The 144,179-nt window shown below is 42.4% G+C and overlaps 2 protein-coding genes across 8 annotated transcripts; both read right to left on the minus strand.

Moving 5' to 3' along the window:
* Positions 1-18,155: 18,155 nt before the first annotated feature.
* On the minus strand, positions 18,156-88,955 carry LOC147891892 (cyclin-like protein). 5 transcript variants are annotated; one of them, XM_087387882.1, is made up of 13 exons: positions 88,258-88,955; positions 88,076-88,124; positions 87,504-87,977; positions 59,818-60,296; positions 59,503-59,700; positions 59,214-59,423; positions 57,694-57,729; positions 43,230-43,304; positions 43,034-43,103; positions 19,812-21,072; positions 19,614-19,682; positions 19,035-19,118; positions 18,156-18,906 (listed from the first exon to the last, which is right to left on the minus strand). In XM_087387882.1, exons 1-13 carry the CDS (start codon positions 88,543-88,545, stop codon positions 18,861-18,863), a joined length of 3,339 nt encoding a protein of 1,112 aa, XP_087244008.1. In that variant the 5' UTR covers positions 88,546-88,955; the 3' UTR covers positions 18,156-18,860. The 5 variants fall into 5 exon arrangements, with proteins under 5 accessions (XP_087244008.1, XP_087244007.1, XP_087244006.1 ...); XM_087387881.1 differs by having other exon boundaries at positions 18,156-18,903; positions 59,818-60,311; XM_087387880.1 differs by having other exon boundaries at positions 59,818-60,311.
* A 25,334-nt stretch (positions 88,956-114,289) lies between these two features.
* Positions 114,290-118,663, minus strand: LOC147891893 (pentatricopeptide repeat-containing protein At3g12770-like). Of its 3 annotated transcripts, XM_087388908.1 has the most exons (6): positions 118,494-118,663; positions 118,350-118,411; positions 117,807-117,987; positions 115,162-117,713; positions 114,855-115,000; positions 114,290-114,718 (listed from the first exon to the last, which is right to left on the minus strand). In XM_087388908.1, exons 1-4 carry the CDS (start codon positions 118,639-118,641, stop codon positions 115,453-115,455), a joined length of 2,652 nt encoding a protein of 883 aa, XP_087245034.1. In that variant the 5' UTR covers positions 118,642-118,663; the 3' UTR covers positions 114,290-114,718; positions 114,855-115,000; positions 115,162-115,452. The 3 variants fall into 3 exon arrangements, with proteins under 3 accessions (XP_087245034.1, XP_087245032.1, XP_087245033.1); XM_087388906.1 differs by having other exon boundaries at positions 115,162-117,987; XM_087388907.1 differs by lacking the exons at positions 114,290-114,718; positions 114,855-115,000 and having other exon boundaries at positions 115,058-117,987.
* Positions 118,664-144,179: the final 25,516 nt, after the last annotated feature.

Here is a 144,179-nt window from a genome sequence, read left to right on the forward strand (position 1 = left end):
ATAGTGTTTCTACCAAGGTGTTATAGCCTTCAACATCACAACTTGCAAGAAGAATAGGCTTAGCTCCCTCATCATCTAGGTTTTTTAAAGGATAGTTAGTTGTTGGCATATGCTTTTGTATTTGTTGAGATGGCTGAATAAGTCTTCAATTTGGCTTCTACCTTATGCTATCAAGCCTCATTAGGATATTGATGTTAGAATTTAGGGGTAATGTGGCAACCACCACTGATGACGCGGCGATTACATGGAGTGTCAGCTTGGTCGATGATGTGTCAATTAGGCAGAGGTTGATGACGTGGTAGGTTTTAATGGGTGTGACAAGACACATAGACTACCACATGGCAATTTCTTACCCACTCACTCAACCTATGGTGACATTGAGGATAGAGGTGATGTGGTGGGGATCATGAAAATCTACAAAGATTTTGACAGAGTCTCTCTGAGATTCTATTTCTATGGAACGCTATGGTCATAGGTGCCCATGGAGCCTCGTTGTCAATGAGAGTCACCCGGAGATGCTGTGGTGCATGGGCCATCTGGAGTTGGAGCCTTTGTTATAGTTTGGGCTAGGGAGCATCAGGGCTGAGTGTGCAAGACGTTGTTGTGGCTAGAGGTCATTGCCTAGATGCTAGTGTGGAGCCGTTGGAGCTTTACTGAGTGCTATCATCATGTTGAGACTGTTGTAGAGAGGGTTTCCATATGAGGTTTGCTGTGGCATCGATAGAGTTGCACAGCCTCTAGAAGGCGCTGATGAAGCAGGCAATGTGAGCATGGAGACTTTGTAGAGGATTGCTTGTGGCGCTCATTGCAACCATGAGCATTGCTAGTTGTGGAGCTTGGAAGGAGCCTGTGATTAGCGTTATAGTTGGGTTGGCCTTGTAAGTGCGCCTTGCTTCATGGAGTCATGGTGCAACTGATGAAGGAGCTCGTGGGTTGTAGGAGTTGTTGACGAGTATGGCAGCCCGTGGGTGAGTATGGTAGCCCGTGGGATGGGTTGGGCATAGTTGTTGGTTACTGAAGGAGAATCTGCTTGAAGGTGCTTGTGTCATTGATGCTATAGGCATTTGCTACATAGGTAGAGTATGGAGCACTGCATGCGTACTATAGACGAGAGCTGCTCATTGAAGGGAAGTCATTAAGGATTATTGGTGGAGTTTGGCATCCTTTTGGAAGGGAGATAGAACCAGTGTAGAGTCTCAATCATCTGCGAGGGCTGAGTGGATGAATCCATTAAGGTTGCACAAGACTTTGGACCTTTGGCGCAATAGAGGATGCCATTGGAGTCACTGAGGAAGTTGCTGCTAGGTCGTTTAGATGTTTTAACCACTGGGCTAGTTTAGAACAATCACATTTAGTTCATGCCTGGTTTAAGAAATGAAACAAGTAAACTATCCCAAAGCTTAATCACAAACAACCATCGTGCTGGTTTAGGCACCACTGACTTGCATTGTATCAAGCATGTGCATGATGTGCTTCTCAAATACCTTACATCCCATCTGCTTTTTATGGATGTCCTTTCTATTTGGAGAAACTCTTGTATTTTTGTGCCAAAACATCGTCACTGTAGCAATGACTTCTACACTTAGGCTGTCTCTCCTTGTCTTGTGTTCTATTGAAGCCCACAAACTTCTCGGATCAGAATGATCATGCATTGCTTCTGCTCTACGTTCAACTGCTAGAGCCACATTGGTCCTTCTGATTGACAATCTCTTCGACATCGTGCGCCCAAGATGTTTCTCCTTTATTTCAGGGGACACCAGCATAGCTAATGTCACCCTCTTTGTAGCTAGTTGATGTAAGTTGTGCACCCATTTCACTTTCTGTAGGCCATTTCTCAGGTTAAATAGCATCACCTATTGGGCATGCATCTCCCAAGGTGTTGGTAGGGTTGTTACTCTATGAAGTTTAGGGTATAGGCTAAAGCCTTGTGAAGACTCAAGACTGGTATTCACATGAATGGCTTGATGTTCCTACCTCGAATGCTCCCACCAATTGTGATACCATAGCTCGGGGGATTCACCTTCAAAAAATTTAGTGTATCACATGCATTCAAAAGGAGGGGCATTTTAATTACACTTTTGGAAAAATTTTAATAGGATTACAATAACAAGAGAGAGGGTAAACCTTTGGAAATCTCTAAAAATGTGAATGAACCACTCAAAAGATATAAGAAGCTCCAAATGATGGAAACTCTCAAATGGAAATGAACATAGTTCTTCCACAGGGATCAATCTCTCAAAGAAACCTATGGAGCTTCGAAACATCATAACTTGACGTCCATGTAGTGGAATGCAGATCTTCTTGAACGAAAATGAACAGGAAGACTAGCTCTATAAGATGGAATTCTCAAAGAGAAGAAGATGCCTCAAACAAAGGGCTGATTGATATAAGATGTGTACCCCATCTATCTCTCAAGGTGTTGGTAGGGTTTTTACTCTAAAATTTTGGGTACAAGCTACAACTTTTGAAGAATCGTGACTAGTAGTCATCGGATTGGCTTGACAATGCTACCTCAAATGCTCCCATCAATTGTGAGACCATAGCTCATGTTTTTTGCTCAGATGTCAATGGTCAAATGCGTGCATCTACAACTGGTAACTTTTGTTGCCCTGCAAGAAGCCTTTTTGCTTCACAGTTTTTCTCCACCTGCAAACACTGCAAACATGTCTTCCATTGCTGCTTTGATACTTTTTCATTTCTTTTGTTGCTTCTCAATCTACTCCTTGTGCCTTGACCAAGCTTTTCAGCTATCCTATCTTGTAGCTTTTATTTTGTTCTCTTGCAGGCCATGATAAGCTACATATTGTCACAAAATTTAGTGAATCATAAAAACAAATACCAAATAGCTTGTGAAGTGAGCAAAACAAGGAAGATGATGAGTCCAACTTACTTGAATCAATAAGGAAGATAATACCAAACTATAGTGTTCATTGGAACGAGCGATACTACACTGTAGCATGATGTAGGAAGATGTGACTTTTCATGTACTATACTCAAGATTTGCCAAAGTGGGAGGCATGAAAATGTCAAATCCCATGCGGGATATGTGAATTTTCAGCTGCCATGTTTCCCCCCTTCGGCCATGTACGTCCACAAATTGGATATGCCAATTTCCCCCAAAGCAAGTGCAATGTGGCCTTACGCCTAAAATGTAAAAAAAAACAAATAGTTCAAAGGCCATCCTAATGTGTTTGATGGTATGGATTATGAAAGGCAATGACCTTTGACATGTTTATAGGATTTATAGCAAGGAAGTTCATGGAAAAAGAAGCAATGCAAAATGATAAAGTGTTGGATTTATTCAAAGATCTTGCACATGCTTGAAGTGAATATTTTTTATTTCATCCATTATGGTTTGAATAAAGACACTAATATGGAAAAATTTAAATGTTTTAAGAACACCATGCACTACTACCATACGTATGGATTCCATTTCTTTAATACTTTTTGGTTTTTAATAAATCGAGAAAAATTTATGAGCCATGTCCTTGAATGGTTTTCGTGATTTTAGCACATTGGAGGACCCTTAAACCATACCAAATATTTTCCATTAGGTTTGTTCCTTGGTTGAGGGAAATCTCAAGTACTACACTTTTAACATCTTTGATGTTATGTGCCCAAGCTGTTTCTCCTTTGTTTCATGGAACACCAACATAGTTGCATGTCATCCTCTTTGAAGCTAATTCATCTAAGATGTGCACCCCTTTCATTTTGCATAGGACAATTCTCAAGTTAGAGACTATACTCACATGGATGCACATCTCCTCCCATGATGTTAATAGGGTTGTCACTCTATGAATTTTGGGGTACAGGCTAAAGCTTTTGAAGACTATACTAGAAATCATCGAAATGGTAGTCATCGGAATGGCATAACATTTCTGCCTCATATTCTCCCACCAGATGTGAGACCATAGCTCATATTCTTTGCTTTGATGAAAATTTTAAAATGCTTGCAACTACCAGTGCTACCTACTGCTACTATGTAGAGAGCCTTTTTGCTTCACGGTTTTTCTCCATCTGCAAACATGTGTCTTGTTGTTGTTTTGATACTTTGTCATTTCTTTCCTTGCTCCTCAATCTACTCCTTGTGCCATGACTAAAATCTTCAACTATCCTATCTTATAGTCTCCATTTGGTTCTCTTGCAAGCCATGATGAGCTACATATTGCCACGACAATTACTGAACCCATCAAAATAAAGAACATTAACTAGCTTGTGAAGTGAGCCAAAAAAGGAAGAGGGTGAGTCCAACTTACTATAATAAACGAGGAAGGTAATACCAAACAATAGTATGCACTGGAAGGAGATACACTACACTATAGCACGATGCAAGAAGATGCAAATTTTCATGTACTATACTCAAGATTTGCCAGAGTGAGAGGCATGAAAATGTGAAATCTCATGTCAAAGATGTGAAATTTCAGCCATCATGTTTCCTCCTCTAGCGATACATGTCAACAAATTGGATAAGATGGTTTTCCCCAAAGCAAGTGCAATGTGGCGTAAAATGTAAAAAACAATGAATAGGCCAAAGGACATGCTAGCATGTTTGATGATCTGGATTATGAAATGTAATGAACTTTGACGCTTATGGGATTTATAGCAAGGAAGTCAATGGAAAAAGAAGCAATGCAAAATAATAAATAGTGTCGGATTTGTTCAAAAATCTTGCACGTGCTTGAATATAATATGTTCTAATTCATCCATTATGGGTTCAATACAGACACCAATAGGGCCAAAGTTGAATGTTTGAAGAACACCATGCACTAATACCATAAGTACAGATTCTATTTCTTTAATACTTTTCTATTTTCAACCAATCAAGAAAAAGTTATGGACCGTACCCTCAAAAAGGTGTTTATAATTTTAACATAACATTGGAGGCCCAAGTGATACCAAACGTCCTCAATTAGTTTGTCTGTCGGTTGAGGAGAAGCTCAAGTAGTGCAATTTTGAATTATTATATAGTTGCACGTATATGTAGAAACAAATTTTGATGTTCCTTAATGAATTGTTGTATAATATATTATTAAGGATGCATGCTTCACATGCAACATAGCACTTAAAATGATCTAATGATCTCACTAGAAATGTTAATTCCATAATTTTTTGGTCTCATATTTAATTTTAGAATTGTACTATTACTTAGAGACCATTTTCTCAAATTCCATTGGGCAATACATAAGTTATGGATCTGGCAAGTTACCCATGTGCAATATATTCCTTGAACTTCACAAGAACATGGCTACACCCTATCATGCATTGGCCCAAAAAGTAGGGAAAATACTAAATAAAAACTACCCCACTTGTGGGGTCTCACCATGTTCTTGTCATTGCCCTTATCTAGTTTGCATAGATAGGTATGAGAAAGGTAGAGATCCAATTATTAAAAATAGCAATGGTTGAGGGTCAAAAAGTTGTTTAATACTTTGTTAATAATGAAAGATTCTTTGACCCTATCAAGAATAGACAAGCTTCATCCAAATATTTAGACTCTCCTACAACCTCATGAGACATGCTTCAAAACTAATTATAGGATGTTAATGTGCATGGATGTTTTTATGTGCAACACATATTTATATATTAATATAAAACCTCGGTGAAAGTCTATTGAGCTAGTTTTTTAGTTTCACAATATTGATATGACATAGTATTCTTTTATATAATTTATTTTGAATTTTGATGTAAAAAATGTAAACCATTGCAAAACTTTAGACTTTGTTGCATAAAAACTCCAAATCCTAATAGTGAATATTTCATACCTTTATTGTTATTAAGGCATACAAATTTTTGACACCAATATAAAATCTTTTCTTCTTAACAAAACTAACATGAAAAAATCATCCACGTTGGAGTGCTTGCTAAAATTTCAACCAAGTAAGACTATAAAGGAGAGAGATCTTACAACTTTGAATCAACATGCCTTTTTGAGAAAATATGTATGACGATGATGGTGTCAAGCTCATAATGCTCTTCATTGTGCTAGCCACTTGTTAGATCTTGCCTAGTGGAAATATTAATCAACATAGACATGAATCGTGAAGGTTATGTAGGCTTAGCATGGATACTTAGGATGGTTTTTTGAAGTATGAAGAATATCTTGGTTTGTTCACAAAGTATATATTTAAAAAAACAAGGAAGGATTATTTGCAAACCTTAGAGTACAATAATTGGCAAAAAGCAAGCCAAGATGGAGATGATGGAAAGAGTGTGGAGCCTCAACACTTCACTTGCAAGCTCTTCCTATGAAAGTCTCTCATAGCCTTCTAGAAATTCCTCTAGTGATTGAAATTGGAGTAACTACAAGCTCATGTAATCACTAAAAAAAGGAGCCACTTGTAACTAGATAGACCAAACAAGCTATATACATGTATCCAAAAGAAATAGTATTCAATTTGGATCATGTAAGAGGAGAACATACTATTGAGGATCTTACAAAGTGTAAATCATCTAGAATTATAGATCCGTTACATGATAATCATGTGTTTGGTAGAGTAAAATAGCATTCTAGTTGATGCGTTGCTTATGAGGATTTGTCAATTTGAAATCCTAAATGGTCATAATTTAAGGTTGTTGATGATGTGATGAGGGAGAGGCTCCCTTGCTACCTCCCCTACTTCCCTCTTCTCCTCTCCATCAAGAATTTTCCTGCAAGCCCTAGAGGATCATTCGTCTCTCTCATTAAATTGTGGTGGAGATGGATCTTTTGAGGGAAAATGAGAGTTAGTGCATAGGGTGTCCATCTAGGTCCTTTGTTGTTTCTTGCCATCAGTAGAAACTTTATGTTGAGTTTCCTTTGCTTAGTGGTGGTACCCTTTCTTTTGATTGCTGGGTAGCCATGTTTGAGATTCCTTTCACCAGCTCTTTCTCATGTCAACAATTTATAAGTTTGAGCATGGTGCATGGTATATGCTACCAATCAAGGAAATTTTGGAGTAAAGAAGGGCCTCTTTGGCATTAGACCCTCAAGAATCAATCTAATTCTTGATTAGAATGTAGGCCAATGAGGAGGCTCAAGCATTTAAAGAATAGTGGATTCTCTTCTACGCTCTCCACCACAACTCCCATGATCTAATGTTCATAGAGTGGGTGCAATATTCAATGAGCACACACCTACATGGTGGCTACATTTGAACAATAAGATCTCACTAGATCAAATGGATGTAATTGATTGTATAAAGGGAAATCCTCCTCATAGCGCATATAGATGAACTCACCAATGGTCTTTGGGTGGTATCCATACAATGGGATTACATCCAATGATATAGAGTTACTATTGTGGGTGGCATACTATTTGTGGTAGAGGGTATTCAGTATGGCAGCTACAATTTAAAGTGGCTCTTGATTCATTGCTAGATCTACTTTCTAAAATAGGTGCCATATGTGCCCTGTTGGATGCAAATTAGATCAATGCTCCACCATGGGTGCCTTATGTGAGCCCTTGGATAAGAGTGTAGATGTAAGGGTGTTGCCTTATGCCTCCATGGTTCTTGGAAAATGTTGAATCAATATTTGATCCAATGGTCTAGAAAAGATAATGAATTCAAGCCACTAGATTGTGCATTGGGATATATGGTGAAGAAGAGGCATCAAATGCAAAGCATTAGATGGAATCTACAATGTCTAGACCCTCCGTATGACACATCAATTTTCACTTTACCACATATTTTTTCCCTTGAAAGTAAGGAATTAGTATTTTTTTCAATATCCCCCTTATGAGAGATCTTTTTGTGTCCACCTACTCCTTTGGTGTGATTTGGTGCATGTTGGAGGATTGGCCCTTGGCTGTGTTTTTTGCTCATCTTGGTGGAGAAAGATAGTCCCTGCTTTGGTTCAAGTGGTTCTTGCATGATGTTGACGGTGATAGTTGCTTCATAGTAGGGATCCTTGTCTATTTGTAGTAGTTTTTAAAGGTTAGGGATTGAGTTTTACCTCTCCCCCTTTGTTGTTTTTTGTGAAGGTTTGGGATTGAGATAGCTCTTCCCCTCTACTGTAATGATTGTTCTTTGATTTTTTGAATAGAATATGTTACATTTTTAGTGTCAATAATCATAATTTGGTTGGAATGTGTATATGTGTCATTTTGCTATGCCTTCATTTACAATTGTACTTAATTTATTTGAAATTGTTATGTTTCTTTGTTAATTTCTATTGTAATTTGAAGAAAAATAAAAAATAGGTGGTTACAGTGTGTAACTAAAATCCATATGAGAAACTCCATTTATTTATAGAAGTTTGCATTTCTAAAAGGGAACATGCATTGTGAGATGTTTGTCCTAGTATCAAAATTAATGTTCTTGATTGCCACACAAGTTTTGGATTCTTATAAGACTAAATATGTACATGTCACATATATAGTAACATCATATGCACCTTTATATTCATTAGGATGATTTGATGGATTCCAAATGCACATGATACATCATGCATCTCTTTATGATCATAAAACCTTCCCATTAATTGCATCATGGCATGCCTCTTGATTTGAGAAGTAGGAGATTCAATATTTTTCTTATCACTTCCTTACTTTTTGAGTCTAAATCTTCCATAATGGAATTGTTAGACTTTGTGCTTTCTTGGTCACCTCTTGTGTTAGGCTTTTATATTTGGGTGTATTAGTGATTCCAAGTTCATTTGAACTTTTGCATAACCATTGGATCCTACTAAACTCATTGAGATGTTGATTGTTACCCTAGGGCAATGACTCTATACAACATGTAACATAGTAAACTTGTTAATGGAAGGAAATTTTTAAATTTGGGTGTCTTACAGCCATTATGAAACTTGATATTTTTGTATGGAAGAAACATTATGCAAAAAATTGTAGAATTTTAGATATAGATGTATTTTAAATAAACTACATCTCAAAGAGCTAAAGTCTTTATACTTCTTCAAAATCTACTATAGGCATCTAACCTCCACCATACCCATGAAAACTATGTTTCTTTTTCACACAAATATTGACAGATAATTTTTATAACACTAAGAGAAAGGCTGAGACAAAAGGACATCAATAGGAAACAAGCCATACCTCTATACTTCTTGCCCATCCTCTCATTCCTAACATAAACCCCACTCCAATCACTCATACAATCAAAATGTGTGCAGTCCCAATTTTGTTGTCAATAGTAATGCTCCCCTTCCAAGAGACCTGAGCTTTAGAAACTAGGCCCAAACTAGGTATACCAAACTATGACAGAGAGCAATCTTGGACTAGGATAGATTCCAAAAACAAACATTGGCACAAGGTCCAACATTGAGACAGTGAAGGACTACTCATGTAGGGTCACAAAACTCATGCATCAAAGCAAGGGCAAGGTGGCCCTCAAGATGATTTTGAAAAGTAGATATTGAAAATTAGAGAAGCTCCTCCCTTTGTCCCATGCTCCTACTCATAGCTATGTTGAGATCCATGTCCAATATAGGGGTTTAAATCTCTATTTGAAGAGCTATAAAAACATAAGATTACCCAAAATGTTTCGCTATTGAGAGTCTCAAGACCAAGGTTTGAAGCCACATAACTTGTGCAATGTCAAAATGTCACTACAACCTCCCCATGGGGGGTGGAGTTCCAAGCAATCCCATCAAATGCATAGCCTCATTTCTTACCTTGACTCTATTGATGGTAGTCAACCCAAGAAATCCACCTTCCTAATATCCCCATCATATCCATCTGTTTGAGAATACATTAGGATGTAAAAGACACAATTAGTAATTACTAATTTCTCAAGGAGCTCGCTACAAAAGTGTAAGGAGCATGTGCATTCAATAGAAATGCTTTTATTTTGTTGGGTAGCTAGATAAATAAGGTGTTTCTAATTCAAAATGTGAAAATTTTCATACCGAAGGGAAACTTTTATCATCTCGAAATGCACAAAAGGAATCTACATAGGCTATTAAAATATACAAAACAAATCTATGTAGGTTATTAAATCCATAGGTAGTCTTTTTCCTAAATACCCCTTGAATGTGCATGCTATATGCAATTTTCACACAGTGAATGCCCATGAGAAACTTCCACCTTACTGTGGATACCAAATCCCCATGGTCATTAAGCAATGTGTAGGATAGCATGTGACTCATAGGAAAGGTTTTATTTTCGTGTGGAGATATTGTAAAAGAAATCTCACATACACAAGGTGTATAAGAGGTACTTAAAACCCCTTTTGTTGAATGCATGTGATGTAGGAGGGTTTTACATAGTGCATGCCCTAGGGCGGAAGCATGGGTGAGAGATTCTGGTCCTTAGAGATGGATTTCAACATGAGAAGTCTCACAACTAGGCCTAATATGAGAAGTCTATTCTAGGTCAATTGACCACCATGACATTAGTGCCCATAGAGTAAAATTTCCCCAAATTAACATCCTTATTTACTAAGGGTTTAATCATCGAACAATAAGTGATAGTCAATCCTTTATGCTTCTCCTAAACCCTTATAGTCCTCGATTAATTCTCAACCCTTGTCCTCCAAGATCTATGAGGGAGAAAAGTTCTCCGCCATGTACTCTATTGCAAACCCCGGATCCTTCTTCTAGCCTTGAAACTCCTCCTCAACCCTGGAATCTCCTTCTAAACCTTAAGCTAACAATGGAGGCAAAATCATTCATTCCCCCAGCCAATGTGTTGAATGTTCCCTTCATGTAGTAAGCATGTGTAATGTCTACTTTATACACTTGAGTCTATCTCTTATCGGAATACAATCCAAGGTCTTAAGCTACACATTCTACAATGATGATGACACAAATATATTTGTAGGTGACAAAAAGCCTCAGAACTTTGGACATCATACAACACCTTGCCTATGGCATAGAGAAGTAGACCCATCCCCCCCCAACCTCTCTCTCTCTCTCTCTCTCTCTCTCTCTCTCTCTCTCTCTCTCTCTCTCTCTACCCCTCCCTCTCATCTCCTTTTGATAACAATACCAACTATAGTGGTCATCTGACTCCTTCAACAATGATAGCAATGTGTGAAAACAACAATAATGATGCAACGAAAGAGGGGGAGCTTGAGCTCTACAATCTCACAAGTATATGCACAAGGGAGGAGTTCATCATACACAAGAGAGGTGGAGGCATGCATAACTCTTTGTCTACTCAATAATTACAATAATGACGACTAAACTATATGGCTGGATTGAGGCTAGCTAGCTATCCAGCTATGATAACTACACTGTCATTATTAATGGTACAATCTTTGGTGTAGGGCCACTAGCAATCTTGCTGCAATCTCCTAATCTATCATGCCGATGGTCGTCGATTCCATTAACTAGATGGGTGATCATGTGGTGAGCTCGCCATTTCAACATTGCCCCTCGAGCTCAATCCAAAACTTGCAGTGCTCCTCTGCACCCAATGACTTATGTTAGCCACTTGATGATCTGTGCTGACATATGTCAAACCAAGCTCGCCCACAAGGACCTCCTCCCCCGCTTAATGATAATGCACTTCTATGTGCTTTGTCCTTGCAAGATACACTGGGTTATTAGCCAACTTAATGCTACTCATATTGTTACAATACAATGTGATTATCTGGCGACATCTTCTTCCAAGTCATATAGTAGCTTTCTCAACCAAGCTACCTCACATGTGGCCATTGCTACACCTCTATACTCAAACTTAGTACTAAACATTACAACCATTGGTTGCTTCTTACTGCTCTCTTGGTGCCTATTTTGGCCCTTACAATGCTCTCTTTAACCTACACACAGTGTGTGGTACATCCAGGTGCACATGCCTTTTTGGTTGCTCCATATATACTTTCTCATGAAAGTCTCCATACAAGAAGGCATTTTTTACATCCATTTTTTGTAATTCCTATCCGTTTGATGCATCAAACATATCATAGCTCTCACGTCAGCCACTTTGGCAATGCAGATGAGTGTCTATAATCAATGCCATTTGTCTGCCTATACCCTTTGGCAACAAGCCGTTCCTTATACCTGGTTAGTGCACCATAGTTCTCAACCTCTCTGACCAAGGGTCCTTTTTCATAACATTAACCGAGGACTCTCCTGGTCTACTCAACCTACATGATTCGTGATGTGGTGTAGTGCCAACAACATCCTTTTCAACCTTCATTTCAGCAACTCTATTAGGTGGTGCATACCAAGGTTCCATCTCTTTACATACAACATCCCTATTCACTCTAACCACAAGGTTGTAACCGTGATACCCCTTTGTTCAATTGAGTATCCTAACAGATCATCCTTTGGGTAAATATTTGTTTTCATCTCATCTGGTATATGCACATATGCAACATCTCATCCGGTATATGCACATAAAGATTTGTTCCCATCTCATTTGGTATATGCACATATGCAACATAGCCCGACTCTAAAGTGTGACATATCTTGTTTCCTTCCATTGTACTTCTCTAAAGTCATAGCATGTATTGCTACAATTGGGGTTCATAATATATACATTCTTATGCACTACCTCATCCCAACAACAATTGGGCTTAGCTGTGTCAGTCAACATGGCTCTTGCAAAGAAATATGTATATTCTTCCATTCAACAACCCCATTCTATTCTACAGTGGACCTACATGTAAACTACCATGCTCCTTCAAGTAGTTGTCAAACTCATGTGAGGTGTATTCACCCTCACCATCTAATGTCAAGCATTAATTTTAAACATGGATTTAAAAACTTTGAATTGACCAAAAACTTCATATTTTTGCTTCATATAGTATACCCAAAATCATCAGTAAACGTCACATAAAACCTGCTCCCACTTAACGATTGCATGTTTGTGGGACCCCATACATCTGAATGTATTAAATTAGTACTTATATGTATTTCTTGCTAAAAGGATTCCTTTACATACTTCCCAAAATAGCATGTTTCACACACCTTTTCCATGTCTTCAACTTTGAACTTGGGCAAACATACAACAATTCCTCTCTACACTCCATTAACTTTAGCCACTGCATAGTCACATGGCCGATCCACTTACGTCGTATCTCTATGTCTACAAGAATCCCATGTCCTCTTGCAATAACTTTGTTGCTATCCTTGCAATCCTCAACAAACACACCCTCTATACTAAACTTGCACTACTATCCTTGCTCTACCATTTCACCAACAGAGACCAAGTTCTTGGTAATACTTGGCACGTGTAATACATTAGCCAAATACTTTGTTTGCCCATTTTGCATGCTCAAAGGCATTCTATCAACATGCTCAATTGGATGACATGTATCATCTCCTATCTCAATAAAGCTTGGCCTCTTAGGCAAATACAAATCAGCAAACCACCCTCCATGACAGCTACCATACACCCTTTCCTTACGTGAAATGGCATTTAAAATATGCTATATTACAAACAAATTTTCTCCTCTCTCTTCATTTTGCCTGCTAGATGATGCATAATTGCCATGCTGTAATCTGTCATTGTTTGCATCTTCTTGTTTCTTGTAACAAAACTTTTTCAATGTGACCTAGTTTTCCACAATAATACCACCACTCTATTAACCTGCCATCCACCTCGGCCTTTATTGCTGCCCCTCCCTCTATACTTTCCTCTTCCTCGACCTTGGGACCTTTCGCCAGAATATTGTTCATTTATGTAATTCTCCTAGGATCCACTTTCAACTCTTCCGACAACACTACCTCCTTGTGACCTCCCCCAACCTCTATCAGAGTCTGAGAAGAAGAGACTTCCACTTTCTCGCTCATTGTTTCTCCAGCTTGAAAAAACTCCTTTATAATCATGAGAGATGTCAACTGCCCAAAGGTGGGAAGCTTTTCTCGTACATAAATTGAAGTCAAAAATGATTTCCACTTCTTGTTTACATTTTATCCATTCAACACTGCAGATACTAAGTCATCATCATCTTCTTGTCCTCCAATAGGTCATAAGGTATCCGCAATATCTTTTAATTTCAACACTTAGTCATTTAGTAATATATTTTTTTTCTTGGCATTATTGAGCTTAATTCTCAATTGTATCTTCTTGGCCTTTGTGTTGTTGTTGTACAACTTTTCCAATGTTTCCCATGCATCTTATGGAGTCTCCAAATAATGTATATGGCCAACCATGCCATTTGTTAAATTTGCAAAGATTAGATACATGCATTTCTTATCCTTTTTATTCCATTCTTCCCAAGCCTTGTGCTAATCTGCAAAAAGATCCCCTTTAGGGAGTGTTGGTTACTCTATATCTTCACTTACATACCCCAAAGACCTCTACCCTTCAAGTAGTAGCGCACTATGAACTTCCATGAATGATGGGTTCTTAGTCGACCTCCCATTGCCAATTTTTTCACCCATTTTCTCAACTAGAACTTTGGACAACAAGCACGAAAAAAGTATTGGAACACAATTTCAATGTTCATAACATATGCCTCAATATGTAACCTAATTCGCAGCTTTTGACCATTTCTAGCATTCCAAAGCATTTGCATGAAATCTTCTTAAAAGAGCAAAGCAATAGAAATGTGGAAATACAGAGTTGGAATCAACACAATGCAATGTAGGCCTTCGAATCGGATCTAATAGCCCTCTTCACGTTGTAGCAATTTTCTTGTATTCTTTACTACTCTTTTGAGCATCCAAAGTGCATACCTAGCAATCACAGTATGTATGAGGAGGTAAAAATAAACAAGGGGTTAAAATCAAAACAAAGCAATCTAGGCCTTCAAATCATGTTCAGGCCCCCTCCTTGTGTTACATTGATTTTTTGAGCACTTCTTCCGAAGGCTTTACCTATTGCTTCAAACCTTAGATCAAGGTGATGTAAAAACAAAAAATGTAGCTCTCAATATCCTCTACAACTTTGCATCAAAACCTAATCTAAGATTCAACATGTATATTTAGATAATTTGCCATTCTTCTTGTAGGTCTCTAGAGGATGTACCTTCCTTCTGCCTTTTGATGTAGAGCGGCCTTCAAACTTCGGAATGCAACAAAGAGCCTTGTCTAGCCTCGACAATGGAACCCAACCTTCTTCTGGGGGAAAACAATTGCTGCACTTATGTTTGCAACATGAAAATCCTTTCAACACTCTGTAATGTCTATGCACTTGGGCTTTCAACACTCCACAATGTTTGTGAATTTGAGCTTTCAACACTCCACAGAATAACTGTGGATGAGATGTCATCCTTCACAATGGAAAGTCCAATCTCCACAATGAGTATGGATTAATGTCGACCTTATGACTGAGGAAGATGTGCACCATTTACTTCTGCAGGACCTTCGACCGTCTAGGCTCTGATACCATGAAAAACAACAATGATGTAACGGAAGAGGGGGAAGCTTGAGCTCACAATCACACAAGTGTATATACATGCAAGAGAGGAGTTCATCACACACAAGAGAAGTGGAGGCATGGGCAACTCTTCAACCACTCTTCAATTTCTCAACTTGTCCTCTACACACCATACTATACGGTTGGCTCTCCAACTGTGGCAGGTATGCTATCATTATTGATGATGCAATCTTTGGGGTAAGGCCACTAGCAACACGTTGAACCACCTAATCCATCATGTTGATGGCTACCGAGCCCACTACCTAGGTGGGTGACCATGTGGCGAGCTCACCATTCAACAATGTGTTGTTCAATTGCCGTTCAATTGCCCAATGCACAAGACATCAAGTATACTCTTTTTTATTCTCTGAACAACAAGGAAGCCATTGTCGTTATACGTGTTGCAACCTCCACTATAGCTTCCATGAACGATGCAGAATGAGGTAGTTTGTTGTTTCAACAAGCTGCTTTGCTTCAAAAGAGAAAATATAGAGCTGAAAGTAAGCAATAAAAGCCTTGAGGATGAGCATTGAAAACTAAGCAAGGTATAGTGATGCAAAGACAATCCTTGAAGCTATAAGGAAACCATTAGAGGATCTTGTGGCCATAAAAGTTAGAAATTGCTAAAGAAATTCAATCTTGGTCTCACGAAATAGTTTAGTACAAGTGAAATAAAACATGAGGGAAACCTTGTATTCGAACATTGGAGTGGAAGGCCTTCAAAATGATGGTAAACCAAATAAAATGATCGATATTAATTTGATGGGTCGCAAAGTTGGAAAGGTGACTCGAAGGAACATCAATGCTTGAGAAATGGAAGCCTCCTTGTAACTTGTCCATTCATACTGGTATTGAAGAAATGTAATAGTTTTTGAAGTGTGATGTCATTTGTACTGGCAATGAGTATACTTAATAAAATTAGTAGTTTTTGATGTGTGTTGTAATAGTTTTGAAAATATGATATAGTTTTTGAAGTGTGTTGTAATAGCACTTCAATAAATGTTGAAGTTTTGAAACTGTGTTGTAATAGTTTTTGACTAAATGTAATAGTTTTTGTTAAGTGTGATGTCATTTATACTAACATAGGGTATTTTGGGTGGCGAGGGAGGCGGGAGTGGAATACGATGGCAAATTATTTAGACCAATATGTTACATTGTCCAATATTTTATTACCTAAATTGTAGTCGGACTTTTAAGGTATTTAAAGAGATCGAAATCAACTATATAAAGGGCCATTAGGTATGACATAGCCTTTATTAGGGGATGTGCAAGCTATACACAATATAGTACAAGCCACGACAAGATCAACAGAGGTTTTGCTTCTTGTAATAAGCATCATTTACTTGAGCTTGTATAGAGCTCTCAACCTATACAAAACAAGGTCCTTTTAATTACAATGGGCCCAGTTCATCCAAAGGATCATGAAGTCATGGAAGGGGTATACATCACATTTAGTAACAAAACTAAGTGGCCCCAAAAATGCATTTTTCTACTAGCTAGACTTCTACGACCTATCAACTCTATGATGGTTGTACCACACCTTTGTTTAAAATCATCAACCTATTGGATCCCCTTTTTGAAAAGGGCTTCTTATGTCCCCCATTATTGGACAAGCTTTTCAAGTTCTAATTGTTCAAAAGTTTCAATTGTTATTATTTCGACGATGGTCACAGTTATGTTATTGGAGTTGAGTATTAGGTGCATGAATCATTGAGAGGTTTAGGGGCAATGTGTGCACTAAACTAAGGATCCAATTTCATAATCAAGTTTAACCTTAACTAACAACCAAAACCTAGTGTAGCTTTAAAGCATAGCCTAATAAGTTATGGATGCCAATTATGTCAAGAAAACAAAAAGAAAGTGTTCAGCTACTTGCGACTACATGTGTTGCTCGCGAATTAGAGCCAACACAAGGCTACATGGAGCACATGTAGATGGACTATATCAATCACCAATTTAGAATAGAAGAGATGAAACTCCTAATTATCTGAGAGCACTTATGTTGGTAGTCGCATCATATGATATAGAGTGGAGGCTTGGACATGCGAGTGTATTCATTCACTTGTTCGTTTGGAAGATATACTAGTTTTGCAATACTAGAAAAAACATTTGATGTTTTACGCATTTTAAGTAGCCTCTCTAGGACGGTTGGTGACATGGCCAAATATATCACAATTAAAACACGTTGGCTTACCTCTAAGTGTTGCACTATTAAAAAAACATTTGAGCATTTTGAGTAGCCTTACGAGGACGGTTGGTGACATGGCCACATATATCGCAATTGAAGCACATTGGCTTGACTCAAAGTAAACATTGTCAATGAAATGCTTTAACATTCTATATGCATCAATGTCCACGGGGACGATTGTATCCACACCATCTTTTGACTTGGAAGTAACATACGAGGCATGAAGCAACATCATTTTGTGCATTGGATTTCATCTTCAATGGCTTCATGGAAAGTAGACCTTGATCTATTGTGCAGTGAGATCAGCTTCGTTCGTTCTGATATACTTAATTCTGCTCGCAATAATTTGGACGGCAAATTGAACCACGAGTTTACCAGGACCTTGTCTCAGTTATGCAATTGCAAAAAAGTGTATCAAAAACAATTTTGGACGAGCAATGTGAACAGCTGCATTGAATCGAGTCTCGTCACTTCAAGCTGTTGAACAAACCAAGTAGCACCCACTCCTTCCAATAGTGTGTACCTTGTGAGCCAGACCTTCAGCAAGCCGTCAATCTTTTAAATTTGGGGCGGGGGGGCGGGGAACATGCCATCCATTTTAATCCACTACTCAACATCTATTGCAACGTTGGTCCATTTTTAATGTAGGAGGTCAAATATTTTGCATAGTAAACATTGTGACAGTAGTCACATATTACATCCTAAGCCAGTTGTGGTTTAACTCATGCCAAGTGTAATGTTGCATGAATACGGTTCTGAAAATAATACGAAAGAACTAGGTTTAGTCTTTTGTCTTTTTAAGAAAGTGCATACACAACTTTCAAAATTTTGCATATTGCATTAGCACAGGGCCAAGTTTTGAATACAGCTGCATGCTTAACCACCTTATTTAAATCATCTTGCAGGCTGTATTGCAAGAACACGACATAGAATAAGCATGCAAATTACAAATTCTATGGAATGCAATTTCTAAAACAAAACATTACTTTCTCAAAAAGTGGAGTCTCCTGAGTCTAGCATCCCGCTTTGCCCAAGAAACTAGGTAAGTACACATTTTAAAAATTTGGATTCATGTCTGATTACGAATTACAAAATCACATCCTCTGCCACCAGGGTAGCTACTTTTTACTATGTCTCAAGCAAACCCAAAAGAATCCTCATGACTCATGGGGTCACATCACACTATCAAACCTGTAGAACTGTGCGCCGGCGGCCTAGCAGGCTCCCAAGAAACAGGTTACACTGAAAAGCCATCCCTGCAACTATAGTAACAGCATCCAGCACCATCACCATTTTAGATGACATGCGATGTGATGGCCATTGCCGTGTATCATTGCTCTCTGATATCTCAACCCAATGTACATGTAGCTAACACCAGTGTCTGGTCATGCATCCCCCAAGTGACTGAAGTAGATGAAAATGGCTTCAGCTGCGTCGCCTCCTATACACTGGTGACTTGGATGCAGACCTTCTATAACAGAACCAGGAAAAGGCAATCATGCATTGAATAAACAGTACTCATCATAATTCTAGCAGAATGTACAATAAAATATAATTAGGCAGATCCTCCACTGATTTGAGAATAATGGGCACCCTCACCTGGATTTATCAGGAGGAGAAGGGGCATTCTTGCGATGAGAATGCTTGGCATGCGGTGAACGAGAACGAGAATGCGAGACTCGTCTAGTGATACACATCATCATACTCATCCAGTAAGTTAAAAAGACAAACTATATTATTATTTTGAAAGAATTTGCTGACTTCAGAGTTGGACTTAAACAATATCAAAACTAAACAGTTCTTCTCCATTACCATAAGTAAATTCAAGATGAGCTATCTGGATTTCAAAAGAGACCAAGGACAAAGCAGCAATTTTGAACTTCCAGATATCATCAAGATAATCCATACAGCCATGACCAATAGGTTATATTTAAGCATGATCAGGAACTTTTACCCTCTAATCCTCAAAATAGCAGTACAAGAAGACACACCTTTTACATGCCACTGAACCTGTGCTATCCCAGTGTTGTGCCATTCACTATAACATATACCTTTCGAAATATCCAGATCGTGAAGGTTTGCACTTTGAATGACAAAAATATGTCCTGATTTTGTTGCATAAGCTCAAATCAAACAGCATCCAATCAGGCCAAACAGCAGAGAGAGACTCGTGCATACCTTTTCTTGGGCCTTCCAGGTGATGACAGAGAATTGTGATGCCTGCTAGACCGACGGGTATGCGATCTCCTGTTGACCCCCACAACTCAAGTCAGATAACCATACAAAACAGTGTCCTTATTTATCTTTAATGATAAAATATGATTAGAATTTAAGCTTTTTCAATCCATAAGAAGCTGTTGAGGTTGGATGCCTTACCCTCTGCTATCATGACTACTAGATGAACTGCTCCTCCCAGATTGACTACTAGATGATGAACGGTGTCTGCTCTTCTTTTCAATTGCATCTGATCGCTTGGAGCGACCTTCCCTTTCTTTCTTGTCATTCTTTCTTTTCTCCCGCTCATGTTCTTTCTCTCGTATCTTTGCCTTCTCCTTTGATTTTTCTTTTCTTCTATCTCTACCAGAATCTCTTTCCCAAGCATCTGAGCTTCGCTCATTCCTTAATGTTTCTGGTCCTTTCTTTCTAGTGTCATCCTTGAGTCTTTCCTCCCTTTTCTTTTCCTTCTCAGGTAAATCAAAGGACTTGTGAATAAGGTAATCTCTCTCTTTAGCCTTGCCAGTTTCCTTGAAATTGAGCGTCTCAACAGAACCTGTCAAAGGCTTGTTAGCAGAGAGTGATTCTTTGCCCAAATGCGGTCGTTCCTTCAAGTCAAGTTTTGATGCATGCTTATCCTTGTCACTCTTTAAGCTGACAACACTCTTCTCTTTCGGCATTTTTTTGCCAATCTGTTCAGGTGTGGCCTCTCTATGATGAACATCAATCTCTTTGTGACGATCTGTAGAAGTTCTCTTATGATCCTCCTTTGAGATGCCCAAGTTGCCTTGTAAGACCGGCACATCAAGATCAGCTAAATTTTGGCCTGTCCCATTCCCAGCATCCACAGAATATTGTTTGTGTGATGCTTGAGCAGGTTCCGGGCTCCTTGAATTTTGCTCTTGTGACAGCTTTTTACCAGCTTCCTGATGTCTTCTCTTCTCCTTTCCCACGTCGTTATCGGTATCCCCTTTCCCTGAATGAATTTTAGTGCTCCGATTCTTGTCCCTGTGCTTGATTTTATCATTTTCTGTTTCCAAAATCATACCTTCATCCTTGTTTCCTCCATGATCCTCTACCTTCTCAGCTTTTCTCTCAAGGTGATCCCAGTCCACATCCACACTAATAGCTACATTATCTCCTACTTCTTGGTGCTCTGGCTCTGTTCTTACTTCAGCATCCTTTACAGACACCTGGCGACCCTTCGTGCCAACATCATCATCATCAGAAGCATAATTTCCAAGACCAAGTACATCACCTGCAACGAGACCAGAACCTGCACTTTCATCGTCATCATCATGACTTGTACCATGGCTCTTCGATGTTGATATAAGTACTCTTGCAGGCAAGGAGGAGGCAGAGGTTGGAGGTGAAGCAGAGCTTCGATTTGAAAATTTGTCATGTTCACTTAAAGGCGCCTTCCCTGTTATTAGCAGATATCAACAATGTTAGCATGTAGCAACCACCAATAAGAGTGTCACAGCCCCAACAGCTGAGCTCAGGAAAGAAAAAACAAGGAGCTTCTGAGCATACATGTAGCTGATGAAAAACATGGAGACATTCACAAGAATTTGAACTATCCTAGAAATGTGAAAAAAAGCACAGCACGACATCACCATCAGAAGTACATCCAAGAAAAGTATTTTATTCTAAGGAACCCCAGACAAAGAGCTATTTAACTCCCTACAGTGCTTCGGCAAGCCACTGTGGACTTGAGGTGCCCAGTACACTCAGGAAAGAAAAAAGTTAAATCTAGCAGATTCCTTCCACCCCAACTAAATCCAGCATCAGCCCTTCTCAAACGAACTTGTGTAAAATTAAACTATATATACATCAGAAACATGTTCATGTAAAGCTTCATTGTATGACAATGAACGTGTCACACTTTGATGGCTATCTAAAGATGTAGGTCTAATCTAGGAACATGCCCAAAGTCATCCTCTACAAACCAAACAAATAGTGAGTTTTAACCTCATGGCAGTCATTCACACAATTAAACCCATAGACTCCATCACACAGAGCAGTGACTAGTACTACAGGATCCCCAGCGACATCATCAGCACGCAATGGTGAGTGTAGGCAATAACATAAGCATCCACCCATTTGTGCAAAGGCCCTTTGAGCTGAGTTTCTATTAGCACTCCCGAGATGCAGGGAAGACTCACCAGTGATAAGGCCAGCACTAAAGAAGAAGGCTAATTATAAAGTACTCCACATTCTTTTCATCCAAGCTACAGCTGGCTGGACAGTGATGAGATTGTATGAACTGTGTCAAGATTTATGTTCCCTATCAGCACTCAGCAGAACAGAGAACCAACCTTACTTCCCTCGGCTTTAATTCAGCCTCTACCTATCCCTGAAGGTAAGTGGACTCACGCAAGTATGGACTTCATCAGGGGTCTGCCTACTAAAGCTGGATGGGATATCATCATGGTGGTGGTTGATAGGATAACCAAAGTTGTACATTGTGTTCCAACCAAGACCACCTACGTAGCTTTCACAAGTTGCAGCTCATATATACCTTTGTAAGACTAGAATAAGTCCAATCATACAAATTTAGATTTTTTGTTGTTCTAAAGATCAAAAATCTACACAGAAAATAAAAGAGAATATGAAAGAAAAGAAAAAAGAGGTAAACAAAAACTTTTAAGAAAAACAAAAGGAAGACATACTTAGCAAGCAAAGCAACACTTATGTTGTCATCAGTGCCCAAGCATAAGCAGCTATACTAGGTTTCTAAAGACCCGCAGAGTCTCTTGGGCAAACCCAGTGCTTACTAAAATACGTCAAATAAACAGAAGAGAGAAAACAAGAAATAAAGAAAAAAGGAAGCAGGTGACTAAGCAAAAATAAACAAGCAAGTCAAGACACAAAATCTTCCAAAAAACTGGAATATCGCTCTCTCTCTCTCTCTCACTCACTCTCGCTCTCGCTCACTCTTATTTAAAACGTAAAAAGTTAAATGGTCCTTTACACTTATGTATTGTTTCCTACAAAGAGTCAAAAATACATTTCTAACTTAGAAAGCACAAGCATACTCAAACAAACTCTCTTTTGAAACTAAAAGAAAAACGGGCTATTCAGCTCCCCGCTTTTTGTTTTCAGCTTATGTTCAATCATTCTAAACATACCTAAGGCCGATACACCATAGATAAAAGACTTCATATCTAAGATTGTGCGTACTTTTTTCATTATTTTCCTTGGATTATACCTCTTGTGTAATAGTAAAGTAATCAAATTACTACATTGAGTGATAAAAGACTCCTTAGTTGTACAAAGGCGGGAAAATCTATGGAATTGGGAAGAAATGACTCCATATTTTGCCAAATCAGAAATGTTTGAGTCAATGTGAGGCATTTTTACAATATGTAAACCACTATATTCAAGTTGTTCACGTTTATTGTATATATCAACCTCTAATCCTATGGTAGATTGAGAAATTCTAAGATCTAAGAAAACACAAGAATCCCCTCTTGATATGCAATTCAGTTCACAAGAGTCACAAGGATAGATTCCTTCTCCAAAAGCACTAGCATCTTTGTACATAAAGTCTTGAAAGTTAGGAACATCTGGTAACAAATAAATCATCTATAAAACGCCTAACTTGGCTAAGCTTATGTAAAATGATAGGGCAGGTATTGATAGAAATAAGACGTTGCATAAACTCAAATTCATAAGTGAAAAGATAAAAGTTTGCTAAAAAGACGGCACAATTAGTGCCCATGGGGATTCCTATAATTTGTTGAAACAAAGAATCACCTATTGTGATGTAAAGAATATCTAAAAGAAAATCTATCCAAGAGCAAACATCTTCCACACTTACTACCTTTGTGTATCTTTTCTTTTTAGAACCTATGTCATGATCTTTATTTTTTAGCCACAAGAAGTCAAAGCATAAGGCTGTTTTCTCAACTTTTTGCACTTTGCATCTATCTTTGTCAAATCTCAGATTAAAAACTTCAGCCACTAGCTTTTTTATTCTAAACTTCAGGTCTTCCAACTCAATCTTTGTGTAAAGCGTCATAAAATCATAGGTTTGAAGGAGAATAGGAGACTCTTTTTCTTGAATGCTTCGAGAGGAATTAAAAAATTTTACAACAGGAATCACTCCTACAGAGTCATTTAAAATCCAACTTGAGTGCAAGGGGACATATGCCTCTTTTAATAAGTCCCTCCAAAGTTCATGGACACTAGGCAACATGGCTTTGAAGCAGTAGCTTAGCCATTTAGAGACATCCGTCAAAGTAGTCTCACAAGCAGCTGCAATAAATCTTGGCTTTTTGGGAGTTTTGTGAAACTTCCAAGCAGCACAAAGAAAAAGGTATACTTGGATTGCAAACAAACCCAGAAGACTTGCAAAAACTCTGATGTTTTGAGATCAAATCCTTTTGAGAAACTAAGGCAGGGGCGTAAGTTTTGGCAAGCGACTTCACTTCTCTCAAAAGGCATTCTAAGTAAAACTTTTTGCAAAAGGAACATTTGTCCATATAAGGAATGACAAAATTCCTATGGAATTTTCAAAGGAGAGTTTCATCTTCTTTAGAAAGACGGTTACTTTGCTTTGAGTAATTAACCGAAGAGACTTCTTCTAGTTTCAAAGCAACTTTCTTCAAAATCTTCCCTTTCCATTCTGATAAGATATTTTGAACTCCTAAACATTCTTCTAACTTTGAAATTCCCTTATCGATAGCTTTTAAAAGGCAAGACTCTTTAAAAGAGTACAATCGAAATTTCGTGCCTTTCATGAAAAGGTCTCTTAAGTTACTAGAAAGAAAAATTGAGGTATCAGCTGTGACTACATGTCCTAAATCAGCATCAATAAAGCTTTGGAATCTCTTACTTTTACAACAAGGTTCTCTAAGGATAGAAGATTTTGAATGCTCTGAAAGCCTTTTACCTATCTCTCCATAGTTGAAAGTCTTTTGTCCTAAAGTTTTTACATAGTTCCAAGCTACTACTGGATGCTTCGAAATTCTTCTCACAAAATGAGGGAGAGAATCCATTACTTCAAGAGACTTCAAAATTGAGTTTAAGCCTATCTTGTCAAGTGAGGGAGAAGTAAAATACAAATCAAGAGTTCCTTATTTAGATAGACTCTTTGCTTTAAAAGGAAGCTTTTACTTTTAAGAAGCGATCCAACAAAGTTTTAAGTTGTATATAATGGAGCTTATTTAGATTCAAATCCTCAAAAGAGAAGTTTTCCAAGGTGTATTGAAGTTTAAAAAGAACTTTGACATTATATTTTTCAAAAACTTTTATTGAAAAAAGACCCACAGACATTAATCTATCTAGGTAAAGTAGTCTTCTTTTATAGTCTCAAGAAGCAAAAACTCTTGGAACTGAGGAAGTTAAAGGAACTATCTTGGAACTGAGGAAGTTAAAGGAACTAAAGGAGGGGAGAGTGGAGGAAGTGAAGTAAGGGAGGCAACTCACGAACAACATGTGAGATTGCAGGAGAGCTAGGACAACCTCGTAACATAACTTCAGGTTTCCATACGATGTTAGGTGTATGACTATGTTGGTAATGAGGAATGTTAAAGGGCTTGATATGAGTTCTCCACATCAAAGGGTTCTTTTTAGAGGTTCTTTTATTTTTACGAAGAGTTGATTTTCCTTCCAAATTAAAACCTCTTGGAAAGAAAGTGTGTAAAGTTCTCATCCAAAACAATTCACGAGGACGAGCAGCCTTGTAAAAATCCTTGGCATTATTAAAATGGCCCTCTATATGCTCAATGGGAAAGCCACGAAAAGATTCGAAACCAGACTTTGCCATTGCCGCATATAAGGGTTTTGATTTCTCAATTAAGGAATTCTTCCTATGAACTTTTCTAGCTTCCCTAACATGTTCTTGAAAACGAATAAAAGCTGTCCTATAGGTTTGTCCTACACAAAGCATATTAATACTATGTATGTTATAGACAACATAAATTTCTTGCGTGGCATGAATAGGACTAATAGAAACAGAAGTCTTGAGATGCTTGTTTCTAAGACGTCTTAGTTTATTAAGAATTCTTATGTTATTATTAGTATAATGAGTGCTAACTAATAAAGCCTTGAGGTTAGACCAATTAATGTTACCTTCCCCAAAATCATCAAGATTATTCATGTTTGACCTAGCTAAAAAGTTAAACCTTTCTCTATATATGTTTCTTCTAACTTTTTTGTTTTGATTTACCGAGCTAGACCCAACTACATCACCTACCAAAGAGACAAGACCATCACTAGTATTTCCAATGTTGTTCGGTGAGGTCAAACGATCCAACATTAGGAAACTTGCTTGCACTCTCCCTGCCCATCCCAAGGCAGTTTCTCCCTTGCTATATCCCCTAATTCTAGCAGGAGCGAGACTAGTATTTAGAAGGGGCTTGCTTGCACAGTTGTTACTCGTCCCAAGGTAACTCCTCCCTTACTACTACAAGGGAATGTCACAGGAGCCATATGACATCCCAGGAGATCGCCCTGTTGGTTTCCAAAAGGCAAATTCATCATAGCATGTATCGCTAAGCCAATATACCCCCAAATTGGCGATTACAATTAGGGTTAGCCAGGGCCCCAAGGCCACTATAAGCGCTTAATCAACCTAGAAGCATCAAAGAAAGAGAAAGAGAAAAGGAAAGTTACCAAAATTTTAAAAAATAAAATAAAATAAAAAATAAAGCAGTCATACAATGAAATAAACCAAGGAGAGCAACTAAAACAAAACGCAAAAGCACACTTTTTAAAGAAATAAATTTTTTTTAAATTAAAATTAAGAGAGAGAGAGAGAGAGAGAATTAAAAATAAAAATTAAATTAAATTATTAAACAAAAAGAAAAGGATTAAAATAATAATAAGAATAAAAGAGAATAAGTTTAGCTGTTGGGGCTTCTGCACCCGCGTAAGATAAAACGATGTAGTCGAACAGCTGATCACCACTTGGACAAAAATTCAAAGAATTTGCATGTCCACTAAGGTGATAGAAAAATATAAGACTAGAATAAGTCCAATCATACAAAATTAGATTTTTTGTTGTTCTAAAGATCAAAAATATACACAGAAAATAAAAGAGTTCAGTTTTTGTTGTTGCAGCTCAGTTTATAGAAAATGTGTTCAGCCTGCATGGGTTCAAGTAATTGTTCACGAAAAAGATATGACGTTATGGGTGATTTTTTTTTAGGACTCTTCTCCATTATGGGCATTAGGCTTACCCCAGCACTCCACGCCACCCTGAACTTGATAGGCAAATAGTAAAGGTCAATAAGTGGCTAGAGGAATACTAAATTTTTCCTGTCATTATATGCATCATAAGGGTGGTTGACTCAACCTCCCTCCCTCAAGGATCAATAAGTGGCTAGAGGAATACTAAATTATTCCTGTCATTATACACATTCATAAGGGTGGTTGACTCCCCCCCCCTTCTCTCTCTCTCTCTCTCTCTCTCTCTCTCTCTCTCTCGCCCTGCACCCTCCCCCTCCCTCCCCCCCACCCCCTCTCTCTCTTCCCCCCCTTCCCCCTCCCCCCCCCCCGCCCCTGCCTTTGCCCCCGCCCCCCCCCTCTCTCTCTCCTCACACACACACACACCCTCCCCCTTCCCCACCCCCCCCCCCCCCGCCCAGCCCTCTCTCTCCCTCTCCCTCCCCCTCTCCTCCCCTCCCCTCCCCCTCCCCCTCTCTCCCCCTCTCCCTCCCTCCCCCCCCCCTCTCTCTCTCTCTCTCTCTCTCTCCAGATCACATTTGAGACCCTCATTTCAGTGGTTCGGAGAGAGGAGCACGCACGACATATGTGGGTCCGTGTCCAGATACCTGATGCCCAACCAATCTACATGGCAGTGTGCTACTTTCCCCCAAATACATCATCTTATGCACACGCAGTCACTACGAAGGGACACAACCCATATGAGACGATACATGATGATCTCATTGAGTTCTCCGGACTAGGAGACAGCCTCCTTCTTGGTGACTTCAATGCACGCACAGGTGACAGGCAAGTGGGCCTACTTGACTTTACATCAGACTCTCACATATACCAGAACTAGACACTGCATATCTTGGGATAGTGAGGCACTCAGCGGATGCACCACGCGTGCACATGAAAGAAAAGTCGTACCTGCAATGCACTCGCGTCGCTTCACTTTGCTCGCCCTTGCTTCACAGTCAAAATTCTATCCATGGGACAACGGAAGCCGAAAGGTCCTGTAAAGACGATTTTCAGTGCTGGTGATCCAGTCGCAGAAGCGACCCCATTGGCTTGCACTTTCGCGTCTTTCTAAAGTTGTGGTCGTGGTAATTTTTGGTTTTCGAAACGATTGGTGATTACCCAAGCTGATGAGCATGTTGATCCATAGATATCACAAAATCCCACATGTGTCAACTAATCTAATATTGATTGAATATCCAAAGAAACGGGAGAAACTTGCACGTGTGGTTCTGAACTGGAGGCAGGATACAGCCGGCATCTACTTGTCCTGGGTGCTATCCATGACCTAATCATATATAATGGCCTACAGAGATGGCCATTATCTGGTGGGCTCACTTGTTTCCCACATGGCAGAGGTTCTAGTACAGTGGATTATCTACTCGGTCCCCTATCCTTCACCTCACGAGTACACGACTTCGTTGTGCCTCCTCCCCCGCTAGGTGCCGACCACTCATACCTATCCTTCAGTATCTCCACCACTACGCCAGTCACATGGATAGCCCCCCCTCCCCCCCCTAAACTCCCACTTGTGTACGGGTCCACTTTGACCGGGCCCTTGACCCCATTTACGTGAGCCATTTGGCACAGAACCTCACCCACGCATTAAACACCCTTGCCACACTGGTCACAAACGCAGCTATCAGATCTTTCCTACGACTCGGCCTGGGCACGTTTCGGTGGGAAAGATGCCTCAGAACCCCTGGTATGATGATGAGTGCAAAGAGATGAGAGCTCACCTCACACGTAAGCAAGCCCTTGGCCACTTGAGTGACTTGATATGATGTACTACATTAGTATTTCAGTTTATGTGTTTTCTAGTACTCAACGAGGGCCTTAGCGAGCCCTTCGCTCCAGCCCACAGTGGCTTGTATGAGTTTACATTGATTCCGCACTTTTGTCCCATAGGCCCGTGAGGCTCCCCACGGACGTTAATATATCTTTCTTTCTTTCTCTCTCACCCCCTCCCCCTCCCGCTCCCCTCCCCTTCCCTCCCCGCCCCGCCCCGCCCCGCCCCGCCCTCGCCCTCGCTCTCCCCCTCCCACACCCCCTCCCCCACCCTCTCTCTCTCCCTCCCTCTCCCTCTCCCCCGCTCTCTTCCCCTCCCCCTCCCCCCCCCCCTCTCTCTCTCTCTCTCTCTCTCTCTCTCTCTCTCTCCCTCCCTCCCTCACGCCCCCACCCCTGCCCTGCCCTCTCTCTCCCCCTCCCTCTCCCGCTCTCTCCCCCTCCCCCTCCCGCTTCCCCCCCCTCCCTCCCCCCTCTCTCTCTCTCTCCCTCCCTCTCCCCCCTTCCTCACCCGCTCTCTCCCCCTCCCCCTCTTTAATGCAGACATACAAGGCTTCCCCTCCTCACCCTCAACTAGTCTTTATGACTAATATTCAGGAAAAAAAAATCGAGGAAGAAGCCAAACAAGATAACGCATTAAAGATCAGGATTGAGGGCTTCCAGAAGGTTGGTTCAAGGCCAAGGACTCATACACTGAAACTTTAGCAAACATCAAAGCAGCCACCCCTTAGCATTGAATGGGCGGGAGATGATGACAAGGAATATTCGTAATTCCAATGCACATACGGTCAAACTTAGCTCAAGGGATCTATAACCCAAGCTCCTACACCAATCATCAAGCCAAAAGGTACTAAGATTTGGATATCATCAGGACTCACACGAACTCAACTAACACAAAAAGCAACGGAGTTAACTAAGGTTAGGGCTGCCAGGAAGGAAGGCATTCTTTACATCCATCTGATGTAAAGACCATCCCTTTGATGTAGCCATAGCAATGACTGCTCTTACAATTGCCATCCTTGCAACTGGACTGAATGTTTCTTCATAATCAATGCCATATGTCTGTGCATACCCCTTGACAACTAATCTTGCCTTGTATCTATTCACGGAACCATCTACATTGTGCTTCACCTTATGTCTATGCATACCCCTTGACAACCATCTTGCCTTGTATCTGTTCACGGAACCTTGCAAACTCATTTGAGAGGTACTCTCCCCCTCCATCTGACCTTAGACATTTTAATTGCAGGCCTGTTTCTTTTTCAACCATAGCTTTAAAAGCTTTGAAATGCCCAAACACTTCACTTTTCTTTTTCATAAAATGCAAAACTTTTCTGATGTAGTCATCAATAAAAGTGACAAAGTAATGACAGCCTCCAATAGATGCAGCTTTAGTAGTCCACACATCAGAGTGGATTAATTCCAATGGCTTCTTACTCTCTTGAACAAGTCTAAGAAATGGTTTCCTTGCTTGTTTTCCAAATTGACAGGCTTCACATACCTTATGCATTTCTGCAACCTTGAATTTAGGCAATCCTGCAACAATATTTTGGGCCTGCATTGATTTAAGTCGTTGTACATTAACATGACCAATGCGTTTATGCCAGATATCAGTATCTGCAACTACACCGGTCCCATGTGCAAACATTGCTGCACTCAATTCAGGCATGTCCAAAGAACTATTCAGTTTATGACAGAGAGCTACTCGGTGTCATTCACGCATTCAAACAATAGAAGCCTTTTCTCTACGGACGGACTTTCACGGTCAAGACAGATCACCAAGCCCTTACATGGCTTCAAACGATGCCTAGCTCACAATGGAGTGATCGACAGCAACAATGGAGCCAGATATTCCAGTACTTTGGGAAATGATCGAGTACGTCCCCGACAAAAACAACCCCATTGCCCGCGCTCTAAGTCGGAAAGGTTCAATCCAAACCATTAAGAAGGCCATTGTGCTCGAAATCCACGGAAAGGATGAAGGCACAATACGCGGATTCAGCAGAGTTTGGCACACAGTTCCAATTAGCCACGACTCTTGCTCCATGCCATTACTTAGTAGAGGACGGTTGGCTTTTATATAAGAAAAGGTTATGTGTACTCAAAGGCAAACGGCAGTTACTTCTTCATGATGCCCATGACGCCCTCACCAGTGGAGAAGTTAGCGCTATTTCTATTGGCCAAAGATATGGAAGAACATATACGGCTATGTTCAGAATTGTCAGATATGCCCTTCGTGGGACCACTTCTAGCATATGCAGGTACGCTAACACTCAAACTCTTATTATTGTTTGTTGCTTTAGTAAATATTGTATGCTTATTCCTTACAAGCAGACGGCCAACGCTGAAGACGTAGCTCATTTGTTCATAAAGTATTGGTAGGGTTGCCAAGGGCAATCACATCCGACAAGGATTCTAAGTTCACATCTAATTTTAGGCGAGCCCTGTTTGATAATTTTGGTATTAAGCTGCAGATGTCCAGTAGGAAAATGGGTAGTATATCATAGCCCTCATCAAGGAGTTCAAATCAAAATCAAAGGACTCTCAATCTTAAAATGATGCACGGCCAATTATATCTTTTTTTATTTCAGTTTACAATGTAAGTAATCTAAATAACTTGAGTTTCTTTGCACTCCTTCATAGCTTCCTTGTGCCCTCCTAATCAGATGTATTAATTTGGGTGTTTTTTGTTGTCCCATAGACCTATGGTCTCCCATGGACATTAATAAACTCTCTCTCTCTCTCTCTCTCTCTCTCTCTCTATCTATCTATCTATATGCATTTGAGTCAGCTCTAGCCTCCAGGGCAGTGGAGTGGGAAGGAGGAGAGAGCTGATATGAGGACAGTATGGATCACGAGAGAGAGAGAAGACATAGCGCCATCGAGCGAGGGACGCATAGACCGACATAGAGTGGGGCCAAAGCAAGCACGATCAAAGTCCGACCTATCTCAGCTCGCCTCAGAGGAGATCACCAAAGACGAGGCATCACCCTTGACACAGCACATCGGATTCAGCAATCGAGGAGACCACGCCCTCCTCCACATGGGCGAGACAGCCTAATAGATGCAAATCCGGGAGATCTTCACAACACATTGGAGAGAGATCACAGTGCCGGGTTTTGGTTTGAGAGTCTCAGACCTCAGCTCACATTTTCACATTTAAGCTTGTATTTGAGTTTCTTTGTTTCAGCTTTTGATCTTGGCATAGCATAGCATAGCACTCAGCAAAAGGGCCTTAGCTACGCTTTGCTTTCGATTCAGCCCCATGAGGCTTGTATGAGGACTTTTTTCCCTGGTGTACTTTGTGCATAGACCCACGAGGTCTTCCGAGGACGTCTCTCTCTCTCTCTCTCTCTCTCTCTCTCTCTCTCTCTCTCTCTCTCTATGCATGCTCGTGCATGTGCGTATGTGCGCGTGCGTGTGTGTGCGCGCGTGCACACACTAATGTTTTGAGAAATCTATTTGTTTTTATATTACAAAAAGCAGTCCCCGAGGAGGGGACATGCAGCTCCCCGGGCCAAAACTAAAAAAACATCTCCCGGCTTTTGATTATGATTCCAAGCCATCTTCAAACATGAAAGCACAAACAGTCCCAAAAATTCATGTGCTGTGAATTATACTGCACCAAGTGTTCTACAAGCCAATACTTGGCTAGGAACATGTATCAGCTTTCAACTGAAAAAGTGGACTGTTTGAGTAGTACCAATGCAGAAAAAATATGCCCTGGAAAAAGCTCCAAGGCATCCAAAATCCGCAGCAGACTGTAGCAGCAGACTGCAGCAGCAGCTGTTACATCTCAACAAGAGTGCAACATCTACTCCGAAAAGAGACTACAACAGCTCACAGTTGACCTGTACAGCTCTAAAACGTAGAACTTCTCTCAAAAAGTGATTCTAGATGCTGCACCTAACAGGCGCAACTGTATGGACTGCTTCTGATACCTGAAACCTGTAGAAAAGTTGCTCCCTAACCCGAAAACGGGTCAGCCTACAGACTGTGAAAACACCTCCAGAAGCAGTTCGAAATTGTCGTAGAGAGGGCTGAAGAGAAGCCGTGTGCAATTCTCAGAGCCAAAACTTCTACAAATAGCCTCGAAATCTGTAGAAAACGCCCTGCAGCAATCTGTAAAAAGTCTGCAAAAAATATCCAAAATCTTTAGAAATAAAAGCGTCTTGGAATGAGGCGGCCTGGTCCAAAACAGAGGCAGCTTGCTGTAGAGTAGCTCCGGAATCTCCCCTGATGCAAAAAATGTAAGCCGCTAATCAAAAACGGGCTAAGAACTAAGGCTCTCTACAACGAAATTGAAGACTCCCGTGGCAGAAGTTATGGATGCTTGGGCAAGGGTCACTTGGCTGTATCGATACTCCCAATTTTCGCACAAGTTTGGCTTTCATGAAATTGTGAGTGCTACCAAAGTCAACTAAGATGGGCCTGTTCTACCCAACAGAGACCCATATATACAAACAAACTCATTGGGCGTGAAACCTTTCATCTTGAAGTTAGAATATTTACTACAGAGACTTTGATTTTGGACTAAAGTGTGTACGGAAGAAATAGAATTACATTTGACCTTAGTAGGTCAAACTCATCCTCGAGTTGAAGAATCCTTCAAAACAAGTCTGAAGTTTCTCTTTCAACTCACAGTCACCGAGTCAGATTCTTTTCTTTCAATGTTCTTCGTGCCATCTACATTAGAGTGCATTAGAAAAAGGATGGAACAAGATGTGTATCTGTAACCGGTTCAATTGTGTTTGTATACTCTCAGGTGCACGATCTTTCTTCTCACCTGTGAAAGCTGCAAGTGTAGAGGATGGCGCAGCTAGTACACTCCCACTGGCTCCCGCTACCAAGCCCGTAACACTGGCTCATGCCTTGGGTCACAAACATATACTTCAACTCCTTTAGCTATGTTTGCAAGTATGCCTTCTACTCCACATGTTGCTCCTTGGTGACAAGACTGTCCTCACCAAAGTCCATGTCATCCCCGTATTTCATTTTGAGGCTCCTAATGTAGAGGCATGCCAGCTATAATTGTTGCCGCTTCCTCACGAAGCATGTTACTTCCCTCGTCCCATTATGTACGAGAGTTTGACGAGGGGTGTTGAGGTGGGGAACATAGGAAAGCGATAGGACTGTGAGTAGGAGCTTCTCTCATCTTGGCCTTGCATGGGGCTTTCCCAAAACAGATAATAGTGCACCTCTCACGGTGGCCCTGCTTCTATCAAACAACGAACCCTGTTGGTGACCCTTCTCTTAAAGTCTGCAATCCACCAGTCAATGCATAATTGCCACCCTCCTTCCTCCTTGAACAGACTGGACAGAATACTACAGGTGGTCTCTGATCACACGGAGAACATGCCACTCCCATCTTTGACACACATCATGTATAATCGCATCATACACACTGCAAAAGAAGCGATTAGCGAGAGAGGGGTTGACACTTAGCTCCGGTATGGCCTTGTAGGCTAGCTAGAACACTTAGTCCTATTGTGACACCTAGTACACTTAGGACATTTTAGTCATAAATTGACTTTGTTCACTTTGGGCCATATATTGTTAGAGAATGAAATCCCACCAAAGGATATCCCGCAGCGGAAGACTCATAGATGGGCCTAGGAATTACATGCAGAAGTGTTTCACTATGGAATCAAGCTTCATCAACATGTGTGTACTTCACAACCATCCATCCACAAACTAGACACAATACAATACCAAAATGTTCTACTACTAAATGCCTAGCACCTCTAGATCTTTGAGCCCACGTGCTCCATTGAGCTTATGTAGACTCTCTATGCAAACGATCCCTTCCACCTTGCTACGAATAGCCAGCCTAGGTGGGCTGCCACTTCAAATCACGTGTATTGCAAAAAGACTGGAGCGTGTTCAAATGCCACTTGAGACCCTCAATCAACAAGGAGAGTAAGACCACACCATATGCATATAGTAGAATTAAGACCAAGTAGCTAGCAAACACGAAACTTGCACCCCCCAAAGTTGCGATGAAGGACTTGAGGTATCAAACAAGTCGGTAAAAACGGACAACCTCAATCGTGCTCATGGCCTCCTTGTGAGACATTGAAGATGGAGAAACCTCAAAAACATGGAGCTAAGCTGAATTGAAATGGCAAGAATGGGATATAAGAGGTGTCACGGGGCATGAAATTCTAAATACTTTAATGTACTACAAGACCGTGACAACTTTGGTTTTAAAAGTCCAAGCATGGGCTTAATAATGTGTAATTAAACGCGGCATGGTGCCTAGCACATAAGCGTAATTAATCCCTAGGCCCAAAGTCATTCCAAGGAATTAAAAGAGTGGTTGTTGCGAAATGATGATGTGGCATTTTTAATGGGCCCCCCTAGAGGGCCATGTACCTTCAGTGGCCCCCTAGAGTTCCAGGTGGCTCTAGTGCCTTCTACATGCTCCTTTGCCATTCATGGACCTTCCTAGGCCTTCTAAACTTCACATGTGTGGTTTTCTCTCTCATCTTCTCCCTTTGTTGAGATTTTGGACTGGTTTTTCAGCCTCCTTCAGCTGAATTCCGTTTTTCTTCATAACTCCTCACCCGTTTGGATTCCGTTTGGCCCGATGGCTTCCCCTCTGCCTCCCCTTCGTAGTGATATGCTTTTCCCTCCGTGCATTTGGTAGAACGGGCAGAGCTGAGCACTTCTTTTGCTGGTCGAATTTGCAAAAGTGGCCTTTTCTGGACCTTTTTGCTTCTACCGCCTCCTGGGCCTCTCCTCTTGCAAAGCTACAGCTTTCTGTTGAATTTCAAGTGGTCCCACGCGCAGGTTGACTGGTTTTTCTCAGTTTTGGAGGACTTTCGAGCGATGAAACTTCTCCAAAACCTTCTCAATGCGTTCCTCTCTGAAGCACGCTTCTTTTGAGCCCAAGAACTCCCACTTCTTCGCGACAGAAGTGCTTCTTTTCACATTTTTCAGTGGAATTCTTGCTGGTCCGCTCTTGTAAATGCTCTTTCTTCATGCCTTTGCACTCCTCTTTGGCCGAGAATGCAATTAGGCATTGGCTACTACGTCCTCTTGGCAATTGAGGACTTGGTTCGAGTTTTCAGGGCTTGGTGAGTTGTGATTTTGCTGCTGCAATTTCTTTTTGCCATAAGCTATTGGTTGGCCTCATGTGCCACCTCTTTCTTGGCTCACAGGTGCCCAGGCAGTGCTACATGAGTCATTCTTTGGTTGGGTACTTTGCTGATTTTATTTTGGAGCTTTGAAAATCTTTGTGAATGCCATCTGGAAACCACTCAAAGAGAGTGTAGCTGGGGTGCAGTGTGATTGCATCTGGACAGCCAATGGAATTGCACTTGGAAAAGAGAATGCCTTTGGGTTGAGTCTATGGGTTAAGTGCACTTATGTGATGGTGTTCTATGCTTGAAAGCCTTGCGAAGGCTTAGTAAATTGGGGCTGCGTGCTCAGTTGCAGGGAAGGTCTCCCAGATGCAACTTGTAATCATTTCACTGTGAAATATAAAGAAATACCGAAAGGGGCGCCACGGTGTTTAGGGCCAATCGGGTGCACTTGTCTATGTTTGTTGAGCAGGGGCATTCTAGCCTCCATCCCTTTTTCAGTGGTTTTGTTTGTGAACAAATGGGTAAATGCCAAATGGTGATCATGCAATGGTTAATGGTTGTGATATATGCTTTGTGAGCTGTAAATAAGTGCTGAAGTGATTAAAGGTTTAGTTCCACTGCCCTCTGAGTGATTAGAGGCCGGTTTCATTGATTAAAGGTTTAGTTCCACTGTCCTCTGAGTGATTAGAGGCCGGTTTCATTGGTTCCGTTGTCGGGACACCGCACACTCTTTCTCAAGAGGGGGGCCTCGGTAGTTTGGTGGAAGGATATCTTTGCTGCACTTTTTGACAACTGAATATTACAACCATAAACATGGTGAGTACCCATGAGCAAGAGAGCTCCACAACTCCTCAAAGGAGAAGCCAGCTAGTGTACAGCTGCAAGGAGCACAACAAATGCCTTTTGAGCAGGCCACACATGAAGCTACAACTGAGCTCAACAATGAATAATAGCTGGATGACAGCTATCCTTATGTACTCTAGTTCGTGGCTCAGTTAGTATGCCACCTTAGTTAGCTGAGTTTGGTTTGAGACCCACATATAGGGTTCTTCTATTTCTTTGTACAAGAGTTCTTTTGGCTTTCACAACTAAGAAGAGAAAAACTGTTTTCAGCCTCCACCTTTGTGTGTATTCCCCCATTGTGTATGTGAGAAAGCCGCAAGTGAGACTCCTTCCTTCTCTCCCACTATCTTCACATGAGGCTTGTAGGCTTGTGGAGAAGCCACAGAGGGCTTGACAACCATGCTAGAATTGGAGAGTTGTCTGTGGAGGCCATAGCTAGTCGGCCAACGATGCCAGTGCTAGAGGAGCAGCCGCAAGGTGTAGATGGCACTGGCAGTTGTAGAGTTCATTGCTGTGTACATTGCTGTGTGCTAACATTACCTTCTTGGAGCTGATTTTTATGTGCAGACAGATCATCAGTCACTTAGATATTTTCTCACGCAGAGAAAATTATCTGAAAAGTACATGAGATGGGCTAACTTCCTCTCAATGTTTCATTTTCAAATTGTACATGTCCCGGGCAACAAAAATGTCGTGGCTGATGCACTTTCCGGGAAACCACAGCCTGAAGCAGTCTCCAAGAAACCCAGTGTTTCAGCAGTGAGCATTGCTTACAACAATGTGTTAGATGTGATGAAAGATCAATATGTTAATGATGCTGATTTTTCAACTATTTATGATCAGTTTTCTGATGGTCAAAGCCATGATCACTATATGTTGAAAGAGGGTTTCATTTTGATGCATGGACGACTCTGTGTCACTGATCAGAGTCATAATGGAAAGTCATGCTCCTCCATATGCAGGACATAGGGGAATTACAGCAACAATTACAGCAGTGGAGCAATACTTTTATTGGCCATCTTTAAGGAAAGATGTGGAAGAATATGTAAGAACATGCATGGTTTGTCAGAAAGTAAAGTTTGACAGGCAGAAGGCACCTGGGTTGTTACACCCTTTGCCAATTCCGGATAAACCATGGCAAAGCATAGCTATGGATTTTGTGTTTGATCTTCCACGTACTCCTACTGGACATGATGGATTGTGGACAATAATTTGCAGGTTTAGCAAACAAGCCCACTTTGTGCCAGTAAGAAAGAAAATTACAGCAGATCAAATGGCCAAATTGTTTTTGCACCATGTCTTCAAGTATCATGGGATGCCTGAATCCATAATCAATGATAGAGACCCGAGGATGACCAACCTCTGTTGGAGAGGGCTGTTTGAAAATATGGGCACTACACTGAATTTTTCGTCATCTTTTCACCCTCAGTCTAATGGACAATCGGAGTAGGAAAACTCTATCATCTTGGATATGTTTAAATGCTATGTCTCAGACCACAAAAGCAAATGGGAGCATTATTTGCCTTTGCTGGAATATGCTTACAATAATACGGTGCACACATCCACAGGTAAAGCACCTTTTGAAATAGTGGAAGGTGCCAGGAAGATACCTCCCATTTTGCATACAAAAGAGAAAATCTTTGAAGCTGATCGTTTTGTGGAAAGCCTTGAAGAGGCTTACAAGAAGATCAAATATGCCTTGCAAAGAAGTCAGGACAAGCAGAAAAGAGCAGCAGATAAGCACCGCAGGGAATTGGTATTCACAGAAGGTGATTGGGTTTTGCTGCGTTTTCAGAAGGCAAGGCTGAAAAATAAGAAAGGCAAGGAAAGGTTGTACACAAAGCTGAACATGCGTTACTATGGTCCTTTCCAGGTTTCTGAAAAGATAAACGAGGTAGCTTACAGGCTGAAGTTACCTCCGCATTGGAAGATACATAATGCCTTTCATGTGAGCTTATTAAAGCAATACATGGAGATATTCCCGAGGATTTACCTGATGAGATGCAGCCTGAAGTGGAAGAACAGGATGAACTTCTGGTCCCAAAGCAGATTCTGGCACACAGAGCTAGAAAGCTCAAGGGTAAAGTTATCCATCGGTAAAATTTCAAAATTACCCATCACTTGATGCGAAATGGATGGAGGAAGGTAAACTGGCAGATTCACCTGGGATATTGCAGGTTTACCTTGATGCTTTCCAATTAGAGCCGACTGCGGTCCGGGCTCCTACAGGTAGTTCAGCAGAGCGAGCGTCTAGAGCATTACCTGGTGTTCGAGAGGGGGGTAGCACCTCCACTCCCTCGGTACAGACGGGCTTACTGTGATTTCATGAGGTCGCTTGATGACACTATATGTTTCATCCGAGATACTGAGCTAACAGTATTTCTGCTGTGAGACTTCATGATATTGATGCATCTTGACTATTGATCGCCGAGGATCACATAGATTTTGAGCAGCGTATATGGATGGATGCATGCCTCTCCTAGCCATATTCTCACTGTCTCTATATACTATGGCTGCGGCTTTCTTGTATACTCTTTTATGCTATCTTTCATGCTCGCTCCTGTGTTTTGGGGCAGCAAATTGTGGTTTGCTGTTTCAAGAGAGGGGTATGTCACGGGAGCGTGAAATTCTAAGTACTTTATGGTCTACAAGACCGTGACAACTTTGGTTTTAAAAGTCCAAGCATGGGCTTAATAATGTGTCATTAAACGCAGCATGGTGCCTAGCACATAAGCGTAATTAATCCCTAGGCCCAAAGTCATTCCAAGGAATTAAAAGAGTGGTTGTTGGGAAATGATGATGTGGCATTTTTAATGGGCCCCCCTAGAGGGCCATGTACCTTCAGTGGCCCCCCTAGAGTTCCAGGTGGCTCTAGTGCCTTCTACAAGCTCCTTTGCCATTCCTGGACCTTCCTGGGCCTTCTAAACTTCACATGTGTGGTTTTCTCTCTCATCTTCTCCCTCTGTTGAGATTTTGGACTGGTTTTTGAGCCGCCTTCAGCTGAATTCCGTTTTTCTTCATAACTCCTCACCCGTTTGGATTCCGTTTGGCCCGATGGCTTCCCCTCTGCCTCCCCTTCGTAGTGACATGCTTTTCCCTCCGTGCGTTTGGTAGAACGAGCAGAGCTGAGCACTTCTTTTGCTGGTCGAATTTGCAAAAGTGGCCTTTTCTGGACCTTTTTGCTTCTACCGCCTCCTGGGCCTCTCCTCTTGCAAAGCTACAGCTTTCTGTTGAATTTCAAGTGGTCCTACGCGCTGATTGACTGGTTTTTCTCAGTTTTGGAGGACTTTCGGGCGATGAAACTTCTCCAAAACCTTCTCAATGCATTCCTCTCTCAAGCATGCTTCTTTTGAGCCCAAGAACTCCCACTTCTTCGCGACAGAAGTGCTTCTTTTCACATTTTTCAGTGGAACTCTTGCTGGTCCGCTCTTGTAAATGCTATTTCTTCATGCCTTTGCACTCCTCTTTGTCTGAGAATGCAAATAGGGTTTGGCTACTACGTCCTCTTGGCGATTGAGGACTTGGTTCGAGTTTTCAGGGCTTGGTGAGTTGTGATTTTGCTGCTGCAATTTCTTTTTGCCATAAGCTATTGGTTGGCCTCGTGTGCCACCTCTTTCTTGGCTCACAGGTGCCCAGGCAGTGCTACATGAGTCATTCTTTGGTTGGGTACTTTGCTGATTTTATTTTGGAGCTTTGAAAAGCTTTGTGAATGCCATCTGGAAACCACTCAAAGAGAGTGTAGCTGGGGTGCATTGTGATTGCATCTGGACAGCCAATGGAATTGCACTCGGAAAAGAGAATGCCTTTGGGTTGAGTCTATGGGTTAAGTGCACTTATGTGATGGTGTTCTATGCTTGAAAGCCTTGTGAAGGCTTAGTGAATTGGGGCTGCGTGCTCAGTTGCAAGGAAGGTCTCCCAGATGCAACTTGTAATCATTTCACTGTGAAATATAAAGAAATACCGAAAGGGGCGCCACGATGTTTGGGGCCAATCAGGTGCACTTGTCTATGTTTGTTGAGCAAGGGCATTCTAACCTCCATCCCTTTTTCAGTGGTTTTGTTTGTGAACAAATGGGTAAATGCCAAATGGTGATCATGCAATGGTTAATGGTTGTGATATATGCTTTGTGAGCTGTAAATAAGTACTGAAGTGATTAAAGGTTTAGTTCCACTGCCCTCTGAGTGATTAGAGGCCGGTTTCATTGATTAAAGGTTTAGTTCCACTGCCCTCTAAGAGATTAGAGGCCGGTTTCAAGAGGGCTATCAACATGATAAAATCCAAAAAACTAGGGTGAGCCTAGGGTGAGTTCAAACTCACAAAACTGCTAACTCAGCCATGGTTATGGGGGAAACCTTAGAAGGAAAAAGTGCCCCTAAGCCTTCTAATTAACTAATACATTGGTGGCTGCCTTAAATAATACTATATTTCCAACACTCCAGGGTTCCTCTACGCTAGAGTTCACATCCCCACAAGCCCGTGCCTCTAGCTCTAGCATCGCATACCACCATAACTGATCCGAACGAGCCTTTTGCACAGCATCTCATGATCCGCCATGTAGATGACAGGAAGCTTTTCTCTCTCCATTCAAACTAGACGATCCACCAGTGTATATACATTGAATGAATCCACAATAGCCTTTATATACCTAGATGATTCCAGGAACATGCCCAAACTCATCCTCTAAAAACACAATATAGTGCAGTTTCAATCTCATGATAGTCACTCATAAGGTTGAAAACCATAAACTCCATCACACATAGCAGGGACTAGCTACAAGGACATCCCCACTGACGTCATCAGCGCCCAACAATGGGTGTAGACCATAGTGTAAACATATGCTCTCACACATACAAATCCACACACCCACACATACTTGAGCATCCATTTGTACAAAGTCTTCGTACTGAGTTTCTGTCGACACTCTGGAGGTGAAGGGCAAACTCAACCACGACGAAGGCTAGCCTTGGCCACTCTTATGTAGAAGAGCATTCCGCTATAAACAGCATCCTTGGCTAAATATAGCCAATTGGTAAATTGCTACTGCCCCAAGTCGTCTAGACCCACATTAGCTTGCTTCCCTTCCCAAGGTATACCTTAATCTTGCTAGGATTAAGTCCATTAATCCGAGGATTAGCATCCATGTACATAATGGGAGCAATCTTTGGTGGCTTGGTTGTGGAAGAGCTTCCCCTACGAGAGGCACAATGGGCCCCTGGTGAGTACTTGGAGAGGATAACAGAGGTGTCAATATTATACACTCATCAAGCTAACCCCTACAACTAGTCGTGGCCGCTACAGCCCTTTGAGAGAACAACATTGGGTAGAGCAAAGGGTGCCCCAAGAGGCCATAACTAGAGTCCGGTCTCACCTATGGACTAGCCTTTGCTCACAAAAGATTACTATTTCTTATGGTGGCCTAGGGGGGATCGCCCATTGGCCTGTGGTTGGAGTAAATGCAAGTGCATAGGAGGCGCCATCGCTTGCAGAGAGAGATCTCAAGATGCCCTACTATCTGTAAAGCTGCCCTGCAGGCTGCAGCACAAACGATTTGGCATGGGGCCTTCAGATTGTGGCTTGGACGCAAAGGATGCTGATGGACTTCAATTGGGGACCGGGGCATGGTAGCCTGGTTGACACATGGCGGTCATGCCTATTCAATCAAGATAATTTCCTCAACCTACAAGATTGTTGGACAGAGAGTCTTTTGGATAGAGTGACCCCTCCATCCCGTCAAAAGCTTGTACCCTCAATCAAGGATAGTTTATGGGAGACGATTTCCAGTATTACTGCTTGGAATACCTAGGTCCCCTGTGCAATTTGGTGATGGTAGCTACCTCGAACAACCATCCTCGTTGCCATTTGGCAAGATATCATCTATACCTTGTGCTCCATATGGGAACAAGGGGCCGATGGGTTCTCGGACAATTGCTGTTCATGCATGTTTCTACACGGCAGGCTTGCAGGTGTATTCTACACATTCACGGATCGAGGCATCCGTTGGTTGTATAGCCCCCCACCCTGATTGTTGGTCCTTATTTCTAAGTTCCCTAGGCAGTTGTGCTAGGTTCTCTAAAATCAGGCTCGACAACAGCCAGCACTTTACTTTCTTCCACGATCCGCACCACACAGACAACTGATTTGTATGGTTGGTTTCATCTCAAGCATTAATAGAAGGTTCTTTTTTTCTTTTCTTTTCTTTTCTTTTCTTTTCTTTTCTTTTCTTTTGGGGGGTGGTATAAGGGGCTAAAAAAGGGCAAACTAGCTTGAGTTAAGAAGCTACACAAAGTTCTATGTATAAATGAACGAAATCATATTTCAAGAGCAGTTTCACAAAACCACAAATTGGCATTGAATGGTTGAAAATAATGAAGTTGCTACCCCAAGTCTTTCAAAATTAACACAATGTACCCAAGTGAAAAGTCAGTGCAGGCTTAAAAATGGAGGTATGGATCCATCTACAAATTACTTAAATTTAATTAATGGGACAAGGCTTGCCTTGGAGTGTGTCCTCATCATCCTCATCTAACACTTCTTGAGCAATCTCGTCAAAAAGCTCCTCAGTAACCTGAAACGATAGAACGAATTATGGTACATCTCTCTTTTGTGCTCAGCATGATTCAACAAGGACAAAGGAAAGGTGTCGATACTAACCTGTAATAGAACTTCAACAAAGGAAACAGACGATACTAACCTGTAATAGAACTTCTGTTAACAAACGCTTGATTTGTTGGTTGATAGCTGCAGTTCTTGCGGCTTCAACCTCTTCCTGTCAAGACCATTGAAAAAAACCATGTTAGCTTTTCTGCATTTTAAGTTTTAGCCACCAATAAACTCAGCACATGGCTTAACATAGCCCATGAAGGCAACTTAGTTGGGCATGCATCCCCCAATGCAGGAGGGCAAGCAAAACTCCCCGAAGAGGACCAAGGGAAAATCCTTAATAACAAAATCCCGCAAGAGTATCCACGTGCTCTTGATTAGATCCTGTTTAGCTCTTAATGACTGATGCCCAAATGAACTGAGGACATGAAAGTTTAGAATCTGAGGGTCATTATATCATTTCTAGGGTAAAAATAAGAAGCACACTGCTTAATTGGGTTGAACAAGGTTTTCTGAATACAAAAAAAATCAACACTCTAAAAATAAAGTTTTGAATGGAGATCTACCCTACTAATAACACACTAACACTACGAATCTCCACTTGTCATGGAGCCTCAGTCAAGCTACAAGCTATGAAATGTGACCCTTGAACTGGTTTCATAGCCAATAAGATTGCATATCTGACATAGAAGTATGCACACATGCATGAACATGTGCACCCATGCACCCTTTTAAACTGACTTAGCAAGTGATTGACCCAATTGCTAAAATCAATACATTAGTTTTTTATTGGGACAAAAATATGCAAGAGCTCTGACATAATAACATTTCCCACAATCTGAAAGTTATAGCTATGTCTCCGACGACAGTTCCACAATTGCATTACAAAACGGCTGAAGTGACATGTTAAATTCTATGTTAAATATGTGGGCACAATGTAGGCTGGGTGCTACAAGTAATGCAATAACACAATATTATTTATGCTTCAAATGAGAGCAAGATATGTGTGCGCACTTTTTCAATGTAGGCACAACCAACATCTTGTTTACTTCAAGAAGCAGTTTTACTCTAACCTCTGTCAACATCTGTGATGATAAGCAGGCCGAACTTAAAGTGTAAAACTTGAAAGCATTTTCAAATCAAGGCAGTTGTGTGCATGAGACCACAGAACTTTGAAAAATAATATAAATAAAGACTTTCCAAAACTATCTCAAAACTCAGTACAAACAATCCACAAGATCAAACAAACTTCAAAGGCTTTATTGGACAAAAAACAAGAGAATGTACCCTGAAATCCCTTAGTATGCTTCTCCCTCCTAGACACCCCCCCGACGGCTCTTTCTCTGCAATGTATGCAGCAACTTTCTGGGGGAGTCACCTATCAGCAACCAATTGGCGGAAATTCGAGAGGCTACGTGAGGCTGATTCAGAGTGAGCCCTCAGTCCCTCATCAAATTGTCCAGGCAGAGGTCACTCTGACAACACTCCAGATTGATGCCATCTTCTAGACGGTGGCATATCTTCACAAGGTTTCGGCCTTTGCCTAGTTAGACACTACCAAGGTTGGCACTAGAAAACATCCAAACAACTAGCCAAGGAGGGGTTAGCACGGCCTAGTACGCATGCATATATTCAGTCAAAGTATTCAGAATGGACCGCCTCCCCTCCTTCCAGTACAGCTTGAATTCCCCGTCCCTCCAAATTCTGCGAGATGAGATCAACCGTATCATATATATTGGATCTACTCCAGCTCTACGTGCCACGGACTTGGGAGGGGGGGGAAGGGGACCAAGAGTTCCCCACCAAGATCCAGTTCTACGATGACCACTTCCTGAGGATGGAGTGATTATCAGACCCTAGTATTTAGAAGACATACAGGTTTCACACACGTTGAGGATCACCATCAGACAAATGTGAATCTCATGCCATCAGCTGAGGATTGAGGCAAGGAGAGCCACATGCATGCCTAGAGAGCAGCGAATCTGCAGGTTATGCACATTGGTAGAGGGGGAGATAGAGGAGCACTTCCTATGTACTTGCCCAGCCTACTATGAGATCCCAGGAGGGTACCATTGTCTCTTTTAGGAGGGATAGAGTTTTGGGCCACTCCCCTGGCTGATCCACTTTCATGACCAGGTTTGCATTGGGCCTCTATCTGATGGAGATGTGGCACCATAGAAATATTGTGGCAGCTTAGACAAAAGGAGGGGACAACGCCATAGGAGACTGAGATAGATCAGATATAGCAACATGTCACAAACTTCTATGCATTTGAGTAAGCCCCAAGACATAGTGGAGTAGAGGAGGAGGAGATAGCTGCCATGAGAGCCGAGTGGATTAGCAGAAAGAGACGACATGGAGCAGATGAGCCAAAGATGCAAAAGGCCACACACGATGCAAAGGGTTACCAGAGGGGACTGTCCGAGTCGAGGTGTGATATGGCCCACCGGATACACATATCATGGAGACCATGCCCCTCGCCACAGTGAGAGACACCTCAACAAACAAAGATACAAGACATCTTCGCATCCCATAGGAAAGCCACCATGGCACCTAGATATGTATTTTTTTAGCACTAGTTTTGCGTGTTTGAGTTTTTGAGATTATTGGCAGAGCACCCATCAAGGGCCTTAGCGAGCCCTTTGCCTTAGCCCACATGGGCTTGTCTGAGTCACTCTTTTGATTGTACTTTGTCTCATAGGCCTGCAAGGCCTCCTGAAGATCTCTCTCTCTCTCATGGAATGAGATTGAAAAAATGCAGAAAGCATTTTCTGCATTTCTACGCAGGCACCTTGGTGTCAAACCCACTACCCCATACTCACTGCTTCTATTGGAAGCAGGTAGGAGGCCGATCGAATTCATGCATTGATCAGCGTTATGCAATATTTGCTAGAGGTACAGCAAATGCCACCAAATAGACTACCTTATAGAGCATGGACTGCCAGCACAAAGCTTCAAAAGAATCACAAAAGTAAGATCATTTGTACAAGGTGGGAAACAAACATAAGGAAATGGTTCAGCCGATGGAAAGTAGATGCATACTTGACCATGCCGCCTGAAAAGGTCACCATGCAAGAATTTCAAATGTCCCTACTGAGCACTTTGCATACCCAATGGTTGACAAATGAAAAGAGGACAAAGCTGGAGTATTATCAAGACAACATAAACCCTTCATGTTGGTCTACATACATGTCCATGGAGGCCTCTGCTCAGCCCTACATTAGCACACCTATTCCCCTTCTCTATCGCAGAAATATAGCCAGGTTCCACACCAAATCTCATACGCTTGCTATAGAGAAGGGAGCTTGGATGCATCAGCCCAGACACGCCAAAGTTTGTACTCTCTATGACTTGCAGTCAGTTGAGACGGAGCCACACGTAGCTTGACAGTGCCCCCGATATGCACATATCAGGGAGGACTACCAGCAAATACTGGAGGACTCCACTCAGTTTACATCAGTTCTCTCTACTGCCTCTCCGGCAACGTCGGGATCTTTTGTCACCCGTCTTTATACATGTCGTCAGGAACCCATAGATTCCTGACCCCCTCTTTTTGAGGAGACTTTCTTTGCATTGTATTGAGATGGTCCCATGGGTCATTTTTGGCCCCCCATGGACGTTAATAAATTCTCTCTCTCTCTCTCTCTCTCTCTCTCTCTCTCTCTCTCTCTCTCACACACACACATTCATGTAAGGCATTAAGAAGGGAGCCTCTAAGGAATACTAGTATGAATGTAGAAAGTCAATAGACTGGCCATGTGAATGAAACCATTTTGAGCCCTTTCTACCAACAATGCTTGTACCTCTTGGCTGCAAGCTAGATAAGTGACAAAGAGCGCTCTTTGTAGACTCTATCTAGCTCCTCTATTAAGTAATGTTGGAGAGAGAGAGAGACAGACAGAGAAAGAAATAAAGAAAGAAAGTCTATTAACGTCCACAAGAGACTAAAAGGTCTATGGGATAGCAAGAAACCCTCTAGTACATCTGCTTTAGGAAGGACACATGGCAGCTCCCAAGGAGTGCAAAAAGCGACCCCCATTATTTAGAATACCTACATGATAGTCTAGAAGAGTAAATAGCCATACATCAGTTTAAGACTGAGAGCCTTTTGGTTTTGATTTGAACTCTCTGATTAGTGCTACGCCTTCATGGTAAACTACTTTAGCTAAATCAATTGCCTTAATCTTAAGTTGAGCTTGTGTAAGCTCCTCTGCTATCCATGCTTTGGTGCCCTTCAACTTGTAAGATTGTCAAAGATGCTTAATCCGCATATCTTTTGACTTCAGTGTAAGGATAGCATGACCTTTAAAGTGCAAAATAGAAGCTGGCCTGGAGTCGTCATCATCCTGCTCATCATCATCCACCCATTCAATGTTGGGCAAGCTTGCTTTGATCTTTGTCAATATTTCACTATATGTGTCCCCCTCTTTGTACAAATCTTCTGGGAGTCCCCCTATTCTAATCTTCAATGCATTATCACATCTAGCTTCATGTTCTTTAATCTTTGCTTGAATATCTGACTTACATGCTTTGGTGTCCACTTCCACAATCACTTCCTTCTTAGCAGTTTGTACTTCAGTGTGAACAAGATCTTTGACTGTAGAGACTAGCTATGGGGTAGGGGGGGAATCCTTACAAGATTTTACAACCTCATCAATTACTGCCTGCTTACCAGGCCCTTCCAGAATGTGAAGTCGAGCCTTTACTTTTGCCAGTTCCAATCGTAGCTCTCGCACTGCCTGCTCCAGATAAAAGATCTGATCTTGTTGCCCAAGGATGGGTCGTTTTGAGCCTTCTTGTTGGTAATTCCGTGCATATGGAGAGGGTGTCATGGCTGCAGCTGTAGAGTACCGAGTCTTGATGGATATTGAAGGAGTTGAGGGAGACATGGAGGAGAGGGTAGGCCAGTAGTCCATAGTTGGATGTCTGTTTGAACCCCCTAGCTCGGTTTGGATTGGGGGTTTAGCCCAACTCGGGATTAGGGTTAGTTAGCTGCTTCTAACGGGTACGGAGGGAGAGGTACGGCTTTTGCTGACGGGCGGTACAGTACTCGCTGCCTGCTGACGGGCTGTACGGACGACGGGACTGTACACTACTGCCTGCCTACTGACGGGTTGTACAAACGGGTATTAAAGGTCTTTAAAAGACCAAAGGGTCTATAAGACTAAAGAAAACCTGATACAATGATCTAAGGGATGAAGCAGCTCAATGCATGTAGCAGCTTTCTAATGTATAGAATAGTATGTTTGTTTATGGGTATGGTGATGTGGCGTTCCCTTCCCGTTCACGTTCCCTAGGATTTGGGTGTTCCCGTTCCCCAGGGGGTCGACGTTCCATTGCCGTTCATGTTCCCTAGTAACTATGGTGTGGGTGGGTGGGGGGGTGTGTGTGTGTGTGTGTGTGTGTGTGTGTGTGTGTGAGATAGAGAGAGAGAATATCTTGGTGAAAAAAAACAAGAAGAGCACATATGTTTAAAACCGCCCATCTGATTCTTTAAAACCGCCCATCTGATTCTGTCATTGCTTGTGCCTCTCTCTCTCTCTCTCTCTCTCTCTCTCTCTCCCCCCCCCATACGTGTGTCTGTGCGTGCGCGTGCGTGTGCGTGTCTATTAAACCTCTAAGACAAAATACAACCACAAAAAGAGTAGCTACTACAGCTGGGTACCAGAGAGCCGAGAGAGTGCACATGGCAGGTCCTATTGACAGCATAGAGTAGCTCCAAATGTATTATAAAGCATAACTATGTTCTAGTCCTATCATAGGATGACCTCCATTATATCAATTTAAGACTGTGAGTCGATTTGAATTCCCTTCAGGGCTTTCCCTCCCTATAGACTGCCCAATCGCCTGCTTTCATGGCTTTCTTCACTTTGGTAGGTTCAATGGCTCTTTGTTTGAGTTGGGTTGGAGTCAGCTCCTCAGATATCTATATCTTTGCACCCTTCAGCTTGTGGGTTTTTCTAAGAATCTTTTCCCTTGCTGCCTTCACATTTAAAAAGACTTTCCTTTTGATTGATATTCCATACGTCATCTTGATCCCATTCAACTTGCAGTATTTTCTGAGCTTTTGCTATATCCTCACCCAAGGCGAGTTCAACGTAGATGCCCTTCCCTCCTTTGCCAAGTCATCAAATTCAATGCTTGTGGTGCCGTCTTTCTTTAACTGTGGCCTACACTGATGGTGACTGCTGCTGTCCTGAACTTCTATTCTGACAGCCCAATGCAAAGAGGGTTTATATCCAGGCTGGAGGCCCCCTGTTCTGGCTGACCCAATTAGGGTTTAGACAACTGGTCTGCAAGCCTTGGCTGACCCACTCTCTGAACTGGCCGACCAGGGCAGGCTTTGGGAGCCTATACAACCCCCCTGCTTTCCACCATTTTCTGCCCACGTTCTGGGCTTCCTACCTGCCAGCATGCCAGCCTGTGTGCAGCCTCAGCTGCCCTCCACATACCTTGTGTAATGCCACGTATGTGGTAGCAACACACCAGTCCCAGAGTCCAATGCAGACTGATCTGCCTGTAGAGTGGTCACAAATAAACACGAGAAGGCTAAACCCTAGCATTCTGTATGTGGCATTTGATCATAGCATCTTTTTGACGGCATTAAAAACATGTATTGAGATACAATTGTCAACGAAATATTCATGAAGACATGTATACGAGATTCTATATCCTATCAGCTCTTTACTAATAAAATGGTAGAAAAACTATCACCACTTATTATCACTTCAAAAAAAAACAAATTAAGACCAACGACTGCAATATAGCAACAGCACAATGACAAATATCGATCCAAGCTGGAAACATACAATTATGGAGTATTAACTGCTATATTTCAATTATGAAGCTCTTAAATCTTTGAGTAATTTGAAATAAGTACGACCTAGCTATACTATACACCTCTTAGCCATGGATAAGCTAAAAGTAATTATCACACATGAACAATACAATGTTTTTGGGGATTTCACATGTGAAAATTGTTGACTGATGCAGCCTTGGAATGCTGGTTCAGGTCTGAATTTGCAAACTTCGAACAAAATCAGCTGATTTTGGTTGCCTCAGTTTGTATGCCAAACAATAAACAATGCAAACAACAGGGTATTGCTGTGTTCTGTAGGCTTGTACAGCTTTGGGAACTGGTTTGACAGTAATTTGCTGTTTCTTGATGCATAGAGATGCATGATTTTGTCAAATTTTGCAAAATGTGAAAAAAAATGTAGAAATCAAACTAAGGAACCTAATCCCGTTACGCAGGTCACCATAAACTTAAAGAGTAGTTATACAAATAGAACCCCACCGTCACAAAAGTCCGAACTAAGGGATGGCAACTACCATATCTAAATTAGGTGTTAGGCATCAAAAGAGTTTGTGCTAAGGAACCTAAGCCTGCTAGGCAGCTTGAGATCCACTTTAGACATGACCTCAAAGACAGATCCCATATAATGGGGACTTCACAAAGTCCAAAGGAATGGAAGTTAGAATATCAATGAACTATTGCACTACTTGCAAATTCTAATTTAAAACGCAAAACATATCCAGCAGATTGATATACCTTTGTAAGACTAGAATAAGTCCAATCATACAAATTTAGATTTTTTGTTGTTTTAAAGATCAAAAATCTACACAGAACGTATCCAGCAGATCGATGCAGCCATTCCCTTGGACTGGAATCTTCAGGGTGACTGATTTCAATCTGGCGAGATTCGGCTAGGAGCCTTTTCTAGATCAGGGGTTCCCCTTGAAGTTGTGGGACTACACGGATCAGACAGGGATGCCCTAGTGTTAAGCAACTCCAATCCCCAATTTAGGGGCAAACATACCAGCAGCCAGCAGGTCCAAGCTGTCGGCCAGAATCAGGCCGACCAGCTGATCTGGCCAACACAGAACTGGCCGACCAGCTGGCCAGCCCACCGACATAGGAGCTGGCCGACCTCCTAGGTCAGGCCTATAAAAGACTCCCTACCCCCTCACTCTCAGTGACAGGACCTGCAGCTGCTCCTCACCTCCTCCATCCTTTGCTGCAGCCTCTCCTGCTCCAGATCTGGCTAGTATGCCTGCTCCATCCTCTGCCCCTCTATTCCTCTCCTCCAGATCTAGCCCTGGACCTCCAGCTGCTGCTCCAGATCTGCTCCTTTTCTTCATCATGTTGCTATTTCAGATAGCCTGAAGGTTCCTTCCTCAGAGCATGCTGTTTTCAGCCATTTCCTAGGGCAGCTCCAGCCCTTCATCATCTTCGTCATCATCGAGCTACACGGAGGACTGCGTTTCGCTCCCTCTGCTGCTATCTTTTCTACCGTTTCTCTACATGGAATCATCTTTCTGATTCGCCTCAACCACGGTCCTTGAGACACGACGGCTTGAGGTTCTTGTATTCAGTTTTTCATATTAGCGACAGGCACTATGTTTTCTGAGTTCTGTTCTTCAGTTGTGTCTGAGTATCGTCTATTTTTTATCGCTCCACTGCAAACCCTATCGTTTCTCTATATGGTATCAGAGCCATGGTGATCTAAAGACCCCAGATCTCTAGTGATCTAAAGATCCTGCTTCTTCATGAAGGCCATAGGTACGGGGAGCATCACTCCTATGAACATATCAGTTTCCTCTTCATTCCGCTGCGCACTATGGGAGAGAACTCCATCTTCTACTCCCATCCCTCCCTCCCTTTCTAACCTCCATCTTCTACTCCCATCCCTCCCTCCCTTTCTTACCTCCATCTTCTACTCCCATCCCTCCCTCGCTTTTCGGTTTCAGGCTTGACACTCCCCATTCCTTCGAACAAGGAGGTCATGATCCTTCACCTCTACCAGATCTCCATCGGCATCGACTTCCAGGATCTACAAGTTCTCCCTAGGCGGGACCCTTTCTGTTCAGATGTGTCTTGATGACTGTTGTTTCGAATCTTCTACATGCATGGAGGCAGGGATAGACTCCTCTCTCCCGAGGTCCAAGATCGGGCACAAGCTACGACCTCTTCCTTTGGCGGAATCCCACCATCTCTGGATTATCACTGCTGCTACGAGATATTTGTTCTTTACCTTTGCTTTTTCCTCCACCTTTCGGCGGTGAGAGGGGGTGGCTTATTCTCTCGAGCTTCACAGTGTTCTTATTTCTGCTGATCATACGTGTAACTCAGGCACTTGAGGAAGTGAACAATTCCCTTGCAAGGGCACTCCTCTTGTGACCTTCTCTCCATTTTTTGCCTTGCATCTCTTGGGCATTTTCACAGGGATCGCCACCACCACCGTCGACATCTCTACACGAAGCTCCAAGCACACAATGTCTGCCCCTCCAAATTGGCAATTGAGAGGGGGTGTTAAGCAACTCCAATCCCCAATTTAGGGGCAAACATACCAGCAGCCAGCAGGGCCAAGCTGTCGGCCAGAATCAGGCCGACCAGCTGATCTGGACGACCCAGAACTGGCCGACCAGCTGGCCAACCCACTGACCTAGGAACTGACTGACCAGTTGGCCGACCTCCTAGGTCAGGCCTATAAGAGACTCCCTACCCCCTCACTCTCAGTGACAGGACCTACAGCTGCTCCTCACCTCCTCCATCCTTTGTTGCAGCCTCTCCTGCTCCAAATCTGGCTATTATGCCTGCTCCATCCTCTGCCCCTCTATTCCTCCCCTCCAGATCTAGCCCTGGACCTCCAGCTGCTGCTCCAGATCTGCTCCTTTTCTTCATCATGTTGCTATTTCAGATAGCTTGAAGGTTCCTTCCTCAGAGCATGCTGTTTTCAGCCATTTCCTAGGGCAGCTCCAGCCCTTCATCATCTTCGTCATCATCGAGCTACACGGAGGAATCCGTTTCGCTCCCTCTGCTGCTATCTTTTCTACCATTTCTCTACATGGAATCATCTTTCTGATTCACCTCAGCCACGGTCCTTGAGACACGACGGCTTGAGGTTCTTGTATTCAGTTTTTCATATTACCAACAGGCACTATGTTTTTTGAGTTCCGTTCTTCAGTTGTGTCTAAGTATCCTCTATTTTTTATCGCTCCACTGCAAACCCTATCGTTTCTCTATACCTAGTCTTTGATGTTCATTCTAGGCAAGCTTTCTAGATCGACGGATGATATTCTCTTGCATATTGCATTTCAGCATGTCAAGATCGTAGGTCATGTAGAATAGTGTTTTTTGGAGTCACGATGGTATTTAGACCCTAACCCAACTCACATTCCCTTGGGATCATGGAGACTCTGGCTTTATGGAGATGTGCCCATAAAGTATTTGCAGTGAGACCCTAAGGAGTGGAAATGGATTGATGCATGGCACCGAGAGAAGAGCCTCCTCTTCTTTTGATAGATGGTTAGTGATGCCAGGACGTACCAGCTCAGCCTTAGAGGCTGAAAGCCCACCAGAGCTCCTCATTGGGAAAGTTTTCAGATTTCTGCTGATCTACAAAAATCCTTTTGGAAGGCTCTGGAAATCCCTTAGGAATAGAAAAACCACTCTTTTCTTTTGGCGCTCTAGTCATGGGGGGATTGCAATGAACCAGTGGAGGTCGAGGTTCACGCCAGATTCCACTTGTCCTCGTTGCCTTTTTGCAGATGAGTCTATTCAGCATTGCATATGGGACTGCAGACAAGCAAGGACCATTTGGAAGGGAATCGCTAGACTTTTGAGCACCTTTATGTGTTCTCCTTCCTTCATGACCTGGGGCTCGATAGCATGGCTCTCTCTTTCGGGTCCTCATGTATTTTACAAGATACATGACTCCTCTTGGGCTCTTTTGATTTGACAACATGTGGTTCAATCATGTTCTCTAGACGATGTTCCTGGCTCTCTATACTGACCTGTGCATGCTTCTGTGGATACTTCGCGGGAGATTATGGCTATCATAGCAACGTGGCATATCTCGAGATCCACCTAGCTCACACTTTGGCTGGTATCTGGTGGACAGACACAGTACACACCTTAATAGCCATTTGGGGGACTACGCAGGGACCTTCGCAAGCAGCCTCCATTAGGAGGAATGTTTTCTTGAGAGAGTGGAGCAGCTCCCCTTTCTTCTCGGAAACACTCACAAGGTTGAGGTGGCACTATCGGCCTCAACCTTGGATATTTTCCAGCTCTTTCACTACAGAAACTTGATTTTACATTTTGTTTTTGCATGCATTGCCTGAGTGTACTACTTCTCCCTTGATCTTTGCTCTTGGAGCTTCATTCATGCGGAATAGAAGTCTCCTTTTTTCCCCCCACGCCCCCCCCCCCCGGAAAAAAAAAAAAATGCCAAATGTAATTCTCACATAACTTAAAACAAGTGCATTGGCTTATGGCCATCCTCATAAAAGTTCACATCTTTCTCGACAAATTTTATAACCATTATGATCCAAGAGCATATTGCCACGAGGTCAAAATATATATAATTCGCTCCCTACAACTTTCCAGCATCCATTAGAGTTATTCCAACAAGTCTAGAATGCAAAAGTGAGCATGCACAACCCTGAGAAACATCCATGGCAGTGAAAAATAACACTTTGTCACCTCTAGCCCAGCCAAAAATAGATTTAAGGTCTTCAAAATGACTGCAAAATAACATTACCAAAGGATATTTTGACTTCTGAAGACTAAACATATAGCTGAACATAGCACAAAACAGAGAAAAAAGTTACACAGAGAAACCATGGTTGCATGGAACCGAGGAAATCATGGTTGAGTAGTCTCCTAATCAAGGAAATCTTTTGATAATGAGGAATCATAGAACATGGAAAGGAGAAACCACAGATCACCAATGACCACACGCTGCATAGTCAATTGCCAGCATTAACTTTCCTAGTGGTAAAGAAAACAGAAAAGGAGAAGGGAGTAACAGGCGAAGGCAAGAGGGTGGAAGGATACAAGGAAAAAGCGGAGTAATGGCATATAGGCAAACTGAACGTCAGCAAGCCCTATTGTGGACATAGGTTACCCCAAACATTTCCCTAGACGTCTATTGTTGAAGGCATGTTTTTTCCCAACGGATGGGTAACAAGAGAAGGGTTCAGCTGTTTGAAAAGCAGTCAATCCAAGAGAAACACAATCCCTCAAAACACATATATATCTAGATGAATCCAGGAACATGCCCAAACTCATCCTCTAAAAACACAACGTAGTGCAGTTTCAATCTCATGATATTCACTCATAAGGGTTTTTTTTTTTTTTTGGCCTACCACTTTTAAAGTGGAAGCCTAAGTAATGGCGCTGATCTTGGCAAAGCAAAAATAGGGTTTTAAAAAAAACAAAATCGAAATTATACGTGTCACTTCTTGCTATTTGCACCACAGTAACTTTCCCAATTTTGCCAAAGGTACTGAAAACCTGATGGAGGTCACTAATGGTGGGGAAAATTTGAGGTTACTCACATACACCCTGGATTTGGAGGGGACACGGCCATCGCTACTGTCTGTGTCCCTCCTCTATCTCAGCTATTGAGGCATCCAAAGAGCAGTTGGCTGAATGGCGGCCATCATCCTAAAGGCGGTCTCAAGTTTAAGTGAGTTGCAACTTGAACAATGATTCGAGTGTACAGAGCACAATCGACAGGGCTGTTCTTGAGCTCTGAAAAAGCCAACTACTACTTCCTCCAAAGAAAGAAATGAAGAGGAACACATAGTGGAGAGGATTTTGCCGATATGCCAATGAGGATAAACCTAGCTTGATGACTATTGTGCAGTTGTGATGTCCCCACCAGGCAGAGCCTAATGGCCATAGACAAGAAGCAAAATCCTTGTCCCTATCATTTATCCCACCTCGCAAGTTTAAGCTCACCTCAATGTACCTGACATTCAGTTGCTTCTTTGCATTAGGAACAGAAAATACAGACAAGGGGGGCTCTCAGCCAAGCCGCTCAGCTCCTCCAAATTATTCTTGCATTCTAAGCAGAGGTCAGGTGGAGCATTTTTACGGGACAAGAAAGTGGTTCAACCGGCTCTGAAACCTAGGCCACTTAATCCTTCAGATCTGGCACTTACTTGCGGAGATCCAGAGGGCAGCTTTTCTGACTATGAGAACTCTTCACCCAACCCAGTCAGGGTAAAAGCAAGGGCAGATGTGCAGCAACAAGCGAAGACGCTTGTTGTGCAGGGGAATGGAGCAGTAGCGGATGGTTCAAACCTCTGTCAGCCACCAGCAAGAAAAGCAAGGAGGTGTTGGTCCCCTGAATTACACCGTCGCTTTGTCAGCACTTTGCAACAGCCTATACTTTTCAAAGGTCGGCCATAGCTGGTGTTTTTGAGGGGCTTCTCAGGAACATCGTCAATGCCATAGTCATTTTGTCGTCACTAATTCTATACATGACATTGAAGGAGAAGAGGCTCACGATCTATGCTATGGGACATAGGGGTGATTTTATAGCTTGATGTAAAAAATAGGGAACTTGAGTGTTGCGGCTCTTGAACATAACGAAAGCTAGGGAAGGAAAAGGGTGCCAGCGAAACATTCTGGATGTGAGCTTGTTAGAGAACATCATGAAGCATCACACTCACATGTAAAGGTTGCTGACTCGACGATGTACTCAGTGCGTCAAAAATTCACCTATTGATTCATGCGCTAGAAGCTTGCTTTTACTGCACATGACTGCAGGAACAAGCTCCCAGAATCCTGCTGTTCATGGCTCTAGTATCCCTTTAAAGAGTTTCACGAGAAGATGATGGTGGTCTAGAGAAATATGTCTCAAGTTATTTTGTATGATATTTGTCTCACAGCAGGCCTAATGAATATGATTCGTTGAAAACCATAAACTCCATCACGCATAGGAGGGACTAGCTACTATGGCATCCCCACGGACGTCATCAGCGCCCAACAGTGGGTCTAAACCATAGTATAAACATATGCTCTCACACATACAAATCCACACACCCACACATACTTGAGCATCCATTTATACAAAGGTCGTCGTGCAGACTCAGCCATGAGGAAGGCTAGCACTAAAGGAGAAGGCTAATCAAAAAGTAGTCCAAAATCTCTTCATTCAAGCAACAACTGCTTGTGAGGACTAAACAATTTCATTTTAGTCTCTCCCAGATGAGCATAATCTAGCTGATAGGACAACACATATACCATTGAGACATGCAAACATCTACAAATCCACACACACGAGCACGTTTTTACAAAAATTCTTCTTACTGTGTTTCTATCAAACCTCCATGTACCCAAACATGCTGAAGGTTATCACTAAAGAAGCAGGTTGATGGAAACGTGATGCACATTATACAGATAACCACAATGACATGTATGTGTACGATCTTGAATAGTTATGAGAGCCTATCACCTTTCTATCAGGATATCTTACAGTCCATACAGAGTTGATCAATGGAAAATGTAGCATGTAATTATACATAAAATATCATGCTATAACCCTCGTTAGATGGCACCAAAAGAATGCTGGGCCCTGGTTATCATTCTTTAAAAACATTGGAATCAGCATAGGACCTTCTTACAGAGTTTTCCATGCATGACAATGTTCTAAGAACTGTGGGAAACCTCTTGTAACTGGTCAGTGTATGTCTCAGGAGCATATAGCAGAGCATAACTTTCTCTTCAAGACTAACAAAATATATTTCCATAAACTTACCCTGCACTGTGCTTTAGCTCGCAAAGTCACTTGCATCTGTATAGAACAATCCATATATATCAGAAATCAAAATGCTTTTTCTCTATTATACTTCATTTCCAATACGCAAATACTTCCCTTTGGGCTTTTCACAACCTGCCTCTACTCTTAATTTGAACAAATTATACAGCACCCAATGCTGCTTGCTAAATGCTTCTGGATTGGTGAAATCGTCAGTATCAATCTTAGGGCTCACAAGAATCCAATCAGAAGGGAATCCACCAGGTTGCCTCTCTATAGACCAGAATAGATTATTCTATTGAAGTTTAGAGAAACAGATATTCCTGTAAGCTAGAGGATTCACACGTCTCACTTCTGTAGGATTGAATTCACCATTTGTATAACAAAAATACCACATATGGAAAGCATACAATGCCAAAGTCATCATGCAGCACAGGTGCAAGGTCTCTGTAGAACCTACCTCACTATATCATAGTACAGATCTTCATTGCTCTCCATATTCAAAAAAGATGTTATCTATTCCCTACAATTTCAATCTTACATTCTCAAGATGCATTACAAAAATTGACCTTGCCTTCCCCAAACCGGAAGAAAGACATAGACAAGCCTTAGAAAACAACTTGACAAAGCATGTCAAAAAGAAAAAGCATTAGAGGCTGATATGTTAAGGAATACGAACGTCACCAAGTTGCAACTAGCCCTCATGAGGGAGCAATTTCTGTTCAGGGTTTAAAAGCTATTGTTCAGGAACATACAAAAGACTCGATATAACAATCTCAGACAGTAGAACACGAAAAAGCATATAATAGGTATTGATGGGATCACCATGCAACAGATAATCCAACTGCATTTTCCATGTATACCTTCATAAGACTAAAATATGTTACAAATTACAACAATGAGAAAGGAGGAAAAATGAGACAATTGGAAGAAAGGAGTTTGGAAGAGACATGAAAGAAGGAGTTTGGAAGAGACATGAAACAAGGAGTTTAGGAGAGACATGAAACAAAGCTAAAAGAAAAGTTTAAAAATAGTGGTAACACTATTGTGCTCATAGGCACTGTTTGACGAATCCCACATCAAGGTTACAGTATCATACAATTTCAGCTATAAATTAATAGTACCTACATATAAACGTCTCTGTTTCACCTGCAACTGTTCAGGGAAAGACAACTTTCACATATCTATAATACTGATTTGAATAGCAAAGGATAGCCTATGTATGCATCCTCCCTAAACAACCACATATGGCACAAACATTAATACAAATACATGCACAACGTTAGAGCTGCTGAAATTTGTTGCCCCAATAAGACAAGCCCCTTACAGAAAGGCCCATGCAAAACAAGACGACTGACATTTATACAGCCCTGAGAAGCACAACAGTCGTTGCACATTCTATGCAAAAAACTCCCACTTAACATGTATTCCGCTTTCTTGTTCTTTACTTTCAGCCTGGAATATTGAAATGTCTAAAGCCTACAGTCAAGGCAAGACAGATAGCAGGAATAGGAACAAACCTCTTGGTCATCCTCTTCATCATCACTCAAGCCAGGTGAACTGCTTCTCAATTTATCAGAAATGCCAAGCCTTTGATTCAAATGAATGGCTGGTTCTCCACCATTAACCCGATTGGATTCATCTGACAATAGCGTACCTGTGGAATTTCCTGCTAGTCCGGCTGCTTTCTTCTTCATTAGTTCCTCCCTCAGCCACGATGGCACGGCTGCCTGGACAAAAATCAAAAAATGTAAGACTCCAAAATAATCACCCCGCCAAAAAAATTGAGCGCTTCTGGACAACAATGACCTTTTTTGGGCGCTCTATGAAACCATCTGGAATGAACATGGGACGTGCGGGGACCCCTGGGCCTGGGCCTGGGCCTAGTCCTGGACTAGCTCCAGCAACAAAAGGCCCGCTGGTTGGAAAGCCTAACCCTTGTTGTGGTGCATGTGATCTCCCAAACATAGGTAAAGGCATCTGCTGAGGAGCATGAAGCTGATCAAACTGCCCACAACATTTAACCATTGAGGCGATGCAAAAGGGGAAATCACCCAAAAGTGTATGACCTATGTCAACCCAATACTTAAAGACAACATCTGCTTGGAGTTAGGATATGTGTACCTGGGAAGCACCAGCACCTATAGCAGGAGGGAAGGGCATACCAGGACCACCAACAGGAGCCCAATTGTGCATAGAAGCTGGAGACGATCCAAACTCTACTTCGAGACCTTCCATTGTAGTAGGTGCTTGATATTGTAGTTGTTGAGGCTGAGGCTGTGGCTGTGGCTGCGGCTGCGGCTGCGGCTGCGGCTGTGGCTGCGGCTGCGGCTGCGGCTGCGGCTGAAAGTTTGGAGGCCCTTGTTGCTGCTGATGAAGTTCATAACCAGATGTAGATGGCTGTGGCTGATAGTTTGGAGGTGCTTGTTGCTGCTGATGAAGTTCATAACCTGAAGTGGACGGGTGTTCGGTGTAGTTGAAGCGTGGCTGAGAAACATGCGGGGAGGCCTGACTTTGTGGAAGCAAATGTGTCTGTTGCTGTGTATATCTAAGAGCCGCGGATGATTGCAGGGAAGCCTGTTGTGAAATGGTTTCCAGTCTATCTGCACCAGGAGGAGCTGTCCATCACAACAATCATCATACTCTATAGACTAGTGAAATCATCTGACATGAGAACTCAAATTCAAAATAGCCAAAATCAAATTTAAAATGTGCCACAATGCTATTATTCAGCAATTAAGTCACAGCACTCTCACAAATCAACTTTGGATCAGTGTTGCTAGAAGTATAAAACTCTCTGCCTCAATGAGTACACTGTATAGTCATATCACAACCAAAAATTCTGCCCCTCGCTGCAAGCAGACCTGTTGGTATCATGTTGTGACCTTGTGTGTGTGTGTCTGTGTTAGATGCTTGGATCGACTTCAGATCAGCCTTTTGGCATTGTTGCTACGATGTCAAAAACTCTTGTGTGCATAGTCACATCACCACCAACATTTCTGCCGCTTACTATGTGCAGAGTTGTAGGTATCGTGTTGCAATCTTGCCGGTTTGTGTGTGTGTGTGTGTGTGTGTGTGAGAGAGAGAGAGAGGTGTGTGAGTTGTGTGTGAGTGGTCTAAGAGAGAGGAGCTTGGAGCTCGACGGAGCTGCTGCTGCTGCCCTGCGCGCAATTGCCCTGTGCACGTAAGGAACGCGCGACGGTCGACAGAGCTGCTGCTGCTGCCTGCGGAGAAGAAGAAGCTCCCGCTGCTGAACGCGCGTCTGCCTGCTGCAAGAAGCTCCCGCTGCTGAACACGCGTCTGCCTGCTGCCTTCCTGTGCGCATCTGCCCACGTGCACCTCTGTGCATCTGCCTGCTCCTATCAAACCCGCTCGCTCTCCTCTGCGTCCTTCAGAAGTTTCCCTCAGTCACATCGCCCCGTTTCTGCTCGCCCGCTTTAGCCACTGCCGTCTGCCCCTTCTTGCCGTCTGCTCTCCTACTCGTTGCTGTGTATCGCCCTTTCCACATCTGTGCATAACCCCTGCTGCCCTTCTTTATCCCCGGCTATCTGCTCGTTTCATCAATTCTGCCCTGCCTACCTCCATGGAGGATCATATTAAAAGTTACTCCCGGAAGGACTTGTCCCGGGACCCCAAAAGACAGCAAGTCGAATTGTCTACTGCAGCCTCTGAAGATGCTCACTATGTTTTCGACATGCTCAAGGATGAATTCCACCAGAGCCGGAAGGAGTGGGCCAAACCTCGCCCGGCCCTTAAGTCTATGCTGAAGCTGCCCTCATTGGTTACTCCTCTCCGGAAGTTCTCTCAGCAAGCAGTTATCATTTTCTTCCCTGGGAAGTTACCTTCTGCAAATGATGTGGCTCAGTGGGTTCAGGCTTTGTTGGGAGGTTGCTTTGTTGAAGGAGTATATTTTGCTTCTCGAGGTTTCTATGAAGTGCATTTTTTGGATGCCTCATATCGTCAACAGATATTGGAGATGTCCCCTCTATTCTATGGCAGACAAATGGTGCATGTCATGCCACGGTCGCCAAATAAGGATTATCACGGTCTTATTCGACATCACTGTCCTGTATGGGTTGAGGTAGTGGATTTTCCGGATTATATGAGGGCTGAGTTACCAAGTCTGGCAGCTACTCTGGGGCAAGTTGTATGCCCACCCTGTCCTTCGGGTAATCGAAATCGGTTTTGTGTTCTTTGGGATACAGATCACCCAACCCCTCCTTCCACTGCGGTAGAGGTGGAGGATGTTCCCTTGGGTGAAAAATATTTTAATTTGAAATGGGGAGTATTTGCAAGTGCTTGCTTTACTTGTCATAAGTTTGGCCATCTAGCTTCACAGTGTCCTGCAGTCCTGCATCAGCTCCCACCTACAGCTATTGCTCCAGAAAATACCACCCCTCTAACTCATGGTCCGGGGCCTAAGGCTATGCCTAGCAAATTGGGTGATGTGACATCTAAATCTGTTCTTCCCAAAGAAAGTGTGGTCTAGGTTTCAGCCAAGCAAAAGGATAAGGGAAAGGGCAAAATTTCAGAATCTGATGCCTCTCCCCAGGGTGCCTAGCAGCAACCCAAAAAGGCATTTGTGCTTAAGCCACGACAGTTACAATCTCGGCATTGGGATGCCTCTACTTCCTCCCCTCGTCAGGCCTCTACCCTTGTTGACAGCCTGACTTCTCGACTGTGGGTTGACGTGCTCAAGAAGGGCATTCCTGTATGTGACAATGATGAGGACGATAGAGCTATTGATCCAGGAGGCCAGGTGGACGTCGATGTCATGGCTGAGGCCTGACATCTCACACCTTTACTATGTTTCTCGGTTTGACTGTACATAACTTCTATGTCTGCTTCAATTACTTGCATTACATACAATGTCCAAGGTCTTTGCAATGTGAATAGGTGGAGACTTTTCTGGCACTATGTACATAAAATGCACCCCGATGTAATTTCCTTATAGGAACACAATCAACACTTCTTGGCTGGCCAGCAAGGCCACTTTGCTGGTTATGACATATTTTATACTGGTACTATGCACTTTTCGGGGGTATGCATGCTGGTGAAACATGATATGCAGTGAAACATGATATGCAGCCCACGGTCACTTACAATGACCCTCAGGGTCGATGGATGGTAATCAGATGCATCTGTCATGCTGATCTTTATGAAATAGCATCGGTTTATGCCTCTCAAACTTCTGCGATAAGAGCTTAAATGTGGGCCTCCCTCAAGCAATACCCATGGCTGCCCAATGCTTTTTTGTGTGGAGACTATAACTCACCTGCCATGCAAGACAACACCACTCATCGATCTCACATGATCCCCATTGAGCTTCGACACTGGGAGGATATGCTTTCTATCTTGCATGCAGAAGATTTATGGCTCTCAACAAGGGATAGAGATATGGGTTATACATACCGTCACAATGCTTTTACTCATTACTGGGCTCGACTTGACAGATGGTATTTGTTGCATGCTCAACAGTATACTAGTTTCACATGTGCATTATGGGTTGATCATTCCCTCTTGCTGTCTGATCACTTTCCAGTATGCTTGACATTATCTATAGCACGTTTGACAGATGATATGCCTTTTTTCGGTCGTCGTCTACTCCATGTTAACAGTGCTTATTTGCTTCATCAACAATTTCAGAACATGGTGAGAGTGGCTGTCCGCCCCCTCCTCTTACATGCTCAGGAAGACATGGATTTTGCATGGATCAGCCTCGCCCATCGCTTGCAGGCTGTTATTCAAGATTATGGACGGAGTCACATGGAAAACCTCAGGCTTAAGCTGAAATGGGCTCAATCTCACAAGCAACAAATGGATGTAATCAGCTCTTACAGACCGCTCACCTCCTCTGAACAGGATTCTTGCACTTATGCGGTTCATATCATCCATCAAAATGATCTTTGCAAATTAAAGAAGTGGCAAATCGGAGCTCGCATGAAACCCCTTTTGGATAAGGGTTGCTCCTCCAAGGCCTTCTTTAAAAGCCTGCATGCGGATAGGCGAAAGGAGGATATTTGCAGGATCAGGCAGGATGATGGCACTTGGACCACCTCCAAATCAGAATTGGAATCGCAATGCTCTAGTCATTTTCAGCATCTCTTTTCTCCTCAGTCTGATAATTCGATGCAAGTGAATGCAGCTAGGTCTCAATTTCTTATGCATGTTCAGCCTATATTGTCTCGGGAGCAAGCTCATGCATTAGAGCAGCCATTTATGCTTAATGAATTGGATGATGCTTTGAGTTATTTACGTAAAGGCAGCTCTCCTGGTTGGGATGGATTGACTGTTGAATTTTTCCGTGCATTTTGGGATGTTCTCAAGAATACTATTCTTCTCATGATCAATCATGCTTGGGCAGAACAATCTCTTCCTCCTTGGAAACATGGCCTTGTCAAATTGATCCCCAAAAAAAGGTTGTGTGAGACAATGGCTGATTGGCGGCCCATATCTCTTATGCCAGTTATTTACAAACTCATTGCCAAGATGATTGTCCTTAGGACTCAATTCATCTTGCAAGCAGGACTTCATCCTAGGCAGTATGGGTTTGTTCCCAGAAGGCAGATTACTGACAATATCTCCAATGCTCTGCTTGCAATTGAGTATGCCAAATATTCTAAACAAGATGTTCTCATTCTGCAAGTGGACATTGCGAAAGCATTTGATACTGTCCATTGGGATTTTATTTCTCAGACTATGCACAAATTGGGATTTGGCCCTCGGCTGGTCCATGTTATTTACCGGTTGTATTCTCATGCCACTGCACAGTGTCTGCTTGGTAGTGGGTTGTCAAGGACATGGACCATGACCCGTTCAGTGAGACAGGGATGCCCTCTTAGTTCGCTACTGTATGCCATTGCTACTCATCCGTTATTGTTGCATATGGATCATCTTGCAGATACAGGGCAGCTTCATGGCTTGCAAATTCCACGGGCACAGCCATTCCTTGCACAGGCATATGCTGATGATTCATATTTCATGCCCAGGAATTCTCAAAGTGACCTCGCTCATTTGATGCATACTTTGAATGACTTTGGCCTAGCTCCTGCACTGCATATCAACTTTCAGAAATCGAATCTTCTAGCATTGAAAGAAGCTGATTGCACTTCTCTGGCCAGGCCACATTATTTCTTCCCATACCATTGTGAGGCGTTTAGGATATCCCATTGGGTGGAATGTTACCCCTCAACAACAGCTTTTAAATGGGTGCTTCAAAAGATTAACAAGAAGCTGGAATACTGGCACTTGTCGACTTGGCCTCTACATGTTCGACTTCGGATAGTACAGTCTATCATTATGGCATATGTGCAATTTTATTTGCCTCTTCTTCCCTGTTTGGACCAGCAAACAAAGTAAGGTTTGGAGTACTGTTTCAGCTCTTTACAGTTTTGCACAGGCCCTCATTTCTGATCCAGCTCTCCCGGCCTTCGGTCCTACAATAGCTCTCCTCCAGCCTCTTGTGAGCAGCCCTGAACACCTCCAGAGTTGGACCTGATCAGCCTCAGCTTTTGGCCCTCGGTTTTTCAGCCTGTCTGGAAGGTGTATACACAGCACCACAGTTGAGGATTCAGACCAGGAAACAAAGTAAGGTTTGGGGTACTGTTTCAGCAGCTCTTTACAGTTTTATTTACAGTTTTAAAGAGCTCACTTCTGAGCTCTTTATTTCAGTCATCTCTCAGCTCTCTTAGAGAATATATTACTCCTAGCTTTCACTCTCTCAATCACCCAGTAACCCTGCATCCTAGTGGACAGCACAAGCCTCTTCCTTGCCTTGTAGAAGTGCCCTACATTGTCAGTGTGGACAGCATCAGGGTCTCGGTGTTGGTCGGCGTTGCCTCTCAAGTCTTTGGGCCTACAATACATGTGCACGGTGTACTCTCAGAAGCGCGTTTTCCATGCTCTCTCGAAGATTGTTATTTGTATCTTTCAGTTCTCCAAGTATAAAGCAAATTCTCCCCTGACTGGGGGAGGGGGCCCTCAGTGGGTACAAGGATTTTATCCGTTGTCAACTACATTCTCTCTCTACTATCATCTCCTTTCTCTTTCTACGGTGCATAACGTGAATTCCTCGATAAAGGTTTAAAGAAGGTTTTGTTGTGATTACACGATCAGATTACCATTGCATGTTACATTGGTATCAAAGCTTCAGTCTGTATCTAGCTTGACTACCGCAAGTGAAAGGGCCATGTTACATTGGTATCAGAGCTTCAGATCACAAAAGGACACACAATCAAGCGCCATGGAAGGGTCGGGAAAAGATGTCAACTTTGAAGACTATAAAAAGGAGAAAGACTACCAAAAAGATAAGCTTCCGCCAAGTGCTCAAGAAATGATGGCGAAACTTTTGGAGCAAAATCAGGTCCTCCTATAGCAATTTGAAGAACATTCAACTTAGCTAGAAGAAAGTGAAGACAACTGGACCAAAAAAAACATCATCTGGAAGAAAAAGAAGCAGAAAAGCCACTAGAAGAAAGAGAAACCACAGATTTTGAAAAATTGCTCTTGTTGATGGGTGAGGGACGCAAGAATGAGGAGGCACAGGGACGCGCAGAGCTGGCCCAGACAAAGAGGCAACAAAAGCTAGACCGAGAGGCGATGCTTCTCCAACACAAACATATGTTAGCCACTATGCAAGCAACTTTGAGCGGGGAGGCAATACCGAGAGGCGATGCTTCTCCAACACAAACAGATGTTAGCCACTATGCAGGCTAGTTTCAGCACAACAGCAGTCACCCCCACAGCTTTGTCAATGACAAAGGTAACACCACTCACCTGGTCCACACCAAATTTGTTAAGTATGACGGTAAGTGAGACCCTTCAACTATCCTTCAGTTTATTCATAGTTCGTCGCTCATTTTCCGTTAGCGGATTCAAGATGAGCAAGCTAAAGTCCACCTAGCAACCCCTCATCTTACCTGTGAGGCGGCGGTTACCTAGTGACAACATTGAGCTAGTAAGCATACTAACCCAACAACTTTTAAGACGAATTTTGTTTGGGCAACCTTTGTTACCGATCTCAAAGCCCGTTTTCTACCACCGCAATATATGCAACTTGGACAATGAGTTTTCTCGTCTCTCCCAAAATGGTTTGCATGTGTTATCTTACATTAACAAGGTCATCACACTGGACAACAGTTACGCGTGTCTAAAAGCGATAAGATGAAGCAATTCATTCGAGGATTGGACACTAACACAGTTTTCCCATCCAAAACTTCGACCCGCCCAATTACGAACGTGCGCTGACTCTCGCCTAGAATCAAGAAATGATGCTAAACAGGGGAAAGCCCAAGCAGGTCCAAAAGGATTCCAAAGCCCCACAGCAGCAAACCAACACATGGAGTAAGGATCAGAAGAAGAACAACCAGTACCAAAAGAAAGACGACCAGGCTTCTGGTCAAAAGGAGCAGGCTAACGTGGGCATTACGTGAGGCTATCTACAACCCGACGAGCAGAAGCGGTACCACCAAGAACATCGTTGCTTTCATTGCCACCCATCACTAGGTACAGCAAGAAGGATTGTCCTAAGTGGCTTGCCGAAAAGGCTACGAAAGCACCTACTTCTTCCGTCGCCAATGTATCGGCTCTTCCAACCCCACCACCAGCCTCGGCTACAAATGTTGTCTTCCCTGCTTTGAACGCCATGCCCACGGTGGTCTTTCAAGGTAACAAGGAGGACCATCTCTCAGACCAAAAGAGGTCGCATATTCGAGCGTATGGCACAGCTAATGGGCATGAGTTCATTGTCCTGTTCGATATGGGGAGTTCAGAAGATGCCATCTCCCCTCAACTTGCCAAGATAGTGGGGTGCACTTTGGTGCCTCATGAGCTTGGAGTGGACGGGTTCACACCCGGCTTGCACACACATTACACAATAAGGCCATCCATTTTACGTGTTCAGTTCAAAAGTGTTGGAAAACTAAAAGGAAAGCAAGGAGTGAATACAAACTGAGAATTCTTACTTATGGAATGAAGAAAGGTGAGGTCCTTAAGTAGGCACCTCTTACATGATCACTGACATCACTGATGACCTCTGAGCTCCACAATCATCTCCTCAATCTGCTCCTAGATTCTCTCAATCATCCTATGTGGCTTCTACCACCACCTAACAAGTGCTTATGGGCACCTAACTGTGCCTCTAGCACACACACATAGAAACCAAGGTGTGCCTGGGACATACACCTTGAGAACACACAATAGTTTATTTCATTCATTTTGGAGGACTATCGAGGCTGAGTACCTTGACTCAACAAAAAGAGAGATCTGGAGCATACATGGAGATGATTCAAAAAGCATAATCTTCATAGGATGCCTCATCTTGTGGAGGCACATCAACTAAAAGTAGATTGGCATTTTTTGATTTTGAAGTTGCTTCCTTTTTTGCTCTACAAAACTTTTCATGATGATTGTTTTTGCCACAATGTTTGCATGGATTGATCTTGAAGCAGTCTTTTGAGAGGTGATTAGTCTTCCCACAATGATTGCATCTGGATTTTTATGGCATAGGCTGTATCATTGCCTTTCCGAAGTTCCATGTGCCTTTCTTCTTCTTGAAGAGCGGAGATAAGACCTTCAAGATTAGGATTAGGAAGATTTTTCAAAGTGGTAACAACATGATCATAATCTTCAGGCATACTCTTAAGCAACACTGCCATTGCATCATCTGTAGTGATAGGAGAGTTGATAGAAGCAAGTTGAGTCATGAGACTCCGCATGTAATTGACATGGGTAGCCAAAGGAGTGCCACTAACCATCTTCAATTCAAAGAAAGCAATCTTAAGTGACAATTTTGAGATATGAGAGCTAGCACCAAAAATAATGTCAAGCTTCTGCCAAGCTTCTGAAGGAGACTCCAAATCAGAGATGTGATGAATATAGTCATCTATTAAGGCAAGAGCAATGATGCCATAGGCTTTCTCCTCTCTAGCAGGATCTCTTGCCGGGCGTGTCGGAGCTGAGGATTCTCCAACATTGAAGGCTGTTGAAGAAGAAGTTGAAGCCGGTTTGACAAGCCCCCAGAGGTTTTCCCTCATCAATGTAAACTTAACCTTCATCTACCATGTGTGAAAGCCCTTACCATTGAACTTATCCATATTCAAGATGGTAGCCATGAGAGGGTCTAACCCAGAATGGGCAGTGTCTACTCTCTTACAAGTGAAATATGAGCAATAAAAAATAATCCTTCAAAGAGTAACAACTTGAATACTTTGACTTGGATTTCTCTATGTGACTTAAGTAAATGTCAAAACATAAGGCAATTAGTCAGAGCAATATTTATGCAAGATGTCTTAGCAAAAGATGACCAAGTAGATGCTAGAAAATGAGCATAGCAGACTGAAAATAAATCTGGTCAAACTACCAGTCAAACTTTGACTGTCCAAAGTCAAACTTAGACTTGCATAGTCAAGCTTTCATGGCCAAAGAGGCAGCTCAGAAATCTGCTCCAATTCGTCATGTAGAGGTCAAAATTCAGAGGGGTTTTGCACTGGAGAGGAAGGTAAATAGGTAGAGCTTCTCCCTCAGAAAGGAATCGCGCAGAAGATAGCCATGTCGCCCAACATTGTAGAAGAACCGTGGACTGGTTTTTTTACGAAAACTACCCGAATGTTGCTCCAAAAGAGCTCAGACTTGATGAGCAGCAAGGTCGTGATGTCGCCCAGCTCCCTCTGGAAGGAATTAGACAATGTAGCTCTCCACAGTGAGAACCAGGAAGAAGGTCGTCGCAGCTTCCTAAGACAATGCCGCCCCGAAAATGGCGAGATAGCTTGTACAGCTCGTTCTGCAGATTCGCCCTGCCCTTGGGAAGACTCTCCCGAAGGATGAGATGCTGAGAATGCAGGTTTGAAGAGAAATCACTTCTAAAATCGACTTTGGAAGGGAAGGTGGAAGATGGAGGTGAGGAAGAAGATGATGATGTGGCACTTAACTAGGGCTTAAGGAGGATCATAGGACTCTCATACCATGTTGGAAAACTGAAAGGAAAGCAAGGAGTGAACACAAACTGAGAATTCTTACTTATGGAATGAAGAAAGGTGAGGTCCTCAAGTAGGCACCTCTTACATGATCACTGACATCACTGATGACCTCTGAGCTCCACAATCATCTCCTCAATCTGCTCCTAGATTCTCTCAATCATCCTATGTGGCTTCTACCACCACCTAACAGTGCTTATGGGCACCTAACTGTGCCTCTAGCACACACACAAAGAAACCAAGGTGTGCCTGGGGCATACACCTTGAGATATCCCATCAAAAAGGCCATTTTTACGCAAGATTTTATATTGGCACCTTTGATGGGGTACAACATGATCCTTGGGATTCAGTGGTTTCGTGAGCATGTACCGACGCCTAATTGGCGGCAGGACACCTTCACGATTGTGGAAGGTGTACCTGAGCCCGTTGTGATTCACGATAATCGGAGCATACCATGGATTCCATTGGTATCTCATATCCAAGCAAGTCGTGCCGTCCGCAAGGGTGCCATAAGTGCACTCGTTTATGTCCAGTGCCAAGTAAATTCAGTTCAAGCCACTCCTCTAATGGGGCAAGTCATGGTGGATCTACTCGAGGAATTCCAAGACATTATGCTCCGCGATGCTTTGCCACTCCACTCCAAACGGACCGAAAGACCATCACATCGATTTGATTCCGGACTCCACACCTCCAAGTAAGTTTCCTTACAAACTTTCCAAGTCTATGGAGGGGGAATTAGAGTATAACTTGTCTCAGTTACTGTAAGCACGGTTTATCAAACCACCATCTTCGCCATGCACCGCGCCTAGTCTTTTCATGGCAAAGAAGGATAAGTCTGCACATTTATGTGTGGACTACAGAGCACTCAACAAGCTTACAGTAAGTAGCAAGTTCCCTATGCCCCGCATCGAGTATATCTTGAAAAGACTCAATGGTGCTAAATTTTCCTCAAAATTCGATCTCAAGAGTGGCTACCACCAAGTCTAGATTTTTGAAGCTGACATCCCAAAGACTGCTTTCCGAACAAAGTGAGCTCATTACGAGTTCGTCGTCATGCCATTTGGTCTAAAGAATGCACCACCCACGTTCAACAAGATGATGTCTCGGGTATTTGCTGATTATATTGGAAAGTGATGATATCCTATCTTTTCCGCTACAACAGAGCAGCATATTAAGGATGTGCAATGTGCCCTACAATTGTTGCGCGATAATCAGCTATACCTCAACGCAAAGAAAAGTAAGTTTGGGTTGCTGGAAATCTAGTATCTCGGATACATCATTAGTGCTCAAGGGATTCAATTAGATCAAGAACTATCACCAGTCTGGCTTTCTCCACGACGGCTCAAGAGATCGGGTGTTTGTGTCAAGCCAAAAGCTCGCATATGGATGGGTTCTCAACATATGCAGCCCCTCTTATAGATTTATTAAAGGGGACAAAGAACGCAGACAAAAGATTCAAGTCACTGGCAAAGCTTTGCAAGCCTTCTATGATTTGCAAAGGTTAGGCACAACAGCACTAGCCATGAAGATCGCCTCTTGTGATGATCCATTGCTAGTAATCACAGACGCAAACAATGTCGCCATCGGGCAGTTTTATAGCAAGAGGAGGCAGTTTTATAGCAAGAGGACAGGCCCGCGGCATATTACAACAGAAAGCTCAACATTTCATCCGCAATCGAATGGAGTGACGGAAAAATATAATGGTATGGCGTTTGATATTTTAAAATCATATTGTCATGACGCTCAAGGAAAGTGGGAGCAGTTTCTTCCGCTTGTGCAAGCCATTTTGAACGATACCTATGCTTCGAGTATTGGCTACACACCTTATGAAGTGGCGTTTAGAAGGCGGTTTACATCACTCCTCACCCGAATGATGTCTCCATAACTAAAAGCCAAAAAAACCACCGAATCGATGGCAGAGATTACAAAGTCAGTGAAAACCCGCATCGCCAAAGCTCAAGCATCGTACACACGCCCGGCTAACAAATTCAGACAAGATGTCCAGTGTAAAGAGGGTCAATGGGTGTATTTACGAATTATCAAGCAAAGATTGAAGCAGTTGGGCAAGCAATGCCTTAAGCTGTCTTTCAGGAGCTTCGGACCATTCCCTATCATCCAAAAGATCAATGATGTCTCCATGAAGTTTCGCCTTCCGGACAGTTGGACTATGCACAATGTGTTCCATGTAGCTTGGTTGAAGCCGTATTTTGGACCTCCTCTTACCGAGATTTTCGACGAGCAGCAACTTGGAGTTCTTGATGAAGCTGAAGTTTTGCAGCCAAAGGAGATCCTTCTTCATAAATTCAAGCATGGGTCAGCCCGCAGGATCCAGGAGTTTTATACCAAGTTCTGTGATCGAGGTACAGGAGATTCCTATCGAACCACAATCTCAACAAAGACAAATATACATTGTCTCAAAGTAGTTTGGGTTGGGAATACTGGAAAGCATTGTGTGAATGCATGACCTATAAGGCTTCTCATCCTCAAGTAGCAACTTTGAGAGATAAAGTACGGACAAAGGTAGATGCATTGATAAAATTGCTTCGCCAGGTTCAAATCGATGAGAGAAAGTTTCAAGATGGCTGTGAGAGAGTTTAAGCAATTAATGGTGAAAGCATGGGGGAAGTCGCACATTATGCATTACATGGTAATCTTGGCACCGTCATAATATTTAGCACTTGCTTTATAACTAGTTTTTGTTTTGCTGAAATGATTCTCATCATGTTTGCAGCATATTCTCTATGCATACGGACCATGGTTTGTACAACATGGGGTCCTTTGTCCATTTGGAATACACAAGGCATGGAGAAGTTGCACTACAGAGCCAAGGCAGCCTACTTCAAGAACACAAGACATGGTGGTGGTGTCACTCGCAGCAATGCATTACATGAGATGTTCGACTAATTTTTTAGATGTTTACTAGGAAGGACTTTGAAGTCTGAAAAGGAAAAGGCATCAGAACTTGCAAAAGCAGTTCAAATTGTATCAAAGAATAGAAGGCATAGTGCTTGGAAAGCATCCATAGGGAGTCGAGGAGTCGCACGTTGGTTGCAAGCTAGAGTGAGAGAAGGGAGTAGATGGGTCCACCCACCAACAGAAGCTATGGTGTAATTGTATACAAATATGAAATAAATATATTGCTTATTTTGACCACGATTTGTGTACTCACTCTTCAATATCTTGCTTATTTTGACCACAATTTTTGTACTCACACGACGTTGGGCAAAGTAGGGACATGGTGAAGGAGGGGGGAGAGAAGGGAGGGGCATGGGGCGGGGCAAGGGGAGGGGTGGAGTGGTAGCAAGGGTGGGGGGAGGGGGGGATGGGGGATATGGGAGAGGGCGACGGGTGTGGGCGGGGCAAGTAGGGGGCGGGCAATGGGGGGAGGGCGACGAGGGTGGGGGGGGTTGGAGGGGTTAGGGCGGGGGCAGGGGACACGATGAAACCCTAAACATAAAAAGGGATGTCAAAACATGATGGGCCTATATAAAACGTTAAAAAGAACCCCAATGCTCATTATTCAATGGCAAGAGTGAAGAACACTGCTAGACCCACTGGACGCCGCCTCCACCCTTCCTCCTCTAGCTCCACCACCCACGAAGACATATGGTTGGACGAAGACTTTTTCCAGGATTCCCCACATTTTGGCGGACTACTTGGAAGCAATGAACCTACCGCCAAGTTAAGGAGGGAATGTCACATGCACCCCTACACTTGGGTACAATGTGACACACTGGCTACATCGACAAGTGTGTTATAGTTCCCTAATAGGAGATTTTGCCGTATGTTGTGACCCCTTGTCCAGGGACACTCAGGTATGTAGGTCAATCTCTCAGCCTTAGGTCAAGTCAAAAGATCAGATAACTGTTGCATGTTACAATCTCTCACCTGTCTCATCGTGGGTATGAGGCCAACTATTCTTTCCCTATTGCCTTGCCCTTAAGTGATTGCACTGCCTGCTTCACCATCTAGAGAAAGGCAAACCTTAGCGACCCCTTCTTGAGGCAGCACGGGCTGCGAGAGGCCGAGGGGGGGGGGAGGCTAGGAGCAGGGGTAGGAAGAGGTAGAAGCGGAGAGAAGGAAGGATGGGGACGGGGGGAAGGGGGGGCCCAGCAAGCAGTAAGAGGCATGTGACATGCTTATTTTACTACCCATTCTCAAGACCAAGGATGAGATTTTTGCGGCTAACCAGCATGTTCGAGACTTTTTCTCAGGTTCGGACAGCCATAGAAAGATCCAAAGAGAAGCACAAAGAGCAGCTGATAAGCATAGAAAGAAGATGAATCTCCAACAAGGACGTGATGGTGTTTCTCATCGACCCTTGTACCTTGTACGTGCTCTCTTTTGTCTACGTGACCCTTCAGTGGTATCAGAGCCCAGATCTGCTTCCTGCGCCTCTTTTCCGTACTATCCGTACGGACGTCCGTACAGATACATACGGATCCTGTCCGTTTCCTCCAGCTGCTGTCCAAGGCTTCCAGTGTTTTTTCATCACCACAAAGCGCCTCATTGCTGTTCCCAGACTGACGTGACTGCTTGTAGGCTTCAGCTGCAGCATTTTCGAGGTCCTCCACAGTACCCGTGACCATATGTCGTCACCTTTGTACTGCTGTTCCAGATGCCTAGCTCCCGCAACTTTAACCAGACCCAGATCCAGGCGCCTAGCTCCCGTGACCTCTCCACAGTCATTTGCTGAAGACGTTCTGCTATCGCGACCTGTTCAGAGCCCTCCAAAGGAGATACTACCAGCCACGCACTAAGTTCGAGGTGTCTAAGGGCTGTTCCAGCTACGCTCCAGCTGTCTTTTGCACTTCAACCTGCTGCAGCAGCTTCGTGGTTTGTTATACTCTACCTACAGAGGCCTTTTGAGTCTTAGTCCTAATCTCGAAGGACCAGAAGCTGATTCACAAGCAACATTTGCAGTATTTTACTGTTTTTGACAGTTTTTACTGTCAAACCCTAATTTCCAACAGAAAAATTTAGGTCTTTTGACATCTGGACCTTCAACCTGTCAATACAATACTTTGGACAAGGTTGACAACTGAAATCCTTCCAAAAATTGAAGTTTTCAGTTAATTTCAGGTTCAGGACTGTCTCATTGTGCCACATCATCACTCAGGTCAACAAAATTTGGGGCTTTTGTGTTGGGAGCTCAATTTCAACCGGTGTTTGGGACAGTAACTCATATTTTTGCAGTTTCAAGCCTTGAGGCTATACATTGGGTCAGATTATCATACATTGGGTCACATTTGCAAAAATTTCAGCAAAATTTGGGGCTTTTCTGCATTTGCCCTCTTTTTGGCTTATTTGCCCTCATTAAATTTGGGGCTTTTGCCAGATTTGCTGTTTTTGCGGTGAACATTGCCTGCCACAGTCACACTTGGGTCAGATCTGCATTTGCCCTTTGATTTGGGTCGAAAATTTGCAGATATTTGCTGTCATTTTTGGACAGCCAGCTTTTGCAGTGACAGCCTTGAGGCTTTTGGGTTTTCAGGTCTCTTTCAGGCTTTTGGGTTTTCAGGTCTCTTTCAAGGTATCACATTTGCTATGGCTGACCTTTGTCAGGTATGCATCCATAGAGTCACCTTCATTCATACTGACTTCCTGTAATTGCCTTCTCAAATATGCAACACGTGCTTCATTGCGAATTTGATAGAGAGAAGCGAATTTGTCCCAAGCATCCTTTGCTGTCCTGCAAGACCGGATGTGTGGAATAATGATTCTCTTGCATGATAAAGCAATACATGAATGTGCATTTGCATCTCTTGCATCCCATCTTGTCTGTTCCTGAGTTGGAAGAGAAGAAGCAGGAGTGCTAGAGGATGAGGCATCAGGAGGAGTACCCCCTGAAGGGGGACCAGCAGTAGAGGCAACCATTGTAGCATTGGCTGGCCTCAAATCAACCCCAGAAACAATATTCCACAAATGCTTTGCAACTAGAATATGTTTCATAAGATAAGACCACATCGGATATCATCTTCACGAAGAACGCCAAATAACAACTTGCCAACATTGATGAGGTGGTGCCAAATTCACAGCTTGTCAGTACCACATTGAATGGACTGCAAGATACATATCAAGGGTATGCTACAACCCTTCGATTAGTGGCCATGGGTAATCCAGACCACTATTATTTTGATCAGCTGTTTACTTTGCTTTTGTAGGAAGAGCAAAGTAGAGCTAATAGACAAGCCATTATTACTTATCATGCATTTGCTTCACAGCAGACAGGAAGAGGCAAGGCTTCCAAGCCTATGGGTAAGCCAAAATCTGCACATAGCAGCTGCAATTCCTCCCATGCATCTCTCCAAGAGCTGTAATTTCTGATCTGACCTTCTCTTGTGAGGTATTTGTACTTGACGACCGTAGAGACAAAATTCACATTTCTTTAAATCTGAAAATTTTAGACTCGGCAAGTAACCAAAATGAGCCAATTGCTCCATTCCCTTAATACTCATATGGCCAAGCCGGCTATGCCACAATGAAATCTTTGGCAGCTCGGCGGCATTTACAACAGAATGTGGACAATGTCCACCATGAAGTGAATACAAAGTATCAACCTTAGGACCCCTGGCAATAGCCATTGCCCCTTTGCTGATTTTCCATTTCTGATTACCAAAGGTGGTATGATAACCATCATCATCCAACAACCCTGTGGAAATCAAGTTCTTCTTCACCTCAGGAACATGCCTGACCCCTTTAAGCATTAACTGCTGGCCATTTTCAAGAACAAGCCTGACATCACCTATAACAATGATAGAACATGCATGGTTATCACCAAGAAAGACAACTCCCTTCTGCCCTCCTGCATATCTGACAAACAGATCTCTGTAGGATGTCACATGAAAGGAAGCACCTGAATCTATAATCCAGGAAAACATATCTGATCCATCACCAGCATGAAGTGTATGAGCCTCCAGTGAAGAGGTGAAACATATCTCACGTCCACTGTCACTGTCACTAACATAAGTAACATTCAGCTCCTCTTTTTCTTTGCCCTTAGACTTGCCTTGAGCCTTGCCTTCTTTGGCTCTCTGGTCATTCTTCTTTTGAAAACACTTTTTCTCAATATGTCCCTTCTTGCCACAATAATTGCAGACAAGATCACTTTTAGAGCGGGACTTGCTCCTCTCTCTTTCTTTGTCTTTTCCACGTGTTTTGGACCTGCTGCGTGCATTCAAAGCATTTGACTTCCCAATAGCATTGTTCTTTCTGTTCATCTCTTCCTGTAGAAGAGCACTCTCCACATCTGCAAATAACAGAATGACATTTGAGTTGCTGGTAGAAGTCCTGAATGTGTCCCATGACTCAGGTAGAGAACATAAGATGAGTGTAGCTTTCAGCTCATCATCAAGCTTCAACCCTTGGTTGATCACCTGGCTGAATATGCTGTTAAACTCAATAATATGAGTGGACATAGCTGTCCCCTCCTTCATTTGAAGACCAACAAGCTTTTTCAGCCAGTAAGCTTTTCCCGTGGCACTTTTCTTGGCATAAGTATCCTCAAGACGTTGCCACATTTTCCACGCAGTAGGTTCATCCCTGATGCCTACAACCAGTGAATCAACAACTGTAAGCATAATGGTCGACCTGGCCAAGCCGTCCATCTTCTCCCACTGCTCATCAGTAATGTTGGAGGGCTTAACACCCTTCTCCTTTATAGGTTTGTACTGGTCCTTCTGCATCAACACATTGTAGCACTGTGTCCTCCATATGTCGTAGTTTTTAGCTCCTTCGAGCTTCTTTATCTGGAACAAGGACGACACGTCGCTGCTGGAACTCATGGTAAAGAAAGTAGAATCCCTGTAGGTGTTCAATTAAGCACCAGTCACTCCAAGAAAATTCTCCCGCAGCGGAAGTACGATCAGAAAATGAACTTGGTACTGTTTCAGTGGCATAAAACCAACTGAAAGTCTTTCTCCCACTTGCTGCAGAAACAGTACAGCAAGCTGTTGTTGTCTGGTCTGCTGGCGAAAGTGCGGTACAGCTGCTTCAAAGTGCTCCAGAAAAATCCCAGAACTGTTTTCTTAAAAGATAGCAGTACTTTTTGACTCTTTGTTTTTTTGACAGTCAAATCTGGTCAAACTTGCTGTGTGACAGTCCCGGACTGTCAAAAAAACAGTGAATCTCTGATTGTGGATGAAGATCTCTGATTTTAGACCTCCATATGCTCCAGAAACTTCCCCCCCAACTGAATTCACAGTTTGGAAGTGAGATTGCTCAAAAGCCCTTTGAATGCATGAAGAAAATCAGAGATTTGACCTCCAATTAAAAAGATTGACCTTTGACCAAAAAAAAAAAAAACACTGTAAGTCAAATTTGCACTTTCAAAGCATAGTAGTGCTCCACGAGATAGTTTGATGCATGTAGAGTGCTTCCACTTGACAGATTGCCGGTCAGGCTACAAAAGCCCCAAATTTGACTAAAGTCAAACTTGGTCAAAATCGACCAAATCTGTACCAAAAGTGATTGTACTTTCAGCAACAAGCTAAAGCATTTGTCCCAAGCATAATAGCATCAAAAGCCCCTTGAATTGACAGCACATTCCGTGCATTAACACAGTAAATGGCATCAACTGCTACTGCTCACAAGGCGTCTGACTGCAAATCCATTGAGTTGCATCCAACAAGACATACACTGCAAGTATCAAGTACAGATCTGTCCAATGCATACACTCAGTGCCACCACTGACATACAATCACTGGCTAAGTGATAGACCTGTCTCGACAGCTAAGCCTCAGTGCGAGTGAAAGCCATGCCCCAAGTGGAGTACTTGTTGCTGTACTATGCACTCGATTTTCGTGCAAAACAGTAGTTTCGAAATGTTTTCGTGGCTGAATGCTCGAGCTTGCGCGTAGCACGCTGTTGGTGATGGCCGACGGAAGGTCGGCCCTTGGCGGCTGTCTGTGGGCTCTGGCCGACTGTGGTCAGCCGCTTGGCCAACTACTGTTGGCTGCGAGGCTGCAGCCGACTTGCTCGGCTGCTGTCCTCGCCCTGGCCTACGTCGCTAGCTGCTGCGCGTTGCAGCCCTTGGTTTGCAGCTTGCGCCCCTTGCCGCGACCTCGCCCTTTGCTACTCCTTGCAGCTTGCACGCCCGCGCCCTTGCCTTGCAGCCGTGCCGCAGCTACGCCGCCCGCGCCCTCGCCCTTGCAGCCTCGCTATCGCGATCCGTCCGTACGGCTGTACGGACGACGTACGGCCGTACGGACTTGTCCGTACGGTAGGGGTAGGCTAGGGAGAGATGGGAGTGGAAGCGGAGGGAGAGAGCCCGTTGGCTCTGATACCAGTTGAGAGATTGAGAGGGAGAGGGATTTGGAGTAGGGAGTGAAGGAGACACACTCACAGTAGTCACACACCAGTGGGTGGGGATAAAGGAATGAGTGGTACCTCCCCAAGTACACACACTAGTATATATATCTGTGGATAAGACTAGGGCCACTAAGTACCTAAGTACAATGTGTACTTAGTGTACTTAGTAGTACTAGATTAATACTGTTACAAGGGTGGCCAGTGCCTTTACCCCAACACTTTGGAGATCTTTTTGAAAGGTGCAACCTGTAAATAAGCATCCCAAAACTTTTGGTTGTACACATCCATTGTATCTCCTGCATCCATATGCAAACTGTCCCAATCTTGAAGAACATGGTCTCTAAATTGTTTAGGCATAAACTGCTGGTAGAAGGCTTTCTTGAAGTCCTTCCACTTCCTTGGGGCTGACCCATCTGTGGTCTGTGCACTCCACCATGCACTAGCTGTTGCTGTCAAGTGCAAACTGACCATTCTTAACTTGGAGGATTCTGAAAACTTTTCTGTGCCGAATGCAGCATCAAACTGCCTGATGAACTGCAATGCTTTGTCTGTATGACCATACTGTCCATTGTAGGTCATAAACTTTACAGATTTACCTCCCTCTTTAAATTCCTTGGTCTCTCTGGAAGACTTTCTCTTCTTAGACTTCTTATGTTTCCTTCTTTTTCTGGATGGTTTATCTGATAAAGAAGAAGAAGATACAGAAGTCGAACTCAAGGTAGACGGTGATGGACTAGGAGATCGGTGATGATGCCTCGATCTCTTCCTATTATGAGACCGTCCCCTATGAGATCTCTCTTTCTCTGGCTGTACACAGGAGTGTGCCTCTGGCATTGGCACGTCATATACTGCATTAGGCATAGCTTATGCTTGAAACAAATGCTGAGCCCTTGGATCCTTTTTGAGATTTTCCATCTCTTGTATACGAGTGCGTACCATCTGTTCAAATTCTTGTTGAGTTTGCTGCACACTTCTCTGTCTTGGATGTACATCCCTATCTTGTGAATCCCACTGGATAGGTGATTGATCCATATTCTGAGATCTGCAAATTTCACACACACACACACCGTGTAGGTAACTGATGCACAACTACCTTTGCTTTTCCAACAGAAAAATACCTCAACAAGAGGTGTTTTGCATTCACAACTTGTGCCAGTAATTGGGCTATCAGTTCAAAGCATAAACCCACAAAATTGCTAAAGCATCAACAATTGTATTCCCCCTTTTTCTGGCTAGTGCAAAAAAGCACTCAGAAGCATCTGATTCATCTTCCCAGTGTACAAAGGCATGCATTTTCTTTTTTCTGCAAATCTCTGATTTCTCTGCTTTACTGCTGCTTTTCTGACAGTAGAAGTCTGACAGGCAGGTGAAATCTGCTAACAGAAATAGTCTCTGCAACTGTCTTCTTTTTTCTTTTTCTTTTTTTTTGAGAAAGAACAGTAACCAGATGGAGTAACTGGCTAGTTACTCTAACCAGACTGACTGGTTCTGGTCTGGTTAGTCTGCAGACTAACTGGACTAGTCAGTCTGGTTACAGTGACCAAACTAGTCTGGTTGAGTCAAGTCAGCCCAGACTAACTAAACCAGAGTTAAAACTAACTCGGTTGGGGTTAGCTTAATCTCAGGTCTGCCACCTGAGCTGGCTGCCACGTCAGCTTGCACGTGTGGCTGCCACATCACCTGTGTGCCACGTGTATGCTGACCTGGCAAGACTGCCTCTGCCACATGTGCGCCACGTCAACTGGTGCCTTGCCTGCCACGTCACCTTGGCTGTCACGCTGGCTGCAACATCAGCCTAAGGTTCTAGACCTTGGCTGCTGATCAGCGTCGGGCATCTTGCATCACGTAGAAACGTCCGTCAAACACGAACCTGCGCGTGAAGGCATCGCTACGCTTGAAGGCGTCGTCACCACACAGGCCCAACTAATTTACGTTCACGTCCCCCGTCGAATGATTGTAGACGGAAGTATTTGGAACTCTGTGCGGTTGCCTTCGCCAATCATCTACAACCAACGATCCCCTGTAGCAAAGAGGACAATAGCTTGACAGAGCAGCACCTGCTATCGCTTCTCCTCAATACTGGCTAATTAAGCGCACGGGTGTCCTACTACCGCAACCACAATCTCCTGATTGGAATTGATACCCGTCAATGATCTCCCGTAAGATTACATGAATCCCATCGATAGCCGAACTAAGGAAATCATTTCTGATTACTTTGCGCCACGAATTTGCTTTCTTGCGCTGACCTTCAGCCCTTACTTCATCCAACGACCCATATTGCCAAGCTCTTCCTTTCCTCAGACTTGGATCGTGGTTTCTTTATTCTCTGGCGGGATCGTCACAGCCTGAAAAGACTGTGAGCCTTGGCTCTGATACCAATATAACCTACTCGCTCGTAAAAGACAGCAATTACGGCTCATAAAAGACAACAATTATACTTTCATAAGCTCTCCCTCACTCCCTCTCTCTGTAGATGCACTAGGGCCCAGGACAAAACGTTGGGCTGGACCCCCTCGAAGGTTTTTATTCATCAGAGAGAATTTGAGTACACAGTTCAGCGTAGTGCTGCCCATACATAAAAATCCAAAACGTGAATCCTTACAAGAGCTTCAAGATCATTTCAAATTGGCAACATGCCACTTGTCTAAAATCTAGACTAAGTCCTATTACATGCCACTAAGAGCCATTCTGGAGTCTTCAAAGCACTTGGTCACACGAACCGCCTCCTAGATGCTTGTCAGGCTCCCGTAGCACTCAGGGAAAATAATTATTCCTAGTACCTGCAACAATTAATTAAAGCGCACCACCATGGCACCCATTAATTGTTAGCGCTTTGCATGCAAATAACACACTGTGGACTAATTCTAGTCACAGTGGGCGTCCCCACTGAACACATGTGCACACCTAATAAATATAAAAATATATATTTATTCTCTGGTTGACCGGAGTCAACACTCTTGATTATAATTAAGGAGCTTTGACCAAAGGTCGAGGCGCCTTAATTATAGCCAAGTCTCTCCAACCGAAGTTGGCACATCTTGGTTAACCGGAGTTAACCCTCTTGGCGTATGCCAAGTCTTGTTGACTGAAGTCAACACTCTCTGACCGTAGTCAGCTCTGTGGTTCTCTGGTTAACCGCAGTTAACCCTCTTGGTAATAAACCAAGTCTCCTTGACCGAAGTCAGGTTTACTTGACTAGAGTCAAGTATCTTTGACCGTAGTCAATCGTTTGACCATTAAAATAACTCTTTGACCATAATTAACACATATAAAACTATTTAATTATGATCAAATAAATGGTCAACTGTACTTTGACTTAGGATATTTACATTGTGGTGACAGCTGATGCATTCTTTACTGCTAATGATGCTCAGTCCTGGTACTTTGATAGTGGTGCTTCCAAGCATGTCACATCTTGCAGACAGTTGTTTCATTCTTTAGCTGATGCACCTCGAGGGGGGACTGTCACATGTGCTAATAATGCTTCATATGCTGTAAAAGGAATTGGAGATGTGCAGCTCACATCCATTTCAAGCCATCCTGTCACTCTAACAAATGTTCTTTTTGTGCCTCGAATTGAAGTCAACTTGATTTCAATTTCAGCAATTGCCACTTCAGGTTTCAGAGTTATTTTTTATGGCTACAGATGCCTAGTTTATGATCTTCGTGATGACAATGCCATAGTTCTCACTAGCACTTTGCAAAAAGGGCTTTATCACCTTGATCATCACTTAGCTGCACTTTCTATTGAAGCATTGGCTATTTCAGATTCACAGCTTGCTGAAACTCATCTTTGGCATGAGAGAATGGGCCATCTCAATTATAGAGCTCTTGCAAAGCTACATTCACAGCAGATGGCAAATGATGTACCTCAAACTCGCATAGTTTCCAAACATGTGTGTGAGGGTTGTCTTTTGGGTAAGATGCATCGATTTCCTTTTCAAAAGAATTGTCCAAAACTCTCACAAAGGAAATTGCAGCTAGTGCACAGTGATGTCTGTGGCCCAATGAGGACAAATGCCATTGGGGGGTACAAGTATTTCATGACTCTCATTGATGATTTCACAAGATATTGCTGGATATATCCTTTAAAAGCCAAATCTGAAGTTTTCTTATGCTTTCAGAGATGGCTAAATATGGTTGAGAATGAATCAGGATGCAAGCTTGTCACCCTCAACACAGATAGGGGGGGAGAGTATATGTCAAAGGAGTTTGATGCATTTCTGTCTTCACGGGGCATTATTCACTCATGTACTACTCCTTACACTCCTCAGCAGAATCCTATTTCTGAAAGGAAAAACAAGTCCACAATGGAGATGGCCAGATGCATGCTTAAGGCCAAGTCTTTGCCCAATAAATTTTGGCTTGATGCAGTGATGTGTGCCAACTATGTGCTGAATAGATCACCTACACGGGCATTGCAGACTGTTACACCTTATGAAGCATGGAAAGGCAAGAAGCCTTCACTTTCACACATGAGAGTTTTTGGGTCTCTTGCATATGTTCATGTACCATCTCAGCTGAGAAATAAGCTTGATGACAAGGCAATCAAATGCATATTTATTGGTTGCAGCCACGAGAGCAGACGATATCGGTTATACCAACCAAATACTGGGAAGATTATTGTCAGTAGAGATGTAATCTTTGCTGAACATTCAGCTTCTCCTCTTGTGGACTGCAAAGCTACGCCAGATGTTGACATGTTTGATGCCTTTGAATCTTGGTTACCTCTGCAATCCTCAAAAGAGGACTTTGACCAGCAACATGAGCCTCCTGCAGGCCCTCCACCAAGCAATAATCAGCCACTACCTCATGCTGATTTGCAGGTTTCTCTTCCAGCACAAAATGATTCCACTATTCATGATGCACTCATTGAAGAAAGAGCTGTCAATAGACAACAAAGGCAAGTTCCCCAATGGTTTTGAGGTTGTTAATTCTGAAAATAAGGTATGCTGGCTTAGAAAAGCCCTTTATGGTTTGAAGCAGGCACCCAGGGCATGGTATGCCAAAATTCATGCACACTTACTATCCCTTGGTTTTCAGAATAGTCCCACAGAACCCACTCTTTATGTCCGTGGGAGTGGATCTGATTTTTTAGTGCTGATTTTATGTGTGGATGATATGCTCATCACGGGCCCAGATACTCAGCAAATTGCAGCTTTCAAGGCTGATTTGCAGCAGATTTTTGACATGTCAGACATGGGACAGCTCCATTATTATTTGGGCATTCAGTTTGCTCATGTTGAGGGGGGTATCATGATGTCTCAGTCCAAGTATATTGGACAGCTCCTTGATCGTTTTTAGTTTGAGGATTGCAAGCCAATCTCTACTCCAGTGGACCCTGGCTTCAAATTCTCAGCTCATGATGGGAGCCCACCATGTGATATCACTCTTTATCAGCAGGCTGTTGGATGCCTTATTTATTTATGTCACACCAGACCTGACTTACAGTATGCAGTATCTCAGCTCAGCAGATTCATGCACATGCCCAGTTCAAGGCATTGGCAGGCAGTGAAGAGAGTCTTCAGATATCTCAGAGGCACTCAAGATTTAGTCCTCTTCTATGGTGATCAGGGTTCACTTACCATGCATGCTTACACGGACAGTGACTGGGCAGGATGTTCCGACACCAGAGTGTCACATATTGGCAATTGTTTTTTGCTTGGCAATTCATGTATCTTTTGGCTCAGCAAGAAGCAACTAACAGTTGCCACATCTAGCTGTGAGGCTGAGTACAGGGCAGCTTTCACCGCTACAGTAGAGTGTGTTTGGCTTCGACAGTTACTTACAGATCTTGGTATTCACCAGACATCCTCCACTATTGTCTACACTGACAGCCAGAGTGCTTTGGCCATTGCGTGTAACCCAGTGTTTCATGCGCGTACCAAGCATATTGAAGTTCATTATCATTATGTTCGGGAGCGGAGCGGTTGTCAACAGGAGACATAGAGTTGTCCTATCTTCCCGCAGAGGACAACATAGCAGATATGTTTACAAAGGCACTTCCTCCTCTCAAGTTCGAAGTCTTCCGACAGGCTTTATACCTAGATGAATCCAGGAACATTCCCAAACTCATCCTCTAAAAACACAACATAGTGCAGTTTCAATCTTCCGACAGGCTTTACACTTGGTTCCCTTTGTTACATGATCTGACATCCCTTGTACATTCATAGGTGGCTATATCCTTTTGGATGAACATGTGCCACCATGACCAGAAAATACCAGGTATTCTGAGACGTTTCCAGAATACTTCAGCCCATCCCATGGAGGGGGCTTTGTAGGCCATCTGCTGGTAGTTCTAGTGATGCCCTATAGGCCATGGTATGTGCCTTGTAGGCATAAATATAGGCACTTGTAGTGTTAGTGCCTTTTAGGCCACATAGGACACTTAGTCCTATGTGACACCTAGGACACTTAGTCCTAGGTCTAGGTACTTGTACCTTGTACTCCTTTTTTTCATAATCCTAGTTTGACGTGACGGCGTTTCTCATCGACCCTTGTACCTTGTACGTGCTCTCTTTTGTCTACGTGACCCTTCATCTCCAACAAGGAGATTGGATACTCCTCAAGTTCGAGACAGCCGGACTCAAGATGATGAAAGGAAAATAAAGGATATATCCAAAGCTGTCTACCATGTATTATGGACCTTTTCGGGTCAGTGAGCCAATAAATGAAGTCACATACATGCTAGAACTACCAGAGAATTCGAAGATCCATAATGCCTTCCACGTCAGTCTTCTAAATAAATATCAGGGACCAGAACCCATGGAGCCAGTCGAGATCCTCCAACCAGAACAAATTCACACTGAGAAGAAAGGACCAAGAAGGTTACCCGCCAGTACCTTGTCAAGTTAAAGCATTATTTGGCACTCGATGCCAAGTGAGTGGATGAGAACTTATTCTCCGAGTATGTACCTAGATGAATCCAAGAACATTCCCAAACTCATCCTCTAAAAACACAACATAGTGCAGTTTCAATCTCACGATAGTCACTCATAAGATTGAAAACCATAAACTCCATCACACATAGCAGGGACTAGCTACTATGACATCCCCACTGACGTCATCAACACCCAACAATGGGTGTAGACCATAGTATAAAAGTATGCTCTCACACTACAAATCCACACACCCACACATTCTCCGAGTACCCCAAATTCTACAATTGTACCAAGAAGCTTTTCAGCTGAGGGCAACTGATTAGAAGCTGAGGGGATGTCACAAATTTGTAACTTCCAATAAATAAAGAGAAATTTACTCCGGTCAAAGAAAGTTGACTTCGATTAACTAGAACAAGTTTTATTTTCCTCTGGGTAGCATCTGTGGGGACTCCCACAAGGGACTAGGATTGGTCCAAGAACTAGAATGCATGTATTTGGCTAACCTCAAAGTATTGGATATTAATTGTGCAAGGTGTAGGACTTTGGAGAGTGCTTAATTCCCCCACTTTTTAAGGGAAAAAGCACAAGACAAGTGGCGTCCCATTTAATGAAGAGCATTAAACGCACCTCACTTTATAGAGAAATCACCTACTTTTGATCTTTCTAGGTAAAAGTCGACCTATTTTAGGCAGAAAAGAAAGCCCAGCTTTTAGAAAGGACTTGCTTTCTAGCTGGCTGGCCTAGTCTATAAATTAAGGGCCTCTAGGCTCAGAGTTGTATTGAGAATTGTACTCGGACTTTGCTCCCTCGTGAGCTGCCTTATACAAACAGATTTCTATTGCAATAAAGACTTTTGGGGGGGACCAGCCTGGCCCCTGGTGCTGTGTTCCTCTTCTCTCTCTTACTCCTACATCGTCTCTCTACAGCGAATTACTGCCAGCCCCTTCTTCCGCGCTGCTCGGAGTTTCCAGCTTTCAGTCGAGGACTAAGTAAGTCACACTCTAACAAAGCTCAGCCTAAAGCAAGATATTGACCATAACTGATTGCACAACCACCTACAGTGACTCCTGAATCCACCTCTGCCCCCCCCCCCTCTCCCTCTCCCCCCTTTCTCTTGGCAGACAAGAAAAGTATCCATGTTAATGGTACAACCAGCTTCAGCGAGTCTTCTCCTATCATAAAATGTAGGTTCACTGTTTCTGATTGTCCATCTTGTCATGTGTGCCATGTTACATGTTTTCATTATATCCCACATTACCATCCATCCAGGCTGATCAAATGCATAATGTCAGACGAACCTTGAAACCCCCAGCTCCCTTGGAAAGTCAGGTCCCTAGAATGTGTTCCCAAGTCATAGAAATGTAACAACATATTGAGGTTACTTATTCGCTCCCTACATGCATATACCGTGTGTGATTGCGGGAATGCATAAAATCAAAAGTACTGCACCTCTAACCTCATTATAGAGACAAGTTAGATTGACAGGCACAACTAGCTATTATGATGCTGCACCCACATCATTCAGCACCCAAAGGTGGGTGTAGAACATTTTATGATCGCATTCTGACGCTATCCACAGACCCACAGCATGTTTAATATACCACAGTCATTCATGAATAACTCCAGGCGTGCATGCTAGAAGTCTTACCTGCAGTCAGATTATCTGGCCCATATCTTGAAGAATTATCGTGTGCATAGTTGCTGGGGACAACCTGGGAATCACATGATTGTGATTGACTTCCCCCTGTCAGCATCTTCTGTTCAGAACTATCATATCCTATTTCTGATGTGATCATTGGAGAAATGTCTTGAAGAGGTTGATCTAAGTTTATCCCTTGTGCAGGCTGCTCCAATCTTAATGGAAGACCTGAACCTTGATTTGTCATATTCTGTGTGCTCGGTGTTGCTACTGCCTCTTGACCTGGGGGCTGTAATGAGTACTGCTGACCTTCCAAGGGGTGCAGCATTTGGGGATCCCGCTGTTGGACATAGTCTTGATAAGGTTGGTGTGCAACTGGACCTGGTTCAAAGGGCCTTGGTTCATTCTGAGCTGCCTTTGACGCAGCCCATGCTCGTGCCTTAGCAGCCCACACTTCCTCCTGAGTCAAACTAGCATTTTGGGCTGAGAAAATGAAACGAAAAAGCTCATTAAACGCTATACACAAATTCGCCATATAAATGATACCGAATTCTAGCATGTTACAGAAACTTATGCATCACCTGGATAAGTCCATTGCTGATAACCCCAATTATTATTCGGCTGCCAAACCTGAAAGGCGACCCAAAGCATCACGCAGCTTGTTTTGTAAAGAGAGGAAAACAGCCGACTCACCTTGATGCGAGAGGCACTGATCATTGCACATCTCAAACCCTAAACAACCCAGAGAGCTGCGATACCGTACCTGATCTTGTTGACCATACATGTAAGTGAACTGTGGCGGGGGGGGCTGGGGAGGGAGAGGATACTGGTGACCCTGTTGAGCGTAAAAATCGCCCTGAGGATGATACGGCAAAGGCTGCGAATAATTAAATTGATCCCCAGGAGGTGGCGCTGGCCACTGCATATTATGATGTGGTGGCGGCTGCTGCGGTGGGTAAGGATGAGGAGCTGCTGAGTACCATGGTGTCATTCCTTGCTGCTGTTGCTGAGGTAGCGAGTGCGGGAAAGGAGGCTGGTGCGATTCTGCCATCGCCCAACTTCGACAAATGACCTGGTCACCTTAATGAAACTCTGCTATATCAAAAACAGAGCATTGTAGGAGCGTTGCATAATAAGGCTGCATAAACCGAGGGGGGGGAAATTAAGCAGCGAAGAGGGAGGCAGATAGCCTGCAGCTGATGGAAAGGTGAAGATCCAAGCCGCTAACTCTGTCTCTCTTCTCCAGAAGAATGTTTGTGAGAAAAAAGCCAGGGGTACACACGAGAATTACATAATCTATGCAGGATTATGGAGAGGAGCAGAAGATGAGACCAAGATTTGGAGAGAAGGCGATGGAGAAGCGTGCAGAGCTTCTGCAAATGGCCACCTGATGATGATGATGATGACGATGACGACGATGATTTTTGGAGGAGGATAACCACAACTAATGTTCCAAGCCTATTTTTTTCCTCTTGTTTTCTTCCTTCTGCATTAGTAATTCATGGCAAACATTTTATACTCACCCAGCCCACACGTACTTTTCACATTAATTTTACGTGTTGAAAAGTTGCCCCCAAAAAAATATTTTACGGCGCCGCGCCACGGCAGCAGCTGCTCAAGCGGTTTTGAGGTTTGCGGCTGCCTGTCTTCGACTCTTCGTGGGACGGAAACCTATTGCTTGTCGCATGTGCATCTGCAAGTGCAGCATCATCCAAATAACTATCATAAGCATCAAGTCTATAGAGTCCTCTAGTCAGTGTGCCAGTCAAGACCATGGTAAAGGCATGAGTAACACTGGACACCGAACACCTTAAAAAAGAACTTAATAGCCACATGTAGAAATGGCTGAAATAGAAATGAGGTTCTTGCAAACGCCTAGAACATAAAGCACATTCTCTAGAGTGACAAGACCACTAGAGACAGTAGTAAGAGCAACTTGCCCAATACCTTTCACGCATTATTGGCACATGTGACACTGCCCACCTTAGATGTATGCTCTAGTGAGCCGAATAACTTTCAGCACGAAGTGATGTGCTTGCTAGCACCACTATCAAAGAATGAGGCATCATGAACATCTGAAATTGCCATGCAGGCATCATGAACATCATGAACATCGAGATTATACTGACATGTAACCAAGAAAGCCCAATGCTGGTCTTGTACAAAATTAGTTGACTCATGTCGGTCTTCTTTACTAGGAGAACCAAATACTACAAGACCAGACTCCTTCTTATTCTTTTTAGATGCAATCTGCTTCTTGGCATTTAGAAATATCATGCTCAGGTTTCCTGCAATAGTTACATCTCTTCTTCTTTTTGTTATCCCCCGAAGGCACCATGAGAATGATCAGCATGTGAATGAGGGGGTTTACTAGCTAAAACCTTACCTTTGCCTTTGTTTTTATGCTAGGCAGCAAAGGCTTGATCACTATCCATAGAAGCATTGCGATTTGCACGACTTTGCTCTTCTTGAAGGAGAAGAGCAACTAGTTGGTCAAAAGAGAAATGGTTGGCATTGCCACCTACAAAACCAACCTCAATGTAGTAGCAAAGCCTTGATTAGAATCAGGAAACCCATCAAGGGTATTAGAAACAAGCTGAGAATCAGGCATAGCGTCATTGCTCTTTCAAATCCTTCACATTAGTAAGATAGGCATCCATGTTACCACCCTCTTCAAGCTTCAAGCCCTTCAACTGCTTACAGAGATAGGCAACCCTTGCCTCATTCTGCACCTGATATAAGGATGCAAGTTGATCCCATGCTTGCTTAGTTGTCTTGCAAGATCAGATATGAGGGATAATGACCCTTTTGACTGAAAGAGAAATCAAGGCATGAGCTTTGACGTCACGGCCATCCCATTGAATATGCTCCTGTGTAGGAGGCAAAGTACTTGTAGTAGTAGATGCAGGTGCTCTAGAAGTAGCATTAGAACCATCACCTGAAGACCCATCACCTGAAGTAGTATCAAAGGTTGAAGGTGGAGCACTAGCAGCTGCATTATGTGTAGGTCTGGCCTCAAAACCTAAAACAATGTGCCATAGATTCTTGGTAACCAAAACATGCCCCGTCATGTATGACCACATGGGGTAATTGGTGCCATCAAGCTTGTCATCATTAGCCCCAAGCATCCCAAAAAGATCATCTTCGCTACTGCCCAAGTAGAGAGGTTGTCTAAGGATCTAGTTGTGTGCTAGGCTTATGATAGATTTGGGTACTATGTGACAATTAATAGCAATCCCCTCCTACATGTGAGACACTTGGAGGTGGAATGCTTAGTGCAAGACAAGTGAGTTGTATTGTTTTGTAAATATGAGTGTGTGAGACATCTTGGTGAGTTGTACTCTCTTTGTGATCAACAAAAATTTATGTTGCTTTATGATATATTATCTATTATGCTTTCATCTTGATTCCACATCCCACTTTAACTTGTAACGTGGTATCAAAGCTTTGTAAATTTCCATTCCATAGTCTTCTATTTCTAATTATGGTCGCCTTTGTGTAATTCTTGCTAATCATTGCTTTAAGTCTTTCTCCTCATAGCCTTCTACTCATTTGTCTTCCCTGTCATTGTGGTATTAGCTATAGCAATAGTCTACTAGCATAGCAAAGCAAATGCCAACATCAATCTTTTAGCCTAAGCAAAAGCAATTGATGCAGAATGGCAAGCAAAAGCTCAATCTAGCAATAAAGCAAAGTGACAATGCTAGTAACATCACAAGCCAACAACAACCAGCAGAAGTAGAGGAGAAGCAAAGAAGAAGCACATAAGTGACACATTTGTATAGTGACGATTAGAGAAGGGAATTAGAAAAGAGGATTCGATTACGGGGATTCATCCACTTAGTAATTTACTTCGTGAATTCCCCTCCTCACCATATAAATAATATATGAAATCATACTGTTGGCCTCCGGTGGTTCTACAATACCCCACGTCGCTCCCCGGATAGAGCTTACGAAGCTAGTAAGCGACTACAATCCGTAAGAGAAGACTCTTCCTATTATCTAGAAACAATATCATCTACGGAAGATTCGTCACAGGCTGCGGTAGCTCATACGGATGCAGAACCTAGTAAATCTCTATCTACTATATATCGGAGTCTTTTAGAATGTAGGATCAGCATATCTGTATCGAAGATTCGGAATAGTCTTAAGTTCTTTATCAGGAGGAAGCAACGCCAGTTGCTCCTGATCGGGAATTATCCTCCTACCTCCCGTGGGAAAGAAATATCGACAGAGGAAAGGTCCCGTGATGCATCTCCATCTCACCCCCCAGTTGCTCTGCCTCTTCAATCAGCGCCTCCACTGGTTCATCTAGATCCCTGCAGCGCTGGTAGGGTGGGGAGGAAACCAAACATAATTGGTGATTTATCGCAAAATCCACCCGGGGATAATCCTTTGGCTCCTGCGGGTAAATATGTGTCAAGAGAATCGAGTAAGACGGAACAAATGAATAGGAAATTGGCTCGGATCGAAGCAACTCCAAATGATCCTGATTCCTGGACACGGCACCGTCCCACAACTTCTCCGTCACTCCAAATAAATGATAACTCAAATGATAAATTTTCTGTCCGCAAATCAGTGGATTCCCCCAGTAGTACAACGGCTTATGAGTCTATAAGTTTGATGCCACGGTCCATAACTCGTACTTCATCAAGGTTCAACACAGAGTTGACAGGTCAATCGAGTTCATTAGTACTTAACGATTCTGAATTGGCTAAATATCAAGCAGTAGCTCCTATTCAATATATCGGATGTCTATTACTTCTCCCTTCCGCGATTCCAATTGTCTTGAAGAATTGGTTTCTAGAACCTCGGATCAGAAATTGGTGGAATACCTTCCAGTCACAAATATTTATTAATTCTTTCCGGGAAGAGGTAGCTCTCAAACGACTTCAGGAGATAGAAGGCTTACTCCGGTTGGGTGAAACAATGAGAGGCTCTGTATATACCTAATTACAAGACTATGGCACAGATGTGTATGACAAAACTATTCAATTGGTGGTAATATGTAACGAGGGAAACACCCAGATAATCTCGCACCTAGTAACCGATGTAATTAGCATTGCCACCTCGATCTGCTTGTTCGTAGTAGGTAAAGAAAGACTCGCAGTTTCAAATTCCTGGATTCGGGAGTTATTCTATAGCTTAAATGATACGACGAAAGCGTTCTCTACTCCACCATTAACGGATTTATGTATTGGATTTCACTCCCCCCACGGTTGGGAAATAGTTGTAGATTCTCTCCTGGAACATCTGGGATTCGCTCACAACAAATATGTAATCTCTTGTTTCGTCTCAACCTTCCCGGTTATTTCAGACACAGTCTCCAAATATCGGATTCCTCGCCATTTGAGTCGTATATCTCCTTCAATCGTAGCGACTTATCACACAATGAATGAATGATAATCACTCCACCGAGTATCTGCCAGTTGCATCCAACGGAGTAGACTCACTTCTCGTAGGAATTGGATTTTATTATCCTCTTCTGGTATTGGGTAGTGGGAGGATAAAAATTTGCAATTCCCGCAATCGTCGGGATATCAGAATACTCCAAAAGAGGGGAGTAATATTTTACCTATGATGTCAAGAAACAATCTATTTGTGAGAAACCCTAATACTAATAATCGAACTATGCGAAAGAGAAGTAGTAAGGACTGGATGGCGAAGTGGTTGACCCTGTCATTTCCAATGTTGATCACTCTGGATGAAATGAATCGTCCATCCGTATCAAATGCATATCCGATTTTTGCGCAATAGAATTACGAGGATCCACGAGAAGCAACTGGACGTATTGTATGTGCTAATCGTCACTTGGCTAAGAAACCCGTGGATATTGAGGTTCCGCAATCTGTTCTTCCCAATACTGTGTCCGAAGCAGTTGTTAAGATTCCTTATGATATGTAGATAAAATAAGTACTTGCAAATGGTAAAAAGGGAGGATTGAATGTAGGCGCTGTACCGATCCCACCCGAAGGGTTTGAATTGGCTCCTTTTGATCGTCTTCCAACCGAAGCGAGGGAGAAATTAAGTAAACTCTCGTTCCAGAGCTATCGCCCCGATAGAAAGAACATGATAGTAATAGGTCCGGTTCCGGGCAAAAGATAGAGAGTAATAGCAGTAATAGCCAAAATAGAGAAAATAGTTGTTAAACAACCAAAAACAAAGAATAAGAGCAACAACGATGATGAAATGCAAAAAGAGGCAACGAATCAATACACCAACAAGGTACCTAACAATGTAAAGTTTACTATCTTCAAATCCATCTATTCCAGTAGATCCAAAAAGGTCTAAAACCCTTAGTTCTGACCTTAAAACTTAGATTTGAGAAAAGTCTATGTGAGTAGCAATTTAGAAAGTACTGTTGGCATGAGAGATTTTCTTCTTTAAATTTTGTCATGGTTTTTTCTAAGGGAGAAAGCAACAATCTAGACCCTTGATCTAGATTAAATGAGATGTGGACACATGGGAACAGATTTTGAGCCTATGGCTAAGTCCTTTTCCAAAGTTTTTAGTGCTACTATTTAACTGAGCTCTTCCTTTTGTATTCTTTGAGCATGGTTTTGTGAGGATGAAGACCTTCAAGCTCATTTAAATTCACTATTGTTTTTTTCTTTATTTGTGAATTATTACTTGGAGGCTTCCTCTACTTGCAACAAACATCATCTTAGTGATTAACGAGGGCAGAATTCATGGCTTTTGAAGGAAAATAGTTTGATAAGAAGGATTGATTTGATGCAACAAAGTATCATACTTGGTCCATCAAGATTACGATGGGATTATTGAGAGAGTCTTGTGGGGGATAGTATCCGAAGCTCACAAGAAGGCATCTGCTCTAGTTGATCAGAAGATATCGCAACCTTCTGACCATGGACATGAAGGCCCTTTCCTTTCTTGCCTCTCGATTGGTAGAATCTCAAAGGCTTCGAAAAATTCTCCATGTGAAGCTTAGGAACGACTTTGATGTGTATTTGCTCACTACAATTCTGGCATTAATCCCTATGGAGTTGTATATTGATCTCGATGTTTGGTATTAGTATTTGAATCTTTGTTACTCTATGACATGTGAATGTGCATGGTTTTGGAGCTTTAGGATTTAGAATTTATAGGTCACTAGTGCATATTTTTGAGCATATGCTATATACATACTATGTTATGAATCATTTGGTTTCTTATGATGCATAACTATGTCCAAAAGCATTTGCATCTATGCATCATTCAAAGAAACACAAGAAAATTAAAATTGACTCATTTGCATCCATGAATCATTCAAAAGGCATAACATCTCGTTCAATGCGGCACAACATATTATTCACACATTTGCAAAACACCATAGAATGGGAAGCTGAATCAACAAAACACCATAGAGTTTGGTGATCAATTCTCACAGGACATTGGGACACGTGTATTGGTTCAGTGGGATATGGTGTTTCGGTAGGGATTCTATGCCATGTTGGGAAATTCCTTGAAGTATGATGTGTTAATCTTGTTGCAAAATGTGAATTCTAACATGGTTTGCATAGTAAGTGACTAAATATTTTGGTAGGATGCTAGTAGCCTTAGTTGATGACAAATCAGAGAGATTTGATACAATACAAAGATGCATAACTCAAAATGTAGCACTCTTGGATCATGGCTTAGCTAGAAAGGAAGACCAAGAGGATAGTCAGGCTACACTCCAAGAACCTGGCATAGTGGATTCATGTCCCCGATAAGGTGAAGTAGACAATGGCATAGTCCCAAATGCTCCCAAAGACATGAGAAGCTTTGAAGCAATGATGGCAAGCAATGCAACATCACAAACCCTTATTGAGATTATGAATGACATTAGGTCAATTAGCACAAGCCCAAAGAAGTATAATTCTAGTAGGTGATGACTCAAAAGCACTCCTTAAGCATCCAAGGGAGATATGCCAAAAGAAGAGGACCAAATAGAAGCAGTGAGTCAAGTCAAAAGAAGCATAAGGGACGATGCACTATCACGATGGAATCTTGACAAAGAACAAGCTTGTGACTCATTTAGCATCCATGTAGGGAGTAAGAAAATGCAAAATATAGATGGAAGAACAAAATAGCCAAGAAGGCTAGGGAAGAATTTTAAGGGTGTGAATCTCAGCTTAAGTATTAAACTCATATTATAGGAAATTCTTGGCTGTGTAGCTTAAATAGGTCAAGAAATCAACTTCCGCTTGTATATTACATCACGCCCCATATTATAGAAAATAGTTGGCCATGACCATTACTCAGATGCCATAATAAAATCAAACTCATCTTGGAGTTACCGCCCCCCACGAATGCCAAGGGAGTCCAACGATTTACTGGCCACATGGGCTATTACAGGAGATTCATCTTGTTCTATGCGAACATAGCCTGCCCATTATACAAACTGCTAGTATCCTTTGAGTGGACCGAGGAATGCCAAACATCTTTTGAAATCCTCAAACTAGCTCTAGCCACCGCACCAGTGTTGAGGTCACCCGACTAGAATTTAATATTCCATGTCCATATTGATGCCTCTAACTTTGCCATCGGATGTGTGTTAGCCTAGCCCGGCCACTTAGAGAAGCAGCAACAACATACAAAACATTCCAAGACCCAGCAGTGAAGGAGGCACTCAGATTTGCAGCTTGAGTAGAGTGGTCTCCCGTCTTTTGTGCCACTTGGATATGAAGCTAGTGGTAGAATTCCAAAAGGCATACAATAGAAACACCAATGTTGGCGTCCTGTGAGATGTAGCAGGCAATCCCCCCCACTACCAAATCAATCAGGATGTGGTATGGGCAGCCTTCAACCTGCCGGTGATTGGTGAAAAGTACTCCAAAAAGAAAAAGCTCGACGCCCTCAAAATGGTATGTCACTATGATCGCCACAAGAGCAAGGGCCACCTCCAGTTCACAAACATCCACAAGCCCGAGGTGGAGCGACCAGCAAGAGCTTTGCAATAGCTCACACAAGTCAAGCACACGGACCATCATCAATCCATCGTGCCAAATATCCTGTTGCACATAGTGGAGCTCCAGGAGACCAACTAGGTTGACTGCTTTTGCAGCCAAATGAGAGACGACCTCGGCACCCACAAGGACGTAATCGGCAATTCCATGCTATACATGTCATTCCTCTACTACTTAAAGAGTTAGCATCCACCAGTTAGCTTCAGCCTAGTAGAGAAATCCACCATCGAGCCAGTACAAATCGAGCCAGAAGAAACGAAGGTGAAGCCCAAGAGAGCAAGGATAACGCCCAGTGCCACTTCGGTAGTTCATGTGCAACCGAACACAAGTCAGCTGCTCAGACAATATGAGGACTGCCAGTTGCATGAAATCATGCACCAATAGCTATGCCTCCAGCAAGAGGATCCTCAAAGCAAGGGCAAACTAGTTCAGGAGAAGCCCATTCTCATCAAAGACCTCCAGATGATGAAACAGTCGACATTGGCATCCATCTAGGAGCTGGAGTCACGCTAACTACCCCTGATGCGCCTTATGTCTCAGTCTCTACAACCCCTCAGGAGACCACATCCTTCACCACCGGCACCTCTTTCGCTCCATGGGCAGAGGCCTAGTAGAGGCCTTACAATTTTGCAACGCGCCCCAATATAGGGCATCAGCAGATGGCTATAGCCACATGACGGTCGAGCAATTATCACGTGTGGACCTGATAAAACTAAACCTCTTTGAAGCCATGGCACAGCTCCCACAGGTCGCCCGCATAATTTTATAGAGAAGGCAAGAACAAGCCTCCCAACTCTCTGCGCATGACATCCAATAGATGATGGTTGCAGCCCCAAGCCATAGGCCATGCCACAGTACAAAATGGCGCCCATGTTTTGAGGCATCTCAGATTCTATTTTTAGTAGCAGTCATTGCTGTGGGACCATGATTTCTTGAGCATACCTTATGCAGATCACTTTGGTTGCAGTTTGAGCCATGTGCACTCATTTGTGGTGTGCATTGGGTTGCAGTGGATGATTTATAGGCCATTTGGATGCATTGTGATCCTTATTGGATGCATTGATAGGCCCAGATTGCCTTGTGGGATGCTAATTTTTATAGATGCTTTGCACATGGATGCTATTTTATGTTGAGGGACAGCTTTGACACATTGCAATTGATGCACTGATAGTGTTATGCTCTCTTGGATGAGATATTGTTGATGCATATGCCCATGGACGGTGTTTATGCTTGAGCCATTTGGCACTTATTGGCATTTTGGATTACCATTGCAGTTGGCATTTTCTTTTGGGCCAGATTTGCTCATATGGGTGCATAGTCAGCTGTATCTTTTGATGCTTTGAGCTTTGAGTTTTGGTGATATTTTCACTCTATTATGGCATACACATTTGGGTGCACCTACTATTAGGTGTGATTCTCTCTTGCAGACACTAGCATTTGGGATTTTGCTTTATTTGCATCATGGCATCCTCTTCCATGTCTGAAAAGGAGTTTTCAGCATTAAAAAGTTCGATGGAACAAATTTTTCTTTGTGGAAAGAACATATAAGGGATGTGCTTATTCAAAAGAAGCAGATAAAACCCTTGCAAGGGATTGCAGCTAAGCCTGTAGCTATGTCCACAGATGAATGGAATGAGTTGGATGCATTGGCAAAGTCTACCATTAGACTTCATCTTGGGGAGACAATTTATTTCACAGTAGTCACTAAAAAGACTACAGAAGCTTTATGGAAAAAGCTGTGTGCTACATATGAGAAAGAGACTGCCCCAAACAAAGTCTATCTCATGAAGAGATTGTTTGAGCTGCACATGAAGGAGGGAGTATCCATAGCTTTGCACTTGAATGAATTTAATATCATTTTAAGTTAGCTTCAAGCTCAAAAGCTGAATTTCGATGCACAAATGAGGGCAATATTTCTCTTATGCTCATTACTATCCTCATGGGATACTTTTCGTACTACTATCAATAACTCTGCACCTGGTGAAGTATTGAATTTTGATGATGTGGTTGGTAGCTTGTTGGCCGAGGAGATTAGACGGAAGTCAATGGAAGGCAACAAGCAGGATGCAGCCTTAAATGTGCAAAGGGGCAGGGGGAAGTCTTAAGAAAGAGGGAAGTCCTATAGCAAGTCCAGGGCATGGAACATTGAGTGTCACTATTGTGGCAAGAAGGGCCACATGAAAAAGGATTGCTACAAGCTTAAAAGAGAGCAAAAGGATAAGAAAAAGAATGCAAATTGGGGTGCAAATCAGAAGGAAGAGAGTCCAAGGGAGGACAAAGGAAAAGTGAAGATCGAGGAGATCAATGCAGTCACACATGATAGTGACAATGACATTCTCTTCATGTCTAGTTTATCATAGAGTTTCTTATCACTTCAGATGATGCATATTTCCAGGATTGGATTTTGGATTCTGGTACTTCATTCCATGTTACTCCCCATAGGGAATGGTTCTCCACTTATGACAGTGGAAAGACAGGTTGTGTGCATCTTGGAAATGACTATGCATGTGACATAGTGGGAGTAAGTGACAAAGTTTTCTTTTGCAAATGGGTCTGCATTTATTTTGAAAAATGTGAGACATGTGCCTAAGCTGACCAAGAGTCTCATTTCAACAGGTCAGCTAGATGATGCTGGTTTTTAAACCATCTTTGGTTCCAGGAGAAGGGCTCTATGGTTTTGGCCAGGGGTGCCAAGTGTGGGACATTGTATCCCTTACATGTATCAGGGGTGTTTGATCATGTTGTTGCAATAACCGAGCGGCCAAGCACTTCTTTATGGCATTGCCGGTTGGGCCATATGAGACAAAATGGGATGAAACTCTTATGTCGTTTGGGTTATGTACCGCATTTGAGTTTCTCTAATTTTGAATTTTGTGAGCACTATCTCTATGGGAAGCAGACTAAATCAGCCCATAAAAGAAGGGGAAAGAAAGAGTTTGAAAAGCTTGATTTGGTGCATTCAAATGTATGTGATCCCATGCCTACACAGTCATTAGGTGGGGCTGGATATTATGTGACATTCATTGATGATGCAACTAGGAAAGTGTGGGCTTATGCTATAGCTTGGAAGAGTGATGTGTTCTAGGTATTTCAAAAATGGCTGGCCTTGGTTGAGAATCAGTCAGGTAGAACGCTTAAATGCCTATGGACTCACAATGGTGGAGAGTATCTCTCTCATGACTTTTAGCATTTCTGTGATACACATGGGATTAAGAGGGAGCTCACATCCCCTCGTACTCCAGAGCAAAATCCAGTTTCTTTTGCTTTGGTAGAGGAGACATGCGTGTACTTGGGTACACAGATTCAGACTATGCAGGGCATGTGGATAGTAGGAGATCTACTTCTCGTTATGTGTTCACCTTTGTAGGTGGTCCAGTGTCGTGGATGTCTCGCGCACAGAAGTGCGTTGCTTTGTCTACCACAGAGGCTGAGTATGTTGTAGCCACAGAGGGTTACAAGGAGGCTATATGGCTTGATAAGCTAGTGGGAGATTTGGGGATTCATACAGGTGTACCAACATTGCATAGTGATTCCATGAGTGCTATAATTCAACTAGCACGGAATCCGGTCTTTCATGCAAAGACCAAACACATTGAGGTCAGGTACCATTTCATCAGGGAGGTACTTGAAGACAAGCGCATAGAGCTTGTCAAGGTTCATACAGATGATAACCCTGCATATATGCTGACGAAGAGTCTACCTAGTCAGCGGTTTGAGTATTGTCATGTATTGATGGGCATTGGATAGTATGCTCCCTAGTTGTTCTCCCTTAAAGGCACATTGTCCTTTAAGTGAGAGGTTGTGGGGGTTAAAGGTCACTGTGCTTTTACCCCGGTTCTGTACAATACTCAAACACATATATAAATGAATGAAAAAGAAGATTAGGGTGTTTTGCACCCACCAAAAGACTTGTGTGGCTCTCTGTTCTCTCTCTCCCTCTTCCGTTCCGCTACTGTCACCGTGCACATCCAAAGCGCATAAGAGGAGGATACAGCCTTGCCCCTAATGCTCTAGCTCCACAATCGATGCAGATGTCGGTCTACAGCCACCACAATGGCAGCTCCCCTTCTTGAAGCTGGAGAAATTTTGGTGCTACTTGAGAGTGCTCTCAACGGAAGCAAGAATGGAAGAAGGAGAGAGAGAGAGAGAGAGAGAGAGAGAGAGAGAGAGAGAGCCACAAGTTTTGGTGGGTGCAGAACCACCCTAATCTTCTTTTTCATTCATTTATATATGTGTTTGAGTATTGTACATAACCGGGGTAAAGGCACAGTGACCTTTAACCCCCACAACCTCCCACTTAAAGGACAATGTGCCTTTAAGGGAGAACAACCAGTGAGCATACTATCCAATGCCCATCAATACATGACAATACTCAAACCGCTAACTAGGTAGACTCTTCGTCACCATGTCTGCAAGGTTATCATCTGTATGAACCTTGACAATCTCTATGCTCTTGTCCTCAAGTACCTCCCTGATGAAATGGTACCTGACCTCAATGTGTTTGGTCTTTGCATGAAAGACCGGATTCCGTGCTAGCTGAATAGCACTCATGGAATCACTATGCAATGTCGGTACACCTGTATGAATCCCCAAATCTCCCACTAGCCGATCAAGCCATATAGCCTCCTTGCAACCCTCTGTGGCTGCAACATACTCAGCCTTTGTGGTAGACAAAGCCACGCACTTCTGTGCACGAGACATCCACGACACTGCACCACCTGCAAAGGTGAACACATAACCAGAAGTGGATCTCCTACTATCCACATGCCCTGCATAGTCTAAATATGTGTACCCAAGTACACGCATGTCTCCTTTACCAAAGCAGATGCACATCTCCTTGGTACCCTTCATGTACCTCATGATGCACTTAACTGCCTCCCAATGCCTCTTTCCTGGATCAGCCATATACCGGCTAACAACTCCCACTGCAAATGCAATGTCTGGTCTAGTAGCTATCATAGCATACATAAGACTCCCAACTGCTGATGCATAAGGAACCTTGGCCATCATGGCCCTTTCCTCATTTGATTTGGGACTATCTGTATGACTCAGTTTCACATATGGAGGCAATGGAGTACTCACTGCCTTCCCCCCCTCCATATTGAAACGCTGCAATACTTTTGTAACATACTCTTTTTGTGAAAGCCAAAGGAGTTTCCTACTCCGATCACGCGTGATGCGCATACCAAGAATATGACCTGCGAGTCCCAAATCCTTCATATCAAAGGCCTCATGCAACTTGGCCTTTAATGCATCTAGCTCATAAGTATTCTTGCTAGCCAATAGCATATCATCCACATATAGTGCCAGGATTATCAGGCTACTATCCTTAGCCCTTTTAGTGTACAGGCAGTGATCAATTTCACTCCTTCTAAAACCCCGGGACCGAATGAAAGCATCAAACTTCTGATACCATTCTCTAGGCGCTTGCTTAAGACCATAGAGACTCTTCTTCAGCTTGTAAACTAAATGCTCTTTGCCCTTTTCTTCAAAGCCTTCCGGCTGCACCATGTAAATTTCCTCATGCAAATCCCCATGCAAGAAAGCTATCTTGACATCCGTTTGCATAAGCTCCATATCCTCTGATGCCACTAGTCCAAGCATGCATCTAAGTGTGGTCATCTTCACAACTGGAGAGAATATCTCATCAAAGTCCACACCCTTCTCTTGCTTGAACCCTTTAGCAACTAAACGGGCCTTGTACCTAGGCACATCATCACCTGTGACCTTCATTTTGTAGACCCATTTACATGGCAAGGCTTTCTTTCCATGTGGCAAAGAAACCAAGTCCCAAGTCTTATTCTTCATAAGTGAACTCATCTCTGATTGCATAGCATACTCCCACTTGCATTGATCCTCGCGCATCATAGCCTCTTTGTAGCAAGAAGGCTCCCTGCAATCAGTAAGCATCACATAGTCTACCCCTGGAACAAACTTATCAGGCGGTCTAGACACTCTAGAAGATCTTCTCAAGGGCATTTCAGCTTGCTGTCCCACCTGCATATCAGCCACATTTGGCTTATCATTTCCACCAATAGATGATTCATCATCTACCCTTGATTGTATACCTGTGGGAGTACTTGGTGATACCATTTCTTGCACATTTGGTGCATGGACAGCTTGCTGTCTATCAACATATGCAGGTGGATTCACATCCTGGAAAGTGATTCTCCTCATTTCCACATCCCTCATGGGTGCCTTATGCATCTTTTTCTCATTGAAGACTACATCATGGCTGCGTATGATCTTCTTTGCTTCTGGATCCCAGAGACGATAGCCCATCTCTCCACTTTCACCATAACCTAGAAAGATGCATTTCCTAGACTTAGGATCTAGCTTCTTTCGAAGCTCTTTTGGCACATGTGCATATGCCTCACACCCAAATATACGCAAATGAGAGTAAGAGGGCTTCTTACCACTCCATGCCTCTTCAGGAATACCACCATCCAAACTCTTACTAGGTGATCTATTGATCACATGCACTACAATCTTCATTGCCTCAGCCCAAAAACCACCAGAAAGACTTGCATTGGAAAGCATGCATTGCAACCTTTCTTGAATGGTACGATTCATCTTTTCTGCAACTGGATTTTGCTCTGGAGTATGAGGGGATGTGAGCTCCCTCTTAATCCCATGTGTATCACAGAAATGCTGAAAGTCATGAGAGAGATACTCTCCACCATTGTCAGTCCGTAGGCATTTAAGCATTCTACCTGACTGATTCTCAACCAAGGCCAGCCATTTCTGAAATACCTAGAACACATCATTCTTCCGAGCTATAGCATAAGCCCACACTTTCCTAGTTGCATCATCAATGAATGTCACATAGTATTCAGCCCCGCCTAATGACCGTGTAGGCATGGGACCACATACGTCTGAATGCACCAAATCAAGCATTTCAAACTCTTTCTTTCCCCTTCTTTTATGGGCTGATTTAGTCTGCTTCCCATAGAGACAGTGCTCACAAAATTCAAAATCAGAGAAACTCAAATGCGGTACATAACCCAAACGGCATAAGAGTTTCATTCCATTCTGGCTCATGTGCCCCAACCTGCAATGCCACAAAGAAGTGCTTGGCTGCTCGGTTATTGCAACAACATGATCAAATACCCCTGATACATGTAAGGGATACAAAGTCCCACACTTGGCACCCCTGGCCAAAAGCATAGAGCCCTTCTGAATTTTCCAACTCTGAAAGCCAAAAGTGGTGTGAAAACCAGTATCATCTAGTTGACCCACTAAAATAAGACTCTTGGTCAGCTTAGGCACATGTCTCACATGTTTCAAAACAAATGCAGACCCATTTGCAAAAGAAAACTTTATGTCACCTGCTCCCACTATGTCACATGCATAGTCATTTCCAAGATGCACACAACCTGTCTTTCCACTGTCATAAGTGGAGAACCATTCCCTATGGGGAGTAACATGGAATGAAGCACCAGAATCCAAAATCCAATCCTGGGAATATGCATCATTTGAAGTGGTAAGCAACTCTGCAGATAAACTAGACATGAAGAGAACGTCATTGTCACTATCATGTGTGACTGCATTGATCTCCTCGATCTTCACTTTTCCTTTGTCCTCCCTTGGACTCTCTTCCTTTTGATTTGCACCCCAATTTGCATTCTTTTTCTTATTCTTTTGCTCTCTTTTTAGCTTGTAGCAATCCTTTTTCATATGGCCCTTCTTGCCACAGTGGTAACACTCAATGTTCCGTGCCCTGGATTTGCTACGAGACTTCCCTCTTTCTTGGGACTTCCCCCTGAACTGTGATCTGCCCCTTTGCACATTTAAGGCTACATCTTGCTTGTTGCTGTCCATAGACTTCTGTCTAATCTCCTCGGCCAACAAGCTACCCACAACATCATCAAATTTCAGTACTCCACCAGGTGTAGAGTTACTGACAGCTGTACGGAAGGTATCCCATGAGGATGGCAATGAACATAAGAGAAATATTGCCTTAGTCTCCACATCAAAATTCATCTTTTGAGCCTGAAGCTGGCTGAAAATAATATTGAATTCATTCAAGTGAGAAGCAATGGAGACCCCTTCCTTCATCTGCAGCTCAAACAACCTCTTCATGAGGTAAACTTTATTAGAGGCAGTTTCCTTCTCATAAGTGGCACACAGTTTCTTCCACAAATCTTCCGTAGTCTGCTCATTTACTACTGTGAAATAAACTGACTCTGCAAGATGAAGTCTAATAGTAGACTTTGCTAATGCATCCAACTCATTCCAATCATCCTCAGACATATTTGCAGGCTTAGCTTCAATCCCTGCCAAGGGTTTAATCTGCTTCTTTTGAATAAGCACATCCCTTATTTGTTCCTTCCACAAAGAAAAGTTTGTCCCATCAAACTTTTTAATGCTGAAAAACTCCTTTTCAGACATGGAAGAGGATGCCATGATGCAAATGAAACAAAATCCCAAATGCTAGTGCCTGCAAGAGAGAATCACACCAAATACCAGGTGCACCCAAATGTGTATGCCACAATAGAGTGAAATATCACCAAAACTCAAAGCTCAAAGCATCAAAAGATGCATCTGACTCATGTGCATATACTATGCATCCATATGAGCAAATCTGGCCCAAAAGAAAATGCCAATAAGTGCCAAATGACTCAAGCATAAACACCGTCCACTGGCATATGCATCAATAATATCTCATCCAAGAGAGCATAGCACTATCAGTGCATCACCTGCAATGTGTCAAAGCTGTCCCTCAGCATAAAATAGCATCCATGAGCAAAGCGTCCATAAAAAATAGCATCCCACAAGGCAATTTGGGCCTATCAGTGCATCCAATAAGGACTGTAATGCATCCAAATGGCCTATAAATTATCCACTGCAACCCAATGCATACCACGAATGAGCGCACACTGCTCAAACTGCAATCAAAGTGATCTGCATAAGGTATGCTCAAGAAATCATAGTCCCACGGTAATGACCGCTACTGAAAATAGAACCTGAGATGCCTCAAAACATGGGCGCCATTGCATAATCGGACTCAGCAAGAAAATCTGCAAATATCTCTCTTCTGCCAGAACTCCAAAATCCCAACCGATGAGTGAGAAATGGGAGTCAACACTTATCCATTGCCATGTGGCATAAATCTAAGGTTTCAAAACCTTAGAATGAAAAATGCATAACAGAGAGACGAAATCGAATACACAGAGATCTATAACTCTGAAAATCCTCCATCGAATCGTGCAAGAATCTGACAGGTAGGGGTTTTTGGGCGTCTGGAATGCAATGGGACAAACGGTTTTGGAAACCGTGGTCTCAATCACTGGGTCCAACACACGGACTGAAAAACGTTTTTGGAAATAGAGCTATTTGTAAACTCCACCGGAGTGCAAATGATGAGCAATATAGAAGTTTTTGGACCTCCTGAGTCCACTGAAACTGACAGATCTGCAAATGGTTGCTCCAAACTTGAGTTCCAACACCCGGGCAAAAAACGCAGAAACTGACACAGTGAGTCAGAAATCCAATGGAATGATCCCAGATTCAAGAATGAAGGTGTTTCCAAGCTCCTGAAGTGAAGTGGATACCAAAAGCAAGCAATAGTTGCCTCTACAAGTCAATACGGAGTCTCTGTCATTGAACGGAACAGGGAAAAGCTCAAAAAACGACTTTTTCTTTGAAAACACTTAATAGGCTCTCAAAACCACTTCGCAAAACCAAAGTGACTTTTCCAAAGGTTCCTCCAAGGTCTCTACACACTCGGATGCAAGTAAAGTCGCCCACAAAGCTTCCCACAGAGCTTCTCCTTCCTCCCACAGAGCTACTGAGCTTCAAGCATTCACGCACGCTCAACTAGATCACCCGGGCTCTGATACCAGTTGAGAGTGCTCTCAATGGAAGCAAGAACGGAAGAAGGAGAGAGAGAGAGAGAGAGAGAGAGAGAGAGAGAGAGAGAGAGAGAGAGAGAGAGCCACAAGTTTTGGTGGGTGCAGAACCACCCTAATCTTCTTTTTCATTCATTTATATATGTGTTTGAGTATTGTACATAACCGGGGTAAAGGCACAGTGACCTTTAACCCCCACACTACTACCGTAGTGCACCCATCGATCGTTGAGTCCACCCACTCTATATGCCCATGGAATGATAATGGTCTTGGGCCGCATTTAGAGACCTCCAACAGAAGGACCCAAATATGTCATACAACTTTCCCAAGTATAACTTCCCCAAAGAGATGAATCAAGAGGGATTTTGTTTCTGCCTCCAATCATTCAAGGACACGTATGGCTCAGTTCCAGATCCTATTGTCGTCGTAACGGTACATTTCAAAAACTGCCTCCTCCTCTTACTCCTCCATGATCTTCCCGCCCACAGTGACTGCCTCCACAATTTGAACAACTACATTGTCTTCAATCTCGACATCAGTTCGACGCAATTCTAGGACCTCCAACTCTACATCCGCATCCGCAATCTCCACGGACATCACATCCACACGTACGAGGATATGCATGCCACCCATTTTTGGAAGTACTACTCGTACCTTGCTCGCTTCACTCCACGATAGCTCGACCGCTACACCATCCTAGAAACAGTCCTCATGCCACCAACCTCTAGCATGGCTGATCGGAGGACGGATCAGGAACATGAAAGGGAGCATGTTAACATCCACAGAGTACAACCGCCGAATGCAGGGTAATAACCGCATGATCTACTTCAACGGACAAGCCAGTGATATCAAGCAATGTGCACGAAAGGAGTATAGCTCAAACTCAGGGAGTTTGATCCCCAAATACCCAAAGACCACCCAAAGTCCAAGGATTCCAGGCACAAGTTGTATGTTCCAGCTAACACCAAGAACAAAGATTGTAGGCAACGTGCACATTTCAGGTCTACATCCATGGAAATAGCCACGCCAATGAAAATAGCCATGAAAGGAGTACAACTCAAACTCAGGGAGTTTAAAAGCAAAAGATTCAAAGCAACATGCAGGGTTGTCGTGGAGTGTCTCACGGAAGTTAAGCCTCGCCACTTCAGGTTTTGAGCCTCAGGCGTGGGATTTAAACCACAAATGGTTTAAGGCGTGAGGGCGCTCAGGGAGTTTGAGCCCCAAATCACCTAAGCCTAGGAGGCACGAGGCTAACACAAGCGCTATTTGGGAACCGATTAGGACCACCTCCTAATGCCAGGTTTGTCCCAAGCGCTTTAATATGGTTAACACAAGTGCTATTTCTGCCAATAGGGAGAGATGGAAAGAATAGTAATATGCCTTGGCACCCTACGGGCCCAAGAGCCTTTGGTTGTAAAGAGAAGGAGAGTGCTAAAAAGAAAAAGGGTTGGCCCTCCCTTCAAAAGGTGACTTGTATAAAAGGCCAAAGTGTTGACTTTGGTCTTCATTGTTGTTTGCACAAGTTTGAATACAAGCTCCCTCTTCTCTTCCAAGAGAGTGTTTTGGGTGTTCCCTTGTATTTATTGTAGTGCCCTTGTGTCTGCCACTCCATCCCCCTTTACTCTCCTCTTCCCTTCTTCTTCCTCTTCTCTTCTCCCTCTCCTTCCCTTCCTCCCTCTCCTCTCCCCTCTTCCCCTTCCCTCTCTCTTGCGTGGAGACACATTGCAACGATCCAGAGGCCGCTCGAGTGACACTTGTGGATGACTCGTGCTAAGCATTGCTCCCACAGGAAGTAGCTCGGAGTGGAGGCTCCATCGGCATATCTTCAACATCCCCATGACGTGTGAGTCATCGTCGAGACCCACAACACATTTATTGGGCACAAGCCACACATTGGGCATCTTCACATATTTGGTTGCATAGCATATGCCCACATACATGATGATCATCAGAGGAAATTGGATGCAAAGTCATGCAAATGCATCATGGTTGGCTACAGTGAAGAAAACAAAGCATACAAGTTGTATGGTCCCATCAACTGCAAGGTCATTATCTCCAAAGATGTAATCTTTAACGAGGAATTAGAATGGAAAACCTCAAACACATAGGAGATAGATGCACCGATTTCACAGTCATCTGCAGAAATGGTTGATCAAGAAGAGCAAGAATTGCTAGAAACACCCCGAGAAGAACCACAACAACTTAGATGGTCTACTAGGGAAAGCAGACCACTAGCCAGATTGACATATGCTCAGAAAGGCAAAGCAATTCAGGTTCAAAACACCAATTATGCTCTTATGACAACCATCATGGCTACAAAAGAGCCAGTGTACTTCGAAGATGTAATAGATAAGCCAGAATGGAAAATTGCTATGAATGAAGAAATGGATGCTTTGTACAAGAATAATAATTGGAAATTATGCGACCTTCCACCAGGAAAGAAGCCCATAGTAAACAAATGGGTATACAAAGTGAAGTACAATCCAGATGGAAGCATTTAAAGATACAAAGCCAGACTAGTTGCAAAAGGATTTGAATTACTTGTTTCTCAAACATGACAATAGAGAAGGTGGTCTTAACATTATCAGACAGACTCTGCTCCACAGCCTAGCCAACTAGAGATTCTTGATATCACTAGCGACACTCAACAAATGGAATGTGTACTAGCTTGATGTCGAGAATGCATTTCTCAATGGTTACCTAGACGAGGAAGTCTATATGCAACAACCAGCAGGTTATGTTGAACCAGGAAAGGAAAATAAGGTTTGCCATCTTAAGAAAAGTCTCTACGGCTTAAAGCAAGCACCCAAAAGTTGGTACAGCAGAATCGACAAGTATTTTGCTAATCTGGGATACATGAAATCCAATGCAAATCATACTCTCTACTACAAAGTTCAAGGGGAAGACATTACTAGTGCACTTTTGTACGTAGATGATCTGATTGTGAGACCGAAAGCAAGGATAGCTTCGTCAAAAAGCTAAAACAAGAATTATCTGCAGAGTTCAACATGAAAGATCTTGGACATATGCACTATTGTCTTGGAATTGAGTTCTGGAGAGATTCATACAACACCTTTATGAGTCAGCTCAAGTATGTTAACAGTCTCCTGAAGAAGTTTCATATGGAAGATTGAACAGGGTTTGAAACTTACAAAAGATTCAGAAAACCCTACAATCAATGATAGGTACTACAAGCAACTCATCGGATCTCTTATATATCTGACTATCACACAGCCATATATTTGTTATGCAATAAGCTCACTAGCACAGTTTATGGCAAATCCAAAACAGTCTCACTCTAATGCAGCCAAAAGAGTCTTGAGATACATTCGAGGTACAAGACAGTTTGGGATAGAATATAGAGGAAGTCATCCAAGGTTGCATGGATACTGTGAGAGTGACTATGCCAAAGATCATGAGACCAAGAGATCCACACAGCGATATGCATTTTTACTTGGTCAAGGTGCTATATCATGGTTGTTAAACAAACAACCAACTATTTCTTTCTCTTCGACTGAAGCAGAATATAGAGCACTCACTACAGGTGCATGTGAGGCAATATGGCTCAAAAGACTTTTGTCAGAAATAGATTACTTTGATGAATCAAAGCCAAGAACAATATACTGTGATAATCAATTGGCTCAAGCATTGGCCAAGAATCCAGTATATCACTCCAGGACAAAGCACATTGATGTCAGAGAGCACTTCATTAGAGAATGAGTGTTATTTGGTTTCATCACATTGCAGCATTGTGATAGCAAAGATAATGTTGCAGACATCTTTACCAAACCACTCGATAAAGATCTTTTCGAGAAACACCAACAAGCTCTTGGTTTGACGCAGAGGAAGGACATTCCCATTAAAGGGGTGTGATGGAATGTAATGCTTAGTCCTTCTCCGATTCCCCAAAATCATCATCTTGAGGGAAGGCCTACTTCATGATGTTGATCTTAAGGGAAGTTGTTGAGACACCATGCTCAACATCATGTGATTACATGTGCATAGCACTAACACATATAGAGTGCTATAAAGGAAAGAGTTAGATGCCCTAACCCTAACCCTAAATGGGTTTGTAGCCCTCTCTCTTCCTCTCCACTCTTCTCCTCTCCCCTCTTCGTATTTCGTCAACCACCTTGCTTGTTTGACAAACCATTTCTCTTACAACCTTATCTTTTGAGTTATACCCCACTAAGTCTACCTTTTCCTTGCTTTATGATTGGGGATGCCACATGTCCTTGCCTCTTCATTGAGGGTAGTGGCTCATTAATCTCTATTTACAAAAACACACGATGGCACTTGTTTAAGAATGCATGATTGTGCATCCGGCTCCCTAGTTTAAAAGATTCCAATGGGCCTAAACAAGTTGGCCAGTTTCTTTTAGGCTTTCTTACCTGATGTCTTTCCCACAAGAAGAAAAATTTATCCTTGAGTTCCTCTTCTAACATGAAGGTGCCTTCACTGATGTCTTTATCACTACTTGATTAGTACTTTGTATACTCTTTCCTCCTCATCTTGATAGTAATCTCAAATTATTAATGTTGAGGGTTGTTCATCTTTGTTTATAGAACCACTATGTGGGTTCTCTTTGTAATGATAATTTGTGCTTGCATGATTCACTACATACTTATGATACTAAGGTCTTCCAAGCAAAATATCATAAGAACTCATGGGAAAAATATCATATAGTACCTCATCTTGATGCGCTCCCATATCTATGGAACAATGCACTAATGCAACACAAAGAGCTCAAGTCTTTATGGGGGTAGATGAGAAATCTTTTTCAGATTTAGCTCATAAGCCACCTTCTAATTCACCATGTGGTTAGTGCCCCCATTGTACACAACAATGAGGTGTATTCTCCCATTGCCCCTACATCTTATCTAGAAGATCATCTTCCTTTGTGCATCCTTGCAATGTTGATTGCCACCAATGTATTCTTCCTTTCTCCTACAATTTTAGCCTAGGCTATACTTGGGCTTTATTTTGATCCACTCTTGTAAGTTATCTTTGTTGTATTGTTGCTTTTCGCTTTTCCTAGTTTGGGAATTCCAAGGACTTATGGCCTTTCAAAGATTCCATGGTACATCATTTTGAAAGTTCCGGCCTCTTTGAAAGAACCATTTGGTGTCATTTCTTGTGTCATAACCATCTTGTTGGTTTTTGCCTCTACCAATTGGTTAATTCCTTCCATGCTAGTTATTATGACATTTTTGCATGCTTCTTGTTGAAGCTCTCCTCTCAAGGCCCCATCTGATATCTATTTTCTAGAGTAGTTATCTCAAACAAGATGGTTGCTGGCTTTTCTTATAGTCACTACACTTGAACCTTTTAGCAAATTTCTAGCATATTGTAACTTAAAATATTATGTAATTTTGTTTTTTAAATAAGACCAGAAGCATCTAATTTAATTAACAAGTATTCTCTCAAGATGTATAAAGTTGTCATACAGTAAAAATCGGAGAAAATGAATTGTCCTATTGTAAAACTATAACTATTTTGACTCAACATTCATGAGGTTAGGGTAACAAAGAAATCAAAACTTCCACTCGTCAAATTAGACAAGACAATTTTAATCGCATAAATAGTCTAACAAAGCATATATATTAAGTATTGAAGTTCTACAGAGTCACACCATTATGTATAAACTAGACTTCAATGATATGCTACATTTTAAAATATGAACTTGGAACTACTTTTTAAAGAAAAGATGAGGAGTCTTAAAATGCAACATTGTATCTTTCATGAAAACATATGCAAAGAATGGGAATAGTTTAAAAATATTAGTAGAAATATGGTCTTTTTGTAGAGAATCCTTAAATTGGATAACTTGCAACCACTTACCCAACTTTAAATGCATCATATTGGAATCCCATCATTGAGGGAGAAACAAATTGCAATTTGTTAAATGAAGAACTTCCTATATTCAAAATCCTGCAAGCTAACTCGACTCACATTCATTAAAAGCTTGCAACAAATGTGTAGTGGAAATACACAATTTGACCTAAATGCCTCAGAGAATTGACCAAACATTGCTTTAATCATCTTTACACGTATGGGACTCACTCGGAGAATGGTGGCCCACCGCTGCCTGGACTCTAGCTTGGGGGTTCTCAATAAAATTATTCCATACATATAACTTAGCCTAAGGAGAAAGGTAATTGAAAAGGCCTTTATTTTTCAATGGAGTAATTCAATTGATTTCTTACATGGAGTACGCCAATTAAGTGAATGTCAAGGGATAGCTTCAAGACTTCATGCAAAGGGGGCCTTGAACTCAAGACATTCACTATGCAGTCTCAGGCTAAGTGAAGATGTTGTAAAAGAACTATAGGTTGATAAGAGGGGACCTTCCCCTCATAAATAGAGTAACTTTCTCATTATCCCTTCCCTTGCCACTCTCCTCTTCATCTCTCCTCTTGCATTTCCACCCCTCCCCTCCTTATTTTATACATTTTTGAATTATTTTGAATTGGGGGAGCCTATTATGTAGGCAAATAGATATTGTAGCATCTATTTGGATCTTGTAGGTTCCTTTCTTTAGATGTTATCATTACGAAAGACACAATAACATATTTGTTTGTAATCCCTTTTACCACATCTGATAATCCAATGCATCTCTATCAAATACAAACTTGATTTTTAAGTGTTGGAAATTTTATATGACAAATTGTTATCCTCTCTCTCAAGGTTGCATAAGCACAAAACAAGCAAACCTGTTGTAAAATCAGGATCATTCTTCCACAACTACAGTACAAAGTTCCCATACAAACCGGCCACGAGTTAACATCTCTGAAAATGATATAAACAATTGCATGAATATTGTGGTAAGGGTTGCAACCTCAAAATGCAGTTCTTCGCTTTGGCATCTTGTCATGTGTGAAACACAAACTTTGGGCCGCATCTAGCTCAAAACATATGCACCATGCATGATACAAGCTTCTACAAAACATCAGAAAGTCCCTATATCCATGCATACCTCATGTACCAAGCTCCTGTTGCTGTTTATATCCATACAAGTTTGCCTTCATAATTTATACCATGCACTGCAACAAATTGTGATGCCTCTATCATTGTGCCATCGAAATATCTTCATAAAGATAGTTAACTTGATCAAAATTCAAATACAACACAACATTGCTAAGAGCATCATTCCAATGCTGCCATTTGCACCACTCCAAAGGCAATGTGCTGTACTACTCTAATCTACATAATCTCACTTTGCATTCCAGAGAACAAATGCCTTTCTTATTCATAATTTATACCATACTTTCTTGTTGAGAATTTGTTATGCCTCCAAGTGAGAATCTCATCCCACTTCCCTTTTACTCATCTCATTTTGCCATCGAAATATCTTCATAAAGATAGTTAACTTGAACAAATACAATAGCAACAACTTTCAACTCCTTGCTAAGAGCATCACTCCAATGCTGTTATTTGCACTACTCCAAAGGCAATGTGCTATACTCCTCTAATCTACACAAGCTCATTTCACATTGCAGAGAACAAACACCTTTCTTATCCAGGTATAGGCTTGATTACTTACACCATAACATTGGCTGACAAGAAAAAAGACAGTGAGCTAAAATTTAGTTCCTAAGACAGTGAAGATTTGATCAATGGAATGGTCTCCTGGTTAGCCCAAGCTTCTTAACCTTGTGCAGAGCCAAGCTTGCCTTGCATACCCCTTGTGAACACCTGAACGAAAGAATCAGTTATTTGCATAAAAGAAACCAGAAAACGGTGGTGCCACACATTGGGCATTTGATTTATAAGAGTTCGATACAGATTCTAAAGACTCTAAAACTCAAATAAGTCTTCAGACATGTTAGAATGTATCTCCTGCAACAAATCAAAACAAAACAAAACAAAATACAGAAGCCTTTTTGTATATGGGGTCTCCGTTTAACTGTTAGACTCTTCACATACGTAACATGCATCACATCTTTTGTACCCAACACAGAAACATGGACTAGCATCTCACAGCCGAAGGCTTGTATGTATGCTAATTACTGCTTTATCGTTTATGGTGTTGGCAATTACCAAGCACACAAAAAATACAACGGAGCCAGTAGGGATGGAATACAAAGATGCAACTGAGAGTGGGATGAATCAAGAGGCTGGCTAAAGAGGCTGAGCTGCCGGTGGAGGTTGTAAGGCTTGTGAGACGAAACAAGGATGGCTCTGAGTTAATGCTGCACTTAATCCACCTGATTAATAGGTCAGGTCAAGTGCTGATGTGGCCAACCTGTCTGGTCAGCTCTTTCTGCTGCCTCTGGCGAAATTACTGATGGTGGTCCAGGCCTGTAAACGCTGCTGTCCCATGCAGAGCTGTTCCCTGGCAGCCTGGGCAGTCTCACTGCCTGGATGACTCCTTTCCATGGTTGTGAATGCTCGAGTTTAAGATTCTTCATATAGTTTAGGTTCTCTGCAGCATTAGAGGCATTCTGTACGTCAGAAGTGTATTGAGGCAATCACAAGACCTTTAAAAAGTTCTGAAGCAATACTACAAAGATAAATTCAAAAAAAAGGAGTTAGCAATATATGTGCATAAATTTACATACTTTTTCGAGCCTTCAGAAAAATGTTGAACTGCTGCGTGATTAACTGGTAGCCATTCGCAATCAGACCGTCTCCTTGATCCTGCCCACAACTGTAAGTAGTTGGATCTATTTCTAGATTTCTATGTCTGGAAGATGATTTCATCCCTCTGAAACCAAAGCAATATGAATTGTGAGTTCAACTAATAGATTGCAGTGTTCCTTCATTGTCTACAACTCAATTATATTTAGCACTGCCAACAGTGGTACTACACAGCCATTCCATGAAAATGTATTTGGACTCTAAAACTGAGTTGTAAGCACTACATGCCTGTTTCCTGTTGGACTGAAAAAATAACTTCAATGTCAATGTGTTAGTTGCCTGGAACTTTCTCCATTTGAAAAAGCCCCACCGTTACTAGTGGAAATTCCAGGCCCCTGCTCCTTTGCAGCTTTCACTATCCCATGTCACACTTTTGGTTGGCTGAAATAGTCTGTGTTCCTAGTATATGCCTGATGGTGGTCACAGTCTTCTCAATCTTGCATTTGTCTAAAGCAAATTGCAATTTTCACAGCGACACTTTTCATTGATACATTACTTTTGGGTATGAACAACCAATCATCAGTAATAATCCTGACAAGAACATGCTCCATCCTTAAATTGGTGAATGCGATGATCATCTATAACTATGATCTCTCTCCTCTCAATCTTGGATATTATCTTGCTGGCATTATGACAATCAGTGCACATACGGAGATTCTTAGTAACCCGGAGAGTTGTCCCCTGTGGTGTGCTAAGAAGCCCAAACGCTATGGCCTGTTTTTCACAGTGTCTACACAATGCATCTTCCTTCTCTTCATCTGCAATACCCTGCAGAACCAGGTCTATGCATGGCGTATACCCTTCCTCCTTCATCTGAGCACTTAAAACCTTCATCTTTGCATGTATGTCATCACTTTGGGGGTGAGTTTTTGCTCCGCCTGTAAATTCATGCACCTTTTCATTAATCTCAATAAATGCTTTCCCTGGCTTCTTCCAGGCATTTGCACATTTTCTCAGATTCTCTATTTTCCCAGCATCCTCACACATGCCATCCAAAGCATATATGTTCGACATTAGAGCATAAGCAGCTGCATTTCTGCAATCCAGTGTGACAAGGCAATCAAAGAATTGTCTTCCTAGCTCCACATTGCTATGTGTTCGGCAGTGGCATAGCAAAGACATCCAACCCACAACGTTGGGTTGAAATGGCATAGTTTCAAGTAAGTCCTCTGCCTCAATGAGCAGTCCTGCATTTCCAAGAAGCTCTGCCAAGCATGCATAGTGCTCAAATATGGGCTTTATGCCAAGATTTATCATCAGCTTGAATTGAAGGAAGCCTTTATCAAGTAGGCCCTTATGACTGCAAACTGAAAGAAGAGATACAAATGTCACAGCAGTCGGTTGCAAACCATTTCCTTGCATATCTTTAAAGTATGACAGAGCCATATCATATTCACTATGACGGGAACATCCTGCAATGATTGCATTCCACGTCACTACATCCCGCTTTGATAAATCATCAAACACTTTACGGGCATTCTCTAGGCTACCACATTTTCCATACATATCAATTAGGGTATTGAAGACATAGAACTCTGAATCAAGGCCCCTTTGAATGATTTGTTCATGAATCAGCTTGCCCTGACCTAGGGCTGCTACGTTGGAGCAGGCCTTCAAAATGGTGACAAAAGTGAACTTGTCTGGCTTTGTGCCTGCCTCTTGCATTTGACAAAATATTGGAAAAGCCTCCTTGCTAAGACCATTTTGGACGTATGCTGCAATCATTGCAGTCCATGTCACCACATCATGCTGTCGTGACACATTAAAGACCCTACAAGCATCCTCAAGGCTCCCACATTTTGCATACATGTCGATAAGACAGTTAATGACAGCAACATCCGAGTCTAGGCCCCTCTCATTGATGTATACCTGGATCATTTTGCCCTTGCCTAAGGCCGCTGTGCTGGCACATGCTTTTAGGATACTTAAAAACGTGGCCCTGTCTGGCTCAATACCCTCCTCCTGCAGCTGTTGTAAAAGTTGAAGGGCATCATGAGTATGACCATGCAAAGCATAACCTGCTATCATAGCGTTCCATGTCACCAAATTCCGTTTCCGTGATGCATTGAAGATCCTACATGCATCTTTCAGGCAGTGACACTTGCCATACATATCGACTAGGGTGCTGACAATAAACACATTTGATTCCATGCCTCTCTCTATAACATGACAATGAATCAGCTCACCCTCATCTCGATCACCTATGCTGGAACAGGCCTTCAGTACCACAACAAATACATATTCATTTGGTGTCATATTTGACAGCTGCATTGTGTGGTATAATTTGATAGCCTTCCGATTTTCTCCAAGCTTGCTATGTGCAGCGATAATTGCATTCCACGTAAATGCATTTTGTTCAGGGAGTTTGTTGAAGATGCGGTTTGCTTCCAACAGGCTCCCACATGAGGCAAACATATGGATCAGTTGGCCACCCAAATTGAGGTCTGATTCAAATCCGCTTCTTGTTATACAACCATATACTTTTCTACCCGCTGCAAGATCTTGCTCGTTTATGCACATCTGCACAAGCTGTACCAAGCTGTCAGAAGAAAAGTAACTTCCTCTTTCATCTATCAGATCCACAGTCCCAAGTGCCGTGTAGAGCTGATCCTTCCTAGATACACTTCTACGACCTCCAGAAGGCCTGAAAATGACAACATCCTCGACTGTCTCCTGAATACTCCCGAGATTCGCATACATGGTATACGGGACAAGTGAATCTGAATGAAAACCCCTCTCGATCATCTCTTCATGGATCAGCTTGCGTTGGTCTAGAGTGGCTGTATTGCAACAAACTTTCAAATCATTGACATATGTGACCAAGTTTAATTCCATGCGCTCGTGGAGCATTTGATTGGAAAGATAGAACGCACTTTTGCCACAATTCACACTTTGACCAGACTTCATGCCAAGGTCTCGCAGGTACGATGCTCTATTTTGGCAACCATAGTGTGGTTTCCCTTGTGTGAAATCATCCACCCGACAGAACCCACCATTGATGCTCAAGGCATCCTTTGTCCTACTGACCACGAAGCCTGGCAGCCTTGAATTTGTCTACAGAGGACAGATTGTCAATTTAGCAACTACCAAAGTGCATGCTGTATGCAAAATCAATCAAAATTCACAAAATTGGCTCCTGTTATAGAGTGTGATATGACTAACACCCTCAACTGAAAAGAGAACACGCTTGAAAATGGCCAACGGTTTAGTTCGATTTACGTCTCAAATAAGCAAGCTCACTATGAGAATAATTAAAAACATATCGTCATATTGCCTCCCAACGGTACTGAGCTTCGAGATTACACCAAGCACGCCTTCTACGTGACCAAATGAGAAGCTAGAGTACCATACATCACTAATCCCATTTGCTAGGGTAAAAAGGTGCGTAAATGGACGACGCCCATCAAAACAATTACCGTTCTGAAATCTTCATCTGCATAACATTTCGTCCATAAGGATTGAGTTGCCATCGCTATCTCTGCGTGGAAACCTTTACAAAATCAGAGTGGTGCCGCTAAAAAAGTTTCAAACTGCCATGCAAAGGCGCTGACCGTGCTTACCATCAAGTGTAGTGCCAGATTGCCGGGCCTTGAGGCTAAAAGCACCGATTTTGCCGGCATCTAAGTTGCAAGGCGAAGCGTTGTATACTCCATTAACGTCTGGAGGAGAGGCTTGGGCATCTACGATTCTATTCATTGCCCTCATCATTGCTCCTTCGGAAAGAGTTTCAGCTACATCTCTCCATAGACAACTACAATTACCATTGAGAGGCCCTCCTAAATAGCTTTCATATCAATCTTACCGCGTTGACCTTCGGTCCTCAGATGCATCCAATGTACCATGGGTAAACTATGCAGTGTACCATGGGTTGTATTCCCATTTGCAATTCCAAGGGTATTTATAGATTGCTCGCCCATGTGTAGCCCAGTGCCCACATGCATTCAACGTACCATGGGTAGACATAGTCTGTAAACACCCTATCTTGTATTTCCATTTGCAATTCCAAGGGTTTTTCTAGATCACCCTGACCATTGTACTTCAGAAGTTCAAGCTTTCCTAGGGGTCTTCTTCCATAGTTGTTGAAGTTTAGGCAATTGAAGAAGTTGTTGCCATCATTGTCTAAGTCAAGCTCATCATCATCACGACAACTGCCATGTTGCGGATTGAGGAGGATGAGGGTTTTAATTAATTGGAGGAGGTGGATTTACTGAGGAGGGTTGTCGTAGATGCCAGCTAGATCATAGTTGCATGCAACCGTCCCTCTTTGGTCTGAAAGTTGAGTTGTGCCATTATGGGGATTAGAGATGTGTTAGTATTTTGGGGTAGGTAATGCTATAAAATGTGCCTAGGATTGTCCTCCTTGAGAGTGGGAACGTGTTGGTGCGAATAGATCGTCAATCGAAGGTCACGAGCGAGCGTTATGAGCAAATTAGTGCAAAAATCAGCCCGTGCAAGAGCACAAATTAAGAAGTGCAAGAGATGGCAAAATGGTGTGTAATGGGCTGAAAAAATACCCCGTAGCATGGTGTTTTTGTGTGTGAAATTTGGGTTGAAACTGGGTTCAATTTGGGTCCCAAATGGGCGAGCTACAGAGGGTTAAATTAATGCCAAAATTAGGCCTTTTGGGGGGTCTAAAATTAATTTAAAATTAAAAATATATATACATTAATTTTAAAATATTTAAATTTAAATTCAATAATACATACAACCTAATAAAATATAAAATTATAAACTCAAAAAATTAGTTTCAAATTAACTAATAATTAATTAACCCCTCCCTCTCCCCTTTATGCTCGATTAACTAATAATTAATTAACTAATTAATGAACCGATTAGGAGAAGAAGAGGAGAGGAAAGTGAGAATTGGAATGAGGGATTCAAATTTCTAAAGAGTTTAGGAGAAAATTTGCTAGGGAGATTTAAATTGAAGTGTAAACAAAAAGTGCGGGAGGATTTGAATTTAAACTACAAACAAAAGAGCCGACATTCTCCTAAACAAAAAACCCGACATTCTCCTAAACATTCTTCCATCCTATATTCTTTCATCTGTTCCTCATTGAACACGCACGACATTCTCTTTCCCAAGATCTCTTATCGATAATAGTACATTGGTAAGACATCTCTTTCTGACACTCTTTCTTTCTTGTATCTTTTAATAGTATGACACTTCTACCTCACTCACCAATCCCAACTTCTTCCCACCTCCTTCTCTCCCTCCACTGCTCGCCATCTAATGTCACACATTGGCATGGAGGTTCCATGAATTGGGCGATAGGGTGGAGCTTGTAGTTGGTGAAGGTCGGTGGCATCGGGAAGATTGGGCACCTTCATAAGATGCACCTCCTTGGGAGCCTCTTGCAACTCCTTGGCTAGGGTCTTGCCCCTGGAAGTCCCTCATCTGCAGGTCTTCATCCTCCATGCATTCCCACTTAGGGTGCCTTGCAAAGGAGGTGGGCCCTAGGTCCACAAAGGTGGTTTTAGTCCCTATTTGCGTTTCAGGAGCTAGTTGTTGCTGACCTTCCCTTCCCACTAACATGCTGGCGAAGGGGTTCTCCATGTCTGTTGAATCTGTTTGGCCTAAACGTCCAGTCAACGTCCAAACATGTTGGAGAATGTACCTCTTAACCTCGACGCGACCGAAGGAGCAGGAGAGTTGGGAGAGGCCACACTAAGTGAAGGGGGCTTCGGAAGCCCTTGGACCCACGGGGTCTTGCATCTCCTCATCCAAGCTCTCCATCTCGTCAGAACTAGATGGATCCTCTTGTCAGGGTCCTATTATGGAGTGGGAGCTAGGAATCGAGCTTCCGGTTCAGACTAATCCCTAGCTAGGGCAAAAGGTGGACTGAGCATAGCTCGAAGCACTATCTTTAGGCGCGGGATCCTTGGACAAAATTCTTTCAGATCGCAAGTGCATGTCTATGACCTCTAACAGGGCACACTCAGGTTGAACTTTAATTTTGTATTTTTTGGACTACCCCAAAGGTATCCCAATGAGCGTAGGGAGAGCAATATGGCAACGGTTGTAGGGATAGCTTAAGACGCTGATCATTGGCAGGATAACAAGTATCGCAACGAGTGGCGGGATAGTACCGAACATGCTGGTCGACAAGATAGTAGTACCACCTATTGGTGGGATGGGATGCATGTGGTATCCCCACAGTCATAGGGATGAGTTTGATGATTTTTGACAGATTCGGAGTTTTGGTTTAGGTGTTTTTTATGCTAGGGGGATGCTAAACTACCTAGTACCTACTCAATGCAAAAAACATGCAAGAAAAACAACATTTGCATGCAAAAATGAAAGGTTCCTAAGGGGTGACTATTAACACATAAAACAACTTTGAATTTCATATTAATTCTTCATTCTTGGTTGTTTTTTGTGAGATTTGACAACATACACACCCTAGCAATCTCAGAAACTACCTTCCTATCATTTCAAAACTCCAAAAAACCTCCAAAACAAGATTCCTAAACTAAAAAATGCTCTTCAATATAAAATGACAGTTTTCCTTCTCTTTTCCGTCCAACTCACACTTCCTTCCTCATTCCTCTACTAAAACTCCACTAACAAAGCTCCAAGCTAACCTTGAAGCCTTGTGCAATGGGTGGATTACAAAAGAAAGCAAGTGCAAATGCAAAAGCATATCTTGAACTCCTCGGCAATGGTGCCAAAAATGTGGTCTCGACGATGACTCACATGTCATGGGGATCTTGAAGGAATGCCGTTGAAGCCTCCACTCCAAGCTACTTCCTTGTGAGAGCAATGCAAGCACAAGCCGTCCACTTGTGTCACACAAGCCGCTTTCGAATTGTTACAGCATGTTTCCACAAGAGAAAGAGGGAAGGGGGAGAGGGGAGAGGAGAGGGGAGAAGAGAGGGGAGAAGGGAGGGAGAAGGAGAAGAAAAGGAGAGAGTGAAGGGGGATGGAGTGGCAAACACAAAGGCACTACTAAGGAGACAAGAGAACACCTAAAGACACTCTTGAAGAGAAAAGGGAGCTTGTATTCCAAACTTGTACATACAACAATGAAGACCAAAGTCAACCATTTGGTCTTTTATACATGTCACCTTTTGAACCAACCTCTTTCCTTTTAGCACTCTCTCTTTCTTTACATTTAAAAGGCTATTGGGCCCCCAGGGTGCCAAGGCATCTTTGCTATCCTTTCCATCTCTCCCCTACTGTTCCACTCTTGTGGGTTGGAAATAGCACTTGTGTTACTCATATAAGAGTGCTAAATAGCATTGTGTTAGCCTCGAGCCTCTGAGGCCGAAACTATTTGGGGCTCAAACCCCCTGTGTGAGGCTCAAAACATGGTGTGGCAAGGCCGATCTTGGGCTACTTGAGGCTTGACCCCCATGAGGCAAATAACCACATTTTGTGGCAATTTGCAGCCTCAACCTCTGACCATTTGGGATATTTGGGTCTCAAACTCCCCTTCCATGGTTGCAACCGTTGAAGTAAAGCATGAAGACTAATCACCTAATCACCTCTAATCACTAGTTACCTTGCATTCTGCAACTGTACTCTGTGGATGTTAACACTCCCTAAAACATTTTAATGCAACAAGCTAAGCTGGTGGAAATATTGAGTTGTACAAATTCCCTCTTGCTCAGACGAGGCTCATAACCACTTAGCAATGGCTGGATGCAATCTTTTGGCCTCTGGCTCTCACCCATCTTTTGGCTCACTGGATGTAATGTTTTGGTCTCTAAGGCTCTCAGCTATTGTTGGGGCTTTTATTACATTTATGTAATCTCTTTTTGTTCAATTTGAGACTCTCAGTATGCACTGTTGTTAACTTTTATATTTGAATGGTTATGGTCGCTAAAGCCGTAATCTTTTGGCCTTTAAGGCTCTCAACAATTGCCGAATTTTTTATAAATGTAAGATCCTGTCTTCAATTTTTGTTTAGTATAAGTTGTTAATTTTTATATAACCTGTTATTGGATATATATATACATTGTACTCTCTTTTGCTCAAATTTCACTCAATGAATTATAGTTGATTATCTGGATGGCACCACCAGGCCTCCAGTATCTATGGTGGAGCAGAATGCTTTGCCCTCATTAATATTTACTGCAACAAGGACTAAAATACCAGTAAAGTAGGACTACAATTTCCTTGGTTTAGGACTAAAATAGCGCTAAAATAGCTGCAATGACCCACCATTGTGGTTGCATGGATATACATCTAGTTAAAATACAATTAACAATATGGCCCTTGAGGGGTACCCCCTAGCGGCAAGGGCCATATCGACATACATTATACAATATCTAGGATGCTACTAAACAAATATGGCATGTCGATATGGCCCTTGCCCCTAGAGGGGACCCCTCAAGGGCCATATCGCCAATTGCATTTTGCTTGATTGCACAAGGAAATATATTTTCCTTCGTACAGCTCCAAGACAACCTTGAATTCTGGGTGATGATAGGTCATCAGGCCAAAGAGTGCACTGCGGCAGTGATGTTCAGAATGAAAAATTGTGTCTCATTATTATGCCAAAAACCAGCATGGTGGTCTCTCCAAGACAACCTATAATTGCATGAGCGCACTACCAAGTGGCAGGTGGCAAAGTCGTGGCAAAAGGCTGCGCAATGACAGGTGGTCAGGCCACAGGGGAAATGCACATCTTGTACATGACCACATAAGTTGTACTCATTGTACATGCTTCAGCTACGTAGTCACTGTGCTCACATATGCACATACTACTCTGATTTCTTTCAATTTTCTTTTTAGTTTAGATGCTATCATATGCACCAAACAAAATCCACAAAAAGGTCTTGTACATCGCACCCTCTACTTATCCAGTGTAATTTAAGAGGGGGGGTTGAGGATGGGTGTAAATTGCACCATCTACATAAGGCATAGGGAAAAACCCTAACCCTAGCCCTAACCTAAGGGGTTCACATGTATATATTCATGTTCATGTTCAATACACTTAGTGACAAGTAGCTATATCATGTGCACTCCCCTCTCTCTCCCTCTCTCACTTCCGATATCATCATCAAGGCACTCATCCATCTCCAACGGCACATGCAAAGCCTCCTACACCAAGCAACCATGACCATGACCAAGCATACAGAAGCTCCACTGCTCATGGGATCCAAAGATTCTGCCTATGACTCTTGTCTATGATTCCTATCTACAACTCCCAGTAGCCCTTCTATGCCTGTCTACGATTGTGCCAATCCACCTAGCTCCCTAGCTCTAGCCTAAAGCTCAATGCTCCTTCAATGAGCTCTTCAGCCACCTACACGCTTCTATGCTTAGCCACCCCATCCACAGCATCTACAAAGGCCATTGACCATGGCGGCGACTCATGACTCAAGCTCCTTGCAGCATCTCTCTAAGAGTAAATGACCTGAAAGCCCAGCGGCTCAGCCCATGCTACAAACGAATCCTACAATCATTCAGCCGCTCAGCACTACTTCTCTGAAACGACAGCCTCCAATAGCTCCATCAACACCTCCTCTCGGCTCCTAGACTCCTACGGCCATCAAAGATGCCCATGCATCACATCACTAGGCAGCCTCACACCAATAGCCTCCACAAGATGACTAAACAACCAAAAGCTCCATGGACAAACCTCCCATCTAGCTCCTCAATGTGGCCTCCACGACGATGCCAACTCCTCAACTTAGCCCCCAAGCTCACGGGCTCTTTTGCTAGACAATGAGTAAGGACCCTGCGTAGGCAACTGCCACCACAAAGGCTTCATAGCCTCTCAACCCCAAACCTGACGAAAATCCAACATGCCTCTAGGAGGATAGAATCTACAAAATTTCATAGCATCAATGAAGATTCCTTCCAAAATCTCTAAAGATTCTGGTGGCGACTTTGGCGACACATGGCCTCCACCACCTTATCTCCCATGTGGAACCAATGAGAGTCAATCTTATCTGCCACATGGCAATCGCTTGCCACATCATCATAGCTGACAAGTCAACATCCATGTCAGCATCCTAGTAAGCAGACCATGTCATCTGCCACTTGGAATGCCACATAGTCAGTTCATCACTTAGTTGCCAAGTCATCAGTCAAAGTCAACACTACCACGTGGTAGTCTCCTGCTAGGCACACTAGCCTCTTCCTAGGCACTACATCATGGGAACACAGTTGCCACGGCATTCAGTGCTCCATTAGCACACCTTTCCACAGGCACACCCCTACATGGGACTCTGAGTGCCACATCATCATTTTGCACCCTTTTGGCCCCTCCACCTAGATCAAGCAGTTTCTCTTGATCCAGGAAGAAGATCCAGGAAGAATTTGAGGGCACTCCAAAAGGAAAAATGCTCAATTTTTCATGCTCTACACGCTCGCTGTTGAGATATGGTGCCATGAGCACATAGATTAAAGGGCAAAGGTATGTGATAAGGAAAGAATTAAAGAAGCCACCCTAGGATTTGGACTACAAGATGTGGAGATGTGGATTGAGGATATCCACAAGGAGAGATGTGGATGAGAGGATCCCACATGGTTTCACTATTCTAAAGGCTCTCTATATATAAGAAGCCTATCATGTATTGTTGAGAACACACACACACACATTGCAAGAGATATAGATTGGCTATCTCCCTCTCATGTCTTATTTAGTGTGCTTTGAGCCTCCATAGTTCTTATGCTCATCTTGTCACACTAGGTTTAGCACGATCTTTCATTCTTTGTCATGGTATCAGAGCATAGGTTTAGCTCTCCTAGTTTAGCTCATCAGTAGTCCTAGATTAGTTTTAGAATGTAAGATTAATTTTAGATCTCGAGAGTTCTTAATTTAAACAGTTCAGTTCATTGTGAGCTTGAGTGTTCCTTGCTTAGAGAGAGAGAGAATTAATGGCAGCCTCTTGCTTTATTGTCTCGGATACACTCTTTGTTGTTCACATATTGTAGACCTTGGGGCTACATCCAAATTACATGCCTTCCATGTCAGGAAAAACTTAGCGAGCTGAGGGAAGGAGTAATAGGAGCATTGAAGACAGCTCTACACATCTGCATAAACTGAATTTCTGCAGCAACTATGATAGCCTAAGCAACTCTAGAGCTTCAACAACAAACAGCCCAACAAATCCTCCACCGCTGCTTGCTACGACGCCTTGAGCTTTGGCTCTAACAGAATCCATTGAGCTCACATCAAGCTCCACTTTTGGCTTATTACTCTACTGCAAAGGCCTCCAACGCTCCTGTCGGCTATCCACGCTCAACAACTCCTATGCTTACATGTACCTACTGCAGGCAAACAAGTAGGTCGAGGATAAAGGTCTCATGCAAGGCTTCAGAATGGGTGTTTACGTGTTTGAGCAGCTGCAATGGGCACTTGAGGATGACATGTTCATAATGGAACCAGCGACCATCTTCGACAAGATTAATCAGGAATTGTTGCAAAGCGTCGTGAGCCCCCATCGACTTGTAACACGTTTGTTGTGGAAGGATTGGGAACGTAGCCTTCCTGCATGTCAAAATTTCGATGCTAGTCGCAGACTCAAATCCATGATCAAGCTCCCCAAAATAGTCCAGATTCTGTTCAAGCGTCTTCTCGGCTACTGTGCACGTGACATCTTGAAGCCGCCAGGCATCCCATCTTTGCAAATGCAACTCATACCTTGGAGCATACTACAACCTGAGAGGGAAAGAAAGGCCAGCTCGATTCTTGGAATCCATAGGAAACAAATCTGATGAAGGAAAAACCAGTCGACCCTCGCCATAAACGAAATAGAAGCAAGCTGGTCTTGCCTTGCTGCAAACTTCATTTTTTTTAAGGCTTCCTTGGAAAAGCCACGTGGCAGATAGGACCCGTGGTTTAGTTTAGTAAACTCCAAGTTTGGTTTAGTAGTCTTTGGTTAGCAGAGTGCTAGGTGGCAGATAAGACTTGACTCTAGTAAGGTCAAACATAGCTATGGTTAAGTTATGGGGTTAGATAAAAGTGCCACCTAAGCACAGAGTCCCTTGCTAAGCACAGTTTGAATTCAGCATGTGAATAGCCAAGCCACATCATCAAAGGCCTCTTCTTCACAGAAGCTTCGACAAAGCGTAACTTCCAATCCAGGAAGAATTTGGACATGCTCCAAAAAGGAAAAGTGCCAATATTGAAAAAAATCAATTGGTAAGACCTTTGCAACAAATGACAAATCAAAGCATGAATGCACACATCATTGTCATAAGCATGCCAAAAGTGCAAGTGCATGAGATGACCATAGCACGAAGCATGGCATCCACACATAAAGCATCAAGGCACATGGAAGAACAAAGCATCATGCATCAAGCTACATCAAGCAACGAAGACAACGACATCGACAACATGTATTGAGAAGCAACATCCTAGCCACCTTCAGCCCATATGTTTTGTAAATCAAGCTTGACCACTTGAGAGTAGCTATGAAAGCACCCAAGGGAGGTATTGACATGTAAACCACACTTTACCACCTTAAGTAGCAATGCAAGCACTAAGGGGAGGTGATGGAATGTAACTCACATCTGACCATCTTGCAATAGCCAAAGGATCATGGCACCAAGGGGAGGTGTTGAGATATGGTGCCATGAGCACATAGACTAAAGGGCAAAGGTATGTGATAAGGAAAGAATTAAAGTAGCCACCCTAGGATGTGGACTACAAGATGTGGAGACGTGGATTGAGGATATCCACAAGGAGAGATGTGGATGAGAGGATCCCACATGGTTTCACTATTCTAAAGGCTCTCTATATATAAGAAGCCTATCATGTATTGTTGAGAACACACACACACACATTGCAAGAGATATAGATTTGCTATCTCCCTCTCATGTCTTATTTAGTGTGCTTTGAGCCTCCGTAGTTCTTATGCTCATCTTGTCACACTAGGTTTAGCACGATCTTTCATTCTTTGTCACTCGCTACATCACACAAATATTTTGGTCAAGCATCACACAATTTTAAGCCTTGGCAGCAAATTCACTTCTTGCACGGGCACATCAGCCTCTACATCGATGCATTTGACCGAGCACTTAAAATAAACCAAGAAAATAAACTATTTGCTTCTTTTTCATCGATCAATGGTTGGTTTAGATATAGTTTAGAGTAGATTAGATCATCCATAGCGGAGAGAACTCCAAAGTAGCCAACTGAAGCCATGCCAAAAAATTACTAAATAGTTCCTACTTGAAGTCAGACCCTTTGCTCACATGCGGTTGCACATCATCACATTTACTGAAACTTGACATTCCAGAGTTTAGTGAGTAGACTTCAGAGTGTTCATAGGTTCGACTTATTGTTCAGTGGGTAGATAGCACATGATTTGATTTCACACACACATGCCATCATTGTAAAGCTTATTTGGCTATTTTTTGGCATTGTGCACTTTATTCAAGCCTTATAAAGCCTCTTGGCTATTCCCGGCATCATTTTTCACAAGCCTTGTAACAGGTTGGATTATATATTGTAGGTCTATCTTCACCAACAGTTGAGATTTCAATTGATACAGCTAGTGTTTTACAATTGATTTAGATAGTGATTTCATAAACACTTTGAGTACATTTCTTGCATCATGTCTATGACTAGCAACCTCAATTTGGAGGCATTTGTTAAGCTAGACAACTCCAATACGGCACATGGAAATACCGAATGGAGACCATTATTGTACTTCAAGACAAATGGGAGTATGTCGATGGGTGTACACCTAGACCATTGGTCGATCTAGCTAGTAGTAACTCTACTCCACATGTTGCTGCGGCACCAACTGTGCAAGATCTACAACGGGATCTACAACTACACCAATAGTTATCACACCTGTAGCAAATCTTGCCATTGCCTGAGCACAGGAAGAATGGGACAAGAAAGACAAGTGTGCATATCATCTACAATGCCTCGACTATTCGATAATTCCTCTAAGCACGAGTTGGGCGACACTACAAGCAAGCTACTGAAGCTCGTTTGGTTAAGCATTTGAGGAGAAACAGAAAAAAGACCAGTCGATTTTGCTAAGCTTCTATATGGCGACCTGGTGCAACATTGTGCCTCTTCTTGCTGGTAGCCCTGGTCTGGTATACTAGTGTTATTTTTGCTTTAAAAGCCCCCTCAATTCATGTTTTATGTGTTTGAATTGCACCCTCCAATCCACCTTGGTCTCTGCTAGTAGAATTCCTCATATTTTGGTCAAAGGGTGTTGAGCAATCACCATAAGTTTGGGGCTTCTATTATTTAATGCAAACTTTCATTGTTTTGATTGTACTTGAGTAGTAGAACTCAGTCATGGAGCTCATGAGTGTCCTTATACTTTGCATTTAGAATGATGACTATGTGATTCTCTTTGACCATGATTGATGAGTACTTGAATTGTAAACATGACTAAGCCTGAGTAAGTAGAGAAGTTTGATGGAACTAGTTTCCATACTTGGCAAACAAAAGCTAAGTTTGTGCTTATGAAAAAGGGGATATGGAATGTTGTGAATGGAAAGGAAAAGAAGCCTGCAAAAGAAGAAGCTAATTGGTTGATCAAAGACAAGAAGGCTCTTGCTATCATTGCTTTGGGATTAAGTGACTCATACATTCACCACATTGATGAGAGCACTCTCAACGGAAGCAAGAACAGAAGAGGGAGAGAGAGAGACAGAGAGAACCACACAAGTTTTACTTCTTTTTCATTCATTTATATATGGGTTTGAGTATTGTACATACCCGGGGTAAAGGCACAGTGACCTTTAACCCCCACAACCTCCCACTTAAAGGACAATGTGCCTTTAACGGAGAACAACCAAGGAGCATACTATCCAATGCCCATCAATACACAACAATACTCAAACCGCTGACTAGGTAGACTCTTCGTCAGCATATTTGCAGGGTGGGTTATCATCTGTATGAACCTTGACAAGCTCTATGCGCTTGTCCTCAAGTACCCCCCTGATGAAATGGTACCGGACCTCAATGTGTTTGGTCTTTGCATGAAAGACCGGATTCCATGCTAGCTGAATAGCACTCATGGAATCACTATGCAATGTCGGTACACCTGTATGAATCCCCAAATCTCCCACTAGCCGATCAAGCCATATAGCCTCCTTGCAACCCTTTGTGGCTACAACATACTCAGCCTCTGTGGTAGACAAAGCAACACACTTCTATGCGTGAGACATCCACGACACTGCACCACCTGCAAAGGTGAACACATAATCAGAAGTGGATCTCCTACCATCCACTTGCCCTGCATAGTCTGAATCTGTGTACCCAAGTACACGCATGTCTCCTTTACCAAAGCCAGATGCACATCTCCTTGGTACCCTTCATGTACCTCATGATGCACTTAACTGCCTCCCAATGCCTCTTTCCTGAATTAGCCATATATCGGCTAACAACTCCCACTGCAAATGCAATGTCTGGTCTAGTAGCTATCATAGCATACATAAGACTCCCAACCGTTGATGCATAAGAAACCTTGGCCATCATGGCCCTCTCCTCATCTGATTTGGGACTATCTGTATGACTCAATTTCACATATGGAGGCAATGGAGTACTCACTACCTTCCCCCCCTCCATATTGAAATGCTGCAATACTTTTGTAACATACTCCTTCTGTGAAAGCCAAAGGAGTTTCCTACTCCGATCACGCGTGATGCGCATACCAAGAATATGACCTGCAAGTCCCAAATCCTTCATATCAAAGGCCTCATGCAACTTGGCCCAAAAGCATCTAGCTCATAAGTATTGTTATAGTGCCAGGATTATCAAGGTATTATCCTTAGCCCTTTTAGTGTAGAGGCAGTGATCAATTTCACTCCTTCTAAAACCCTAGGACCGAATGAAAGCATCAAACTTTTGATACCATTCTCTAGGCACTTGCTTAAGACCATAGAGACTCTTCTTCAGCTTACAAACTAAATGCTCTTTGCCCTTTTCTTCAAAACCTTGCGGCTGCACCATGTAAATTTCCTCATGCAAATACCCATGCAAGAAATCTGTCTTGCATCCATCTGCATAAGCTCCATATCCTCTGATGCCACTAGTCCAAGCATGCATCTAAGTGTAGTCATCTTCACAACCAGACAGAATATCTCATCAAAGTCCACACCCTTCTCTTGCTTTAACCCTTTAGCGACCAACGGGCCTTGTACCTAGGCACATCATCACATGTGACCTTCATCTTGTAGACCCATTTACATGGCAATGCTTTGTTTCCATATGGCAAAGAAACCAAGCCCCAAGTCTTATTCTTCATAAGTGAACTCATCTCTGATTGCATAGCATACTACCACTTGCATTGATCCTTGTGCATCATAGCCTCTCTGTAGCAAGAAGGCTCCCCGCAATCAATAAGCATCACATAGTCTACCCCTGGAACAAACCTATCAGGCGGTCTAGACACTCTAGATGATCTTCTCAAGGGCATTTCAGCTTACTGTCCCACCTACATATCAGCCACATTTGGCTCATCATTTCCACCAATAGATGATCCATCATCTACCCTTGATTGTATACCTGTGGGAGTATTTGGTGGTACCGTTTCTTGCACATTTGGTGCATAGATAGCTTGATGTCTATCAACATATGCAAGTGGATTCACATCGTGGAAAGTGATTCTCCTCATTTCAAAATCCCTTTGGGTGCCTTATGCATCTTCTTCTCATTAAAGACTACATCATGGCTGCGTATGATTTTCTTTGCTTCTGGATCCCAGAGACGATAGCCTATCTCTCCACTTTCACCATAACCTAGAAAGATGCATTTCCTAGACTTAGGATCTAGCTTCTTTCGAAGCTCTTTTGGCACATGTGCATATGCCTCACACCCAAATATACGCAAATGAGAGTAAGAGGGCTTCTTGCCACTCCATGCCTCTTCAGAAATACCACCATCCAAACTCTTACTAGGTGATCTATTGATCACATGCATTGCAGTCTTCATTGCCTCAGCCCAAAAATCACCAGAAAGAGTTGCATTGGAAAGCATGCATTGCAACCTTTCTTGAATGGTACGGTTCATCTTTGCTGCAGCTAGATTTTGCTCTAGAGTACGAGGGGATGTGAGCTCCCTCTTCATCCCACATGTATCACAGAAATGCTGAAAGTCATGAGAGAGATACTCTCCACCATTGTCAGTCCATAGGCATTTAAGTGTTCTACCTGACTGATTCTCAACCAAGGCCAGCCATTTCTGAAATACCTAGAACACATCACTCTTTCGAGCTATAGCATAAGCCCACACTTTCCTAGTTGCATCATCAATGAATGTCACATAATATTCAGCTCCACCTTGTAGCCATGGGACCACATACGTCTGAATGCACCAAATCAAGCTTTTCAAACTCTTTCTTTTCCCTTCTTTTATGGGTTGAATTAGTCTACTTCCCATAGAGACAGTGCTCACAAAATTCAAAATCAAAGAAACTCAAATGCGGTACATAACCCAAACGGCATAAGAGTTTCATTCCATTCTAGCTCATGTGCCCCAACCTGCAATGCCACAAAGAAGTGCTTGGCTACTCGGTTATTGCATCAACATGATCAAATAGCCCTGATACATGTAAGGGATACAAAGTCCCACACTTGGCACCCTTAGCCAAAAGCATAGAGCCCTTCTGAATTTTCCAATTCTGAAAGCCAAAAGTGGTGTGAAATCCAGCATCATCTAGCTGACCCACTGAAATAAAACTCTTGGTCAACTTAGGCACATGTCTCACATGTTTTAAAATAAGTGCAGACCCATTTGCAAAAGAAAACTTTATGTCACCTACTCCCACTATGTCACATGCATAGTCATTTCCAAGATGCACACAACCTGTCTTTCCACTGTCATAAGTGGAGAACCATTCCCTATGGGGAGTAACATGGAATGAAGCACCAGAATCCAAAATCCAATCCTGGGAATATGCATCATCTGAAGTGTTAAGCAACTCTGCAGATAAACTAGACATGAAGAGAACGTCATTGTCACTATCATGTGTGACTGCATTGATCTCCTCGATCTTCACTTTTTGTTTGTCCTCCCTTGGACTCTCTTCCTTTTGATTTGCACCCCAATTTGAATTCTTTTTCTTATCCTTTTACTCTCTTTTTAGCTTGTAGCAATCCTTTTTCATATGGCCCTTCTTGCCACAGTGGTAACACTTAATGTTCTGTGCCCTGGTGGATTTGCTACGAGACTTCCCTCTTTCTTGGGACTTCCCCCTGAACTGTGATTTGCCCCTTTGCACATTTAAGGCTGCATCCTACTTGTTGTCATCCATAGACTTCCATCTAATGTCCTTGGCCAACAAGCTACCCACAACATCATCAAATTTCAGTACTCCACCAGGTGCAGTGTTACTGACAGCTGTACAGAAGGTATCCCATGAGGATGGCAATGAACATAAGAGAAATATTGCCTTAGTCTCTGCATCAAAATTCATCTTCTGAGCCTGAAGCTAGCTGAAATATATTGAATTCATTCAAGTGAGAAGCAATGGAGACCCCTTCCTTCATCTGCAGCTCAAACAACCTCTTCATGAGGCAAACTTTATTAGAGGCAGTCTCCTTCTCATAAGTGGCACACAGTTTCTTTCACAAATCTTCCATAGTCTGCTCATTTACTACTGTGAAAGTCACCAAATATCTTTCTCTGATGAAGTGCTCTCTGACATCAATCTACTTTGTCCTTGAGTGATATACTAGAATCTTGGCCAATGCTTGAGCCGATTGATTATCACAGTACATTATTGTTGGCTTTGATTCATTAAAGTAGTCTGTTTCTGACAATAGTCTTCTGAACCATATAACCTCACATGCACTTGTAGTGAGTGTCCTATATTCTACTTCAGTTGAAGACAAAGAAACAGTTGGCTATTTGTTTGACGACCACTGTGCTAGTGAGCTTATTGTGCAACAAATATCTGGCTGTGTGATAGTCAGATATATAAGAGATCCGATGCTTCCAATAGTACCTTTCATTGATTGTAGGGTTTTCTAAATCTTTTGCAAGTTTCAAACTCTATTCCATGGGAGTGGCTGCAATCTTGCAATCTACCATATGAAACTTTTTCAAGAGACTGTCAACATATTTCAATTGACTCATGAAACTGCTATCTGAATCTCTCTAGAACTCAACTCCAAGACAAGAGTGCATAAGTCGAAGATCTTTCATGTCAAACTCTGTAGATAAGTCTTATTTCATATTTTTGATGAATCTATCATCACTTCCGGTCACAATTAGATCATCTACATACAAAAGTGCAATAGTGATGTCTTCCCGTTAAACTGTGTAGTAGATAGTATGATCTGCATTGGATTTCATGTATCCCAAATTAGCAAATACTTGTCGATTCTGCTGTGACATCTTTTGGGTGCTTGTTTAAGCCGTAGAGACTTTTCTTGAGATGCCAAACTTGATTCTCTTTTCTTGGTTCAACATAACCTACTAGTTGTTGCATGTAGACTTCCTTGTCTAGGTAACGATTGAGAAAAGCATTCTTGACATCTAGCTGGTATACATTCCATCTACTGAGTGTCACTAGTGATATCAAGAACCATATGGAATCCATATTTTCTACTGGAGTATAAGGCTCATCATAATCTTGACCATACTACTATGCAAATCCTTTTGCAACTAGTCTGGCTTTGTATCTTTCAATGCTTCCATCTGGATTGTACTTCACTTTGTATACCCATTTGCTTGCTATGGCCTTCTTTCCTGATGGAAGGTCACATAATTTCCAAGTGTTATTTTTGTACAAAGCTTCCATTTCTTCATTTATAGTAGTTTGCCATTCTGGCTTGTCAACTGCATTTTCAAAGCACACTGGCTCTTTTGTAGCCATGATGGTAGTCTTAATAGCATAGTTGGTGGTTTCAACCTAGATTGCTCTACCTTTCTGAGCATATGTCAATCTGGCTAGAGGTTTTCGTTCCCTAGTAGTCCATTTGAGTTGCTATGGCTCTTCTTGGGGTGCTTCTAGCAATTCTTACTCTTGTTCATCAACATTTTCTCGATTGATGGAATCATACAACTGATATGCTTTGTTGTCTTCACTATAACCAACTATGATGCATTTACGTGACTTCGCATCCCATTTTCTATGATGATCATCATGTGTGTGGCCATATGCTATACAACCAGATATGCAGAGATGCCCAATTCATGGCTTGTGTCCAGTGAATGCTTCATTAGGTTCATACCCTGAATCGGTTTGGTCGAAAGCTGCTGATTAAGCAAGTAGTTTGTAGTGGCTATTGCTTCTACCCAATACTGATCCATAAGATGCTTCTCACTAAGCATTACATTCCATCACACCCTTTAATGGGAATGTCCTTTTTTTGCATCATCAAACCAAGAGCTTGTCGGTGCTTCTCAAAAAGATCTTTACCAAGTGGTTTGGTAAAGATGTCTATAACATTTTATTTGCGATCACAATGCTATAGTGTGATGTCACCAAGTAACACTCTTTCTCTGATGAAGTGCTCTTTGACATCAATGCGCTTTGTCCTGGAGTGATATATTGGATTCTTAGGCAATGCTTGAGTCGATTGATTTTGTGTACATGACTGAGTAATTGGTGTTTCTATCTCCTGTGTATTGAAGTTTTCAATTTTGATTCCTCATCAAAGATTACATCTCTAGCGATAATGACCTTTTAGTTGATGGGATCATAGAACTTGTACGCTTTGCTGTCTTCACTGTAACTAGCCTTGATGCATTTATGTGACTTTACATCCAATTTTATGTGATGATCATCATGTATGTGGGCACATGCTATGCAACCAAGTATGTAGAGATGCCCAATGCATGGCTTGTGTTCAGTGAATGCCTCATAAGGTGTGATACCTTGAATCGGTTTGGTTGAAATCCGATTAAGCAAATAGTTTATAGTAGCTATTGCTTCTATGCAATACTGATTTGGAAGATGCTTCTCATTGAGCATTGCTCTAGCACTGTCTGTTAAAGTACTGTTCTTCCTTTCAGCTCTTGCATTCTACTGAGGAGTATATGCACCTTCAAATTCCATTACTTCTACAAAAGTTCATGAATGCTAAATACATGTATTCGCCTCCTCTATCTGATCTCATGGTTTTGATCTTTCTACAAGTCTGGTTTTCTACCATGGCTTTGAATTCTTGAATCTGGAAAAGACTTCAAATTTCTCTTTCAAAAAGTAGACCCAACAATATCTATTGTAGTAGTCAATGAAAGTAGTAAAGTGAACAATTGATTCTGTGGGTCTAGGCATAACTCGAGACATTTGTGTGAATCAAATCAAGAATACCTCTTGCTTAGAGGTGCTTCTACCAAAATTGGATCAATTTTATTTACCAAAGCAACATGCTTCACAAACCTTTCCAAGAAACTAAAGCTTAGGAATTCCAATTGCCATATTCTGATTTGTGAGCACTATCAAGCTTTTGAAATTGACATGTCCATATATCTTCTACCATTTTGCGGAAAGTGGCATTTGTTGTAGTTGATCTGACATGGCATGCAAATCTGGTACTGTAGCTAGCATTCTGAACATGCGTCCTTCCTTGACTGCTTTTCCTACTAGCTAATATCCTATGGATTTATCTTTGATAGTGCATTCATCTCCATCAAAGATCACATTCCATCATTTGAACAATTGATAAGAGGTTCTTACTGAGTTTCATAACGTAGACTCAACATAGAGTGCATAGTTTACAAATCCTTTCATACCAATGAAATTGTTCATAGGGACAATGCCTTTCCCTTGAACTGGATTTGGTGTGTTATCTACCGTGTAAATGACATTCTTCTGTCCTAATGGCTTCATCTCTGTGAACCACTAATGCTTTTTCATATGAGATGATGCACCGATGTCGATGTACCAAGGATTCTGATTTGCTTGATCGACTTGATAACTAAATTCTCCTTTTGAATTAAAATCTATGTATTATTTTAGTCTTCTGCATATCCTCGCTTGCAAGAAACATGTTCTCAGGTTCATTGGCATAATGACTATGACTAGAATGTCCACCAAGATGATTTCCTCTTCCTCAAAAATTCCCTCGATTGCTGTTGGATTGACCTCCTTGGTCGTCCTGCGTCTTGCATCAATCTCTTTTCTAGTGTCCAAACTTATGACACTAGCTGCACTAAATGTTCTACATGTTGGTGGATGCATTCCCTCATCCTTGGAATCTTCCTCGATTGAATGATTTCCTCTTAGATGCTAATGCTGATGTTGCTAAGGATGATGCTGATGCTGATTTTGAGTTTGATGCTGACTTTGTTGTTGATGATGACCACTTCATTGGAATGATCTACCTTTGCCTCTGCCTCTGCCTCTACCTCTGCTTCTATCTAAAGTTGTGAATGCTTGATCATTGGAATGACCTTTGTGTGTTTGAATGGCTTGTGTCCTGAGTTATTCACCAAGTAAAATTGATTGAAGCTCTTCAATTGTTGGAATTTGCCGTTGAATGGCAATACTCTGGACTAGATTCTTGTATCCCTCTCCTAGTCCATTCAAGATGACTTGAACCATTTCTGCGGGATTCATAGTTGTTGTTGCAAGTTGATTGTTGTAATCCTAGATTCTTAGTATGTAAGCATGACCAGTTTCACTGCTATTATAGAAACTCTGGTTGATCTAGATTCTCAATGCAAGAATCCTAGAAGTGTTCTTGGACTCATAGAGAGCTGCAAACATATCCCATGCTTCTTTTGATGTCTTCATTGTGTTGAGTTGTCCTAGCATGACATGTTGCACATTCTTCTTAATGTCTCTCTTGCTAAGAAATCCTAAGGTTCCTACAAGTAATCTTGTCAAGTGGTTTAAACACTATGACTGCACCTTAATCACTCCCATCCTCTTACCTTATCAGTCTGAGTAAGTGGATAATACATTTTACTTCATTTCTTCAATCATTTGTTGTGGTAATGTTGAATAATGTATTTGCCTTTCTTTTGCACCAACCATTGGAGCCTAGTGTGTATTGATCTTTACCAAAAACAAGCCTTTAGTATGAATTCTCTCTATGGAACACATATGAATATAGTCCTTTAATATAATTCGTATTTATATGGGGAAGTAATAACTTAGAGCTTTATTTATATAGGTCTATATTAAAGAAATACTATTTAAGGAAACATATAGGCCTATATGTTTAAGGAAACATACAGGGCTATATGTTTGCTTAAACAATCCTCTTTCTTTTATATACGCCTATATGTTGTAGAAACACATGGAATAGAATAGATGCATCTTGGAAGAGGAGTGAGAGCACAAGATGTAACCAAAAATGTTGTTCAGTAGAGATTGTGAGAGAGGTGACTCTCTCTTATAGAAATGGGGAGAAGGTGGCCTAGATCAAAGGCACCTTCCCTACATCAGTGGCAATCAGCCCCTACATCAGTGGGACTGGCCTAAATCAAAGGAATCTCCCATGTGGGGGCCTTTGGCTTACATCATCACTTAGGTCACACACTAGACACATCATAGCACTTGATGTGCCTCTACAACACACACACACACACACACACATGTGACTCCCCTAGATGCACACATGCACCATAGAGCAAGCCCTTGATCACACTTATCCCAACATACCCCCCCTCAAGGGTTTGCCTCTTGCAATGTCAAGGATACATCTAGTCTCATAGTTTCTCATGCCATCTCATGGTGGTCAAGGATAAATCTATGGCTAGGATCTCATGCTAGCAAGGGTTCCCAAGGCTATGAGGTTCACAAAAATGGGATAGACAAAACACATGTCACATGGCCTACATCATATGGATACTAGAGGTGATTTACAAAAGACAAAACATGACATTCTTTTTGGAGTACTACTCCAGGTAGAGAACCTCAAAATTTGACCAAGTGATGATAAACAAAAATTTAAAAGACAAAGTGCTCAAAAAGCATAGTCTTTATCTTCTACCACCAAGTTTGATTCTTCATTTGCTGATGGAGTTCTTCCTTCAGTGAGATTTGCTTTGTTGTTGAAGTAGCCCTTCTTCACAAGAAATGCTTCATTCTCTTTGGAGTTGTTCTTCTTCATGGAATAACACATTCCCTTTTTCAATTGTAGCCAAAGAACTTAATAAGCAAGATATATTTGAAGCATTTCCCTTGTGCACCAAATACTGTGTGAAGATGATCCCAAGCTTCATGTGAAGTTTCAAAGCCATCAATTGTGGGGGTTAAAGGTCACTGTGCCTTTACCCCGGTTATGTACAATACTTAAACACATATATAAATGAATGAAAAAGAAGATTAGGGTGGTTCTGCACCCACCAAAACTTGTGTGGCTCTTTGTCTCTCTCTCTCCCTCTTCCATTCTTGCTTATGTTGAGAGCACTCTCAATTGGTATCAGAGCTCGGGTGATCTAGCTGAGCGTGCGTGAATGCCTGGAAGCTTAGCAGCTTTGTGGGAGGAAGGAGAAGGTATGTGGGAAGCTTTCTGGGTGACTTTACTTGCATCCGAGTGTGTAGAGACCTTGGACGAACCTTTGGAAAAGTCACTTTGGTTTTGCGAAGTGGTTTTGAGAGCACTCTCAACTGGTATCAGAGCTTGTTAAGTGTTTTAAAAAAAAGTCGTTTTTTGAGCTTTTCCCTGTTCCGTTCGATGACAGAGACTCCGTATTGACTTGTAGAGGCAACTATTGCTTGCTTTTGGTGTCCACTTCACTTCAGGAGCTTGGAAACACCTTCATTCTTGAATCTGGGATCATTTCATTGGATTTCTGACTCACTGTGTCAATTCCTACGTTTTTCTACCCGGGTGTTGGAACTCAAGTTTGGAGCAACCATTTGCAGATCTAACAGCTCCGTTGGACTCAGAGGTCCTCAAACTTCTATGTTGCTCATCATTCACACTCCGGTGGAGTTTACAAATAGCTCTGTTTCCAAAAACGTTTTTCAGTCCGTGTATTGGACCCAGTGATTGAGACCACAGTTTCCAAAACCGTCTGTCCCATTGCGTTCCGGACGCCTAAAAACCCCTACCTATCAGTTCTTGCACGATTCAGTGGAGTGTTTTCAGAGTTATAGATCTCTGTGTATTCGATTTCGTCTCTTTGTTATGCATTTTTCATTCTAAGGTTTTGAAACCTTAGATTTATGCCACATGGCAATGTATTAGTAATGACTCTCGATTCTCACTCATCGGTTGGGATTATGGATGCTATATTATGCCGAGGGACAGCTTTGACACATTGCAGGTGATGCATTGATAGTGTTATGCTCTCTTGGATGAGAGATTATTGATGCATATGCCCATGGATGGTGTTTATACTTGAGCCATTTGGCACTTATTGGCATTTTGGATCGCCATTGGAGTTGGCATTTTCTTTTGGGCCAGATTTGCTCACATGCACATGAGTCAGCTACATCTTTTGATGCTTTGAGCTTTGAGTTTTGGTAATATTTCAGTCTATTGTGGCATACACATTTGGGTGCACCTAGTATTTGGTGTGATTCTCTCTTACAGGCACTAGCATTTGGGATTTTGCTTTATTTGCATCATGGCATCCTCTTCCATGTCTGAAAAGGAGTTTTTCAACATTAAAAAGTTTGATGGGACAAACTTTTCTTTGTGGAAAGAATAGATAAGGGATACGCTTATTCAAAAGAAGCAAATTAAACCCTTGGCAAGGATTGAAGCTAAGCCTGCAAATATGTCTGAGGATGATTGGAATGAGTTGGATGCATTAGCAAAGTCTACTATTAGACTTCATCTTGCAGAGATCACACTATAGCATTGTGATAGCAAAGATAATGTTGTAGACATCTTTACTAAACCATGCGGTAAAGAGCTTTTTGAGAAGCACCGACAAGCTCTTGGTTTGAAGCAGAGGAAGGACATTCCCATTAAAGGGGTGTGATGGAATGTAATGCTCAATTCTTCTTCGATTCCCCAGAATCATCATCTTGAGGGAAGGCCTACTTCATGATGTTGATCTTGAGGGAAGGTGTTGAGAAACCATGCTCAACATCATGTGATCATGTGTGCATAGAACTAACCCAATAGAGTGCTATAAAGGAAAGGGTTAGATGCCCCAATCCTAACCCTAAAAGGGTTTGTATATATCCTATATTTTCAACTAAATGTAGTGTGCAATTAATCATTTGTGGTGTGCTCTCTAGCCGTGCCCCCTCTCCTCATCTCCACTCTTCTCCTCTCCCCTTTTCATATTTTGTCATCCCCTCTACTTGCTTTTGTTTCTTCCTTGCCTTCCTCTTGGGATTCCTTCTTGCAGAGGTTCCTTGTATCACCACAACCCTTCATAGCTCCACTCTTCTATCTAAGTTTATTCCCATTGGTGCCTTTCTTTTGCCACCCTCCCTCCTTCGTAGTTGTCTTGCCTACCATCGGTTCATGGGGTTGGTCAAGCTTTCAATTTACAGACTGCATTCCATTCCCTCTTTACTCAACTAGCTTCTATGCACACTGTGCTTGGGTGCACGTCACTCCATTTCATGGTCTTATCTCATCCCGACTCCTTGTAAGCAGCTTGGAAGCCTTTTTTGGTTGCATGGTACCAGGGATGATTTTTTCATGTTAGTTTTGTTAAGAACCGAAAATTTAATATTGGTGTCGAAAGTTTGTATGCCCGAAAAAAAATAAATCTTTGAAACTTTTGCAAGGATTTGAAACTTTTATGTGAAAATTTTGAAGTTTTGCTAGGATTTAATATTTTACTTCAAAATTTAAAAGAAAATATACAAAATTCTACTATATTCTATCAATATTATGGAACTAAAAAAACTACCTTAATAAACTTTTGCCAGGATTTATATTAATATATAAACATACCTTCGATAAAAACATCCATGCATGGTACCTTCTTTATGTGGAGTTGCAATCTTTTGGAATCTTACTTAGGGTTGGTCGATGCCATTGCTCCAAGGATTCTTTCTCAATTACCTGCATTCTTGTTTTTCATTGTCTCTATTCCTCTCTCCCTTCAAGCTAAGACTGTAGATGCTTCTTTCTTCTTCATTGGCATCAACACCCTTCTCCACCTCACTGCTCATTTGGTGACTCTGCCTTGTTTGGTGGCTTTGCCTTAGTTTTACTTGTATGTGTGGATGCATATATTTATTACCCTTTCATGGCCTTCTTTAATCGACTCAATGACTCTTTATACTTATGTGTGTGGAGATGGAGCAGGAACTCACTGCTCCTTAGTTGACAAATCTGTTTGTACCCTCTCCACCATCTACTTCTCCAGCGTCTATAGCCTCTCCACCATTTGTTGTGTTTGTGTCTTGTCCTCTCTTGCTTCTGCCTAGTCATGCCACTGTTGCTTCTCTCGCCCTGTGTACGTTTTCTTCCTAAGCAATGGTGGCTAGCTCTATTCTTATGCCCAATCATTCTATGGGTGCTCCACATGTACAGTTTACATTCCAGTCTCTTGCTTCTTTTCGATCTACTCCATTGCAACGTTTTGGCAAACAGATGCGGATTGCATAGTTCAGTACTTCTGGTCAGCATGAAAAATCTCAAAAATTTGATTTCGGCAGTCTTCCTTCAATGTCTTTATAGCTGCACCTCCTTCGTCATATTTGCGAGGAGTTTGTCATCAACAATCAGGTCATGGGTTCCTCTTTGTGTCGGTTTCTCCCCTCTAAATCATTTCTCCAAAACTTATCTCAGGGAGTACAAAATGGTGTTTGTCTATATTTCATGGGTCGAATTATGATAGCCTCTATGTTACGTGCATGGTCAATTGTAGCTTTTGGAGCAAATAAAATAAACTCATTTGTATTCCTTGGCAGAGGATTTTACTATGCTCATTGTATCAATGTGGAGATAGTCTACCAACTCATTAATATGGCCGGGATACATGGTGCTAGTTATTTTGCATATGTTATGCCTTGAGACCCTCTTTTTGATCCAGCCCAGAATCTGATGCATTATTGCCCTATCTGGGTCACCCTTAAAGCATTGCTAGTACCTCTTCTCCCACACATTTCTTCTATTGCAGCTCTTTTGGGGAGAGTGTTGCATCTTTCGAAGTGGGATTTTTTGGTCTTCAATCAGTAGAAATATTTGAATATGTATTTTGTGGGATATGGAGCAACGCACACCTTCATGTTTGGACATTGATTATGGGTTGGAGCATCCTCTTCGAAATTCTTTATCTTTTGCTTATTTTCCAAATGAATGTTACAAGTGTCATCAACTTGGTCATTTTGCTTGGACAGGCCCCTTAAACTCATGCCCATCTAACAATGTTAAGGGCTCTTTGTCCATCCCTCAGCTTCTACTCCTCTCCACTCAAATAAGGTGCAACAGTTGAAGAATAAACAAGAATGGAGGTGAATTCAACCTCAAGGAAAAGAATTGAATTCACCAACTTCTACTTCTTTATCAAACTTGTTCTAGCCTCTTTCAGTGCAGGATATACTTATGCTTGAATCTTCGATGCCCTCTTTAGTTTAGCAGTCTCCCTTGGTTGGAGTTGAGCATTAGCTATCCTCTCTGGTTGTTGAGTGTCCGCCTTTTGAGTTGCAAGTTGATCTCTCACCTTCGGAGGTAGATGATGTTAATGTGGAACAATCTATGGATGTCAGAGAGCAAGATAATCCAACAGTTTGTAAACAACCTAAAAGTACTTTTTCACTTGAAGATATGCATCCTATGCTACAACAAGTTTTTGACCTAGTTATTCAACGTTTTTACCTTCCAGCTTATGTCAAGAAGAATCACAAGGGTCAAAAGAAATTACATTTCATTGATGGCACTAGTACTTTACTTCATAGTTTTTTGGTGCAACAAGGGATCACTATGGAGGATATTGTTTTTATGTCACCATCTGGAGTTGAATAACTTCATATATTCCTCCTTTCCCTTTTAGTTTTTAGTTAACCTCTTGGCTTTTCCCAAAGGCCTACTTGTAATCTTTTTACTTTCGTACTTCATGGTGGGTTTTCACCTCTTCTGAGGTTTCCACTTTAAAAAAAATATGTGTGTGTGTGTGTGTGTGTGTGTGTGTGTGGACTTCTTTATATATTTATATTTTTCTCTTCGTTTTAGTATTTTTTACTCTCACTTCTAATTTCATTTTTTCATCTCTTGGCTTTAGAATTCATAGTCCTCTTTCTTGACTTCTTTAATTTCTTTAAGTTTAGCTCTTTATTTTCTCTATTTTCTATAATTTCCTTTCTTTATGTAATTTTTCTTTACTATCTTTATTTTCTTTCCTTTACTTTAAGTTGTTTCTTTCTTTATTACCTTTTAACTTCCTCTTCTTGAGATTTTGGGTTCTTAGTATTTTTAATGTCTTTATTGATCATTGGAAACTATCAAGTGTACATTAAATGCTCTTTTGCATGAGAAAATGGGTGATGCCTTC

This window comes from Dipteris shenzhenensis, chromosome 17 (genome assembly GCF_047967505.1).
Source record: "Dipteris shenzhenensis isolate YYH24624 ecotype China chromosome 17, Dip_SZ_1.0, whole genome shotgun sequence".
NCBI lineage: Eukaryota > Viridiplantae > Streptophyta > Polypodiopsida > Gleicheniales > Dipteridaceae > Dipteris > Dipteris shenzhenensis.

Excerpts from the sequence above, each read along its gene's own strand:
- LOC147891892 (XM_087387880.1), bottom strand. The coding sequence starts at position 88,545 with ATGGCAGAATCGCACCAGCCTCCTTTCCCGCACTCGCTACCTCAGCAA. Across the intron at positions 59,424-59,502 it reads TCATAGAGCGCCCAAAAAAG|GCAGCCGTGCCATCGTGGCT; the intron begins GTCATTGTTGTC and ends ATTTTTGTCCAG. Across the intron at positions 18,907-19,034 it reads TCTCCTCCTGATAAATCCAG|AAGGTCTGCATCCAAGTCAC; the intron begins GTGAGGGTGCCC and ends GTTCTGTTATAG.
- LOC147891893 (XM_087388906.1), bottom strand. The coding sequence starts at position 118,641 with ATGATGAGGGCAATGAATAGAATCGTAGATGCCCAAGCCTCTCCTCCA. Across the intron at positions 118,412-118,493 it reads ATCTGGCACTACACTTGATG|AGATAGCGATGGCAACTCAA; the intron begins GTAAGCACGGTC and ends GTTTCCACGCAG. Across the intron at positions 117,988-118,349 it reads CAGATGAAGATTTCAGAACG|ACAAATTCAAGGCTGCCAGG; the intron begins GTAATTGTTTTG and ends TGTCCTCTGTAG.